The sequence below is a fragment of the Cydia fagiglandana genome, chromosome 24, assembly GCF_963556715.1.
Source record: "Cydia fagiglandana chromosome 24, ilCydFagi1.1, whole genome shotgun sequence".
In the NCBI taxonomy this organism is placed as follows: domain Eukaryota; kingdom Metazoa; phylum Arthropoda; class Insecta; order Lepidoptera; family Tortricidae; genus Cydia; species Cydia fagiglandana.
The window spans coordinates 3989571-4111466 of record NC_085955.1 but is presented as its reverse complement, the minus strand read 5'-3'; the positions used below and the strand labels follow the sequence as shown (position 1 = coordinate 4111466).

The 121896-nt window shown below is 39.3% G+C and overlaps 5 protein-coding genes across 5 annotated transcripts; 3 read left to right on the top strand and 2 right to left on the bottom strand.

The window, feature by feature from the left end:
* Window positions 1-346: 346 nt before the first annotated feature.
* Window positions 347-23423, bottom strand: LOC134676597 (charged multivesicular body protein 7). Its single transcript, XM_063534991.1, has 12 exons — window positions 23012-23423; window positions 21173-21392; window positions 18959-19133; window positions 15611-15777; window positions 6108-6244; window positions 5246-5333; window positions 3630-3768; window positions 3057-3227; window positions 2730-2851; window positions 1837-1980; window positions 1213-1780; window positions 347-530 (listed from the first exon to the last, which is right to left on the bottom strand). Exons 1-12 carry the CDS (start codon window positions 23281-23283, stop codon window positions 364-366), a joined length of 2370 nt encoding a protein of 789 aa, XP_063391061.1. The 5' UTR covers window positions 23284-23423; the 3' UTR covers window positions 347-363.
* A 234-nt stretch (window positions 23424-23657) lies between these two features.
* Window positions 23658-82288, top strand: LOC134676315 (pantothenate kinase 3). The gene is made up of 14 exons (XM_063534691.1): window positions 23658-23811; window positions 37059-37136; window positions 37745-37800; window positions 61333-61418; window positions 61779-61891; window positions 62478-62656; window positions 64579-64752; window positions 65220-65363; window positions 65919-66070; window positions 67500-67676; window positions 68217-68352; window positions 69239-69354; window positions 75277-77179; window positions 77745-82288. The coding sequence occupies exons 2-13, from the start codon at window positions 37127-37129 to the stop codon at window positions 75374-75376; spliced, it is 1443 nt and encodes a 480-aa protein (XP_063390761.1). The 5' UTR covers window positions 23658-23811; window positions 37059-37126; the 3' UTR covers window positions 75377-77179; window positions 77745-82288.
* Window positions 82289-86385: 4097 nt separating this feature from the next.
* Window positions 86386-95757, bottom strand: LOC134676290 (2Fe-2S ferredoxin). Its single transcript, XM_063534663.1, has 4 exons — window positions 95446-95757; window positions 89641-89820; window positions 88406-88505; window positions 86386-87683 (listed from the first exon to the last, which is right to left on the bottom strand). The coding sequence occupies exons 1-4, from the start codon at window positions 95580-95582 to the stop codon at window positions 87627-87629; spliced, it is 474 nt and encodes a 157-aa protein (XP_063390733.1). The 5' UTR covers window positions 95583-95757; the 3' UTR covers window positions 86386-87626.
* A 474-nt stretch (window positions 95758-96231) lies between these two features.
* LOC134676277 (tetratricopeptide repeat protein 1-like) lies at window positions 96232-98917 on the top strand. The gene is made up of 4 exons (XM_063534648.1): window positions 96232-96555; window positions 96956-97177; window positions 98246-98402; window positions 98621-98917. The coding sequence occupies exons 1-4, from the start codon at window positions 96378-96380 to the stop codon at window positions 98898-98900; spliced, it is 837 nt and encodes a 278-aa protein (XP_063390718.1). The 5' UTR covers window positions 96232-96377; the 3' UTR covers window positions 98901-98917.
* A 186-nt stretch (window positions 98918-99103) lies between these two features.
* LOC134676242 (syndetin) lies at window positions 99104-114804 on the top strand. The gene is made up of 4 exons (XM_063534565.1): window positions 99104-99252; window positions 100860-100940; window positions 107010-107150; window positions 109564-114804. The coding sequence occupies exons 2-4, from the start codon at window positions 100869-100871 to the stop codon at window positions 112015-112017; spliced, it is 2667 nt and encodes an 888-aa protein (XP_063390635.1). The 5' UTR covers window positions 99104-99252; window positions 100860-100868; the 3' UTR covers window positions 112018-114804.
* Window positions 114805-121896: the final 7092 nt, after the last annotated feature.

The window sequence follows — 121896 nt, the reverse complement described above, 5'->3', positions numbered from 1 at the left end:
TCTTCCAGCAAATGTGATGTGATGAAATAGATATTCTCGAACCTACTCCAGCTCCAGCCCTAAAAACCTCGAAATCGACTACCATGACGATTCACAAATGTCTCTGGCGGATAAATCTGTCAATTCGTAGGGAGTTAGATTTTTTTTTTATTATGAATGAGCTTACTCATGGTCACAGACTAGCCGAGGCGTAGACGTGGCCTACGATGGAGCGAGCTCGCCCAGAAGGTGCCTGTTCACTCTTGATTTGAAGGTTGCCGGGTTATAAGAACACGGAAATATAGACGCCGGCAAGGAATTCCATTCCTTGGCAGTAATACCAAGTATAGTTGGCTTGGTTGAATTTAAAGAATTCAAGGCCACTTACCTAGTGTATTGTGTACTAGAGCTGAAAGAGTTGTTAAGAGTATTACAGTTGTCGTCTCTACTATTGTAGAGCCATACTCCGGAGTGGGGCTTGTGGTCGCGGACTTGGAAATCCGAGCTGTATAGCTTCGCTGGCATGGTGAAGTCAATGTTGAAAGGTTGACCTGGGAATAATAGTATAATTAGCATGTCATCTACTTAAGCTTTGAACCTATAGCAAAGAGAATGGAGTGTATTAATGTATAGAGGCGGATTGTTAAATTAAATTATGTAGCTACAGTACACTTGACTTACTATAAGACATGCTAGCTCGGTAAGTAGTACCGAGCTACTAACAATGGCGATGTATGCAGCTCGGGTGCGCGCGACCCACCCCTCGCACCCCGCACGATTGCCCTGTCTAGACGGTTTAGTCGAATGACTGTGTTGTTTTATAGACTGTAGCAGGGGTCTCCAAACTAAGGCCCGGGAGAAATAATACATTGTGCATTAAGGGCGGTAAACAAGAATTAAGAACGAGTGTGAATTGAAGCCGGAAGCAAAAGGCGAGGACTTAATTAACACGAGTAATTAATTCTTGTACCGCCCGTGACACAGTTTTTCATCACACTTGTGAAGAAACTAGGGGAAAAAATAAAACTACTGTCAAAGTTCTTAAATAACCCACCACTCACCAATATAAATACTCACCGGGGTGTAGTCTGTCATCCAATCGTAGTTCGTCGTAACTGCGGTCCGGGTTGTTGTTCCAAGTGGTGTCGGGGCGGAGGCATTCAGTGCTGGGCGGGTACTAGCTTTGAGATGGCTTCGGAGAGGCTTCGGGGTTAATGTGAGATGAACACTCACCGGGGTGTAATCTGTCATCCAATCGTAGTTCGTCGTAACTGCGGTCCGGGTTCTTGTTCCAAGTGGTGTCGGGGCGGAGACATTCAGTGCTGGGCGGGTACCAGCTTTGAGATGACTTCGGAGAGGCTTCGGGGTTAATGTGAGATGAACACTCACCGGGGTGTAATCTGTCATCCAACCGTAGTTCGTCGTAGCTTCGGTCCGGGTTGTTGTTCCAAGTGGTGTCGGGACGGAGGCATTCAGTGCTGGGCGGGTACCAGCTTTGAGATGACTTCGGAGAGGCTTCGGGGTTAATGTGAGATGAACACTCACCGGGGTGTAATCTGTCATCCAATCGTAGTTCGTCGTAGCTCCGGTCCGGGTTGTTGTTCCAAGTGGTGTCGGGACGGAGGCATTCAGTGCTGGGCGGGTACCAGCTTTGAGATGACTTCGGAGAGGCTTCGGGGTTAATGTGAGATGAACACTCACCGGGGTGTAATCTGTCATCCAACCGTAGTTCGTCGTAACTCCGGTCCGGGTTGTTGTTCCAAGTGGTGTTGGGACGGAGGCATTCAGTGCTGGGCGGGTACTAGCTTTGAGATGGCTTCGGAGAGGCTTAGGGGTTAATGTGAGATGAACACTCACCGGGGTGTAATCTGTCATCCAATCGTAGTTCGTCGTAGCTCCGGTCCGGGTTGTTGTTCCAAGTGGTGTCGGGGCGGAGGCATTCAGTGCTGGGCGGGTACCAGCTTTGAGATGGCTTCGGAGAGGCTTTGCGTTCAGGTTTCGCTACAAAGTAAAAAAAAAAGTTGTAAAACTTATAGATCGGGCACGTCTAATTTACGTTCTGAAGCTCACTATAGTACATTATTGTCGAGGCTCGGAAGTAGCTACTTGCAGGCTGAGGATTCGTTTTAAACGGACGACCTTGGGAGTCCGTTTAATTTAATTGAATCCGAAGCCAGCAAGTAGCCTTCCAGCCGAGTCATATATAGTGCTTTTCTCAAAAATGGTGCAAGAAATATAAATATCATAGAAATATTTTACAAAAGCAACGTTCTTACGTATTTATTTTCACAGAAAAAAGCCCTTGCCGCCTTTTTATTTTTTTAATAAAAAAATTGAAGTGTATTTTTCTGCCGAAAATACGCCAACCTATTTGAGACAGCTAAATAGTCGCGGTACTAATCATCTATTTGGCTGTTTAATGGGCCTGTGCCTTCATTTGATATAGCCATTTCAACTTTTAAAAAGTTTGGAACACGACAAATAATGGAATTTGTATGCAACATTGCAGTCCCAAAATCGAGACTACAATGTTTTTAACTTTTTAATTTTTGACTGACCATAAACTATGCGCTTCGCGACCTATTTTTTAGACGGCAAAGTCGACTTTGCCGTCCATTTTTGAGAAAAAGTTATTTGCAATATTGTTTTTTTACACATAATTATTAATAAAAAAAAATTTTTTTTTATTAGTTCAGCTTAACGGACTTGTCTGACCTGATATTTAGCCATCGTTGAGGTTTGCAGCTCACAGAGCCAGTCTCACCTGTGGGTGTAGGTTCCCAGCCCTCAGCCACAGGGACCCTGGTGCGAGGGGCCATGGGAGAAGCATCCTCGACGCTCAGCTCTAGTTCTGCACTTGCCTGGGTCTGACCTGATATTTAGCCCTCGTTGAGATCTGCAGCTCACAGAGCCAGTCTCACCTGTGGGTGTAGGTTCCCAGCCCTCAGCCACAGGGACCCTGGTGCGAGGGGCCATGGGAGAAGCATCCTCGACGCTCAGCTCTAGTTCTGCACTTGCCTGGGTCTGACTGGTGTTTAGTCATTGTTGAGGTCTGCAGCTCACAGAGCCAGTCTCACCTGTAGGTGTAGGTTCCCAGCCCTCAGCCACAGGGACTCTGGTGCGAGGGGCCCTGGGAGAAGCATCCTCGACGCTCAGCTCGTTCAGCTCGGCGATGACGCGCTCCTCGCCGTCGAACACGAAGTCGGGTTCTGTGTTCTTTTTGGACTGCGGCGTTCTTGGGACGGGGACTGTGGGTATAAGTTGATATTAGTGGTTGTGCGAAATTAATGTTTGAGGTTTTGTGAGAAGATGGATGCACGTGCTTCTACAGTTTAAAATGTGCTAATCATTTATGTTTAGATGTCAATAGGTATTGTAATTTGTGATGAATTGTAAACATATTGTATTCTATCTCTTTAATTTACTGTGTAAGTTAACAGTGGTTTGGTATTTTTACTGTTATGCTGTATAACTTGTTTGAAATAGGTTGATTTATGCGTATGAAAACAGTCATCTTACTACTATTTACTTCAAAACTAAGATTGGACTTATTGCCGTCACTGCTGACGGTCATCCATTAATTGCATCACAGAAAATTTCGATTTATTTGACAATAGGCCCCTATTTAAATTCTCTTTAGTTAAACTAACCTTCTTTCCTCTCGCCGCCGCCAGGCGGCGCTGCGGGGCCGGACAGGAGTTCCCTGAGCTCCTGCTCCAACTCGGCCGCGTCCACGTCTTCCGCGGACCCTGCCAGGGCCTTCTCCACCTCGTTGTATTGCTCCATCACCTGCCAAAGTTACATACATCATCATCATCTCGGCCATAAGACGTCGAGAACATAGGCCTCCCCCTTTTATGGGGGGTGAATGCCATAATCGCCACGCTTGGCAGGCGGGTTGGCGATCGCAGTCGAGTACACCGAATTTGAGGGACGCTGCTGCCCGTCCACCAGTGGTCTTGGACGTAGTTTAAGGACATACCCGGGTCCAGTTACATACAACCAGAGAAATATAGTAAGATAAGAGTGCACACTCCATACATCAGTTCTGGTACCAAAAATATTAGTATTTTCATGGTCGACATCTAGCATCGAGTAGCGGAATACTGTCAATACGAAGTACTGTCAAGTGACAATAGATGTAGCACCGACCGGAAACTCTAATCTTAAGACTTTCCGGTGTTACAGATATCCCCATCTGCAGAGCATGCATGGAGGCAGAGGAGACAGCCGCCCACGTCATTCTCGAATGCCCAGGGGTGGCAGAATACCGGGCACAACACCTCGGCTCACCGGGGTCTCTCCCAGAAGTCGTCGGCAACGTCAAGGGTCTGCTAGACTTCTTGGTAGAGTTGGGTTGGCAAGAATAGTGCCGCCAACCCATCACGCAAAATAGGCGCAATAATATGACGTCGAGTTGCGTAAACCAAGCCCGCGAAAACCTATAACCTATATAAGACTTTCCGGTCGGTGCTACATCTATTGTCACTTGACAGTACTACTACTACTACTTAAAGTACTGATAATGCCGCTACTCGATGCTAGATGGCGACTATGAAAATATTAATCTATTTGGTACCAAAACTGATGTATGGAGTAAGCACTCTTGTCTTACTATATTTCTCTATGATACAACATGTGTATCCACTCAAATTAAACATTTCTGACGTTTCCAACCAAAATGTACCACATTGTCAGTTGTCGATAAGGTTCATTTCAAATTGAAGCTATATGGAAATAGCGCCTTATTTACAACCGACAATAACCTTTTGGTAGATTGGCACATTTTAGGGTGATATGATATTCCATTTGTGTAATATTATTTTCTGTTGCCGCTATAACAACAAATACTAAAAACAAAATAAAATAAATATTTAAGTGTGGCTCCCATACAACAAACGTTGTTTTTCTTGCTGTTATCTGCGTAATCGTACGGAATCCTTCGTTCGCGAGTCCGACTCACACTTGTTCGTCTTTCAAACCATTTAATAACTATAAAAGTATTGGTCACTCAGTAATATTTTCTAGGAGGTAATTGCACAAAAGATCCCTATTCTGCCCTGCTAAGCCAAGTGGCGCTATCTCAAAAGAAAATCCATTGCTAATTTTATACTTTAGTTTCTATAACTGAGAATTCCATTTTCAAAATCATTTGTTTTTGAGATAGCGCTTTTCGGCTTAGCAGGGCAGTATGGGTCGAAGTGTATCCTCATGGGCCCCCGAAAACAATAAGATAAGATAAGATTGGTCACTCAGTTGATATTACCTCCTTGAGATCGTCCATAGTGTCGTGCACGGCGTCCTCATCGAGACCTCCCTCTTTCATGCCGCGCTTCAGCGCTTGCGATGACACCCTGGAATATAAAACATAATTTCTATAATACTAGTTGCCGACTTTTTGGATGGAGTTTTTGGATGAGACTAGCCCAGGACCGGGATAAGTGGCGTACACGAAGAGAGGCCTATGCTCAGCAGTGGGCGACTTAAGGCTAGAATGATGATGATGAGTTGCCGACCTGAGGTAAACTATATTATTATTTTGCTCGCACAGAATACATAATAGTACTAGGTACAGAAGACTCACTCTCTGACAAAACGCGTCTGTTATATTCAGGACAGATATGGCCGCTAGGTGGCGACGGCGTCACGCGCTGCTTATGGCTTTCCCCAAAATTGGGGTGGGACGGATGTACTTTTAGCTACCTGTAGCAAAGCGACGAAATCGCGGAGTGAGCCACGCCTGACTTGAGGTAAACTATATTATTATTTTGCTTGGGGCAGGACAAACATGTGAGGATTCTATACAAGTGATAGTCTAACCCCACCTTACCTTAATCCAAGGTGTTTTATTATTATTTGTATTTCTTTTCCATATATCTCGGGACCATGGGGTCCCGGACCTTTGGGAGGCGTACGTGGGGCCGAAGCCAACAGCGCAGAGGCCCTTTAAGACACTTTAATCTAAAATCAAGGGATACACGTGGCGGATACCATCCCCGAATTGCAGACGAGTCTGTTGCCCAACTACAAAACTACCCTGGCCTCGCCCTCAGCGATGGAGGCCTCGCGAGCCAGCTTGTTGGCCTCGGTCTTCAAGCTCGCCTGTCAATTACAAAGATGGTACTAACTTGTATGTGTCGACGATGGCGCTAGTGGTGTCCACTTCTCGCATCTGCTGTAACAGTTGCTTTACGTTCTGCAGCGCGCCGTCCGTGTGGTCGATGCGTTGCTGCAATTTGTGTTTCCGACGGAGGTGGTTCTTAGCCTGTTATACAAAAATGGAGTTAAATATTTATTTTTTTACAGATAAGATTTAGGGCCAGTTGCATCAAACTGTCTGTCACCATTAAAGCGTTCGCTAAATTTTATTGTATGGGAAGTTTCATACTACACTGCTGATTAACGTGATTCAGTCCGTTAAATGTGGTTGGTGCAACTGGCCTTAATTGTATTACCTTTAACGAAATTAAGATGATAAATACACACACATATGCAATTATACTCGAGTATATCAGCCTTAAGTGCATGTTGTCACTTGCGGTCTGTCTTGCTCTTTTCCAATATGGCGATATTGGATATGATATTAACCCTTAAATGCATGGTGTACGGTGCATCGTACATTACAAAAATATCTAATTTTGTATATAATTAGATAAAATCTATTTATTCCTATATATTATTTCAATAGTAAAACCAATCCGTTTTCCGATTTTTTACTTATATTAACGAATATTTTAATTTATAAAAATTACATTCGTTTTAAGACGAAATGTCGGAAAATTTTAAAATATCCAGAGTTTGATGATTTTTAGTATGTGATTTTGGACGTTTCTTTTGGGGTTTGTAATTATTTTATATTTAAAAACTTTATCATATGTGTATCTAAAATAGTGAATCTTTCTGATGGTAGTAAGATTTTTCATATATCTCTTCCTGATAATTATATATTTACATAAATATGATTTAGCCTTATGCAACTTCTAACACTGATTTCGCAGTGAAAATCGATGTTATATTTTTTTTACCATTTTTTCCATAATCAGCAAACAATTACGTAACACATATTAATACCGGGCAAAAAGAAAAATTCACGCATTTAAGGGTTAAGAAAGTTTAAATAGTGTTCCAATAAAGAATACAGCATTAATTTATTGTGTGTTTTTCCAAGCTATTACAACATATGTCTGCACCTCTAGCACAACTGGCCGCGACAGGCGTGAGAAGTGACAGATCGGCGCGACTTGGCGGCTTGTCGCGTGTTGGCAGCACAACTCACGCGCGAGAGCCGCGACAAACTCGCGATCAGGTGTCACTGTCAGAAAATGACAACTATCGCGACTTTGAACTAAAATCCTTAGCACAACTGCCTATTTTGAGACAAAATATTCTCTCGTCTTTATGTCAATCCGCGAGTCGAAGTCTACGCGACTTTAGAACGCGACTCGCTCTCGCGGGTGGTTTGCTTGTACTTTTTTAACTAAACTCATGATAATTATAACTTAAAAACAAGTTTCATATATTATGTAATAATATAATTTGTATAATTACTTATTGCCCTAAGGAATAAGGAAGTATGGAACAATCACTAAATGCGCTTTACGCACTCATATATCGATTATGCACGGTGATACCTACAAGTACCACAACACACCCATCATGTTTACAACTTTAATTTCAAACAGCTAGCTTGTAGGTACTCAATTAAGTAATTAGGTACATATGTAGGATTTTTAAATTTCAATTCAGGTTCGTAAGTTTGTAAAAGTAATCCTAAGACTTCCTTACACAAAACTTTCATCAACCTAACAACGGAGCCCGCTTGCTTGTACATAAATGAAGCCGATGAGGTGGGTAGGTACAAATGTTCAAAACAAACTATCTAACATATTAAGTAAGCCATAGTATTAGTAGTAATATTTAGGATCACGGTTAAATGTCTAATTTCAACAATCTCTTACTATTTAGGTACCGTTTGGAACCTTCCTCGACTTCAACAAAACATACCTACATGTGGCCTGTGCCCGCTGCATCGTACTGTAACAGAATGATGTAATACGTGGCTATAACAGGATCATGTCCGGCTCAAAATAATGCTTTGTATGAAATATTATCAGTCAACACCCACTAAACCATTCCGTCCCCTGCCAACACCATACCGTGACGTGACTGGACCGAGCCGACCAACAATATTTTGAAGGAATCGTTACGCTCATGTCATAGTCTGCGTAGGTAGCATAGGTACGGTTATCATATGGTCTACCAGGGGTCCCTTTGTTTCCCATAAAGTTTTAAGTCATAATGTATTGTTTGTCATATAATCGTTAGTCATAAAACTGAAACCGTTAACTTATCAGGATTTTCCTAAGGTTATTCTATAGATAGGTTAGGTTAGGTTAGGTTTGTTTTATGGCACTCCTGAAAAGTTACGCGTTTCTGAGAAAAACCAATTATGACTAACGAAAATTCGGACAAACAATACATTATGACTTAAAACTATTTGGCAAACAATAGAGACCCGGTCTACCATATTGAAACTCCTCTAGATAATACCCGTGTTCTAGATGTTTCACTTCATGTTTGACAGGGCCTGATACGATCATGCTATGATACGTTGCTGTCAACATTAGGTATGAAGTGGGCCTTGGGGAGCTAATTAATAATGGCTTCTAGGAGTTCTAGGTACTTACCTACCTACTTTATTTTTGTTTCTTTTCAGGTAAAAATACAGGAGAGAAAAAAAAACAATATATATTTAAATTAATAGTATATTGCTTTGCCTTATATATTCTTGCAATATTCGACTTCTTATTATTAAACCTAATATATATTAACATCTAGAACCACTATAGAGAAATTGTAAGAATCTTCTTTACTACCCTTGAAAAGTATTTTCTCTCTTCCTTTTTCTTCGACATGCGGCGTAGGACAATTAAATATCACCCTGGAAAGAAAATTTATTTGTAGACAATAAAATATGGTCATGACTTCATCGAGGACTATTATGAAATAAGCTTTTCATATCAATTTGTCAAATCGTAAACAGTTAGGTACACAGTATACAAACATGCCATCCATTATTGGCACAAGAAAAACTATATGAAACTTATTTGAGAGTTACTGTGGCAGCTTAGATAGGTACGCCATAACCATTAGGGTTATTATTAATAGTTCACTTCCTCGGTGGTGTTCTTAAAGCTAAAGCGCTTCTCACATCTTAGTTAATTTAGAAAAGGGGACAGCTCCGCGTTTGAAACCTACAAGCTTGCCTAGTGTGTTTCTTTTCCTGAATCTCCACTTCGGGTCCCGTTGGCAGGTTCCTGTTAATAATAGTTTCCTTTGGGTGCTGGGATATCAATCGTGTCTAGGATAATGCTGAACTTATTCTGAAAAATAAAACACTATTTACAACAGGAATATGAGAACAAAACCAATAATAGCAATTTCATTATTATATTTACTTACAAAAATATTTTATTTAAAAGGTATATTAAACAGAAATTTTTAAACAATATATATTTTAAGAAATATTATCAATATTAAGTATATAAGGAAGGCTCTATTACTTACATTTTTTCATATTTTTTCCCGTAATTAAATGTTGACAAAATTTGAAAGTTCCTTGACTTTGACAGGAAATACTTAACCATCGACAAAAAACTAGATTTTTTACCATCAAAGAACGAATGATTTAGCGCATCCCTGGTTTCCGATTCAGTGTTGCCACTTGCAAATATCGATTTGTTTAGACTTTGATTTCGCCGGGTAACACTGACGAGTCGCGCCGCGACTTTGAGTTCTCTACGCGGCTGTTGCAGTCGCGGGTACAAGTTATGCTACGGAAATCGACAGATTTGACAGCCGCGGGAATGGCGACTCGAGTCGCGGTCTAAGTCGCGGATGCAAGATGTGCTAGAGGTGCTGGTGTCGCTTTCTAACTGCAACCATATTATAAAGGGGCCCACTGATTAACAATCCGCCGGACGGTATCGGCCTGTCAGTTGTTCGGAACTGTCAAAATTTTGTTCTAACTGACAGGCCGATACCGTCTGGCGGACTGTTAATCAGTGGGCCCCTTTTGTAGCGATGCTACATACTTGCCTAAGATAGATACATACTTTTCCATACAGGATAACCTGTACAACATGACTGTCGCATTTCCAACAGAATAACATACACCAGAGTATGACACTTATGTAAAGCTGTAATGTACCTTCTCAGCTGTAGGTTGATTAACATATCTTGCCTCCTGGCTAACTGGCTTCGAGGAGACAAGTCCAAAGAGCATGCCACTCGAACGGAACTTGTCACCTAGATTGTGCAGAGATTGCTGGACCAAACCTGGCTTCATGCATATCAAAACGATCCTCGTGGTCTACTCTAACTGCCCAAGTAGGTCACATCCTAATTTAATTTGTATTTTAGAATCATTTTCGGAATTTTTATGAAACATAAATTGCGATTTGGACGGTGTTAATGAGTTGAGATTTTTGACAGGTGAACTGTCAGAAAATAAGTTACGCGTTTAGTTACCGCATCGGAAGGAAGATATTCTGAATGAAGCAATGTAGAAAACAGTAATAAAAAATATAATTATTAGTAATTATTATTAACCACTTAAAATATTACAAGTATTAACGAGCATTGATATTTTTCGAGAATCATTTGATTTAGAAAAGATTTAAGTTGGTTTGACGTTTAATGTGTTGATGTGAATCGAAACGCAACGTGTCCGGGAGGATTTTATTTCGAACTGTCACTTACACTTGGACTTGGAATGGGAATACGCTAGGATGTAGATGGTTTCTAATTAAAGATTAAGAGGGATTGCCTCGTCTCCTTCCGCCGCCTGGTCCGGCTGGTGGGAGACCGATTTGTAAAGTGCGTATATCGCTGTGCGTGAATTGTGCGCGTGATTTACTTAGTGCGTCCCGTGTCGCCGATGGACATGAGCACGGTTGGTGATCGTGTTCCCTGGCGCGCTGTTGCGCGTCCCCGATTTTGCTGAGCGTCATGCTGACGCTGCTTCTACGCCGTAGGACGCGGCCTCGACCTGCAGGCCGTGTGTCGGATGGCTATGCTGCCGTCCGACGACTCCAAGGTGTCTTCGTGCGGGTCCTCCCCGTGAAAGTCCGAGCGCCGCGGGTTGTTCTCGCCTTAGCTTGTCACAGCTGGGGCTCGATGAACGCCCGCCGCTGATCTACGTCGATCTGTCTGCTACGCTAAGTTCCAGGATGAAAGCTACACCCGGTATCCGTGAGTGCACTAGACTTTCGTTTTAGGTTTTGGCCAAAACTCCGCGTTTCGCCCGTCTCGCGATCGTAGATTAAGGTTTACTATGGTGTCACCCCATAACCGCCAACGGTTTATAAAAACAGATTGTATTTTGAGTAGCGCCCGCCCTAAAGCGGAGTGCCTTGTAAGTAGTTAGCGGAGTATATTAAATTGCATGTCAGATATTTCGTTTTGTCTTTTCAATACCTTACCAAGTTCCCATTAACCAGGTTAGAATAACAAGAGGACCCTTGTACTCCAATAGTCCAATGTTTTATCGCGGATCTTATCCGAGGCATTACTTCCATTAAGTATTTAAACATTTAAAACATTATTATTTTTTATTCACCACAGTGCCAGCACTACTTTAAATTTTTTATTTTTTATTCACGACAATGGCGCCCGAAGAAAGCTTAAATTAAATATATAGCCTGGTTACTGTGAGCTTGGGGAGCGATAACATAAATTTATAAAATTTTTGTCATTTAAAAAACTTAATATTTAAAAAATTGAGTGAAATTATTTGCTTTAAAAATATAATATTAATTAATTTGTAAGTTTACTTGTGACAGGGTAGCAAATTCATCAATTATTACAATTATTATTAGGCTACACTATGACTAATTAGCATAGCGCTCAGCCACATATTATTTTTTCACCATGCTCCATTTGAGAGGTAGGTAATTTATTTTAACACTTCCTCTATAAAGTGAAGTGTTACCAATTTATTATACTTTATTACATACCCTGACACAAGCAAACCATTTTTTCTACCGACATGCCGGACGGGGAAGGAGAGGAATTTTATGAAGTAGGAGGGAGGGGGATACCTTATCTACTCACCCCTACCCATGCCTAATGCCTCATTGTTTAATACGCGACCATGGGGTGCCGCGTTAGACAACCACCCGCCCGACCCACCCATTTCAAAAGTATTAAAATATTTATTCATTTTTATTTCTCAAACCAACTCAAACTTTTCACTCCGGTGACTTAGTATGATAGACGAGACACTCTAAATTTCTTTGTTTTTGACTTATTCGGTTCTAAATAGAACTACTTTATAGAACTTAAATGTTCATATTATTTGTTTTTGTTTTTTTTTTTGAAACTTGAGGAAATTGGTCTTAGAATCAACCTCAATTTCAGCTATCTTAGTATAGCATTTCTTAAAGTTCTGCTGAAACATGCACCATTTGTATTCGCTAAAGGTAGGGACATGTTGTTGAACGGCATGCTGCATTCCATTTGGAGTAGTATTCCTGATTCGTCACACAACCTCCGAATTTCCGACTGCTAGAGCAAACCGCTTTGTAGTTAAGGTAATCTGAAAAAATCAGTTACCATTTAATTTTAAAGCATTGGTTCAGTGACATTATGCTCAATATTATATTTTACAAGGTGTATTTTCAAGTTAGTAACTTATTTTTTATTCGGGTGAACTCAGGTAACAACCCATTTTTTTGAGTACGCGTACCTCCTTGACTCATTTGGTCAAGATTTTTTTTCAAGCGTTTCCAGGGAAACCAAATTTTTTTGTGACTACACACCCTAAGGGTCCAGGGTGATGTAATTATATTGGATATAATTCACAGACTTAGACATGAAAAAGAAAACTAAGTTTTTTTTTTCACTTAGTGTAAGCCCGCTGGCTACACATTGGGATTTGACTTGAGTGTGAGCTACAAGTTAGCCTCCACTATTGTTAAGATAATCTGTAGATATAAATTAGCAACTAGTTCCCACATTACACTAAGGTACTAGTAATTTAATTTTGTAGTCATAGGCATGCACATAGTAGGGCATGCCATATTAAAACTTAATAATTAGTATTGCATTAGGTATATGACTACTTGTAATATACTAAATAGTAAGAATATATAAATATAGTTGAAAATACTTAATATTTAAATTGGATTTAAATACTTTAGTGAATCTTAGAATAGGGAGTTAGCTTATTATTATTTATGTTAAATAGTGGCTAGACCAGTCAATATAGGATTACTTGAATTAACAAAATATTTTTTAGTTATATTGCAGAAACTACAGTGTAGTGGCCATGCACTGTGATTTCTAATAGAGTTAACATTTAGAAATAAAACTCACAGTCCCAGAGATGGACATAGATAAATTAAGTTTTAATTATATTTAGCATGCACAATAAATAACAGTCAAAGCTTACTGTTAAACAGATAGACGTATCTGCATGCATAATTAACGTCCTAATGGACTCGTTGAGTAGGTATCCGGTTAATTTATTTTTCTCCGGTTACCCCGGCTGCCTCGGTTAACCGGTGCTTAACCTCTTTGCCGAGAGAGGGGATATTGTAGCGATGCTACATACTTGCCTAAGATAGATACATACTTTTCCATACAGGATAACCTGTACAACATGACTGTCGCATTTCCAACAGAATAACATACACCAGAGTATGACACTTATGTAAAGCTGTAATGTACCTTCTCAGCTGTAGGTTGATTAACATATCTTGCCTCCTGGCTAACTGGCTTCGAGGAGACAAGTCCAAAGAGCATGCCACTCGAACGGAACTTGTCACCTAGATTGTGCAGAGATTGCTGGACCAAACCTGGCTTCATGCATATCAAAACGATCCTCGTGGTCTACTCTAACTGCCCAAGTAGGTCACATCCTAATTTAATTTGTATTTTAGAATCATTTTCGGAATTTTTATGAAACATAAATTGCGATTTGGACGGTGTTAATGAGTTGAGATTTTTGACAGGTGAACTGTCAGAAAATAAGTTACGCGTTTAGTTACCGCATCGGAAGGAAGATATTCTGAATGAAGCAATGTAGAAAACAGTAATAAAAAATATAATTATTAGTAATTATTATTAACCACTTAAAATATTACAAGTATTAACGAGCATTGATATTTTTCGAGAATCATTTGATTTAGAAAAGATTTAAGTTGGTTTGACGTTTAATGTGTTGATGTGAATCGAAACGCAACGTGTCCGGGAGGATTTTATTTCGAACTGTCACTTACACTTGGACTTGGAATGGGAATACGCTAGGATGTAGATGGTTTCTAATTAAAGATTAAGAGGGATTGCCTCGTCTCCTTCCGCCGCCTGGTCCGGCTGGTGGGAGACCGATTTGTAAAGTGCGTATATCGCTGTGCGTGAATTGTGCGCGTGATTTACTTAGTGCGTCCCGTGTCGCCGATGGACATGAGCACGGTTGGTGATCGTGTTCCCTGGCGCGCTGTTGCGCGTCCCCGATTTTGCTGAGCGTCATGCTGACGCTGCTTCTACGCCGTAGGACGCGGCCTCGACCTGCAGGCCGTGTGTCGGATGGCTATGCTGCCGTCCGACGACTCCAAGGTGTCTTCGTGCGGGTCCTTCCCGTGAAAGTCCGAGCGCCGCGGGTTGTTCTCGCCTTAGCTTGTCACAGCTGGGGCTCGATGAACGCCCGCCGCTGATCTACGTCGATCTGTCTGCTACGCTAAGTTCCAGGATGAAAGCTACACCCGGTATCCGTGAGTGCACTAGACTTTCGTTTTAGGTTTTGGCCAAAACTCCGCGTTTCGCCCGTCTCGCGATCGTAGATTAAGGTTTACTATGGTGTCACCCCATAACCGCCAACGGTTTATAAAAACAGATTGTATTTTGAGTAGCGCCCGCCCTAAAGCGGAGTGCCTTGTAAGTAGTTAGCGGAGTATATTAAATTGCATGTCAGATATTTCGTTTTGTCTTTTCAATACCTTACCAAGTTCCCATTAACCAGGTTAGAATAACAAGAGGACCCTTGTACTCCAATAGTCCAATGTTTTACTGCGGATCTCATCCGAGGCATTTTTCCCATTAACTATTTAAACATTTAAAACCTTATTATTTTTTATTCACTACAACACACTTTAGAATCTAATTATTTTTTATTCACGACACTTTACACTTTATATTCTCGCGTTTTGTACACATAATTAATGTCATCAACGGGTCTACCTAACGCGAATATATTTCATTATTTTACCTTTTTTTTTTCAGCCAAGTTGCACGGCCACGGAAGAATGACGTCACAGCAATTTTTTTTAGTATTAAAAGAGAAGTTACATTAATTATTGTTACTTAACTGCCAAACTGCATAGCAGGAAACCGCATAATGCATAATGGAAACCCACGCGCGTAATGGTTGTGTTAGACCCATTACCGAAATTAATTATGCAACCATATCGCTCGGTAATATGGTTCAATTTTGATTGGAAGTAAACAACACACCTTACATTGGTAATTGACAGCAATTTTCATGGTTCTGATGCTTTGTGCCACTTTCGCCTTTCTGGCTTGGTGATATGGTTCAATTTCGATTGGAAGTAAGCTAAGCTACATAACTTACTGCAAGTCTGTTGCCCAGCTGCAAAGCTGCCCTGGCCTCGCCTTCAGCGATGGAGGCCTCGCGAGCCAGCTTGCCGGCCTCGGCCTCCAGCCTCGCCTCGGCCGCTACCAAGCGCACCAGGGCCTCGTCCGTCTCAGTGACTGGCGTCGCTTTCTTGTTCGGCTCAGCTGCAAAAAATATTTAATATTATACCCTCCTAAGGCCCGGCCATACAAATGAATAATGCAAAATTATCCACAGAAATTTGAACCTACAATGTAGGAAATAGAGTTGATTTTGCGTTGTTCAAAAACTGAACGAAACAAAATAAACACAACACTGTTCCAATCGAATATGATTTAAATTTTATTGAACTGTATAAGTACTATAGGTAGGACCTTGGGCCTTAGGAGGATACTACCCGTTCGCTTCAAGTTGGCCGTTACCTCCCGGCCTCCCCCGCTCAAACCCCTCTGACGCCTTGTCTACTCGGCTATCACAGCTTTACAAAAACTTTTATTACTTACATTTAATACTATCACAAATAATATTAAATAAAGTACAATATAGCACGAAATTATTTTTTATAACAGCCAGTGTGCCACCATAATTGGTCAGCGATAAGTGGAACAATGAATGGCAATGGGCAGGCCACATTGCACGCAGAGAAGATGGCCGATGGGGTCGAAAAGTGCTCGAGTGGAGACCACGGACTAGCAAGCGCAGCAACGTCCACCCACAAGATGGACAGACGACCTTGTTAAGGCCGCCGGACGACGCTGGATGCGGGACGCTTCCAACCGGCACGAATGGAGGTCCAAGGGGGAGGCCTATGTTCAGCAGTGGACGTCTTATGTCCGAGATGATGATGAAGTGTAACAAAAGTTACAGATATAACACTTTAAACTCTCGCGTTTTGTACACATATTCAATTACACAAACGGGTCTACCGCGATATAACCGCCGCGGGTCTTTCCGTGACCACAGCTGGTGCAACTCAGCTGAAACGTCGGAATTAAAGGTAAAAACAATGAAATTATATCGCGGTAGACCCGTTTGTGTAATTGAATAAAAGTTACAGAGCCTCGGTCGTCGCCGGCGAGTCGCGTGTCTATCGGTGTTCTATCGGATACATTCTGGAGAGTGCGCACAAGAGCTGCATGACCTGATCCCACCTTCCCCTTTACCATTATCGGGCGTCCAGGAGTGGGGAGCGAATGCACCCGTTCGTTGTTAACATTAGGGTTCCGTACCCAAAGGGTAAAACGGGACCCTATTACTAAGACTTCACTGTCCGTCCGTCCGTCCGTCTGTCACCAGGCTGTATCTCACGAACCGTGATAGCTAGAGAGTTGAAATTTTCACAGATGATGTATTTCTGTTGCCGCTATAACAACAAATACTAAAAACAGAATAAAATAAAGATTTAAATGGGGCTCCCATACAACAAACGTGATTTTTGACCAAAGTTAAGCAACGTCGGGAGAGGTCAGTACTTGGATGGGTGACCGTTTTTTTTTTGTTTTTTTTTTGCATTATGGTACGGAACCCTTTGTGCGCGAGTCCGACTCGCACTTGCCCGGTTTTTCCATTTGTCCGCACAAAACGATTTGCCTCATCTGTTTTGGTAAGGACGGCTAAGGAATGGAATGCGCTCCCATCATCTGTATTCCCTGAGACATATGACCTCGGCCTCTTTAAAGCAAGAGCAGGGGTGCGAAACTCCTGACTTCGGTCAAACTCGGCTCCGCTCGGCTCAGCATTGCTCCGAGCAATTATTAGGGTTGGCACCACTTGACTTCCTTTAGCGTGCACGATCACAGATAAGATAATCACTTGATTTTTGACAACCCTAAATAGCCGAAAGGGGTAGTGACATATATTAGAAAGGGACAGCATGATTCGACCCTGAACTGCTGTCAAACTTCGTTTTTGTAGGAAGTTTCCTTTCTGTACGGTAGTACTATTAATTATTCTGTGGCAAGAGTGAATAGACTATTACTGACCCGGTGAGCTCCATCTTAGGCTGTCTTCACATTCCATCATGACTAGGGTCAATCGCCGATCAGTTTATTATGTAAAAAAAAAATCAAGACCCACGGGATAGGTTTACATGGCACTCAGTCAACATCTTGTACGGTGCGGACTCTCTCCTCTCTTTGCTCTCTCACTCTTAAATTGGTGTTTGTCAACGATTACTTTGCTTGTCTTGTCTGAGCACACATGGTATTTAACTACTTCTTAGTGACGCACAATAACAATTAACAAGAAAACAAAACGTGCTGCAATTCTTATCTCTTGTTATCAGCGTAATGAAAATAAACATTATTGAAAAATCCGCACGTCCGCGGCATGTAACTGAGGGCGTACCGCGGACCACCTTCGACGTGTTGCATCTCTGTCGCACTGGTAATTTGGTACGTAAGTGTGACAGGGAGGCAACACGTCGGACGTGGTTCGCGGTAGGCCTTCTGTAAGCTTATCTGTTATCTTGTCTTTCAGGTGCAAATGTTTACACCCACCGATTTTCTTTTGTTTATTTGCATACAGAGCAAAAGAGGGCGCTTTGCTAGCTCGTCTCGAGAACTGAGGTATAAGGGCTCATCATAGACTAGGAATCCTCTAGACCGAGTTTAGACCAATTATTTCATGCATTCCGATGATGCCAAAAATGCGGGGGTGCGCGGGACGAGGTGAGCGAAGTCCCGTGCCGTGATTGGTCCGTTCAAAGATACGGACGTCACACAAAGACACTTTCGACTCGAACATGGAGTAAAATTACCGTATGCGTGGCAGAGGGGTTAGTGCGACTATGCTCAGCCTGGAGGATGTTTTGTCTGTGGGGCTCATTTAGACGATGCGAGAACGCGTGCGAGTTTCATTACATTGCGGTTTTTGATCGGTTGGTTGAATTGGACGTAACCAACAGTCCGCATGTAACAGAAACCGCATGCAAGTTCGCGCGCAGTCTAAAGGCCTGTGCACACTAGCTGCGTGTGCGTGACGTGCACGTGCGCGTGCGGCGTTGTAGTATACAGATCCTTATGAGAGACGGCACACCGCTTGCGTGACGTGTGCGACTCCAACATTTTAGCGCACGCACACGTGCACGTCACGCACACGCAAGCCGGTATGCACAGGCCTTAAATCAGCTAAGTCAGACTGTAAAGCCAAAATGTATGAAACAGTCCAATTTTTTTCGTGATTTCAGGGTTGGTCCCATAGTAAAAGTTGCTCAGTATAATCCCAAAACCTCCCTGGCATAAGAAATGCAGTTATTTTATTGGCATGCTGTATAGTTTATAAATTTCATCAAATCAGTCAGGGTTTTCCACACCAAGTTTGGTGCTCAAACGGGCATGCACTCACCCAGTTTGATGACTTCATCCTTCTTGACAGCAGCACCCTGGGCCACTAGGTACCCGAGCAGCATCTCGAAGGTGTCCCTTCCCTGCTGCCACTTGCAGATTTTCATCAGCTCGTCTACGGTTCCTATCCGCTCTGCGTCGTTGGGAAAGTTCTCTAGAAGCTCTGTTGCTTGCTCCTGAGTAAAAATATATATAAAAATAATTGTGTTTTTAGTTTTAAGATATATTTTGTAATAATATGTATGCTAGTTTTAAGGTATTTATCTATGGGCCAATAGTTGCCTGAAAATAAACGTTTTCATTCATTCATTCATTCATAAAATTAGTACAGTTCTTTGCATATAAATAATAAGACCTCTGATTCTTATATTAAAAACACCAACAACTGGTTTTGACATGATGAGATGTATTTTTTTTTATTTGGACATTAAATGATTCTACACAAGGGGTTCCTGTTACATTAAATTAATTCATTTTGTAGACTCCATTTCAATCAAAAATACTAATGAATAGATAAAATAATTTAAAAATAACTTGCTTTTTTTATTGATTACACAGTTTGTTCGACATAGCGACTGCTTTCTTTATGGGTTGTTGTTGGTTGGCTGGCAACCTCATACTTTGCATTTGATGACCTAGCAACATATTGAGCTTTTAGGTTGCATGATGTTGTTGCTGTATCAGGGACCCATCAACCCCTTCATAGAAAAGAGCCTTTAACTGGCTTAGTCGTTTATCCACTCAACCGTCCGGCCCGCGAGACTGTTTTCCTGTCAACCGTCCGGGGTTTTTTAGCGACGCACGCCCCGCGCAGCGCATTCACAAATTTCTACAAAAATTATAACTACACTGCCATCAAATTTTGTTTTAGAGCTAACTATTTTGTTGGGCTACGTTGTCGCATCAAGAGAATTAGTAAATAATGCCGAAATATTCCATTAGATGGCTCTGAAATCAATTCTTTCTTCCACCCCTTTGGATAGTAAGGTTCCCGCGGACGGTTAAGAGCATATTTCTTTCGGATACTATGCTATCGTCGGACGGTCAAGTGGTTATCAAATAGCCCCAATGAAAGGGTCTCATCTTCTTCTCTTCTTCAACCTAGCGTTTTCCCGGCCTAGCTTATGTCATCTATGCTGTCAACGCGCTAGAGACCCAGTCCTTTCACTTTAAAAGTTCAAAATGGAACAAGTGTTATAATTTAATAATCGATATCCCTTAAGAGGTTACCACTTAAGGAAAGTGCAACGAATGGGTATCAGCTTACCCGAATGGGTATCAGCTTACCCGTATTATAAAGAGCTTGAAAAGCCAAATGAAAGGGTTATAGTTAGCAGCGGCTTTTGTAAGCAAAGCCTTATGAAATACTCCTTCCAAAACCCTTGAAGAGGATACCGGGCAGATTATAGATTATATTCAATTACACAAACGGGTCTACCGCGATATAATTTCATTGTTTTTACCTTTAATTCCGACGTTTCAGCTGAGTTGCACGGAAAGACACCTGACGGAACGACTTGACCTGTGGAGACGGAAGACGGAAGCTGTGGTCTTTCCGTGACCACAGCTGGTGCAACTCAGCTGAAACGTCGGAATTAAAGGTAAAAACAATGAAATTATATCGCGGTAGACCCGTTTGTGTAATTGAATATGTGTACAAAACGCGAGAGTTTAAAGTGTTAGATTATAGATTGCACGTATACCTAACTACCCATTGGACCTGCCTATTTTAGTATTTGGGATAGGGGTCATCCATTAATTACATTACACGTTAAGGGGGAGGGAGGGGGTTAAGAAAATGTGACATATTGTGACATGGGGGAGGGGGGAGACACAAACTTTGTGACGTCACTTTAACTTCATCAGTAACCGACAATTTCTTTAAATTATTTTATTTGCTGTACATTTAAATAACAAGTTTTTAAAACGATAATCGTTTTTATTCGTTTAATTTTCTTTCCTAAGCAGTTGTGGGTTATAAAATTACTAATATTTATATCGTCAAAAATATTTTGATAAAATATTAATAATACTTAGGTACTTATTTAATTCGATTTAGCGATTTCGTAGAAAAAATGTGACGTCACACTAGGGGGAGGGGTTTGCCAAATGTGACCAAGTGTGACAAGGAGGGGGGGAGGGGTAAAAAAACCTAGAAATTCGTAAGACGTAATTACAACACAAGGTACAAACTCATTCAAATTAATACTCGTACCTTCACAGCGCTTTCGCACACAAATCTCTGTGTGGAATCAATGCTGGCTTTAGGCAGCCCGTCGCTGTCAATAGCCTGCCGCGCCGGCAGGAGTGAGGTGACAGCAGTCAACGCCAGTGCTGCCGGCTTGAACGCCAAGCGAGCGCCCCAGCGCACCCAACCTTCCGGCCCGTTGTGCAGGATCTGCTGGTACTTTGTTAGGGGTGCTAGCTCACCGTTGCTAAAAGGATAAACAAAAGTACAGTCACCATGTAACAAGGGCAAATAATTAAAACATAGACTGTACTCCTCAAACGGTGACACTTTTGTTCAACAACTTTAAAATATTATGAAATATTTAGACTCCCTATTTTTCATACAAAATAAATATTATCTTCAATGAACGTCATCACCACGCCATATCATTGTGATTGACGTTGCTTGTCACGTCTTAAACATAACAAAATTCGCAATACATTGCGTCTGAGAATAAACTTTAAAGTGTATTTAAAATCAAACCACAAGTTATTCTTAAAAGTCGCTGAACAAATGTTGGTCAGTATGAGGAGAACAGCCTACAGGTTAATTTTTTGCGCATATTACAGGCCACACCCGGTATATCGGACAAGGAGGTCAAAAATATCTTAACATGCACTTTATTTTCTTGATAATAGACGCCTAGTTCAGATGAATTTTTCTTCACCACAGATTGTAACTAACCATTATGTCTAAAATTTTAACTATATCCCATACCCAGGTACTGTTGGGGCATTCCACGAGACTGTCGCTTACATAACGCTTTTGCCTTGTATGGCAGCTACCTCAATAAAATACGTGAATCTCGAAAATATACTGCCAATTTGTTAGCCAAGTCATGAAATATTACCTGACCCAATATCGGTTACTCAGCATTTCCAGAAGTATTAGAAGAATTGCGTTATGTAAGCGACAGTCTTGTGGAATGCCCCTGTTACATAACATAACATATATGATACATACTATACTTCGTTTTTTTTTGCAGTAGAAAAAGACTATGTGATCTAGACATGTCTCTTAATTGAAAAACGCTTTTTTTAAATCAGTAACTATTACTTAAGAAAGCAAAAGAATGTAAATAATTGAATATGATTCATAATTGTTACATATTTGCTGTGACTTATTTTTCAAAAGTGTTTTTCAATAAAAAGACACTTCAAGATTGTTTACCTTTTTTCTAATGCTAAAAAAACGAACTATAACAAAGGCACTAGTTTTGGCACAAACAGTCAGCAAAATCATTTATTGACTCTACATACAAGTTAAACCCATATTATAATTAAGATATGGTTCATAATGGAATGTCTGCTATAATTTAACCATAAAAGGTAGGCATAAGAATACAAACAATGATGCATAGAAAACCATTCTGCCCTGCTAAGCCAAAGAGCGCTATCTCAAAAGAAAATTCATTGCTAACTTATACTTTAGTTTCTATTACTGAGAGTTCCATTTTCTAAATCATTTGTTTTTGAGATAGCGCTATTCGGCTTAGGAGGGCAGCATTATCTATTGCAAATTCTGCATATTCACTCTAGAGGGCAAATATTTGGTGCTTGTTACCAATATTTGTAGTGCACACTGATTTTCACAGTAATTAAATAAAAATACATCATCATCTAATTAATATTTTTATGAAAATCACCACATTTATAAAGGCAATCAATGAAGATTAATGTGGTATATTGTTTTTATAATAAAGTTAATTATTAAACAAAGCAAGTAAACCCGTTTTTCTTAACTTATATTACAGAAAAGCGATGACGCAATCGCACATTGTGTTTAGACACAACACAAGATGCTCGGACTAAGAGAAAACCATACCGGAACATTTCTTCCACCACAATGTCAAGGCAAGCGGGCGTCCGACCCTTCCTCATAAAGGCGCATTTTAAATCCGCCGCAGATACCACTGGGTCCTTTTTCCAGCGGCAATACTGCCTCAGCAGATCAGACCAGAACTTCATCTTCATGTCCCAAGACTCAGGGTTTGCAGTTTTCAAACGAAAAGGTGCAAAAAGTGCATTCATGCGCACATCGTCCGACCAGCATTGTGGAAGCTTGTCCTCAGTGATACAGGTGTCTGGTAAACCCATTGTGGGTTTTAATCAACACTCACTGTTTAAATGTGCACAGTTTTCTATAAATAACGCTGATTTAAAACAAAGACAGTTCATACAGAGACGTCAAAATAAAAATACACACAGCACGGGAACGACAATCCGCCATGCTTTTTTCAAATTTACCACAGGCTATACAGTTATGATATTATTTATGTCAGCTGTATTTTTTAATGAATTTACGCAACGTTTTATAAGTTTACGTACACATTTAACAACTGTATGTTTATGTACGTAATAGTTTTCATAAGAATACAAATCATTTTCAAGTTCCTTATGTAATCATTAATCATCTCTTGTAAAGTGATGTGAAAAAATGTTATGTGCACTTCGGAAACTATCCGTGTGCACTTGACCTGTCAGAGTGACGTTTACAGTTCTTCGGCAAGCGTTGTGTCACGTCGCGATTTGCGCGAAATTGCTTTAAAATTTGCTTATCTTCTTCAATTACTCTGCAGTAATAAAGTTTCTGAAGCCTCAGCAACAATCTTGATTATATAAGGGGTAAGTAACAACGATTCGATAGCTATAATTCCTGATATTATGATGGAATTTTTGTTGCGAATTCCAGTAGGTCGCGGTCCACTTTACGGCTCGGAACAGTTATGTTGAAGATTGCGGTTTCTTTTGAGAGGAAGAATTAGCTCAATAGCTTGACCCTGTACTTCGGACTGTGTATTTGCCGCGTAGATACCTTTTAACCTCTATTTTGATAGTATTACTTCACGTTATAACTGAATTCTTATCGGAATATGTACTTTAGAAACACTATTTTGCAACGTAACGATCATTCCAGATATGAAAATGTAGATTGCAGAATAAATACGAAATACCATTTTTAGAACCTAACTTTACTAGTCAGCTGTAAGACTCCATGTTTAAAAAAAACCTATACTATCCTTCACTTTTTTTTTTGTATTTTGTGACCTGGTTAGAGACCTTTAAGCCAATATCTTCATAATTTAAATTAATGAATGTTGCCCTGGTGCTCTACATTTTATTTTTCACGCTGATTAATTAACTGATTGGCCAGAGCAATTAAAAGGCAATTTAAAGTGTATCCATTTCAAGGTCTCAAAACAAAATAATTGAATTCTATTGAAGAGTTTACTGCAACACTCTTGATGTTTTTCTACTATGTTCCATGTATTTGTGTTTACTTTTTGTAGACAAGGTGCAATGGAGTAACTTTGTAGGTTAATTGTGAAAATGGCAAATACTGTACTATACCAACACTTATATTACTGCCATGCTTACCATGCATCTTGAAATTTCGCAGTTTTAGAAACTTTCTAGTGGCACATCAGTAGCAGTGGGGAGACACTCGTAACTTCGGTCGAACTCGGCTCCGTTCGGCTCAGCATTGCTCCAAGCAATTATTAGAGTTGGCACCACTTGACGTCCTTTTGCGTGCACGACCACAGATAAGATAAAGACTTGAATTTTGACAACCCTAAGTAGCCCAAAGGGATAGTGCCATACATTAGAAAGGCATAGCATGATTCATCCCTGAATCACTGTCAAACTTCGGTTTTGTAGGAAGTGTCCTTTCTCTACGGTAGTACTATTATTTATTCTGTGTCAGTAGGCCCTGGCCAAAGTGTTCAGTAAGTAAGGTACTTATGTCTTGAGTATATGACATTATTATGTCTATGTTTCATGAACAAAGTTAAAGTTCAATAACCTGAGGACCCTGAGGTGTGTACCATAGCCTACACTGTTAACTGTCCATCGGTGAACCTTATTACAAAGGGAATAAGGTCCACCGGTGGACAGTTAAGAGAGAGCTGTTTGTACTTTGTCACTTTGATATCAGTATGTTAACAACATACATATTATACCTTTTGTAGTTTACAATGTTGTATTTTAACGTACCAATGGGGTTGGCAACTGTCAAACGTTTGCATAGATGGCGCCATCATAGCTTGCCCCTTTTTCTATGAGATTTGTCTTAAAGGGCTGGCATCCAGGGTATTAAAAAAACAAAAAATTGACACAATTCTAGGGCAAGCTATGATGGCGCCATCTGCTAAAAACTTCAACCGGCCAACCCCGTTGCAGAATCATACATGACCCATATTTTTAGGTTGATACAAAGCTTGGAAACCGAGGGCCTACCGGGAAAACTGAAATTCACATATTTCTCTTTTACTCCAATTAAGGCCTAATTAGAGTCACAGAGAAAGATGCCCGCAATTTTGGATTTTCGCGGTTACCCTGCCATATTATTTTTCAAACCATTTTCGTTCATTCACCCGGGAGTGAAAACCACCAAGAGTGCCGACTCCGCCTTATGACTCCTCTATACGATGGGCCAACGCCGGCCACTCCAAGGGACGCATTTATACGTTAGACTCGTTAGAGGGAGCAAGTGATATTGCTATCTCATTCTACCGCATGGCTGCGTCCCTTGAAGTGGCCGGAGTTGGCCCATCGTGTAGAAGAGCCATTAGATGGGGTGCCGCAGGGCCGCTATCAGCGTTGTGGCCGCGTGCACAGGTTCCAACCCCTGGCCTTATGTCATTCCATGATGGTTTAAGCCACTTAACAGTAAGCGATGATACCTACTTACATACTCTATATCAGCGGTCGGCAACCTTTTAGCAGCCAAGGGCCACATAGCAGTCAACGAAGTAGTCGTGGGCCGCACTTTGTTAATATTTATGACATTATCAGACATTGTCATTTGTCAATATTACTAGGCGTGGCTCACTCCGCGATTTCTTCGCTTTACTACAGGTAGCTAAAAGTACATCCGTTCGACCCCAATTTTGGGGTTTGCCATAAGCCGCGCATGGCGCTGTCGCCACCTGGCGGCCATATCTGTGCTGATCGTAACAGACGCGTTTTGTTAGAGAGTGAGTCTTCTGTACCTAGTACTATTATTTATTCTGTGATATTACATACAAAAAGCCAGGGAGGCTCGCGGGCCGCAAGTGGGAGGTTCGCGAGCCGCATGAGGCCCGCGGGCCGCTGGTTGCCGACCGCTGCTCTATATGAATATTATGAATAGAGAATAGAACATGATATATAACAATCTGCGATGGCAGGTGTTATCGCGTCATTATTTTTGTTATTGTCCGCTATCACAAGGGCGTGTTCGTGATAATGATAATGTTAAGCACATATATTTACTCAGATTATTATTAACGATGAATGGAGTGGAGGCACCAGTGGGGAGACACTCGTACTTTCGGGAAAACTCGGCTCCATTCGGCTCAGCATTGCTCCGAGCAATTATTAGGGTTGGCACCACTTGACGTCCTTTTGCGTGCACGACCACAGATAAGATATTGGCTTGTATTTTGACAACCCTGACGAAAGGGATAGTGAAGTACATTAGAGAAGGGACAGCATGATTCATCCCTGACTTGCTGTCAAACTTCGGTTTTGTAGGAAGTGTCTTTGTGCACGGTAGTACTATTATTTATTCTGTGGTATCACCAGATCCCGCCCTTAACCACAGAATAAATAATAGTACTACCGTACAGAAAGGAAACTTCCTACAAAACCGAAGTTTGACAGCGGTTCAGGGTCGAATCATGCTATCCCTTCCTAATATATGGCACTATCCCCACTATCCCTTTCGGCTATTTAGGGTTGTCAAAATTCAAGTGATTATCTTATCTGTGGTCGTGCACGCCAAAGGAAGTCAAGTGGTGCCAACCCTAATAATTGCTCGGAGCAATGCTGAGCCGAGCGGAGCCGAGTTTGGCCGATCTCAGGAGTTTCGCACCCCTGCCTTGACTAATGCAAAGCAAATAGATTGATCTTACGATACACGCAGGCATGTATATCGGCGGTGAATGCTAAAGTAAAAATAACTTGTAGGTACACATACCTAAGTATGACGTTTGTCACAAGTGTATTAAAGCGGATATCCTTTCCCATTGTCAGCCAATGACGTTCGAAGATCTGTTTCAGTTAAAGATAAACATCATAATGAATAATTACATATTTATATCGATGGTTAAATGTTAATGAGAATGGTGACTTGGTATGGTTGTTAAAAATTATACAGGGTGATTTCTGGGTCGTGATCCAGAACCACTTTTTCTGACTCTGTAAATGATCCACATTATCATAAGGTAGTATTTGATTAAAAGATAATTACTTTAATTATTCTTATTTTTCAATTAAAATTAATGTTATACTAAGTAATTATGGTCACCGTATGATTTTTGACATACGCTGTATGGAAAGCGACAAGACGTCACATTGAGTAGGGTCACCAAATTGTATGCAAAAATGTTTTTTCCTACTTGTCATCTGGAAAATAATCATCATTATTGGTGATAAACAATAATTAACAACATCATTAGGCTCATCTTTGGATTCTGTATGATGTCTGGCTCTCTTGCTCCACGACCCCGAAATCACCCTGTATAGAGCCGTTCCAGAGAACGCTAACGCAGTTGCAGGTTTTACTTTGAATTTTTACACATTTTCATTTAACTTGTACTTTAAAGCGCGACTTAAGTCGTGTTTCAATAACATCTAACCATTACATTTCTGACAAAATGTAAGGTGGTACTAGTGCTCGACATGCTAATGCCCAATATACAACACCCTGCCAGGCGTGTTCCACTCCGCGATTTCGTCGCTTTGCTACAGGTAGCTAAAAGTACATCCGTTCGGCCCCAATTTTGGGGTTTGCCATAAGCCGCGCGTGGCGCTGTCGCCACCTAGCGGCCATATCTGAGCTGATCGTAACAGACGCGTTTTGTTAGAGAGTGAGTCTTCTGTACTTAGTAAGTACTATTATTTATTCTGTGGCCCTGCTGTCAAATCTATTGACAATGACATGTATTGGGACTGCGTCGAGCACCAGTACCACCTTATGGGATTTGACCTTGACCGTCAGTTTTGTAATGAATGTAATGATTGCTAACCGGCCGTTAAAGGTGCATAGCACAGGGCTATAACCGCGAAAATCGAAGTTCGCAAATTGCGGGGATTTTCCTCTGTCACTCTAATTACGCCTTCGTTGGAGTAAAAGAGAAAGATCCCCGCAATTTGCGAATTTCGGTTTTCGCGGTTATAGCCCAGCTGCGAGCTTTTAGACTGAGTAAATTTTAATTTGTATGATTATTTATTCATAAATAAACACCGCGTCATTCAACACTAACTAAAAACTTGCAGAAACGAATATCAATCAAGCAATAACACCATTATTTGCAGTTTAATTTGAGATAGGCCGGTAAATGCTGTATAATAAATGTTTTGATATATTGTAGTAAGATATGATAATTCGATTGTCACTTTGGGATTAACAGAAAAATAATACGCAGCAATAAAATCCTAAGCAATAAAATACTAAAATAATACGCAATACTTAATAAAATAATAAGCATGAATGAGCAAAAGCGGAAACTCTTTAATTTTTATCGCTTAGGTACAATAAATGGATTTAATGACCCTTCCTATTCGTAACTTGTCACAGTGACAATTAATATGAAAGGCGCTAGCATAGACTATTAGCAGAGATATACATAACTCCGTATTAGTCCGGGAGCCGGCTGCATGAAACAAACCTCATCAAAAAATAGAATATACCTACCCTGTAGAGGTACCTGACATTTAGTAGATTCCAACGCACTTGGTCGGCCTAGGCTTAACCTGGCAGATTTTGTACAAATGGCAAAAACGTTGGACAAAAATTCATCAAAAAAAACCTCATCGAAAAATAGAATGAAACTTGTATGGTAGGATACCTGACCTTGAGGACAGTAAAAAAAAAGTGGTCGGCCTCACCTTAGCCTGGCAGTTTTTGCAGTCCGACCAGATTTATTGGGTCACGTGAGAGCTACAATTTACCTCATCGAAAAATAGAATGAAACAAACGGATTATAATAGCTAAAATAAGCCTGTCGACGTATGTCTTGGTCGGCCTCACCTTAACCTGGCAGTTTTTGCAGTCCGACCAGATTTATAAAAAAATCATCAAAAATTTTTTCTCGAAAAATCGTATGAAACTTGTATGGTACGATAGCTGCCTTTGAGAACAGTAAAAAAAAAAGTGGTCGGCCAAATCCTGTGTTGGCAGGTTCCTGTGTCCGACCAATTTTGTGGTACCACGTAAGAGCTACAATTTACCTCATCGAAAAATAGAATGAAACAAACGGATTATAATACCTAAAATAAACCTGTTGACGTATGGCTTGGTCGGCCTCACCGTAGCCTGGCAGTTTTTGCAGTCCGACCAAATTTGTGATACCACGTGACAGCTAGAATAGGACCACACATGCTGTATTCCATACGCATCATGACTTTGTGTACCTATCTGATGGGCGGGCGTATATGAAACGCCTTCTTGTACGTGCAGGTGATCCAGGTATACACCAAAGCTTAGTTTTCAATCGAACACTTGTAATACAAGAGGAAAAACTGCACGTGATCCTTCCAAAATTTAAATAAATGGTAAAATGTTCCTCCACGATGTTCTCAACGGGCATCTAGACTGCGTTGGATTGCTGTCACAGTTAGGGCTCCGCGCTCCCACGCGCCGAATCGTCACACCACACTATTCCATATTCCCTGTCATCGTACCAATTATGGCCAAAATTCTATTCTATTAAATTCTGAGTAGAATCGCACGTACCTATAATAAATCGTTCCAAAACATTGACCCTTTCTTCTCCTCCAGACGTGTTTTCAAATCACAAATTGCAAAGCAACTTTCCTGGTAGTCACGCACTATCACACCCACTTACACACATACACCCACCCACCCACACCCACACACACACACACACACACACACACACACACACACACACACGAACACATAAATTCCAATAAATGCATACAAAGTAATAGATTCGCTCGTTTATGTAGGTACTGTATGTATTAGGATACTACTATTATATACTACTATTTTAGGATTTTTTTTGCAGTTTACAGTTATTATTATTTTTTTCTCTTTTTCCTTGTACCTTAAAGACTTACAAATTAAGTTATATTTACGATTCTTGTACAGCTGTAGTTACAAGTCTACCCACAGATGATTTTTTATTATGTATAAATTACAGGAAGTTCTGTTATTGGCTATGCTATAAGTTCTCATGTTTTTTGTATATTATTTAATGTAAACGCTGTTGAACTTCTCAATAAATACAGGGTGATTCATGAGACGTGAGCAGGACTAATCCTGCACACTCAGTAACTGATAATTGACCAATATTTAGGTGAAACAACCACACTTTTTCCTATTTTTCAACTTCTTGGTGAGGGCAAATTTAATTATCTACAATCATGGTCACCCTACAAGACCTAATTAATAAACATAAAACCTCTTTTACGAAGAAAATAAAATGTCAAACCTGGGTGAGATACGAATTTTAAAAAGTAACCAGACCGTGATGACAGTGATGACATTCAATTTGACACAGAATATCGATAGTTTAGTATTCTAATGTTAGGGTGACCATCCATGTCGTAAATAAATTAATAACTTTTTTTTTCAACACGACTAAAAAATTAACGTTAAACTCACTAATACTGATAGGAAACAGTTGCTTATAATTTACGAAATGCGCAGTGTTAGTCCTGCTCACGTCTCCTGAATCACCCTGTATAAATAAATAAAAATACACAAGATAACCTCACATATATTAAGTGATTATCTTATTGTTATTTCTTCGACTCGCAAAGGCGTTATGTGTCCTTCAAACCATTTGATCTTATACATTTCATCTCTTAATGTCCAGCCACAATGTGTTGCATCAAATTTGATGCAAGTGGATTCTGCCGCACACTGCCACATTGAATTTATGAAAGCCGCCCGTAACAAGCCATACATCAACAGGGTTATTTTAGCTATTATAATCCGTTTGTTTCATTCTATTTTTCGATGTGGTAAATTGTAACTCTCACGTGGTACCACAAAATTGGTCGGAGACAGGAACCTGCCAACACAGGATTTGGCCGACCATTTTTAGTGTTCCGTACAAAACTTTGTTTACGGAACACTTATGGGATCACTTCGGTCTTGCAAATCAGTTAAATACGTTTTTCTCAGAGACCGTTTGACATAGATACCTAAAATTTGGAACAGTTATAGCAATTACCACCACTCATATTGTAAATAAGTCAAAACTGCTTATTTCTTATTAAAGGGGGAAATTTAGGGGGTTGAGAGGGGTAGGCTGAAACTTTTTTCATTTGTAAGAATCGTGTGGGGTACCATTAGAAAGCTTGCAAAAAATTGAGTCGATGGACTGATTTTGACTTCATTTTAGACTGCAATAGTTTCGTCAAAAAATGCATTTAAAGTTGCAAGTTTTCATACAAAAATTTTTACCTCTGTCCTGGCGATTTTCGCGAAAACTATAGCTAACAGGCAGCTGACCAGTCAATACCCAACTTAAAGAAGCATGGAGACGGCGGGAAAATTATCAGCTTAACTTTATCTTTATTAGTTTTTCAACTGCAGCTTGATCTTTGGTTGCTTAGGGCTAGCTAACTGATGCTTACACTGGTCAATTCATATTAGGCGAGAAACATCCTTAGTTAAAACTTTGGCATTGAAATTTATGACTTATGTCTTTGACACAAAGTTTAATTCTGCTTGCTTATTTTTGTGGGATATTTAATTTTATCTCAATAGCCTACTATAAGTATGAGAGAGATCTACAAAATACGACCTTATTATATTACAAATAAGTTTAAATTTCGAACGGGCTTTCCAACCAATGGACTAGGCATCTCAAAAATCTGAAAAATTCAAATTAAGAATTCCGTTCTTGACTGTCGTTGTGTTTTTTTTTCCACAATAGGACACATAGAGTTAGTAAGGCGTATAGAGATAATAAAGTCATTTAATATTTATGAACAGCTTTGGCCTCATGTATAGATTTTATTGAGAGTATCTGATTCGTCGAAACAATATACACAATATTCCTTTTCATTAAGTACCATTACATTTCTGTATTAATTGTATAATTATAATATCTATTAATTATATTCAGTACTTATGTATATTTTTGAACGGATCGGTGAGCAACAAGATTCAGGGCTATAACCGCGAAAATAGAAGTTCGCAAATTGCGAGCATTTTTCTCTGTCACTCTAATTACGCCTTCATTGGAGTAAAAGAGAAAGATCCCCGCAAATTGCGAATTTCGGTTTTCGCGGTAGCCCCTCAGTCCTGTTACGAGAAAATAATTTTGGAAGACATTAATAATAGTATATGACAGTTAAATATCACAGTTTTTAGAAACAAAGGTAAAATTGACGAAATATTTAAAGTAAGCCGATCTTGTTTTTTAGCAGTTCTAAATAATATTAAAGTCTATATACATATATGGCATAGAACTAGAAACAAAATCAAATAAAAAATAATAATGAGTTCTAAATTCAAATTGAAGGAGTATATAATATTATAGGCCAAGCGCGCACCACGATATTAATTTTTGCGACACGATTTTAGAATCGCGCTGTAATATATCGCAGAAAATTCACTGCGCGCACTGCGATGAAAAAGGCGACGATTTGTTCATTCTCAACATGGATTTCGTACCAGTCGCTTGTCATGAAACGTGTCTTTAATATGCGATTTGTATGACTTTCAGCATTTATAACACAAAGGTGATCCCCGTCTATTTCCATAATTAAATGGTCAACATCTAGCGTCTCATTTTGAGACTCCATTGGAGATGCAGGTGCCGAGATGTTGGGGTTTGGAGAGCGAAGCGACTGAGGTCCGGCCGGTTTGCGATTTTATTATCATAGTGCGCGCGGGGCCATACAACTCCGCATGCTGCAATTCACTTTGCGACAATCGCGTCGCGAACAATCGCGGAAAAATGTGACAAATCACAATTTTAAAATCGCTGCGATTTTTTTGTCGCATATGCGCGCACTAACATATAAACACATACGTTGCATTTCTACGACAAAATTATCGCAGGACAAAAAATCGTGGTGCGCAAATCAAGCATTCGCGAGATGCTCGACTTCGGTAATCAAACACAAACCAATAGTACAAGAATCTAACTAAATGCAAAGGCCGAAGGAGCGATTCGAAGATCCGAAGCGTCCGACAGACGCGCGCCTCCCGTAACTTTTCCAAGTATTTTTTAAGTACAAGTGTCTAAGTCGCAAGATCCAAACGCTGAAATCGCATTGAGCCGAAAGCCCGAAGCATCCAGGAGGTCAGTTCTAAACACAGGTAATTAATACAAGTGTCTAAATGCGAAGGCCGGAGGCCGAGCTCCGCGTAGGGCCGAAGGCCCGAAGCCTGCAAGATGTCAGTGGTTAAACACAGAACTGACAGCCTGGACGCTTCGGACCTTCGGCCCTACGCGGAGCTCGGCCTTCGGCCTTCGCATTTAGATACTTATACTATTGTTCTGTGTTTAAGTACTAACATCCTGGACGCTTCGGGCCTTCGGCCCTACGCGGAGCTCGGCCTTCGGCTTTCGCATTTAGACACTTGTAGTGTACTATTGTTCTGTGTTAAAGCACTGACATCCTGGACGCTTCGGGCCTTCGGGCTACGCGGAGGTCGGCCTTTGGCCTTCACATTTAGACACTTGTACTATTGCTCTGTGCTAAAGCGATGACATTTTGCTAAAGCTCGGCCTTCGGCCTTCGCACTTAGACACTTTGTACTATTGTTCTGTGTGTGTAGTTGAATACGGTATCCTAAAAACAGGCAAACAACCTCTGTAAAATGTAACGATGCGAGCGGTACGGCTACCGTCAGTTTGGCATTGACATAAACGCTACCGTGGGCGTGAACGTAATTTACTTTCTATGCATCTCGCTCGTACTGACATATTAGTGCGAAAGAGATATACCTATAGGAAGTAAATTACGTTCACGATATCGTTTATGTCAATGCCAAACTGATGGTAGCCGTACGGAACACTAAATGCCTCGAGCTATCTCGGACTTGGCCAAAGTATTTTTTACTGTCCTCAAAGGCAGCTATCGTACCATACAAGTTTCATACGATTTTTCGATATAAATTTTTTGATGATTTTTTCATAAATTTGGTCGGACCGCAAAAACTGCCAGGTTAAGGTAAGGCCGACCAAGACATACGTCAACAGGCTTATTTAAGCTATTATAATCCGTTTGTTTCATTCTATTTTTCGATGAGGTAAATTGTAGCTCTCACGTGGTACCACAAAATTGGTCGGACACAGGAACCTGCAAACACAGGATTTGGCCGACCATTTTTTTATTACTGTCCTCAAAGGCAGCTATCGTTCCATACAAGTTTCATACGATTTATCGATAAAAAAATTTTGATGTTTTTTTTATAAATCTGGTCGGACTGCAAAAACTGCCAGGTTAAGGTGAGGCCGACCAAGACATACGTCAACAGGCTTATTTTAGCTATTATAATCCGTTTGTTTCATTCTATTTTTCGATGAGGTAAATTGTAGCTCTCACGTGGTACCACAAAATTGGTCGGACACAGGAACCTGCAAACACAGGATTTGGCCGACCATTTTTTTATTACTGTCCTCAAAGGCAGCTATCGTACCATACAAGTTTCATACGATTTTTCGATAAAAAAATTTTGATGATTTTTTCATAAATTTGGTCGGACTGCAAAAACTGCCAGGTTAAGGTGAGGCCGACCAAGACATACGTCAACAGGCTTATTTTAGCTATTATAATCCGTTTGTTTCATTCTATTTTTCGATGAGGTAAATTGTAGCTCTCACGTGACCCAATAAATCTGGTCGGACTGCAAAAACTGCCAGGCTAAGGTGAGGCCGACCACTTTTTTTTTACTGTCCTCAATGTCAGGTATCCTACCATACAAGTTTCATTCTATTTTTCGATGAGGTTTTTTTTGATGAATTTTTGTCCAACGTTTTTGCCATTTGTACAAAATCTGCCAGGTTAAGCCTAGGCCGACCAAGTGCGTTGGAATCTACTAAATGTCAGGTACCTCTACAGGGTAGGTATATTCTATTTTTTGATGAGGTTTGTTTCATGCAGCCGGCTCCCGGACTATATAAGATAAATAAAGTCTAAGAAAAAAACGTGCCTCGGATATCAAGAATAAGTCATTCTCGAATAGATGGCGCCATTATAATTTATACCTTTGGCCTATTCTCAGCTAGATGGCGTTGAGGACACCGTTTGATATTTAACAATTTTAACACATATCAGTGAAAGAACATGGGTCAGTATGGAACAATAAAAATTAAAAATCATTTATCCGTAAACATATTTTGATTAATTTATACATTTTCAATTTTATTTTAAGTTTTAATCGTGTGTCGATAGATGGCAGTAAATGTACCGTGACTACAAAATTGACAATGACAGGACCCCTCTATACTATCTATTCTTTTTGCTATTAGGAATCCTCTAGACCGATGATGCCAAAAATGCGGGGGTGCGCGGGACGTGGTGAGCGAAGTCCCGTGCCGTGATTGTTCCGTTCAAAGACACGGACGTCACACAAAGACACTTTCGACTCGAACATGGAGTAAAATTACCGTATGCGTGGCAGAGGGGGTAGCGCGACTATGCTCAGTCTCCGATGTTTTGTCTGTGGGCGCTAGGAACCTTATAGTATTGTCATTGTGACAAGGTACGGAATGAAAATTCCTTGACCGCTACCTATCTTAAAAACTGGCCAAGTGCGAGTCGGACTCGCGCACGAAGGGTTCCGTAACATTATGCAAAAAACGGCAAAATAATCACGTTTGTTGTATAGGCGAGGCGCCCCCTAAAGGGGCCCACTGATTAACAGTCTGCCGGACGGATTCGACCGGTCAGTTGTTCGGAACTGTCAACATTTTGTTCTAACTGACAGGCCGATACCGTCCGGCGGACTGTTAATCAGTGGGCCCCTTTAAATATTCATTTTCCCCACTGCTGGTGGTAGTGGTGGTAGCCACATAGGTGTCCATGTCACGTCACGTCACGTCACGTCACGTCACGTGAGTGAAACCGTAAAATTAACTTAATATTATATTGTCCTACCTTTTTCCTCATAATAATTGCATTTATTACTGTTTTCTTTGTTTATTGTCTCGATTTTTTTCTCAAGGAAGGAAATCTTTCTTTAATTATACCTACTTTACTTATTTCTTCTCGTAAATCGTAAAAATATTATTGGCCGCTTTTATACTATATCGCGGTACTCAGCGGTAATGATGTCATTTATCATTTATCGTCACGACAAAGCGGGGAACCTTTATGGCATTTATTTACATAATGGATATATACGGAAGTAGTACACCAACTGTACAAATACTAAACAAAATTAATAACTAGCTTAAATCTAAAATAGGCCCTTAATTTAGCCCCCTAAGTTACCGTCTAAAGTTCGCTTTTTGATATTTTATGCCTTATGACACAGAATAAATAATAGTACTAGGTATAGAAGACTCGCTCTCTAACAAAACGCATCTGTCACGATCAGCCGGCCTAGCCAAGGTTGCAATCGCTATCGCTTCGAATGCGAAAAACTTTATGTCTCTCTATCTCTCTTCCATATTAGTGCGACAGTGACAGTTGCGTATCGATCGCTACGGAGCGTTAGCGATTGGCGTCTTGGCTACGCGGCCAGCACAGATATTGCCGCTAGGTGGCGACAGCGCCACGCGCGGCTTATGGCAAACCCCTCTCAATAAGAATTTTCAAAATAGAGAAACAAAAATTTCATACTTAATATATCTTAGGACTAACGTGCAACTGCAGACAATGTTAAGTAAATTAATAATTAATTTATGAGTAATACATTTTTTAATTAATAATATGTATGTTGTCCGCAGTTCCAAAGCATGAGGATATCGGCCAGGTGACCTCCGATCATGCTCCCGCGCAGCCTGCTAGGTGTGCGATGCTGTTAGGTAAGTACCATTTGATTATGTTTTATTTATATTTTATTTATAATAAACTGATCGGCGATTGGCTCTAGTCACCTGATGGAAACTGAAGACAGAGCCTAAGATGGAGCTTACCAGTTCAGTAATCGTCCCTAAAATTCACTCTTACTTGAGGAAACCGGGCTAATCCCAATAAGGCCCATGCAGTTTCCCCTCTGGGTTGAAAGATCAGGTAATCGCTTTTTTCATGAAAAGTGGACCCCTGGATCCCAAAATGCCGGGATAACGCGAGGAAGAAGAAGATTATAGGCACAGAAAAGTTTAGCAAAAATTATGAAAGGTGACACATTTCGCTTCCGGTAACGTTGAGGCTGAAACGGGTCCAATTATTTGTCGGTACGAGTATCTAATCTTGATGACTAAAATGTAACTTTAATTCGCACTAATCCTAGCTATATTGATAGTGAACAGTACATTTAGTAGTAGGCTATCTAAACAGGATCTGTGTTATAAAACAACCATCACGGATATAATCGTTCACATACAGTTTTTAGGGTTCCGTACCTCAATAGGAAAAAACGGAACCCTTATAGGATCCTGTCCTCGTATCCTAATCCCTATCCCTTCTCCAGGTACGCCCTGCATCTCCAGACAGTTGCAGAAAACTCCTACAGGCCTCCTGACCCTTGTAAGCAACTCTGTATCATTTACATAACCAGATAACCACTTTAGATATGCTGAGGCCCTAGTACCTTGTATGCTGCTTCTGTACCATATATAACTAGATAACCTCCTTAGATGTTCTGAGCTTCTGAGGCCTTAGTACCTTGGAAGCCTCTTCTGTATCATATGCATAACCAGATAACCTCCTTAGATGTACTGAGGCCCTAGTACAGGGGTCGCCAACTAGTTCCTTCAGGGGTCCGATTTATTAAAATCCGCTATTTGGTGACCCCTGGCCTAGTACAACCTTGTAAGCCACTTCTGTACCATTTACATAACCCTTAGAGCATTTAGTAACTGGAGACGTCATGACTGTCATTTTCTGTATAAAACAGTCTGTCGATTTTTGTGGCGGAGGGGACTTAGAGGATATAACCAACGGAGACGCCATGTCTATAATTTTCGGTACAAAATAGTCTGCCGTTTTTACGGGGGAGGGGCACATCAAATGTATACGTAACTTCAACATAGCCATGTCAGATAAACGTCAGTCCATACATGTGTTTGACAGGTGGTTGACCATTGGCCGCCTTTTTTCGACAGAGGGGGAACGCCTGTTAATGACCACTCCGTTTGGTTATATTCTCTAAGGGAGGGGACGTCAAATGTATTGCTATTACTACATGATTTCTACGTAACGCCATGCCAGTCCGTACAAAAGTTTGCACAATTTGTGCAAGGTTTTAAAGGCGACTCCTGTTATTAAATGCTCTAAGACATAACCAGATAACCACCTTGGCACTGTGAGGGCACATATGTTTCTTTAACCTTTGGCCATATTCTGAGGGGAATAAAGAAGTATTTATTAGATCAACATCGAAATGGCAAAAAATGGCTGACCCATGCATAGAAAAGAATTACATCTAATAAGTGAAAATGTATGAATGCAAAATGCATCTTAACGCTAAAACTATACAGTTCATATTACAAGTACTCGTCGAACCACGACACGTGCGTTTCCATGTTAGGGGTCACTTTTAATCAATGTTATTCAATTTTGATCTGCATTAACATAGCTATAAGATTGCATTTTCAACGCACATAAATTCACACGTTAACAACCACGTTCTGATCTGCCGCAATGCAGTCGTGTCGTACGATTTTAGACTTTATTTGTAGGAGATGAAGATGTTTTTTTAAGTGTGTAGTCGACGGTGGTCACATGTGACAGCTGACCGATAGCGCGTCCTAGACCTGACTTTGACAGTTGACCTTAGCTGACCTTAGTGACGTGGGCGTGGTCAGGACGGTCAGCTTGTAACACTTCCTTCCTTTACCTTACGTATAAGTTACTATTTGCAAAGGGGCTGTCCATAAATTACGCCAAAAAACATGCTTCGAATGACCCCGTTTCCTTCTACGGCATGTTACCATCATCCGATGTCCAGACCCCCCTCCCCCCTAATTTGAAATGACGTAATTTATAAGAGAATAGAAGAGGCGGATTGTCAAAGTAAATTATGTAGCCACTGTAAAGTTACTGCCATCTTTCGACAGAACATAAAACTGTTAGAACGCCATTTGACTTTGATCCTTATTCTTTCACTGATATGTGTTAACTTATTAAATATTAATCCCATCTACTCGACTATAGGCCAAAGGTATGGTGCAATCTTTTCGAGCGATATGGCGCCACAACCTTCAGCCTACTCTCGAGTAGATGGCGTTAATATTAATATTTAACAAGTTAACAAAATCGGCAATCGGTATCGGCTGCCTGCGAAGCCGATGGTCCTGGGTTCGAATCCCAGTAAGGGCATTTATTTGTATGATAATACAGATATTTGTTCCTGAGTCATGGGTGTTTTCTATGTATTTAAGTATTTGCGTATTATATATATCGTTGTCTGAGTACCCACAACACAAGCCTTCTTGAGCTTACTGTGGGACTTAGTCAATCTGTGTAAGAATGTCCTATAATATTTATTTATTTATTTATTTAACACATATCAGTGAAAGAATAATGTTCAAAGTCAAATGGCGTTCTAACAGTTTTAATCGTCTGTCGAAAGATGGCAGTAAATGTACTGTAGCTTCATAATTTACCATGACAGTGACTCTCTATTTCAAATTCTCTTTGTCAAAACTTAAACTTGTAAACATCATATTGTCATCATATAACATTGCTTTGTCAATGTTTTCTAACATAAACACATACAGTTTGACCTTCTCAATGTCATGAATTACTTGTACCATACTGTTAAGGGGTTGTGCACAAATCACGCGAGGTGTTTTCTGCTACTTTTCGATCCCCCCTCCCCCTTGGTGATATTTAGAGAGGTTTTCGGCTCCCTCCCCCTACACAACCTCACGTGTATTGTTTTTTTTTAATTCGACCTGATTTTAAGATATTTAAATAGTATTGTATATAGAAAACCTTGTTTCTTTTTCTATTTTTCGTTAAATAGATTTATGTTTAACAAAACCGAGATAAAGTATCTACTCATGTGGTAGGTTTTTTTGTTCTTAGTTTCGTTCACTGTAGAAAAATACACGTGAGGTTTCACTATACCCCTCCTCCCCCTACGTGATCTATCGTGATTTTTTTTGTGACCCCCCTCTCCCTATCGAACCTCGCGTGATCTGTGCACAAACCCTAACTTACAAATGCAATGCATAGATCTTAGTTCTTCTTCATCCTCGCGGCATCCCGGCATTCTGCCACGGCTCATGGGGGCCTGGGGTCCGCTTGACAACTAATCACAAGAATTGACGTAGCCACTTTTTAACGAAAGCGGCTGCCATCTGACCTTCCAACCCGGAGGGGAAACTAGGCCTTATTAGGATTAGTCCGCTTGTTCCTCACGATGTTTTCCTTCACCGAAAAGCAACTGGTCAAATCAAATGATATTACGTATCTATGTTCCGAAAAGCTCATTGGTACGAGCCGGGATTTGAACCCGCGACCTCCGGATTGAAAGCCGAACGCTCTTTATGCATAGAATACAAAGATCTTAGTTGAAAGATATTAAGGGCCCCAATAATCAGAGTAATGTTGTTAAAAAAACTATACTATACTATACTCTATTTTACATCACGTGGTTTTTCCAATTTTCGCGAGTTCAAAGACCAAATTTTAATAAATCACAAGTTTTTCAAAAATAATTAAAAGTATAAATCTTGACCTCGCCACTCACGACCTCATGCACGTTTTTGAATAATGAATTTATTTATTTAATCTTTAATGCACAATACAATATGAAGTTACAAATGATGTACTTAATACCTGAAGGCATTCTCTACCAGTTAACCAATGGGTTAAACTAGAAAGATTAAGCAGGTGCAGTGTCTTTTAAAGTAGAATATATCTGGTTACATTAAAAGTCAGTGAAGATGTAGATGTAGTGTAGGGACGCCCGGCCGAAAGCAGGCGGGCTGTCGATCGCGTGTCGCGTTCATTCAGCCCTGTTCCCTGGAGTTGGAACTGCAGGTTACTGTCCCGGCGGCATTCCCACACTGTTCTCCTCAAATCTTCTTGTTTTCCTGCAGAACAGAAGGACATCTTTAAATTAGTTAACATCGCAACAGTAATGCAGCTGTCGTTGGAAATGGACTGGCACCTTTGAGGTGATACAAATATCAGTATTTTCTTGCGCTCGATATTGTCTTTCAGCACATTTTTTACTGTTCTGACAAGCATCATGGTATCGAGAGTGACATTCACACTGATCACGCCCAGATTCACTCACAACTCTTCACTTATCTAATTAAAACATGTAGAATTTTGCCCACTGATAACGTGACATCTCGTGTCCACCCCGAACGCGCGTGTAAACAAACTTTTGCCCTATGCGCATACGCAAGAAAACGCGCAACTCCGATGAAAAACGCTCAGTCGCTCCACGACCGCCGCGGCGAGCGCACGCATGACAGACCCGCGTCTCATAATACAAATAACTTACATATTTATTTATTACAACTTCTTTCTATGCAAAATACTAAATTATTCCCTAAAAAAATTGTTGAGGAGTTTAGTTGACGCCTTCGAGTTGGATGATGAGTGACTTGTGAGAATAGTGCTTTTATTTATTCAATCTGTGATATTAGTGTTATTTTTTTTATTTATTGTTAATTTATTCAATATGAAGCAGCAGACTGGAGTTATTACTATTCATCAAGTAAGTACTTAATAGGGGTATTTTTAATTACCTATGCATATTCTATGTACACTCAAAAGCAAAAAGCGCTGGTGGCCTAGGAAGCGCTGGTGGCCTAGCGGTGAGAGCGTGCGACTTGCAATCTGGAGGTCGCGGGTTCAAACCCCGGCTCGTACCAATTAGTTTTTCGGAACTTATGTACGAAATATAATTTGATATTTACCAGTCGCTTTTCGGTGAAGGAAAACATCGTGAGGAAACCGGACTAATCCCAATAAGGCCTAGTTTACCCTCTGGGTTGGAAGGTCAGATGGCAGTCGCTTTCGTAAAAACTAGTGCCTACGTCAAACCATGGGATTAGTTGTCAAGCGGACCCCAGGCTCTCATGAGCCGTGGCGAAATGCCGGGATAACGCGAGGAAGAAGTAGAAGAAGATTCTATGTACAGTCACCGCACGGGATTGTTATGCCATTTAGGGCTCTTGCTAAATTGGAAATTCTATAGCGTAAGTATTGAACAACCAATTTAGCTAGGACCCTAAATGACAATCGCGGAGCGATGGTACATTTGTACATATATTACTTCATGGATAATAATTCTTATCAAGTTGTCAGTTATCTCACTCATCTCATTTGCCTTATAGCCGACTTAAGGGGCCCACTAGCCTGTCAGTTAGAACAAAATGACAGTTCCGAACAACTGACCGGCGGACTGTTAATCAGTGGGCCCCTTTAAAGAAGACTTATACTCCTAACCTCTAAATAATTTATGCAGTTTTAAATTTGGAAACTTCCTTTATACCAAGTTCTGGCTTTTTAAAATGCCAAGACTTAGGGGGATATGTAAGACTGAAACTGATGAGGATAGAGGCACAGGGGCCTATATTGAGTTGAGACCTCTACATTTATTTGCATTACGTAGGTCAAAGAGTCAGTATCAGTAGTAGAAATAGTGATAGAAGTCTTCAAAACAAGCTAGCTAGGTATAAATGTCAAAAATTTCACTCAAAAATCAAAAAAATATATTTCAATTCCAATTGATCCAAAAGCCAGTTATTCGATAATAGTAAACATTTTATTTTGCATTATTAAAATAATCATCTTTAAACCCCATTAAAGTAGATTAAAATTATTAAATGAAATGTTATGCTGAAGTGGTTTAAGGGAAAATTAAAAAAAATAGGTACTTACTACTTAGGTACCTACCGCCAATCAGTTGTGTTGATGCGATTCAGAGTTGTAGGACTTGTAGGTAATGTAGGTAGATTCTAAACCAGTGGTTCCTAACCTTTTCAGTCCGGTCACCCCTATGACTAACTAGGGAACCTGATTTTACCCCTCCTCCCAATGGTAATAAAAAATAAAACGTGCAAGTACGTTTGTTGTATTGTTATATTAAGTTAGCTTATTACCCCCGTAAAATACCAGTTTTACCCCCGCGGGGGTAATTACCCCCAGATTAAAAACCACTGTTCTAAACCTTTTTTTGTGCAGCAAGAAACTTCGACTTTAATACAACGTGAACGAACACAACAGCAACTTCTAGACATGACAGTAATGACTCCTGATCTGACACCGAGCGATGTTGACCTCTGCCTCTTTAGGTGTTTATACGGAAACCTTAGAAGGTTGATAGTAAATAAAGATATATTTACTGTCAACTATATTTAGAATATATTATTTAAAAAAAGCCGCTAAAATAGATAGGTGGAAATATTTTCTTCATCGATATTTTATTTAGAACTAGGTTTTTAGCGTAAGTATAATGGGGTTGGCAACTGTCAAAGGTTTGCATATAGCGCCATCTTAGCTTGCCCATTTTTCTATGAGATTTGGCTAAAAGGCCTGGCAGCCAGGGCATAAAATTCCATTAAAAAAGCAAAAAAATTACACAATTCTAGGGATTGATAGGGCAAGCTAAGTTGGATCCATCTGCTAAATACTTACGGCCAACCCCATTGGGAAATGTTACTTATTGAATGACATCCTGTAAATTGCACTATATAAAACTATTTTTCCTTCTATTGTAGTAGTAGTAGTAGTAGTAGTAGTAGTAGTAGTAGTAAGTAGTATTAGTAAACTCTTTATTGTACAAAAAGACATTAAAAATAACATACAATTACTTAGTAAAAAGAAAGTATTGTCTTCGGTTACCGCGATAGTTACTCATAAAATAAAACTATTGAAACGGATTATATCGCGTATATTGAATTCATACTACATCCCGACGTTTCGAACCCTTTACAGCGTTCGTGGTCAACGGATGACAAGAAAAACTAGTAGTAGTGGTAGTTTTTCCTCAGTCAGCCGTTTTTCAATATTTTTATTTTATTTTTCCTTCTTTCTTAATTATATCTCGAATGGAGCAGATATAGATGATAAAAGAGAGGATGAGTCTAAACAATAGGACATTAATTCAAATTAATATAGTGCTGTGATATCAATAATTATGTATTAGGTCCGTGGAAAATGAATGTTGGCAACGTACCTATTACCACAGAATAAATAATAGCACTAACGTACAGAAAGGACACTTCCTACAGTTCCTACAAAAAGGCAATAAAAAGACAAACCTTTATTTCACAACATAAAGCCGACCACTGACTAACAGGCCGCCGGACGATATCGGCCTGTCAGTTAGAACTAAAATTTGACAGTTCCGAACTGCAACTGACCGGCCGATATCATCCGGCGGACTGTTAGTCACTAGTCAGTGGTCGGCTTAATGATTACCTACAGTACAAATGTCACAAAAAATAAATCACACTTAACTAATTAGAATTACTGCTACTTAAACCTAACCTAACCAAGCTAAAACTAAAACATAACTAGATATAAAAAATCTCACTCAACTCCCCAAAATGCTGGCGACTTTCCCCTCTGAATCGCCAGGCCCAGCCTCTGAACAAAAAACCGAAGTTTGACAGCGATACAGGGACGAATCATGCTGTCCCTTTATGCCAATATCCCTTTCGGCTGTTTATAGTTCGTTTTTTTTAGCATTAGAAATAAGGTAAACAATCTTGATGTGTCTTTTATTTGAAAAACACATTTTAAAAATAAGTTAGGGCAAATATGTAACAATTATGAATCTAATACGATCATTTATATTCTTCTGCTTTCATAGGTAATAGTTTTTGTTTTTTAAAAAGCGTTTTTCAATTAAAAGACATGTCAAGATCGCTTACCTTCTTGCAACTTCTTTCTAAAGCTAAAAAAAACGAACTATAGGGTTGTCAAAATTCAAGTCGTTATCTTATCTGTGCCCTGTGCTAGTGCACGCAAAAGGACGTCAAGTGGTGCCAATGCCAACCCTAATAATTGCTCGGAGCAATGCTGAGCCGGGTTTGCCCGAAGTCAGGAGTGTCTCCCCACTGCTATTAAGGGGCCCACTGATTAACAAACAGTCCGCCGTACGGTATCGGCCTGTCAGTTGTTCGGAACTGTCAAATTTTTTTCAAAACTGTCAGGCCGATACCGTCCGGCGGACTGTTAATCAGTGGGCCCCTTTACTGAAGCATTGGTAGCCTAGCGGTTAGATTGGTACTTCCAAACCATAGGTCACGGTTCAAGCTAAGTATTTATTAGTTTCTCGAAAATTTGTTAACTTATTTATTTAAATTACCAGTTGTTTGCGGTGAAGGAAAAACCCGCATATAATATATTCAAATATAAGTGTGTGTAGGTACTTTTAATCTTGGATGTTAGACCGGGAGATAGTGACACATTTTACTGGGTCATTTGTACCAGTATGGCGGTTCGTCAGGGGTCTAAGCACGTAATGAAGGAAAGAAAAATGATGGTCATAGCACTGGTACCGGCGGCCCAATCGCGTGGGCGTTAGTCGAACGTGTCGGATAAAATACGAGTGTCGAACGATTTGTTCCACAAAAATCCTCGTATTTTCCGATAGTCCATAAAAAAGAAGTAGGCGGTAGCGTAATGCCATACTTCTCCGGTGTGACTTACAGCCCGCCATACTGAGGCGAACACATTAATTTAAAAAAAAACAATTCAACCATTTGTGCCAAGCTAATTTTTGCACAGGTGATCATCGTCGAGCAGCCATTCATGGACATCACCATGCCATACTCTTCGGACGGTTCCAAATGGCCGCCATACCGTCGCAAGGGAGTTAATTTTTTTTATTTGCTAAACGATTTGTACCAGTATTGCATTTAAATTTTTGGAAAGTATTTGATAAAATGTGACCGTTATTATAATTGCCATACTTATAGTAGGGGGAAAAAGTACTGCCATACTTGAAAAACTTATTTAATCGACACGTTTCAAAAATACGACTATGTATACGTAAAATATTTTTTTACAGCATGGCATCATCATATTCTGTTTGTTTGGATACAATTATACCTAAAAAAAAATATTTCAGATTATAACTACGGGGCGGACGACTGTGAGACTTAAGCCAAGACTTAAAACAAAAAACAATTTTTTGACGATTTGTACCAGTATGGCATTTGGATTTTTGGAAATTATATGATGCAATGTGACCATTATTATATTTGCCATACTTCTAATAGGGGGAAAAAGGGGCACCATACTTGAAATAAAAAAAAAATATTGTACACATTTGCCACCTCCTACAGGTATGGCATTATGAGATTTCCATTTATGATCACACAGAAAGTCTTGAAAAAAAATTACAAGATGGTACAAATCGTTTAGCAATAACAAAAAAAATTAACTCCTTTGCGGCGGTATGGCGGCCATTTGGAACCATCCGAAAAGTATGGCATGGTGATGTCCATGAATGGCTGCTCGACGATGATCACCTGTGCAAAAATTAGCTTGGCACAAATGATTGAATTGTTTATTTTTAATTAATGTGTTCGCCTCAGTATGGCGGGCTGTAAGTCACACCGGAGAAGTATGGCATTACGCTACCGTCTACTTCTTTTTATGGACTATCGAAAAATACGAGGATTTTTGTGGAACAAATCGTTCGACACTCGTATTTTATCCGACACGTTCGACTAACGACCACGCGATTGGGCCGCCAGTACCAGCGCTATGACCATCATTTTTATTTCGTTCATTACGTACTTAGACCCCTGACGAACCGCCATACAGGTACAAATGACCCAGTAAAATGTGTCACTATCTCCCGGTCTATGTATCAGGGAGAAGTGGAAGTGGGAGTTGGAAGGGGTAGACCTCGGCGGCCTTTTTCTGATCAAATCGGGGAAATCCTGAAGAAAGGCCTGGTCAAGAGCACCCTAAACCGGCGAGCGTGTATGAGGAATGTTATGAATGTGAAGGAAGCGAAAGAGGAATCGTAGCAAGTGGAAATCCGTGGTCTCTGCCTACCCCTCCGGGAAATAGGCGTGATTATATGTATGTATGTATCCGCCTTTTGGTTTTTTCTATAGTTATGGATGGCAACGACCGGAAAATAAATAATATCAACGTCACTTGTCACTTGATTAAAAAAAAAACAATTACATATACATGTATGCATACTGTCGTCGCATTATGCGCAATGCAAAAGAGGTCACCGGTTCAAACCCGGCAGGGTAACAATGTAATTTGTATATTTATCAACTTATGTACGTAACTGAGGGCAGAGTCCAGAGCCTCCTGTCTCTTTCTTTTACCGGTATCGTAGTTGAGGTGTGAATGGGAAGGATATATTGTAATGACGTTTGATATGACATGTAAATGAACGTGTGAAATTAAGAGATATTCTTAGGCCTTTCTCCCAGAGTTCTAGAATTATTTTAATTCATTAATTCGACTACAGGAATTATTTCCCCCGATTGGCAATTTTTGGTTTTCGTTTGGTATACTATAGTTTGAGTTTCAATTAATTTCAGTACCATTTCGTACCTTGTCTAATCGTAAATATTCTTTTTAAGTTATTTTTTGCAAAATCTCTTTTTTCTGATAATTATTACTCTGCAAATTATCGACAGAGTTAGACCTAGACCAAGAAAAGTTGCAGCGATTTTGATAGCCCACACAGTGCAAGTGTTATTATAAACGTCAAATTTCTGTTAAATTATAACGTATAAACAACACTTGCACTGCGTGGGCTTTCAAAATCCCTGCGGACTTTTCTTGACCTATCTATAACATTCTCATAATTTTTTTAAAATTCGGAACTTGCACATTTGTACAGTCGAGTTCACAAACATCTTTACAAGCCAACGTTCTAAAAATATATACACAGATTCACACGCCTCTTAAGGGGCCCACTGATTAACAGTCCACCGGACGGTATCTGCCTGTCAGAACAAAATTTTGACAGTTCCGAACAACTGACAGGCCGATACCGTCCGGCGGACTGTTAATCAGTGGGCCCCTTAAGACACTGACAATAAGGACGTGTAAGTATATTTTTGGAACACAAAACTTAAATAATTTAATGTATCACCAGTTCACCACAATATTAACTGGTTGTCTTTACGGACAAAAATTGGAAAAATGACGGAATTTGTTTGCTGAGCTATTAATACAATACAATAGCAATTTTAAGGAAATGTAAATTAACACATTCCTATATACTTGAAGGTTATACAATATACATACGATACGGATATACCAAAATAACATATAAATAATATAATATAACACTAGTTACATGGTGGCACAAAAATACGATTACAAATAATTTCAAGAATGTTATTTTAACCTCTAGCCGCCCAGAGACCTATAAAAAGCTCTCCTGTTCCATTCTAATTTGAACTTAGTTTTGACTAAATAAAATTTCTATTTGCTTGGCAAGGTTTGACGTATGGGCGGCTAGAGGTTAATTTTTAACAAGCAGAAACGTCTGCGAACGATGCTATTAAGCTTAGAATAAATTTAAAAGTGGAAAAATTACTGTCTTGTGTGAGACTTGAACTCACGGCCTCTGGATCGATACTCCAGCGCTCTGCCATCTGAGCCACCAAGACCTCATCCCAAGACAGTAATTTTTCCACTTTAAATTTATTCTAAGAATGTTATTTTCACTTGATGCACGTTTCTACAAAATGCCATTGAAGAATAATGCTAGGTGAAATCATTAAACTTAAACAAGACGTAAATAATCTTCAAAATTTACTTAGCTATGATACACAAACGTAAACGTTTCTTAATATAAACAATAATGCCGAGAAATCACGCTTGTTGTGTGGGAGCCCCACTTAAATATTTATTTTATTTAATATTTTGTTTCGGCACCAGAAATACATCATCTGTGAAAATTTCAACTGTCTAGCTATCACGGTTCATGAGTTACAGCCTGGTGACAGACGGACAGCGGAGTCTTAGTAATAGGGTCCCGTTTTTACCCTTTGGGTACGGAACCCTAATTATCGCTCAAATGCCAAGGTAAAAAAATCGTCAACGTATTTTTGAGCCATCCTATACATACGGATATAAAGGTGTAACGAAAAAAAAATTTGAAATGAAGAATTGATGCAATTAATTGAAGGATTTTTGGAATTTAGGATTACTAGAATATAAAGCTACTTTTAATTTAAATAATTATCAGGTTTTATTATTATTCTATTTTCTGTAGGAGTGATAGGCAGTTTCATGGGCGTATGCAGTATTTTTTAAGGGTGGGGCAGAATTAGGGGAGGCTGGGAACGTTGTAACAGGGTACGGTTGAAACAAAAATTCTTAGCTTATGGTCAGAGACCAGGGTGGGGCAACTGCCCCATCTTGCCCCACCGTGGGTACGCCTATGGGCAGTTTTTTCCTAGCGCATTCAGTGACAGCTACTTACGGACCCGTTTTTAGGGTTCCTTACCCAAAGGGTAAAACGGGACCCTATTACTAAGACTTCGCTGTCCGTCCGTCCGTCTGTCCGTCTGTCTGTCACCAGGCTGTATCTCACGAACCGTGATAGCTATATAGCAGTGTTGGCAAAATATCAATTCGAATTGACGATTGACGATTGAGGATTGACCGATCAATTCGAATTGACGATTGACGATTGACGAAACTAATTCTAAATCTACTGATTGAAGATTGACGATTACTAATCGTTAATTCGAATTGACCGGTCAATCCTCAATCCTCAATCGTCAATTCGGATTGACGATTACTTTGTATGTACACCTAATGTCCTTTTTATTTAGGCCATTTTTTGAAACTGACCAAATGCGTTCCGAAGCGGTGTCCGAGTTTACCAAAGGTTCCGAAACATGTTTCTGACGGCATTATGAAGGATGTCCTTTTTGGAACATTTTCGGGATTTTCCTTGAAATTAACCGATAGCGTTCAAAATCGATATCTGAGGTGCCCAAAGGTTTCGAAACTTGTTTCCGAGGGAAATATTGAGAGATGCCCTTTTTTGGGACATTTCTAGAAATTACCCGATTGCGTTTAAAATCGATATCTGAGGTAGCCAGAGGTTTCTAAACATCTTTTCGACTGTCCTGTTTCGGGACATTTTAGTGACATTTTTTGAAAGTGACTGCTTGCATTCAAAATCGATATCTAAGGTGCAAAACATGGTTTCAACGGCAATATTTAGATTCTACCAGGGACAGGAACCGGTTACCTTAACCGGGGTTTTTCATAGGGTTATTTTAGAAGCGGTTGTAAAAACACCTACCATAACGGTAACCGTCTGATAAGGTAACACTTTGATTCGGTAACCGTATCAGATACGGTTAACCTCTGTTACCGGTAACCTAAATAAAAACCCAGTCTATTCAGTTACCTCATTATAAAGTTTTTGACCAGTTCAAACGATTGTAATCTTTATGCACACTTAAATTCAAGTTGTTATTGAATAACCGAGGTTGGCATGAGCGATCTATGAAGCCTCCAGCATAAACAAGTTTTTTTGCCGTTCCTCTGTTTATCTTTATATCTACTTGTGTGGTGTGTTCTTATTATAAATCTTATTATATTATAAATAAAAGAAATAAAGTAAAAGAAATAAATAATGTAAATAAAAGTAATTAAATACAATAAATAATATAAATAAAATAAATAATAAAAAAAAAATAAAAAAAAAATATAAAAAAATATAAATAAAATAAATAAATAAATAAATAAAATAAATAAAATAAATAAAATAAATAAAATAAATAAAATAAATAAAATAAATAAAATAAATAAAATAAATAAAATAAATAAAATAAATAAAATAAATAAAATAAATAAAATAAATAAAATAAATAAAATAATAAAATAAATAAAATAAGTAAAATAAATAAAATAAATAAAAATAAAAAGAATAAAAAGAATAAAAATAAAAAGAATAAAGAAAATCAAGTAAATCAAGTAAATAAAATAAATAAGATACATTAAATAAATAATATATAAAATAAATAAAATAAGTACTCCCGGTCCTGTAATAATAAAATTATAGGTCGTCAGTCAATACTGACATCAGGAACATGTTTTCGAACCTCTGGGAACCTCAGATATCGAATTTAAGTCCAGTAAGTAAGTCCCAAAAACTTTTAGGGACCTATGGTCGACATCGATTACGAATATGAACTTAATCGGCCAATTTCGAAAAATGTCCCAAAAAGGGACATCAGTCAATACTGACATCAGGAACATGTTTTCGAACCTCTGGGAACCTCAGATATCGAATTTAAGTCCAGTAAGTAAGTCCCAAAAACTTACACCTTTGAAAAGTAATCTTAGGGACTATGGTTAATCTAGATTGAGAATTGATTTAATCCGAATTGAGGATTGATGCGTTAATTCAAATTGATTCAATCGGATTGCCGCGTCAATCAGAATTGATTCAATTCGAATTGATCAATCCGGATTGATCAATTCGAATTGACGCGTCAATTCGATTGATCAATCCGGATTGATTTAGTTCAGATTGATGCCAACACTGCTATATAGACAGTTGAAATTTTCACAGATGATGTATTTCTGTTGCCGCTATAACAACAAATACTAAAAACAAAATAAAATAAAGATTTAAGTGGGGCTCCCATACAACAAACGTGATTTTTGACCAAAGTTAAGCAACGTCGGGCGGGGTCAGTACTTGGATGGGTGACCGTTTTATTTTTTTTGCCGTTTTTTGCATTATGGTGCGGAACCCTTCGTGCGCGAGTCCGACTCGCACTTGCCCGGTTTTTCATATTTGCCTGCACCATCCCAACATTCCCAATACATGCTGGATATGTCAAAGCTTTTTGGCTGTTTTATCCTTCTCTTTTATTACACTCTTGATTTGAACCCAGATATCACGTAATTATGTTATATTATACTGCCTATCCTGTGCCATAAATTTGTGTTTTGTACAATAAAGTGTTTATACATACATACGTACAAAAGTAACACAATACAAACACCGTCACAATTTCGCAAACTAGCTCCGCAAAGCAAATAATCCGATATCCACGTTACATAACAATCGCAAATCGCACTTTTTGCAATAACTGTACTTATCCAACTAATCGTCATATGTGCCAAAGCTCCACATTCAAAAATAGATCCTACCCCTGGGAGTTAAAGCTCAAAATTCAATATAGGGAATGCATGACTTTGGCGAAGTCAATGAACTTTGATCTACTTTCCAAATGTTTACAGGCCATTTCGAGTGTTAGTTATTCGATCTGTTTGCGAAATTATATTGACAAAAGAGACATTTCTTCAACCAAAAAGGTCACTTTAGACACTAACAGATCAGTATCAAGCATATCGAATAATTAAAACTCGAATTGGCCTATTACTGTCGTGCGCGAAGGGTTATCGACTCGTATACTTGATTGACGTGAGCCTTATGTCGACGTGTTAAGATCGATTTTGCAGTGGCTAGGGAACTAGGTATAATGTTGATAAGTTCAATATAAGTGCTTCTGGTAATCATGGGAGCCTAGTACCTATATAGCAGCCATCTTTGACCTATATTTTGTACCTATATGGAATAATTATTTTTTCTCAAACATGCAATGAAATATTGATGTTATATTCCTTATAATAGGCTGCGAAGTATGACGTTTCAGGTGCGGCTAGGACAAAAGGTCATTAATGGAATTTCATACACATCTTGCAGGCCTAGGCCGGCAAAGTCCTCTTTTTTAATTTTCATTTCACAGATATTTGTGACACAGCATCGTGGCATTCATCCATTAAAAAAAAACTAGAGGCAGTATTTGCTTTATGGTTCGTAATGACACTCTGCCACTACGCCTATAAAAAAAAAACAAAAAACAATGTTTGCTATAATTTGCAGTTTTATTTGTATAAAATCAACATGAAATTAATAAATAATACATTCTATAATTTTATAATTTTAAATTATAAATTTATAGTTGGTCAAACCAATTTGTCAGTCAATAAGAACCAGGAAAACCATACTCATCCCTTTCTTTTGGGTGCTAGTACTAGTGTAAGACAAAGATAGTATGATTCGCTCAGTTTATGATTGAACTGAGACAGTCCTTTGACAAACTATAACTACACAAATAAAAACATTTCAAATATTTCATATAAACGTTAGTGGTAAAAACGTCTACTCAAACACACGTAGTTATATTTTTTAAATTGTTATGGAGGTAAAGTTGAAAAATATTCAATCTGTTTTATTGGACTTATGGTGCGTTGTTGATTTTTTGACTTTAATATAAGTTCCGACGAAATAATGAAATTAATATTAATTGTAATCGTAGGTGTTGGAATTGGCAGCGTAAGCAGAATTGATTTTATAACTTGCTGCCTCTGCCGCCAAGTCAAAGACGAAGTATGTATATGGTTGCTTATGGCAATTTTATTATTTGAGAAACTAAGAAAAATGGCTTACAGTTTATTAGAAACAGTTTTGTGGCATATTTTAAATGAATGTAACTACAAATTCGTCAACACTGTGGAAATTATACTTATTTACTCCATGCATAAAGCAACGATGTATGTAAAACATGATATCAACATGAAAGACTATGTAAACGTATGTGACGAAAACGACAGTCAGACGGATACAAGGCGAAAAAATCAAAGATACATAAAATATACAGGTAGTAAAAATACACGACTCGTGTAAAACATACGCGTGATAATGATATATAGGTACGTGTTGGTTATATTTTGGGTGTAGTTTACTTTTAGTTTTTTCTATAAATAAAACTTGGGTTTCGTGGATTTTTTATTTTATTTATTTTATTTATTTCATTGCATGTTTGAGAAAAGCACTATACATACCTCGGCGGGAAATGGGGTTGCCCGCGCTCAGACCTATCCGGCCTCGCTTCGCTCGGCCGTATATATGTCTTCGGCCGGCGACCCCTTTCGTCCCGGCCTCAGTAGTAATGTACTATAATGTATATTTTATTTTGTGAGATAGGTACTTAATAATAAAATACGCTCCAATTACCTCAAGAATAAATTACATGAAATATTGCGACTAATATTTATCGGATTATTATTAGCATAATCACGTAGGTATTAAAAATCACCTGTATATAGAAATCTATAAATACATCCGTTTAAGATTTCCTGGTTCTTATGTAATGATACAACTGCCAAATTTGCGTGACAGTTAGTGACAGTTCAACAATTGTATGAATGCAATATATGTTGGCATAGTTATTTTGGCATGTAACATGGTAAAACTCTATCAAATTAGTCATGATATGATACCTACATCTAATACATACATACTTATGTCTTCTTCTTCCTGGCGTTATCCCGGCATTTTGCCACGGCTCATGGGAGCCTGGGGTCCGCTTGACAACTAATCCCATGATTTGACGTAGGCACTAGTTTTTACGAAAGCGACTGCCATCTGACCTTCCAACCCAGAGGGGAAACTAGGCCTTATTGGGATTAGTCCGGTTTCCTCAAGATGATTTCTTTCACTGAAAAGCGACTGGAAAATATCAAATGATATTTCGTACATAAGTTCCGAAAAACTCATTGGTACGAGCTGGGGTATGAACTCATTGGTACGACTTTCAATCCGGAGGTCGCGGGTTCAAACCCCGGTTCGTACCAATGAGTTTTTCGGAACATATGTACGAAATAAATATCATTTGATATTTGCCAATCGCTTTTCGGTGAAGGAAAACATCGTGAGGAAACCGAACGTCCCAATAATGCCTAGTTTCCCCTCTGGGTTGGAAGTTCAGATGGCAGTCGCTTTCGTAAAAACTAGTACCTACGTCAAATCATGGGATTAGTTGTCAAGCGGACCCCAGGCTCCCATGAGCCGTGGCAAAATGCCGGGATAACGCCAGGAAGAAGAAGAGACACCTGTCATCCTGCCATTCGAGTTTGAAAAATAAGAATAAGAAATATTTTATAACACAAAAAATAAATACTTTTATATGAGGATGTCAAATATGTTCAATCGAGTCAAATTTACCACTTGTTCATACTGTACTGTACAGCTTTGTTGTATTATATTTAGGTACATATTACGTACATTTCACGGTGCCCAGAACGGATTTGTAAATCGACTTTTGTAAGAACACATTGTATCTTCTAACAATATGTATTTTTGCTGTCTGTAAAGGAAACGTGCAGTTGTTGTGTACAATCGGAAAATAATCTCGTTTCAAGTTATTTAAGATCATGAAAAGTGCGGTATTCACTAGGCGGGAACTATCACAAGCACGGCTACCATGAGTTGGTATTTGACAGTTACGCTAGCGACTAGGGTTTGCAATCCGGATCCGAAATGTATGAAATTATCCGGATCTGGATCCGGATCCGCGGATCTTCCCATACATTTCGGATCCGTCGTGCAAACCCTACTAGCGACAACGTAAACTCAAGTATCAACTCATGGTAGCCGAATAAATAATAGTACTAGGTACAGAAGACTCACTCTCTAACAAAACGCGTCTGTTACGATCAGGACAGAAATGGCCGCAAGATGGCGACAGCGCCACGCGCGGCTTATGGCTAGCCACAGCCACCAATTGGTGTGGAACGGATGTACTTTTAGCTACCTGTAGCAAAGCGACGAAATCGCGGAGTGAGCCACGCCTGCATAAGCGGTTATGTTTAGGGTTGCCAACCGTACTATATTATATAGTATTGTACTATATTTTGGCTCTCTGTACTATATACTTTTGGAAAAATATATAGTACGCTAAAATACTATATTTCCGATTAAACGTATATTCAAAAAGAATAGATGGTATAGAGGGGTCCTGTCATAGTAAATGTTGTAGTCACTGTAAATTTACTGCCATCTATCGACACACGACTATAACTCAAAATAAACACGTATAAAATTATCAAAAAATGAATGTAGGTATATGGATAAATAATTTTATTATTTTTATTTAATTTTGACCCATGTTCATTCACTGATATCTATGTGTTAAAATTGTTAAATATGAAACGGTGTCGTCACGCCATCTAGCCGAGAATAGGCCAAAGGTGTGTGCGCCATCTACGCGAGAATGACTTTTTCTTGATTTCCGAGGCACGTTTTTTTCTTAGACTTTATTCATCTTATACGAAGTTACATATGTCTTTGGTATATTACACTCATGTTTAATATTTTATCTAAAAGTACTAAATTTTTTTGACATGTACTATATTTTTGATGCCTTATTCTGGAAAATACTATATTCCACCAAAAAAAAGTTGGCAACCCTAGTTATGTTATAGCTACCAATGGCACATTCACGAGTTGCATCTACCATTTTTTAATTTCGACTAAATATAAAAATTAACGTTTTAGTTGTCTTCAAGACTGATTGGATAATCCATACAAAGCACTGTAGCCTTCGCGATTTTCTTGCCCAAGACTTATGCATAGGCATTACATTTCTTTCATCACCGTGAGGCAAGAAAGAACGCATCCTTGGCTGTCAACTCAACCTCAACACTACATAATGTAGGTATCTAGTTAATATCTTTAAACGAGCAATTCTTGTTTATTTATTTATACACGGTGTAACATGAGGAAACCGAATAATTTTAACCACGCATTTCTGAGGTCAAAAGAAGGAAAAAATGTAATATGAATTTAGGTCAATTTCGCCAAAAAGAGAATTATTTTTGTTTTGTTTTTTTTTTTAATGTATTTGTACATAAAATATAAATGTTATTGGTAAACTTGTCACTTAAAATTGATTTTTACATTTTTTTTTCGTAAAACCTACTTTTTGCAAAGTGTTACTTGTCACTTTTTGACATCTATATCAATATAAATTAATATTATCTCTGAAACTAGGCGAATTTCAAAAAAGTTTCTAGCACATTTTTGTTTCTAAATATGATCAGGAATGCGCTGTTAAAATTATTCGGTTTCCTCATGTTACACCGTGTATATATTTCGGGGATCTCGGAAACGCGACTAGTTCGATTTCGATGAAATTTGCTATATGGGGGTTTTCGGGGGTGATAAATCGATCTAATTAGGTCGTATCTTTGTGAAAACGCGCTTTTTAAGTTTTTATATGTTTTCCGAGCAAAGCTCGGTCACCCAGATATTTTTGTATTTTAACTGGAGATGAGATCAAAAAGGGTGTATAACTAATCATGCTAATAAGTTCGAAAAAACTATACTATTCGCAAACCAAACTGACGACCGGGGTCGTAAAACTTCTCATTCACGCTTACGTCGTTATTGCAAAAAGGAGAGAGATAGTGATATAACCTCGGTCGTCAGTTTGGTTTGCGGATAGTATAATCGGTTTTGGAAAAAAAACCATTCGAACTAACGAAATTTCGGCACAACGATTCGATCGGAGAAAAATCTAGAATAAACTTATTTTATTAGATCTCTCGAATGTAAATAATTAATATTTGTACAGTTATTGTAGCACCTCTGTATATTATATTATGTAAACAAAAAAAAATGACATCATACAAAAAATAACAATATTTTAATGAATACGGATATATTTATGATTGCAAAATATAATCTCGGAGATAGTATGTTATCGCTTATCTTTGCCTTGGTTCCTATATCAGTCTTGAATTATATTCTTTTTCCAAAAGACGTGTATACCTAACAGCACGTGTATAATAATATTTGTATGCTATCGATTTTATTTTTGTGTGTAATGACTTTTTTACTCGAAATAAATATATAAAACGAAACTGATTTATAATTTTAATTATAAAAAGATATTACTATTTTTCTATCCAATTTCTATTTTTCTAGAAGTATTACTTACAAAAATATGACTATTGTAGTGTTTAAGTTTTGTAACAGGGAGTTAGAAGTGTAAATTAAATGTATGTATTAGTAGCGAGTGTTTTATAATTTTTTGTATAATGAAAACGAATAAGGAAGAACAACAAAAGGTAACTATTTAGATTTTCTTCCACATTTTTTCTCAAAAACAATGACAACGAGTGATTATGTCGGTATTCTACAGGTTGCACTTCGGGGAGTGTGCCCAAGAGCTACACGAGCTTATTCCACCGTCCCCATTCTACCATCGGACTTTTAGACGCACGGCCGGTTTCCATCCTTACTTGGTAGATATTCCACCAATTCGCACGAAGCGCTTTGCTTCTACTTTCCTTATGCGCACTGCCAAGGAATGGAATTCCTTGCCGGCGTCTATATTTCCGTGTTCTTATAACCCGGCAACCTTCAAATCAAGAGTGAACAGGCACCTTCTGGGCGAGCTCGCTCCATCGTAGGCCACGTCTACGCCTCGGCTAGTCTGTGGCCATGAGTAAGCCCATTCATAATAAAAAAAAAAAACAATCAAATTGAATCTTGTTTTCGTTTGTTTATTTTAGCCACTTCTGTTGTCGAGTGTATTTATATATTTTAATGATTGCCAAATAATCTGAAGATTATTTCTATAATTTTTTACGTACTTACATTAGGTATTGGGTATAATTACACAATAATTTCTCGTGTTTCATAAATCATTACTAAATACGAGTGATTATGAATTAACCTTGAATTTAATATTCAAACAATTTACATACAGAGATTAGCTCAAAACTCAAACAAATATACTAAATCTATTGTTTTTAGATTCTTTTTAATAATTACGAATTGCTTAACTTCGAATATATTTACGAGTACGTATGTACAACGTTTTACAGTACCTACATGATTATGGCCCGTTTTTCGACATAATCACGTAATGTGCTAATTATGGCACTAGTGTACTATTATTGGTAATTATACTCTTTTACCTAACGTCTACAAATCTACAAATTATGGACTAATACAAATCTGCTTGTGAAGCTGTAGAACTAGAATGTAACTAATGTTTACATTCGCTACATATGAGTCGCTTAACTGCAAACTCGGCTAAATCCATCTGTCAGATTATGCGATTTTGGTACCTATTAAGAAAAGGTAATAGGGGTAGATATTTGAGTGAATTGCAAAAAAATGTACATAGTTAAGCACCTGTAATTAGTCTAAAGTTAATTGATTCCATTGTGTTACGATAGTTAAGCCATTTCTATTTAAGTTCGATGGATGAAAGTGTGTTAGTTTACTTAGCTTATGCTATAGAGGTATATGTGTACGAATAAGTACAATACAATACAATTTACATAGTTAATTTTCGTAACACAAATGAATCAATTAAGTTAAGGCTAATCACAGCTTCTTAACTGCGCTTAATTAGGTACGTAATTTTTTTTGCAATTCACTTATTTGCTGAGAGGGTCGAAGGATTTACCCGACTTTGAGGTTAAGCGACACATATTTGATTTTTTAATTGAAGCCGTGACGTCAGAGTGGTGCGCTGACATTATTGCTAATCAGGTTTTACCTTTTGCGTATTATTTGAGGTTATTTAAACAGGCCAGCTGATCAAGGTCGGTCGCTGGCTCGACTTTGTACTGTGTTACGTCAAAACAAGTTTAGTTATCTTTGCGAAAAGCGTTAGACATTCATTATCAATTGTCATGTTCATTGGGTAGCCGTTTATTAAAAAGGCACCTTAGGACAATTACGATTATTTTAAGGGCAAAAAATTAAAAATAGAGATAGATTAAATAATTATTCAGGGGTCTTTCTTAACCAATTCATTTCTTTTTTGCCTTAGATTTCACCTATCATTGTGTCTCACTAAGCAAAATGATTGAAAATTTTGCGATTTCGGGGTTGGTCCCATATTATAGTTTGCTCAGTATAATCCGAAAACCTCCCTGGCAACGGGAATGCAGTTATTTTTTAGCCACCCTGTATATTTGTATAACATATGACTAGCGACAACATCGCGACTTTATCGATCCTATATCACGGCTGCATCACTACTCAATCGCTGCAAAAAGTCGTCTTGTTCTACCTCACTTAAGATTTATCTCAGGACCAGTCCTTAGGGAGTCCAGGACAAGGGGCGTACTCGAAGAGAGACCTCTATGCTTTTGCCTAGTGTTGCCAACTCGGATTTTGAAAAAATGTTAGACTAATGTCTAGATTAGCCCAAGTTCTGACAATTTTATTTGAAATACTCTAAAAAAATGCTAAATTGTCACTTGAAATTAGACACTTAAAACACATACATTTTTCAAATTTGCCGCCTTTTTCTTCTGACAAGATCTGCTTGACCAACTTTATATAGTCCGTCGACGACCATCCGTCCACAAAAGTCGAAATTCATTAAAAATATGAACCATATAAGGCGATGGCGCATATTGTTGCTGCCAAGTTGGTGCAAACTTGGCTTAGACTAAATTATGCTAAAAAATATGCCAGATGCTGAATGGTAAATTTTGGTGCCAAAGCGAGTGAAAATATGCCACATCTGGCATAATTTATGCCAAGTTGGCAACACTGCTTTTGCTTAGAGTGTTCGGCAAGAGAAGAGTCGTGGAATGTATTGGACCCCTTACATTCCACGACTCTTCTCTTCAGGGCTGCCAGTACATAAATCTTGATTATGCGATCCTGTGCCCGCAATTATACGAAATTCGATTGCATTATACGAGTACAAAAAGAAAATTTATTTTAAATCGATTTTTTAATAACTGGTGAATTTCGGTTTTTGCGGTAAGCCCCCAAATTGCGGGAATCTTTCTCTTTTACTCCAATGACAGCGTAATAAGAGTGACAGAGAAAGATGCCCGCAATTTGCGCACTTGGATTTTCGCGGTTATAGCCCGCGTTGACGTGTATTTAAGTAGTTGCCGTTCCATTAAATCGTATAACAGTATTGGCACACTGTTTTTTGAAGCATTGACAGTAGTTTAACATCGATGTTTTTTTCGTATCCAATTATACCGATAGACCAACTATACGACATGTATACGAAAATAATTTCATTATACGAATTTCGTAGCCTATTATACGATCTGGCAGCCCTGCTTCTCTTTCCGCACAGACTACCAGTGGACGATATAATAATAGGCCTTTATCATCTGTGTCAGATGTTTTAAGCAGCATCCTGGTTACGACACTTGCGTTCGTGGCTGTATAGCCCTATACGAGAGAGGATCCCACGGCCACACAGTGGACGATTAGTGACTGAAATAGTGATGTCGATATTGACAAGCTCTATGACTTATAAACGTTTTTTTTTTCAGATGCGCCTGCATCGCTGTGAGGGCTGCCTGGCGGCGTGCCCGCCGCGCCGGGCGCCGCTCGCGGACTATCCCCGCTCTATCTTTAAGTAAGTCCTGACAGCCTGATATCAGAGCGGCTACCGCGAAAACCGCGTTTAAAGATGCGCTCGAACCCTTAGAGCCGCCATACACGGACTGCTTTGAGTAGTCAGTGCCAACAGCTTCAAGCGGTCGCCGTTGGGTGATCTGCAGTTGCAATACAAAATCGTCATTCGCAATACACGAACCACTCAAGCAATTGCAACTGCTTCGGGCGGTAGGATGCGCGGTGAAATTTCATCATGCGGTCAAGCTGCAAAAGCAGTCCGTGTGTGTTGATCATAGGGTTACTGCTCGAGCAGTCCGTGTGTGGCGGCTCTTAGTTTATTTTAAACTTCTTTTTAACGCCATCTCTCGTGTACCGACAGAACCACGTTGTGCAAGCGACGCCGCTCGCCCTACCCGATGAGCCACAGCAAATCGAACTGCACCAAGATGGCGGACCCGACGCCGCCCACGCCGCCCGACAACAATGCGCCACGTAAGTATCCTGCCCGATTTACTATCCGGCCGGATACCGGAGAGTGACCTACTATCCGGCCGGCTACCGGATAGTAACATTGCTTGATTTCGGAGTAAACAAATTGGATTTAAGAAACAGACACGGTCATTATCGTACTTGTTTATTATTTTAAAACACAGACAAGACATCCTAGACTGAGCATAGTCGCACTACCCCCTCTGCCACGCATACGGTAATTTTACTCCATGTTCGAGTCGAAAGTGTCTTTGTGTGACGTCCGTGTCTTTGAACAGACCAATCACGGCACGGGACTTCGCTCACCTCGTCCCGCGCACCTCCGCACTTTTGGCATCATCGGTTGCATGAAATAATTGCTCTAAACTCGGTCTAGAGGATTCCTAGTCCATGTTTTAAAACAATTTAATCATTCCACTGACTTGCACTTGCCGCTGGCAGACTATTCGGCGGCCGGATACCGGATATCCGGCCGATGGTCAGGCCGAATATCCGGTATCCGGCCAAACAACTATCCGTTGCATCTCTAGTCACAATAAATAAAAATGCAAAAATAATAGAAACGCTCACGTAATCCATCTCTTTTCAGCCATGCCCTGGTTCGGTATGGACATCGGCGGCACCCTGACCAAACTGGTCTACTTCGAGCCAAGGGAGACCAACCGGCGGGAGCTGGACAAGGAAACAGAGGTCCTCAAGAACATCAGGCGGTACCTTACGAGGAACTCCGCGTATGGCAACACGGGACGAAGGGACGTTCATTTACAGGTTATATTCTTATACTTTCTTCTTCTTCCTCTCGAGGGTAGATGAAAACATTACATGATCAAATAACTTGTACAAGCAGTTCCCGCTAACCTACATTTCTTCAACAAAGGCCCTTACTCAATGTCCATTCGAATATATAACCACATCCCTCAGTATATAAAAAATGAAAATAAATATAATAGCTTTGTAAATAAGCTCAAGACTTACCTTTTAACCAAATGCCCATACACTTTGCAAGAGTTTATGGACAATTGAATAGTAAAGTAAGTCATGTGTAATAACATGGACTATAGCATATTGTGACCTATTTAATTAGTTTAATTACCTAAAATAATAAATATAGACAGTCAAACAAGTTTGTCAGTAGAAAAAGGCAAGAAATTTAAACCTTTTTTGGGATGCGAACTCCTCGCGCCTACATTTTTCCAAATTTACCGCTTTTCTCTACTGACGGAAATAGCTTGACAAATTATAAATAGTTATATAATGTATGAATGTTTAAATATCTTACTTTTTTTACGTATAATATGTTGCCACGCCCTAGTAGGGTCCATGCTGTACTGAATGAAACTTAAACACCTTTATAAACAACATGGATTGCATCGAATAAATGATTATGATTATGATTATGTAGGCTAAAGTCAGGTCAGTGACCGATCCAGGCGGTTTTGTATTTGGTTGGTTAAGGGGCTCCCCCACGCCAATGACCTTCGATCTGAATCCCTTAGTTTTCTAATGTTTTTTGTAGCTTATCATATTAACAACAACGGCTTTAAGCAATATAGTATCCCATATTTAGTTTGTGTATAGTGGCATCAAAGTTGAACAATTTTAGTTGGTTTTCTGGCCATAACTTTTTGTTAATTAGTTTAAAATTAAAACCTTGGATACGATTTTTGAGACTTCAAAGACGAACCCAAATATGTAGATTTCGTACATGTAAGATCCTTCACTGCAAACTAGATACGAAAAAAGTGTTTTTTTAGACAATGTTTAAAAAATTCATAAAAAAATAGGTATTCATTTTTTTCAAAATCCGGTGGACAAAACCGGAGATAAAAGATTGAAGAACCGATAACCGTCTGTCTTATAATTCTATCTGTAGTGCAAATAAAGAAGATACGATTCAAAACTTGTCAAAAATCGATGAAAACCTCGGGTAGCCCCTTAACTAATAAATGTTATAATCCGAAAATGTACAAATTGTTTGTTTACTTTTATGTAAATACCTAAAGATACAGAGTATAGATAATGGGGGCAGTTAATCATCATTTCCTCGCGTTGACCCGGTTTTGTCACGGCTCATGGGAGCCTAGGGTCCGCTTGACAACTAATCCCAAAAATTGACGTAAGCACTACTTTTTACGAAAGAGACTGCCATCTAACCTTCCAATCCAGAGGGTAAACTAGGCCTTTTACGCAAAAAACGGCAAAATATCACGTTTGTTGTTTTGGGAGCCCCACATAAATATTTATTTTATTATGTTTTTAGTATTTGTTATAGCGGCAACAGAAATACATCATCTGTGAAAATTTCAACTGTCTAGCTGTCACGATCACGGTTCATGAGATACAGCCTGGTGACACACAGACGGATAGTGTCTTATAGTTCGTTTTTTTTAGCATTAGAAAGAACTTGCAAGAAGGTAAGTGATCTTGACATGTCTTAATTGAAAAACGCTTTTTAAAAATCAAAAACTATTACTTATGAAAGCAGAAGAATATAAATAATCGTATTAGATTAATGATTTATTTATTTTTAAAATGTGTTTTTCAATTAAAAGACACATCAAGATTGTTTACCTTATTTCTAATGCGAAAAAAAACGAACTATAGTAATAGGGTCCCGTTTTTACCCTTTGGGTACAGAATCCTAAATTATTGATACCCTTTTTGAAACGTTAAATGTTAAATGGTTTCAGATGGACAACGTGACGATCCGCGGCCGCCGCGGCACGCTCCACTTCATCCGCTTCCCCACCACGGAGGTGGGCGCGTTCCTGCAGCTGGCGCGCTCCAAGGGCATGGCCGCGCTCGTCAACACCATCTACGCCACGGGCGGCGGCGCCTACAAGTTCGAGGAGAACTTCATCAAGGTCTACACCTTAATACTATCACTATACAGTTGCCTTTTAAACGGCATTCTTGCTTTGCCACGCGCCAAAGTTGGACGCTTGGGCGTCATAAAAGAAACAATGGCTTTTGTTTAACAGATTAGGATTAAAAATCATTAGAGAAAATGCATAGGTACTATATATAGTTACCGTAGGTAGAATCAGTCTGTCTCTCAGTTATATTAACACTAAATTGCTAGGTTAAAAAAGTGATAATTAAACTAATATCATTTCCGCGGTGAGGAAAACAACACGGGAAGTAACAGATTATAAGCCTGCGCGTATGGGCGTAAGCGCAGGCGCGAGGGGTTACTTTCGACAGTCGGAGGGTCCATCGTAGACCTATGCCGGTCCCGCATTGGCTTACACAGCCACGAGAGACGTTGTTCCTCGCTTAGAGACGCTGCATAAATCATCTATCAAGATGTTAAAGGTTTAAATGATTTCAGGAAGTGAACATGCATCTTCAGAAATTGGACGAGCTGGACGCGCTGATCGCCGGGCTGCTGTTCGTCGACGCGTGGCATTCGGCCGAGTGCTACTACTGGGCGCCGCCGGGCTCGGAACTGCTGCACCACAACACTAGTAACACGGTCAGTCATATTTGAACATGCTCCTTCAGAAACTGGACGAGCTGGACGCGCTGATCGCCGGGCTGCTGTTCGTCGACGCGTGGCATTCGGCCGAGTGCTACTACTGGGCGCCGCCGGGCTCGGAACTGCTGCACCACAACACTAGTAACACGGTCAGTCCTATTTGAACATGCTCCTTCAGAAACTGGACGAGCTGGACGCGCTGATCGCCGGGCTGCTGTTCGTCGACGCGTGGCATTCATTCATTCATGCCGAGTGCTACTACTGGGCGCCGCCGGGCTCGGAACTACTGCACCACAACACTAGTAACACGGTCAGTTATTCATTTTAGTTCACTGAAGTGTAGTATAATGAACTCATTGCAGTTCACTAAAGTGTTGGTTTGATAAATTCATTATAGTTCACTAAAGTGTTTTATAATGTATTCATTATAATCGAGTCGGGGGCTCTATACAAAAAAGTATGCTTTTCATTTCGTTATAAGAAGTCTTAATGTCGTTATATTTTGATCTACTAAATATTAATTCAATAATCGAAGTCTAATATTTTTTTCAGCCGCCATACTTGGAGGCAGCCCTGAGTCTTTACGAACGGCAGCCGTTCGACTTCTCCAATCCGTACCCGTTCCTACTCGTGAACATCGGGAGTGGCGTGTCTATACTCGTGGTGAATGGTCCTAACGACTTCTACAGAGTCAGCGGCACCAGGTATGTTAACAACGCCATCTAACTGACCCTTTTTATACTTTATCGCAGCCATTCTCAAAGTTTGTTCCGCGGAACCCTAGGGTTCCGCCAAGCCACTGTTGGGGTTCCGCGAAAATATACTTGTAATAGTAAGAAAAAAACCCGCTCCTTCTCTAGGTATATCAGGTCCACAGTGATGAACGAAAATTTTAAATTTGGGGTTCCGTCAGATATTTCGCTTGCCGAAAGGGTTCCGTCACTAAAAATGTTTGAGAACCGCTGCTTTATCGAATAGCTTATTGATAATCGATATGTTACGCATCCAATAAAGGTACGTAGTTCCAGAGACAGTTCATAGGTGGCGTTGGAATTAATACTAATTAATTTACCAGACTAGATATTGGACAGTGGTGTAATACCATCCGTAGAAACTAGACATGCGCGAAACAGTGCTTCGAAAAGTGATGCTATATCACATCACTTTTCCGAACACGTAATGGTACACTGAGATATCACATCACTCATCACTCGAAACATGACCCGGACGTGAAACAGCGCGCGGGCGCGCGCGAGATGGCCACATTACAGTTATCTCCTCAATTACGATATAATAAATAAATAAATAAACAGCCTATATACAGTATATACACAAATCAAATTTCTACACTCATATGCACTAATCCACAATAAAATTACGGGATAAACAAGTAATAAGTCGTACTTAGCGCCGCGAACCACGAAAGTCAACCAAACATTTCACAACAATAATAAAAAACGGTTTTGTTTTCGTGAACTTCAAAATCTCAAACAAATTACTCGATTTAGCCGCGTCCTTCTCTTCTTATAAGAAAACATTTTAAACTCTACGCGGACGCATTAGAGTTTTAAATCTATTGCAGATGCAGAAAATCTTATTCGTAAGAATATTAGTGAAATTTGCGACTACTTAAACGCACAGCGGCGATCGGCCGAGCGGACCGATCCGAATTATTCCGAAGATAGCCGAAAGCATCGCAGAGCGAGAGCGACCGAGCGCTGAGATCGAGTGCGAGTGAGATAACAAAGCAATCATGGCATGGCGAACAAACATGACACTATCACAAGTGGCATTACACATTACGCGCTCTGTGAGTAGACTTTAACTGACCATTCATATCGGCGCGTCAACCTATGTGGAATTGAATCCATTTCGCGCGCTTCGGCCGGTCGTTGGCGCTCGCGTGGTCGCGCGCTCGGCGCTCGGCTCGCGTGATGCGTAATGTTTGAAGTAATGGCTGATTTCTCGGAGTGACGATTAATGGCATATTACGTGTTCGAGAGATATCTCATTTGTGATATTACGAGCATTACTTACACATGTCTAGTAGAAACACAGATCGCATGGCGTTGAAAATAATACCACATTGTTGTATTTATCGCACGACTCTTACAAAACTGTCTCATATTCCAGTCTCGGCGGCGGCACATTCCTCGGCCTCTGTTGCCTGCTAACCGGCTGCAGCAGCTACGAGGAGGCCATAACGCTGGCGGCCTCCGGTGACAACACTACGGTCGACAAGCTCATCAGGGACATTTACGGCGGGGATTACGCGCGGTTCGGCCTCTCCGGAGACCTTGTTGCTAGCAGGTGAGGCCTAAAGTTATTTTTACATGATTTCCCACATTAAGTAGTCCAATAAGGCCTCCGTAGTATTTTACTGCGGACGGGACTTTGTTGGTAGCAGATGAGACCTACAGTTATTTTATATTATACGACTGCCTAATAAAAGGAGTACCTCCTATTAGGTCTCTTTAACCTTCAGTAGGTGAAAGCAAAAATCTTTAGCTTCAACTTTTACGCGGAAAGTGAACAGATATTATATTAAAGGTTTATTTTGTCGTATTTAAACACGTTGCTATCGTAAAAACTAGTGCCTACGTTAATTCTTGGGATTAGTTGTCAAGCGGACCCCAGGCTCCCATGAGCCGTGGAAAAAAGGGTTGACTAAACTAGTTACTAAAAACAAATTTATCAGTAGAAAAAGGTGCGAAATCCTAACGTTTGGAGAATCGATTTTTCGTGCCAAAATTTTTCAAATTTTCCGATCGTTTCTACTGAAAAATAGGCATTCTGGTTTTTTTCATAGATTTTAATTTTATTCAAAATTATGTTAATAATCGTTTCCAGTTTCGGTCAGATGTGCTCAGCGGACCGGAGAGCCAAGGTGTCTCGGGAGGACCTCGCGCGGGCCACGCTCGTCACCATCACCAACAACATCGGCTCCATAGCGAGGCTGTGTGCCAGCAATCAAAATGTTGAACGGGTAAGTCATTAAGAATCCTCTATGATGACGACCTCGCAGCATGATCGGCCGGCAAGGATTACTCCTTACTTCCAAGACTGTAGAATCCACCAACAACATCGGCTCCATCGCGAGGCTGTGTGCCAGCAATCAGAATGTTGAATGAGTAAGTCATTAAGAATCGTCTCTGTTGACGGCCTCGCGGCATGATCGGCCGTCAAGGGTTACTCCTTACTTCAAAGACTGTAGAATCCACCAACAACATCGGCTCCATAGCGAGGCTGTGTGCCAGCAATCAGAATGTTGAACGGGTAAGACATTAAGTATCATCTCTGTTGACGGCCTCGCAGCAAGCTCGGCCGTTGTACATTTTGTAGAACTACACTATAGTTCGTTTTTTTAGCATTAGAAATTAGGTTAACAATGTTGATGTGTCTTTTAATTGAAAAACACATTTTAAAAATAAGTTACGGCAAATATGTAACAATTATGAATCTAATGCGATCATTTATATTCTTCTTCTTTCATAAGTAATAGTTATTGATTTTTTAGTAAAATTGACATTTTTAGTACAAGCTTTTATTTAGTTTCACCTGACCTTTGTCTGTCTATGAGTAATCAAATCTTGCAAGTTAAATTTGATCCACTTCCCGGTTTCCGATTGAGCTGAAATTTTGCATGCATGTACAAATCGCATGGCAATGCAATATTATGGTACCATCGAGCTGATCTGATGATGGAGACAGAAAGTGGCCATAGGAACTCTGTGATAAAACAACGAAACGTAATTGTGTTTAGGGTTTTTCGAATTGTCTCGATGAGTATTAATTGCATGTGGAAAGAAAAGTACAGTCAGCGATAAAAGCTTGTACCAAAAATGAAATTTTTGCCAAAAACTTATTTACAGGTCGTGTTCTGTGGCAATTTCCTACGAGTCAACCCTCTGTCAATGAAGCTCCTGTCATACGCCATGTCATACTGGTCACGAGGAGCTCTTAAAGCGCTCTTCTTGGAGCATGAGGGGTAAGTAATACCTTCATTATTTATTTATAGACTGATTTCCTATGAACAAGAGAGATGTGTCATGAAGCCTCGTGAGCTATTAAAATGTCAGAGATTTTTTTGACAGCTCTTTTCAACAAGTGGTTGTAAAGGTACACCTATGGAAAAAATCACATAAACTGCAAATAGTATTAGCTACTACCATGTGAAAAATATATTCAATATAATTAGTGCACCATACTTAAAAAAAATTAATCATTATTTTTTCAGGGAATTAAATATTTAAAAAAAATCTGAGTTATACTCCTACTCATTCTTTGTAGCTATGATTTGGTTTGATTGCTCTACCTTATATAGTTCAGGAGAAAAACGACTGAAAATTTTATCCATAAAATGACGTTTATGACATTATCTCGGTGACGGTCAAGATAGGGGGCTGAAAGTAAAGGTGTTTCTCTTTATAAATTATGTATCTCCTGCACCAACATTTGTCTCTGTTTGACCCTACGGTTGACTGGTAGAGAAGAATAAGAATAAGAATAAGAATCTTTTATTTGCAATAAACATTACCAGGTACATCGGTGTTCATGCGATAGGTGGTAGGTTTTATGTTTAACCATAAATGGTATGCAAAATATGTACAAGACTTAAAAACTATCATGCAAAACATATTAAAATAATGTCTCTATTTATATATAATTAATTATTAATGTTATACAGGTCAAGTCTAATTAATTAAATTTCATGTCCAAGAATTCATTTGTGCTATAAAAATTGTAGTTATTTAGCCATTGATGCAATTGTCGCTTGAATGCTATAATATTTAATGTCTTCATATCATTAGGTAATGCATTATACATATTAAGACACATAATCGTGCAGCTTTTTTTATGTTTCGCTAGTCTCGGATGTTCATCAGGAAGTAGTCTATCCGGATTGCGGCAAGAGCGTGGATGGCTGTCACAGGCTTTTTTAAATAAATCTTTGTGCTTATGAACAAACATGCATATTTCATAAATATAAAGAGACGGAAGAGGTAACAAACCAAGCCTTTTAAAAAGTGGTCTGCATGATTCACCTGGTCGCATCCCGTGTATTGCACGAATGCATTTTTTTTGTGCAATAAAGGCTCTATTTAAATCGGTGCTATTGCCCCATATTATTAAGCCATAACGTAAAACGGACTCTACGTATGCATGATAGCAGGATATTGCCGTTTTGGTATCAGTAACTCTACCGAGTTGTTTGAGTGCAAACACATATTTATTTATCCGGTTAGCAACGTTCTCCAATTGTGCCTTCCAGTCCAAATTCTCGTCGAGAATTACTCCTAGGAATTTAGTTTGCGTAACATTCTCTATGCCTGAAATATTCAGATTAATATTCAAATTCGGATTCATTGATTTATTAAAATTCATAAATTTAGATTTGCCTAGGTTAATTTTTAAGTTATTCGAATAAAGCCAATCTTTTACTTTACTGATCGTGTTATTAACATCTTGTTCGTGGTCATTAACTGTATAATTATCTTTGTTGGACGTTACAATCATAGATATATCGTCAGCAAATAAAATACAACTGTGGTTTGATATGTCCGTGATGTCATTAATGTAAAGTAAAAATAGTATTGGGCCTAAAACACTTCCTTGTGGGACTCCGTACGTATTGCATCTAAATCCAGATGAGTAGTTAGTCATCTCATTAGTTTCACTTTTTCTTGTAATTTGGACGCATTGAAATCTGTTTTCCAAATATGATGATATCCATTGGAGAGCCGGCCCTCGAATACCGAGTTTTTCGAGTTTTGCTAATAATAGACTATGAGAGACGAAATCAAAGGCTTTAGATAAATCGAAAAATAGCCCTGTGGTCCAATAATTACTGCTAAGACTAGTCAATATTAGCTTCAGTATCGAAAAAATGGCTAAAGTTGTTGATTTGTTTTTTTGGAAGCCAAATTGCTCTTTTTTTATAATACTGTATTTTGTACAGAAATCAAGCAATCTCTTATGCATGCATTTCTCAAAGACTTTTGATAGTATAGGTATTAATGTTATTGGGCGGTAATTACCTATATCGTCTTTTTTACCTTTCTTAAATAGAGGTTTAATTACCGACTTTTTAAGAGCTTCAGGGAAGGTTCCAGACAGAAACGATAGATTTACTAAGTGTGTTAAGATGGCCACGATTTCGCTAATGCAAGACTTTATTATGCTTGTACTGATTCCATCATAGCCTTCTGATTTAGTGTTTTTTAGAGACATCACTACGTTTTTAAGTTCTGTTTCCGACACTGGTTTCAAAAACATGGAGTTGCTTCTAATATTATTATTGCTACTGTTTATGGGCTGAGGATTTTGTGATTTGTGCGTAGACTCTACATAATAATCATTAAAGGCAGTGGCGATTTCCACTGGATCTGAGACTATTGTGTCGTTATGCATGATACGTTCTATTGTTACTGGTGGATTTGAGCTAGATATTTGGTTCTTTATTACTAACCATGATGCTCTACACTTATTAGAGCTCTTTTTAATAAATTTTATGTTCGCATTCCTTTTAGAGTTGTTAATACACCGTTTTAGTAAATTCGAATATTTGGTGTACATAGTCTTATGTGTATCATTTTTATCCCTATAATACTTGTATCGTATTTTACGTTTGGTTTTGCAGCTCACTTTTAAACCCTTAGTTATCCAGTTTTGTTTAAATTTATTGATATTATTTATTATTCGTATCTTAGGGAAACAAAGATTGTAGAAGAGACACAATAATTCGTGGAAGTTATTGAATGCCTTGTTTAAATTGGTTTCTTCGTAGATCTCTGACCAAGAAAGATTCTGCAAACAATATTTGAATTTTATTAAGTTGTCTACGCTGTAGTCTCTCTTATAGATATAAAAGGTAGCAGGTTTCGGTTCTGCCATGTTAATAGGAAAGCTCAATAGTTGTGCCGTATCATGATCGGACAGATAAAGTGGAAGAACGGTTGCCTTGGCATTAGGGATATTACTAAGAAAGTGGTCTATGCATGAGGACTTGCGAGTAGGTACCTTAATATGTAAGGTCAGATTGTAATTTTTTGTGAGATCTTGTAATTCTGTTACCGTAGAGCTTTTTTTCAGTGTGTTTATATTAAAGTCGCCGGTTATTACCATATGCATATTTGTCTTATATATATTTTGTAACTCATGAAGCAATAAATCCAATTTATCTAAAAATATTTTTGGGTTAGATGACGGAGTTCTGTAAAGGCAGATAATAACAAGCTTTTGTTGTGGCAATTCTATTCCGCAAACCTCAAATACTTTTTCCGCGGCCAGATTCTTTGGAAATGCTATTTCTCTGTAATTTAGACCATTTTTAGCTAAAATACATGTTCCCCCTCTTTGTTTCTCTCTACAAAATCCAGCTACCATCTCATAATTGTAGAGATTTACGTATTTTTCGTAACCAGGTTTTAGAAATGTCTCCGTTAGACATATGATGTTCGGAACGTAGTTTTTTTGTTTTAGTTCATTTAATGTTAGTTGTAGTATATCCTGCTTGGCTAATATACTAGCTATATTCTGGTGGAAAACTAAAAAATCGGCAGCAATTGAATCTTTAGGCTCGAAAAAACTCACTCTTTTTCACTACTGGGAAGTAATATGTTATTGTTCCCTTTTTTGTCCGATTAATTTCCGTGGAATATTGTAAAGGAGTCTTTTCCACAGTTTCCGCAAGTTTTTCCGAGTTAGCACGTGCAAAATAATATGGAATAGTGCCTTTTTTTAACTGAGCTAATTTTGTTTTACTAGTTTTATTTTGGCTTGGTTCATTACGCACTATCAATTTTTTAAGTTCACTTAAGTTTAAATATTTGTTGCTGTAGTCAATACAATCTATCTGATAGTTAATTGAGTCACACATTTTAAAAAGTTTATTATACGAACAATTAATAAAGTGACTATTTTTATATTCATTGCATAATTTTTCAATCGCGAAATTCAATTTAATTGTATTTACATGTACAGTTTTTTGAACACTTAATATTAGCACTGTAAAGCTAGCAAACTTTCTAAGTATAATTCGCAGGTGAGATAGAGTATATTGCATATTGTGATCATTTTCACCAATGCATATCACAATTTTGTCTTCTGGTTTTAACTCCGCCGCCTGACAGTTCTTCGTTATTTCAGCGCTTAGAGCATATGGTTTTGTGATAGCTGTAATTCTATATTTTACGTAATTGTTTGTCGCTCTTGAACGCGTTAAAGCTGAAGCGAGACCAACGCATTGCTGGGTGCCGACAATGACAATATTAGGTATTGAGTCATGTTTCCCGTTTTCTATGAGTCTTGGTAGAGCTGAAGGCAAGGGTATCGTACTAGTCTTCACCTGCGTCGTGTTGAGAGTGTTGGCCTTGTCCAAATATTGTTCATCTGTCATCGTGGCCTTGTGCAGGGGTTGCTCATGGTTTTGAGTTACTGGTGAAGAGTTACACATCGTCAATGTCTTTCTAATTTTATTTAGGGGGTTACTGTCCGATGTTGGAGATGTCGTAGTTGAGTTTTTCGGTGTTATCCAAGTGTTCGAAGCTTTAATTTTGTTTTTCGGAGTAGATCTGCGACTTGGCGTTTTGTCGCTGAGTAAAGTTTTTAGGGTAGCAATTTGTCGCTCCAAATCGATTTGATTTTTTGTTAATCGTGTTACATCAACATTTAAATTAGTTATTTCCTCATGTGCGCTTTCGAGTTGTATTTTAAGTATGTCGATAGTGTCCTTAAGTTCTGCTATTTGTGACGCTTCTGTAGCGTTTGGCATACTTTGGGTACTATTATTAAGAATCGAGTCCACAGATTCATCCAATGAGCTCTTTGATGTATGCAAGGAGGATAGACTACGCTGGTCTACTTTTTTTTTGCGTCGAGTTATGTTGTCTATAATTCTATTCGGTGTACATTGAGGTTCTTTGTCTGTATTCGGTTGACATTTTTCTTGGGATTTAGTAATTGATCCTACAATTTGAGTTTCTTTTAATACTGTTTTAGATGTCGATGGTAGCGGCAGTAAATAATCTGTCAACGCTGATCCCAAACAACGGCTGCATTTCCAGTCATCCTTAGACTGAAGGGACATGAGACGGAAGCGCGACAGTGTAACATTAGTGCAATTCAAATGTAGCGAGAGCTTACATATAGAGCACTTCATAAATTCCTTATGTTTAGGTTGTTTGATTTCTTCGGCGCATTTTGCGCATAGCCTTTGCGTTTTGCTAATTTCTTTTTGTGTTTTTTTGTTTGGACTCATTGTGATTTAATTTTGTGAGTCAAGCTTTATATTAAATGGAGTGTACAATCGATACTTAAAATCGATTTAGAATCAATTTACAGTTTCTGAACGCAGTCTGATTTCTCGACTGGTAACATTATTTTTGCTTTACGGTTGGTAGTACTGCACGCCTGTCAAGTGTGTCGTCCAATCAGAAATGGGTATGTGACATATGTGCGGTTTGTTGACACACTTCGAAGTAAAACGGTGAGATGTTGATTCTTACCAGGATCTAATGTTGGTGTTAGTCCGTCTCAGCTAGATGTAATATTCTTGTATATTGAAGTCCTTTACGTATTAAAACTTTTGAATACACGTACACTGATATTTATACTCTTTAACATATTAATTTCGATTAAAAACTCGCAGAGCTCCGATTACATATGTTTGCTAGCCTGGGGTTGCCAGCATTCCTTTATTTATTTATGAATGCCTTTAGGCATTAAGTCCGCGGCGGACTTAATGCCTAAAGGCATTCTCTAGTCCGCCATTTGTACATTTATCCTGTGTTTGTGCAATAATATAAGATAGCCAACAAATGACATTATGAAAATCCGATATTCGTCACAGGGGCCACTTCTCCTTCCTTAGCCTGCTAGACCTTTTTTGACGTAAAGGCTTTTTTTCTAGATATTTCGGCGCCGTGGGCTGCCTCCTGCAGCTAGACGACCACTACCACCGCAAGGAGAAGCCCCGCCCCAGCGCGCAGCCCCAACACGCCGACCGGTGATCGCGCACCCGCCAGGAGGCCGAGGAGGGCTCAGGAGGTGTAGTAGGAGTTTAGCCGTAACACAGAATAAATAATACTAGTACGTACAGAAGGTTCACTCTCTAACAAAACAGATATGGCCGATAGGTAGGGTTGCCATAATTAGTCGGAACCGATAAGGGACAATGGACAACTGTTTTACCTGAGGGCCATATTGAGCCCCAGAAACGTTCGCGTGTGCCACCGAGGGAGGGGGGGGGGTGTATCTGGTTGCTTTGCTGTTTGGAGCTGGGGTTCTAGAGCGCTATTAATAAATAAATAAACATTATAGGCAGGGTCACTACCCACTAGGCCAGACCGGTCGACCAAATACCGGACAAAAACGGGACCAGTAAAAATACGGGACGTGATACTTAAATACGGTGACAGTCCCGTATATACGGGACGTATGGCAACCCTACCGATAGGTGGCGCAAGCGCAGCAGACGTCTCCGTAGACTACTGCTATACACCAAAATTGGTGTGGGCATGATAGCATCTAAACCATCATCTGACAAAGTATCAAGTGGGATGCGACTGACGATATTTGCTCCTGGCCCGCGGTCTATTAACTTTGACTTTTAAATAAAATATACTAATTACAGAATAATGCTGACGTCATAATGTGACGTTCCACGGCAAAAGGTACCTTATGGCGGCTGGCGCTTACGTCGCATAGCGCCGCAATAATATTGGCGTTAATAACAGCGTAAGCGCCAACCGCCATAAGGTACCTTTACACGTGGGACGTCACATATGAGTTGAAAATAAGTGTTAATGTTGCATAATTTAAAATTCATTTCCTTTTAAAAAAAAATTATTATGAACAACTCAAAAAACCGACATTTAATAATCGGGACTTGACATTTTATTCATTATGAGTATTATATTATTTTTTACATGTGTTGAAGAAATACTTGTATTTCATGAAAGTGTAAGCATAATCAGCTATACAAATATTGACATTGCTAGGATATTTAGCATAGATATTTTTGTAGCCAAATATTACCATGGTTGACATATTTCGTCCGGAAATCGTGAAACAGGTAGAATCCTGTGAGAAATATCAAATGTTGTAAATATAATAAATATAAAGATCATACAAAAAAAAATATAGTCAGACCGTAAAAAGTCTGCAGCGATTTTGATAGCCCACGCAGTGCAAGTATCATTTTAAACGTCAAACTTCTATGAAATTATGACGTATACATAACACTTACACTGCGTGGGCTATCAAATCCGCTGCAGACTTTTATTGGTGCGACTATACTTGCATTAACTGTCATACTATGTGTTATGCTTTAGTTATGCTAAAATGCCAGCAAAATAATGAATTAATAGCATAATATTGTTACAAAAATCCAGATACAGATGTACCTAGTGCATAATTATTTTCCATCGTATTTTCACGGAAACGTACGAACGTGTCTGCTATTTCAGTCAGTCTCGGTACAAAAAGTACTGAGGTTGGCTGAAGTAGCATGACAAATACGAACGTTTCCGATAAAATACGATGGGAAACAATTATGCACTTTACATCTGTAGCTGAATTGATGCGTCAACGAGATTTTATAATATAATTGTAAATCAGTTTATAAAATATTTCAATTTCATTGTCAGCAATAATAGATATTATAGGTAGGAAAGAATAGTAGGCGCGGTCTCTTTCTATCGCATTGGCCAGAAAGAGATGAGCTATGTACTGTCAGAAGCAGAAGTAGCTAAACGGGCCAAGACTCCAAAATTATCTGTACACATATTTGAGAATAAGAGAGTGTATAGCTAGTTTTAGTTTTAGTTTTAGTTTAGTCTAGGAGACGGACACTCCAAAATCAAACCCGGAACTGGTAACTCCGTTAGGCGCGAGTAGGATGTTATCCGAAAAGCGGCAGTTACCTGCAGCCAACCTGGTGGTTCCTCACGTATTGGCATGCCATTCCTGAGGGCCAAGCTGGGGAGGTCGAGAGGATGGTACAGGTCCTGGGCAACCCTGTATCGTCAAACAGCGTCCCGGGCGATGCAGCGTCTGTGGAGAGGTCACTTCACCCTCATCGTGTCCGCGGTGAGGAAAACAACACGGGAAGTAACAGTTACCGGTTATAAGCCTGCGCGTATGGGCGTAAGCGCGGGTGCCAGGGGTTACTTTCGACCTTGCCCGAAAACGCGCAAAGCGGCACAACCCGCCGGATAATGCCGACATGACTCCTTGCTTCAGCTGCCATAAATGCGGTCGCAAATGCCGGTCCCGCATTGGCTTATACAGCCACGAGAGACGTTGTTCCTCGCTAACAGACGCTGCATAAATCATCTGTCAAGATGCTAAAGGCCTGAATGAATGAATGATAGCTAGTTTTGAACGCTTGGCCCACTTACTTACATCTCGTGCTGTCTATAATTCTATAAATGGGAATCTTTCAGACATATGTGACGTTTTCAGGTAAAAAGTACCACATTGTCATTAACCATAAGAACGAAATTTGCTTATATTTTTATACGAATAAGCTGTCAGCGCGTCCTTATGGCAAGCAACAATGTGGTACCTTTTGCTTGAAAACGACACATTCGACACATATATAATTAAATTATGTGAAAAATCATATAAAAGAGCAGAAGTGTCGTTATACGAATTTAATCCTTATGTCAACGCACGTAAGTCGCTATTGCATTGAACCCACTGACGGTAATATCCGTCGAGGGGGAACGGTCATATACGGGGATAGTCCTTATTTATGTTTTTTTAGTAGTCATTCCTAAAGGCACAAATATGATTTCCACTTTTAGATGTATTTTTGATATTATTGTGAATTTTTTTTGCGTTAAACGCATGAGAGTGGGCGAAAAAATTATTGGAACCGATTTTAAAATTCATTTTATACCAGAACTCTCTTAGTTGCATGTTCTAATAAAATAATGTTAGAGTAATTCGCCAGTAACTGGCCACCGGCCAATAACTGGCCACCCTAAACTAAAAATTAATTATACCTTTCCTTAAATAGAATTCATTTTAGTTTAAGGTTTCAATAACTAGCCAATTTAGGGTGGCCAGTTACTAACAGGTGGCCAGCTACTGGCGAATTACCTTATGTGTATGTGGTGTGACTTATTAATAATGACCAAATAAATGTATAAAAAAATCATAAATTGTATTCAAGTATTGAGCTGTTCGGTATAAAACCTTGAGTTTACAGATGTAGTGTATAATTATTTTCACCTCAGCAGCTCGAACAAGGGTACTTTGCTTCTTAAAAACAGTGAGCAAAATGCGATTTTGCTCACCGAGTCATTTTGTCTCACTCAGTGAGCAAAATCGCATTTTGCTCACTGAGTGAGACAAAATGAGTGAGCAAAATCGCTTTTTGCTCACTGAGTGATACAAAATGCCATTCAAGTGACCTTTATAGTCAAATGTCATTTCAACATGCGGGATCTAATACAAGTTCGATATACTTGGGTTCTATTATCTGTCCCTCTAGGTATGTTCTCACTGCTTAGGGTGAAAAATTTTGTAAAATTTTCTACACGAGATCAAAGTTATTTACATCTCGTGCGCTTTTGTATCCCTTACTACGCTCAAGATTCTAAATTAGATATTATAGAGTCTTTCGCTTGCTCGGGACTCAAAATAAGCACTCGAAGAAATATCAAACTTTGATCTCTTGTTGTACAAATAACTATTTCCATCGTAAATTCACAGAAACGTACAAACGTTTCTCGCTATTTCAGTCAGTCTCGGTACAAAAAGTACTGAGGTTGGCTGAAGTAGCATGACAAATACGAACGTTTCCGAGAAAATACGATGGAAATCAATTATTCACTATAGTTCGCTTTTTTAGATTTAGAAAAATAACTACGCAATCTTGACGTGTCTTTTAATTGAAAAACGCTTTTTTTTAATCAGTAACTATTACTTATGATAGCAAGAGAATGTATATGTGACATCCTACGGGTAAAGGTACCTTATGGCGGTAGGCGCTTACGCTTTTATTAACGCCGCTCCAATACTAATTCGGTGCTATGCGACGTAAGCGCCAACCGCCATAAGGTACCTTTTCCCGTGGAACGTCACATATAATCGTATATTATACAAAATGGTTACATATCGGCCGTGACGTATGTTTCAAAAGTGTAAAAAAAAACATCAAGATTGTTTGCCTTTTTTCTAATGCTAAAGAAACGAACTATACATCTGTATATCTATTTCGATCATTATTATTTATTAGCTTGGATATAGCCCACTCTCGCCAATGTTTATTTCCAAAACTACACTAAGCTATGTAGTAAAATAATTTAGTTTAATTATGATGGTGGGTAAGATTTTATACGTATTTTTAATTTATATTTTTATGGGTAAACGTGAATTATGTTGTGATACTAACGAGCGCAAAGCAGGGTGACAAACTTAACGTTTTAATTATTTTAATAGATGACGAAAACTGGTTAGACTGTTTTTTAAGCTCTTATGCTTTATTTCTTTACAGATTCTCTGTTTTTATATATTTATTGCCCTAACTCTGTATCGTTAGGTACTTAAATAATACAAATAATTTGTACGTAGTTATAACATGTATTGATTAACCAACCAAATATGTGACGTCCCACGAGTAAAGGTACCTTATGGCGGTTGGCGCTTACGCTATTATTAACGCCTCTCCAATATTATTGCGGCGCTATGCGACGTAAGCGCCCACCGCCATAAGGTACCTTCGGCCGTGGAATATCGCATATAAAGCCATCTGGATGTCACTGAACGACCTGACTTTACGTCCTACATTATTTGATCGTGTAATGTTTTCATCTACCCTCAACTGGCTTAAGAAGCCATTTGAGAGTAGATTTTGTTTACTCTTTTTTAAATACCTAAAGATACAGACTACACTACCTAATCTGTCTGATCTTGTACTAAAATGAATACCTAAAAAGTCCGCTGAATTGGGTAGTCGAAATATCATTTAATATCTACATTCTAGCATATAAAAACAGTTAGTTTTTATATGCTAGAATCTAGATTAGCCGGACCAGACGTTGGACCACATCAGGTGTCAAACATGGATTTGTGTCGCTTAACTTCAAACTCGGGTAAATCCATTCGACCCTCTCGGGTATTATCTTTTGTTAATACCAAAATCGCATAATCTAACAGATGGATTTACCCGAGTTTGAAAATAAGCGACTCACTTGTGTCTTCGAGCAACACCGGCTTCCGACACGTCGGAAGGGAGGGGCCCAAGCGATATCTCACCGTACAAATCTTTCTGCCATTTTTCGCGGGGGGAAGGTGCACACAGTCGCACTTCTCACACACTTACATACAAAATCCAATCAGAGGCCCTACCGCGAACCACGTTCGACGTGTTGCCTCTCTATGGCACTTGTAAATTCATACGTAAGTGTGACAGGGAGGCAACACGTCGAACGTGGTTCGCGGTAGGCCCTCTGTAATGACGACACAAATACATAGAAAATGACACACGTCAAAGACAAATCTTGCAAACCTCGATCTCTTTTTGTGTACGGACGAGTGACTAGTGTCACAACACGCACACTAACACATTTTCGTTGATGTATGTCATTGTATTCTGAGAGATGAGAAGTCGGATTTGTCGCTCGACCGATCCGCAATTTGTACTGAGCGAGCAAAATCGATAAATCCAACAATTACTTGAGACTCAAATATAATAATTGTATTTAAATGTAATTAAACGTATGATATGTAAAAAAAAATATTACATGTGAAATGTAACACTTTCTTTTTGTAAATTTGATATCCCCGACCTCTTTTTATAACAAAAAACCGAGCAAACAGGCATTTTTGTGCAGCAGTGTTCACGCGCGCGTCTGGACTCGGTCTAGTGAAAAATCCAAGTGCAACTAGTTTTATTACCCGCGGTAGATTAAATTGACACGCTAATCTTGTACCTCGGCAGAGGGGAAATAGTGCGAATGCCGCCTCCCTTCCGTGTGTGTTGCTCGAAGACTTGTGTATAATTATACCTATGTATTTTAGTTATTGTATAGTTGACGAAATACAATTTGCATCGATTCGAAATACGAGATCGTTGGAAAGGGGTCATCCATTAATTACGTCACACCAATTTCTAGGTTTTTTTTACCCCTCCCCCCCCCTTGTCACACTTGGTCACATTTGGCAAACCCCTCCCCTCCTAGTGTGACGTCACATTTTCTCTACGAAATCGCCAAATCGAATTAAGTAAGTACCTAAGTATTATTAATATTTTATCGAAATATTTTTGACGATATAAATATTAGTAATTTTATAACCCAAAACTGCTTAGGAAAGAAAATTAAACGATTAAAAACTATTTTCGTTTTAAAAACTTGTTATTTAAATGTACAGCGAACTAAATAATTTAAATAAATTTTCGGTTACTGATTAAGTTAAAGTGACGTCACAAAGTTTGTGTCTCCCCCCTCCCCCATGTCACAATATGTCACATTTTCTTGACCCCCTCCCTCCCCCTAAACGTGTGACGTAATTAATGGATGACCCCAAATTATATTTCGTCCACAATACCTGTAACAGCTGTCATTCTGGTACTATTAGTGGTGTCAAAATTAGAACATACTCGTAAAAATGTGCCAGATTGACATCTCTCACGGGCACGTTATATGAAAACTGCATATGTATATTTGGGCATTTTGTGGCCAAAATGAAAAGCAAGTTCTTAAATTCAAAGACAGTTGTGGTACCAGGATCACATGTAGATGAAGTGGTACTTTATCATTGTTTAATCGTAAATTGAACTTTATGACAAGGTGCCTAAGTTGTTTTTCGCCTGCTTCCGGCGCTTATTGTTGAAAATGGACGAGGTGTGGGCGGTCGTGTGGAGCGATTTTAAATATTTTGTATGAATAGAAATAAAATAATCTATTACACGGTGTTGTTTTATTTAGGAACCTTACAATTTCAAAAATATCCCTTTTATTTTAACTAGGAAAATGCCTAGGATATATTTACCAAAATACATTCAAATTATCTAATCAACCAATTCATTAAAGTCGTAAACCAATTTAGGCGGGAGTCCCCCTTGCCGTCTAAGCCCTCTCTTTAATCCTAAAGAAACCTCCATCACACCCCGGCCATCCTGATCGCTCGGCGCGTCCTCGTCTTCGACTAACTGCTCAACGATGTTCAACAAATTATGCTTCTTCTTTTTACCTTTCGTCAAGTGTATAGCATCGTTTTTCCCAAATATCGACCTTATATTATTATAATTATCATCAATTTCATTATCATTCTCAAATAATCTTAATTTATCACCTTTAACTAGTTCGTTTTTTCCAAATCTAACATCCTGTATTCTTATGTTATTAATCCCATCTTTAATATCTCGTCCGTTATCAAATGATTTTCTAGTGTTTAAATCTGGGTCTTCAAAGTGTACGAGGGTATCGAATCTTCTGGATTCCGGGATATGGAACGCCTCTTGTGATGTTTGTAGTATCTTGATGGGGCGCAGTTTGGGTTTGACCCATCTGGGGGGGCGGTGGCGTAGTTTGGGGAGGGGGCCGGCTTGTATAGCTGATACTAAAAGGAGAGATGAATTTAATAGAGTCGGACCAAAAAAAGGCTGCAGCGGATTTGATAGCCCACGCAGTGCAAGTGTCATTTATACGTCATAATTTAATAGAAGTTTGACGTTTAAAAAAACACTTTCACTGCGTGGGCTATCAAATCCGCTGCAGACTACTCTTGGTCTGACTCTACAAGTATTATGGTGATGAGGGGACATACTCGTATGTAGTAGACATGCCGCAATAATCTAGAAGATTTTCCCAAAGAATCGAAATATAGGTATCCCAAATAGTTAAGTTTTTATGATTCGTTTTGCGAAAGTCCAATTTGAACCTTAAATCGGAACTCTTGAAATTCTACGACAAGCATACGAACGATAAATCGTACTATGCCTGGAGAAGGGTCCACCCTGTCTGTAGGTACTGTAGGTACTTTCCCAGTATACATTGTAAGTTCCTCTATGAAAAATAAATGTAATACTTACTTGCAAATAAGCAAACTATGGCGAAATGCATATCTATAGAATTAGTGCCCCTATATGTGCGTCATAAGTACGACTATTCAATCGTCGAGGAAAATAAAGTGCCTACTAAGCGTGACTATACTCGCAACTGTGAGGGTTCTGCGTTACATCTTTTCCATTTATCTTGGACTAGCAACCAGGGATGTTGCGGATATTCGCATCCGTATCCGCGGAACATCCGCATTATTTTCAACATCCGCATCCGCATAAAATCGATGCGGAGCATCCGCATGATGCGGATGTCGACCAAGTCGGTAACAGGAACGTATTAGCGGCGGCGCCGGCGGCGTAGGTGTTAGGTAATTTCGTCATTATATATAACGAAATCGTCTAGATCCCGAAAAGTCGGCCAAGTTACTGTTTATTAAATAAAACGCACCTATATTTTTGCTCAAATACTAAACGTTTCGATTTTTTTTTAATAAAAAATGTTATAAATGTTTGATGTTTTTTAAGTACCATATCTTGACATCCGCATCCGAGGATGTGAGGCTTTAAATATCCGCATCCGCGGATGTCAAAAAATCTGCATCCGCAACATCCCTGCTAGCAACTCGCCCCGGCTTTGCACGGGTAGATCAACCGATTGAAACAAATCTTCCTCAAGAATCACTCTATTGATTGTTGAAATAGTATGAAAATCCGTTCAGCAGTTTTTGAGTTTATCGCGAACATACAGACAGACGCGGCGGGGGTCTGTTTTATAATATGTAATGTAGCATAGCGGAGCTGCTGGACCACCCCAGGAGTCAAGACACGTCTGTGATCGATGCGGCAAGAAGTGCCGATCGGCCATTGGTCTATACAGTCACCGCAGTCGATGTAGGCTGTAGAGTTGTAGACTACCTCCTCAAAATACTTTCTTCAGTCGCTGCAACTATCATCTGCAAAGATGCTGTGGCCAATGATGATGATGAGCATAGCTAACAGCAACAACCAAGCAATCAGCGTAATTAATGGCTAATCGAAAACTTGATTATAAAAGTATGTAAATGATTAAGCTAATTTTACGGTTTAGGTCACTCATTTTTAATAGTCACTCGCGCGACTGTTTGGACGCCGCGCAGCTATGGTGAGTGCTACTCATTAGGTATTTAAATAAAAGTAAATAAACAATTTGTACATTTTCGGGTAGTTCTAACATTTATTGGTTAACCGACCAATTACAAAACCGCCTGGATCTGTCACTGAACGGCCTGACTTTAACCTACACTATTTGATCATACACTGTCTTATGGAGCCATTTGGGGTAGATTTTGTTTGCTTTTATTGAAATACCTAAAGATACAGAGTATAGTGCATGAAAATGGAGACCTATAGGCTCTCCAAAACATATTACACGAGTGCCTAAGTTACTTTACCACTCTTGTGGATACAATGTAACTTTCAGTGAGAAATTCTCATCAGTTTCACATTGAATGCCGAAAACCAGACTATCGGGTATTTTACAAGCTTATTTAGTTTCACCTGACCGTTGTCTGTCTGTCTGTGTGTAATCAAATCTTGCAAGTTAAATTTGATCCACTTCCCGGTTTCCGATTGAGCTGAAATTTTGTATGCATGTATAAATCGGATGACAATGCAATATTATGGTACCATCGAGCTAATCTGATGATGGAGACAGGAGGTGGCCATACTGGCCATAGGAACTCTTGTGATGAAACAACGTAACCTAATTATGATATCGTTCCCAGGCCAAACAACCCGATAGTCGGGATCGTGGTACTATATACTGCGTCTTGTTTGGCTGGGTGGCAATGAATGTTTTAAAAAATCAAGCCGTCTTCACGAGCTGGTACCAGGCGTGACTCACTCCGCGATTCCGTCGCTTTGCTACAGGTAGCTAAAAGTGCATCCGTTCGGCCCCAATTTTGGGGTTTGCCATAAGCCGCGCGTGGCGCTGTCGCCACCTAGCGGCCATATCTGTGCTGATTGTAACAGACGCGTTTTGTTAGAAAGTGAGTCTTCTGTACCTAGTACTATTATTTATTCTATGCTGGTACCGTGAGGTTAAAAATAAACCGTTTGATACAGTTTGAACGAACCCTAATTCAATAATTACTGTAGCGGTAAAATCAAAGCGTGAAATTATTGATTAAATTAGTAGCAGGTACCTACCAGTGGCGGCGCGTCAAACATATCCATAGGCAAGCCGGGGCTAATTTGGCTTACATATTTCCTTTACAACTCTGCTCAAATGTCCAAAAACAGGCAAGCCGGTGGGAATCGGCTTTTATGGACGCGCCGCCACTGGTACCTACCTGCACACATCACGTATAGATACAGTAAATATTTATGTTACTTACTCTTCGAAGGCAGCAAAAATATGTGACACGCTCTTATGGCTCTACAAATAAGATCGTGTCAGATATTTTTGCGGCCTTCGTTGTGTAACATATTATTACAGTACACATAGGCCTACAGGTGACAATAATTTGTATACGAAAACAATTTTAAAATTTAGTTTGGTGATGAAATTATACTTTAACAATAAAACTAAATTATACCGATCCACGTATTCATAATGAAACTTTCCACCAAAATATCGTTCGCATCCTCTAAACTAAATTAAATTTTAAATGTATAACGAATAAATTGTTAGAACAACAATGTTAGCTGGGAAGAGCGAGGTAACTGTATTGTTAAAACGAAACCATTACCTAAATAAATAATTTTTCAATTTTCATTTTTTTTTCCTTTCTTAAATGCCAAGAAATATATAATTAGACTTAGAAAATTAAGAAATATTAAATAAACTTTCGTTCTAATTATACTCCACGTGTTTCTTTAGCCTTAGAGTCGCGATTTCGAGAGATTAACTTTAACTTACAATTAAGATAAACAAAAAAAAACAGTTGTAGATGAACAACTTTAATGTAAAATCTGTTTCAAAAATCTATAATTATGAACAAACATAATAAAATAAAACTGGAGCTTACATATATATTCATTACAACTAATACACGTATAACTTCGTATAAATATTTATAATAACTTAAAAAATATGCTACAACTAGTTTACTGATATACATAACATAACTGTATAGGTATTTGATGGAAATGTCCATACAAACAATTTGTGAATCGCGTTCTTGTAGTTTTGTGAATTTTACTAAAATAAATTATATAAAAAAAAAATAGTACCTAATTCATTCAGCTGCCTACCAGTCATACATAAAGATACCGAGAATATAAATATGCAAATTGTTCTAAGACGAATGGAATCATTTTATTAGGTATATACTGCGGCACATTTTTGTAACAGTTCAAAAAATATTCTACGTATCATGGTTCCTATTAGGGATGTGCCGACTAGGGACTAGTCGCCGACTATCCGGCCTCATTTGTAGTCGGCGATTAGTCGGCGACAAGTCGGCAAAAATGGCCGATTAGTCGGCGACGAGTCGCCAAATATGTATGGCCGATTAGTCAGCGACAAGTCGGCAACAATGGCCGATTAGTCGTCATAAAGATAAGTGAGAGAAAAACAGGGCTTTTTGCCCAACAACAAATATTTACCATAAGCTTTTCACATATACATATATCAAAAAAAGATGCTCCATGAAAAAAATATTATCTGTTAGCGAAAGTATTGTCACGTGTGGATAACTTTAAGTCTTGTCTGAAATGTTATTACTTAAGTAAACGTAAACGCTCTAAACTGTATGAAGAAATATAAAATAAATAAGAAATATATCTAGATATTTGCATAAACTGTTATTTCCCAAAAATAATCCGTGTGTTATAATTGTTTATGCACTTCGCAGACTAATGGACAACATAGCAGCGCGACGTCAAGTGGTAACTTGCACTTGGTTTGTTAATTCCTTCGTGATTTAAATCGCTTGCGCCTTCATGCCCGCCACCCCGTCTTACCCCGCCTTCCCCTACAGGTACTAGTTTAGTACCGACTATTGATTTGGCCGACTAGCCGATTAGCCGACTAGGTAATCGGCGCTCGGATGGCCGGTTAGTCGGCCGACTGGCCGTCTAAATCCTAAGGTTATAATTATTTCATACGACAATCGGACATAAGAACCGACCACACGGTCAATAATTCGAACAAAATTTTTCGTAAATAGGAATTTGGGTAAAATAGGTAAAAAGGTTATGGTAAATATTTGCTGTTTATTTCTCTTTGCCCTGTTTTTCGTATTAAATATAAACCTGCCGCATCAGCTGCGCGCGTCATTGATGGTTTCTGGCACTTTCACCTCCAGCCCGTCGAGTTCCTTGAAAGAGAATAGATTTGTATAGGTAATAGTAGTCGAAATAGCTCGCGTATTTGTCAAGGTCCGTCTCCATATTGCGCGGCAAGCTATCGAACATTGGCTCGCGCGGCAGCCGCGCGCAATGGATACCGGGCCGCCGCGCGAGCCAACTCGATCGTTGGCGCGCGAGCCACACGCCGCGCATAGAACCATTCAGTGTCGGTGTTTCGACGCGCGGCAAAGGAATGTTCGCGCGCAGTTGGGACGGGTGTGTATATTATATTTCAGTTATAGTATAGTATAGTATAGTATACATGGATAGTGAAAAGTGTCGTACTTTAATTAAATTATAGGGCACTAAACAGTTTCTATGGAACAGTAAATGTAGTGATTATCGCAACAGATTTTTTTTGATTTGGCTATATGTACTTCGTTCCGAATAATTAATTTTTGTGATATAATGTGATCGTTTGATCGCCTGCCGCGCGCGGCCGCCGCGCATAAGTTCAAGATGGTGCCGAAATTGGCTCGCGAGCCAAAATACAGGTTTGCCGCAGTCGAACATTACTCGCGAGGCTGCCGCGCGATATCGAGACGCGCCTTAAGAAAACTGATGTATGGAGTTACACTCTTTACTTCTATTTCGCTATGGTTAAACTTAGCTGCACGTAAACCACATTTACACATTCAGAACATGTTTTTGGTAAGTTAATTAATGTAAAATACTTTTTTTAACAAACTACCTTAGTCATGATGATTTGGCAGCCGAGCCGCGAGGTGTCCGTGAGGCCGTACGCCAAGTCGAGCATGTCACGCTCCTCATCGCAAGCTTCTTCTGGTAACCTGGAGACAACAGCGATTTTATTAAAATAAAAAATGTGTCTCTATTGTTTCCCAAAAAGTTTTAAGTCATAATGTATTATATATTCGTCATTGTTTGTTTACTTTTGTTAGTTTTAGTTTGTTTGGTTCAGAAACGCGTAACTTTTCAGGATTGCCATAAAACAAACCTAACCTATCTATAGGATAACCTTACGAAAATCCTGAAAACTTAACGGTTTCAATTTTAGGACTAATCGATAATATGACAAACAATACATTATGACTTAAAACTTTGTCAAACAAAGGGACCCCTAAAAAAACTATGAGGAATGGCGGCACAGCTTCGACGCATTTTGTAGCGCCTGTCGGGAGCAAGCAAACAAACTGTGACGAGAGGCGTAAGAAAGAGTAAGGTCTTTGGCCAGCAGTGGGATGCAATAGGCTATAGAAAAAAAGCTCGATGGATGTGTGGGGGATTTTTCTATTCATTGATTGATATTGATATTTATTGAAATCAAATTTTACAGCATTACAGCTAACACCAATGCACTGTAAAATTAAGTACCTAAGTAATAATAAAGCGATTAATAAATAAGCTACCTATTACATGTTTGATTCGCAAAAACGTAAAAAAACTTTTAAAAGTTTATGACTTTCGTGGGCAAACAAGTCGGAATTAGGTGCAAAAGATAAGAAATTATTAAGGAGTGTCCGGGAACGGACAATTCGAGAGTACTGGTGTGCAGTCGTGTGAATGGTTCCATTATCTAGGAGGCGATGGCTACGACTACGTAGGTAGTTGTCGGGAACAAAAAAGGTAGTCGTTTTCGCCACCAAGTCTAGGCAGTCTGATTCTCCCCTTAATATTTTAGATGTAGCAGACATTAGATTAACATTACGCCTTATTTCCAGGGAGTTAAAGTTAAAGTTATTCATAATTATGACCATCCTTGACTGGATACGGGATTAGAGTATTACACAAAAAATATTCAAGCCCAAGGAATAGTTGTTGTAAGTGACGTTGAAGTATGGTCAGCCAAGAAAGTGGTCTACCACTTTTCGACTCGAATCAGATGATAGAGTCGAAAAGTGATAGACCACTTTCTTGGCTGACTGTACCAGGCCTACCAGGGTATCATAGAGTATTAGGAGTTACCTGTCGTAGTCCTCCTGCTTGAGTATAACGTGACACGTGGAGCATGTGAGTGTCCCTTCACAGGCGCCGTAACCCTCAATGTTTAGGTCGTTGTTGACTATGACGTCCAGCAAGGAGTCTCCGACGTTCGCCTCGGCTTGCAGCCGCTTGCCGTCATGGAGCACGAATGTCACTTTCACCCTGGGGGATAAGGGTTACAGCGAAATGTACAATGTAATTATACACCCTGTTTTTTTTATTTCCCTCAATTTCAAGGGTGCATTCATGACCTTAAATCAAGTAACTTTCCCAAAGACACTGATATTCTAATGAACTCCATTTCGGAGATAATCATTTATTATTTTCCTATAAGGCCTCTTCAAGCGTGTACACTTGCCTCAAGACCGGTTTACATATTGATTAGTGTTTAGAATTAGTTCATCATTTGCTACTAAACTTAAGTACAATCTCGGTCGATCGATGTTCGAAATGACATTGTCACAGATTTCAATTGTTTGGTTGTGTTAAATGTAATGCCCGGGTTACAACAACGATATATGCTACATTTAATTACTTTTATGTTTTAAACTTAATTGTTTAAAAAAACCGGGGAAGTGCGAGTCGGACTCGCGCACGAAGGGTTCCGTACCATAATGCAAAAAAAAACGAAGAAAAAAGCAAAAAAATCGGTCACCCATCCAAGTAGGTACTGACCACTCCCGACGTTGCTTAACTTTGGTCAAAAATCACGTTTGTTGTATGGGAGCCCCATTTAAATCTTTATTTTATTCTGTTTTTAGTATTTGTTGTTATAGCGGCAACAGAAATACATCATCTGTGAAAATTTCAACTGTCTAGCTATCACGGTTCGTGAGATACAGCCTGGTGACAGACGGACAGACGGACGGATGGATGGACGGACAGCGAAGTCTTAGTAATAGGGTCCCATTTTACCCTTTGGGTACGGAACCCTAAAAAATATTTTTTATTTATAATTAACTATGCCATTTAGTTCTCGTTCGCCGCAAGCAAATTTCACATACATGATCGCCTCACCAAGAAGAACCGGGAATTATTCGCTAAGGCTCGGGAGAGAGGTCGCTCGGAACGTTGGCGGTTTATCTGGAGCAAGGAAGGACGAGTATATGCCAGAGAATCTGAGTCATCGAAAGTGCATCGGATCCGGAACGAAAGCGACTTATACCGTATTTTTCCCGTGGCGTCTTCCAGTGATAACATATAGCATTCGTGGCGAAATTGGTTTCACTAAGATAATGACTAGAATGAGTAATATGTATGCCTTAATTTATTTGATTAAAGTAATAATACTAGTGTTCCAGTATATTATAAGCTTGCGCATGTACTTAATGAAACATATCGATCATATTTTAGTTAATTTTAATAATGTGTTAATGAAATTGTATATTACGGTCGTATTGAAATGTGTACTGCACTATTTAAATGTAATATTAATGTTATTAAAGTATATAATGAAGCTCATGTATTCAATGAAGGGTTTCGGTTTGGTGCTAGGTATTTTTAATAATGTTTTATTGAAATATAATATCGCGACTCTTAATGATATCCTAATGAAATGTGTAATGTTATATTTAAATGTAATGAGCGTTTCCGGACAAACGTTTTATAAATTTGTTCACAAGTTGGTATACACACACAAAACCTTATGGCTGTATATGAACACTATCCTGCACTGGTTCACACACAAAATTATAAAATTATTATATAATTATTTATTTTTCTCCGAATACAGTGAAACTTAAACACTTTAAATTTGGACTTTTTAATGCAGGTTCTCTTTGTACTAGGTTAAAGCACAACGAGTTTTCAGTAGCAATGGAGCAACATAGACCGGAAATCGTAGCTATCAACGAAACCTGGTTGCAAACGGGCCAAGAGGGCCGCGCGCCATCTGTACCAGGCTATAGGCTGCGCCACGTCCCTCGTAAGCTTGGCACGCGGAAAGGTGGCGGGGGAGTAGGTTTTTATATTAAGAATGGTTTAAATGTTCGAAATTGTGATCACCCTTCCCACCCGGACGTTGAACAGATGTGGTTAAAAATTACAATAAATTCAATTCGTTTTATTATTGGCACTGCCTACCGTCCACCATGGTTAAGTATAGATGTATTTCTGGACACCTTAAGCGAAACAATTGTGTCATTTTCCTCATACGACCGTATTATTTTGAGCGGTGACTTCAACATTAACATGTTAGATGTGAATGATAATAAAACTAAGCATTTACAAGAATTTTTAGAGTGTAATAACTTAATAAATCATATAACAGAGCCAACTCATTTTACTGACCATAGTTCTACGCTTATCGATCTTATTTGCACTGATTCTACCATAATCAATGCTGAGGTGGACCATATTGAGCAATTGGGCGGTCATGCAATGGTTTTCATAAACTTAAACGTTAAAACATGCAAGGTACCCCCAACCGTTTATTACAGTCGGTCCTTAAATAAAATTGAGCAGTCCAACTTCAACACATATCTAAAACAATTGGATTGGAATCATATTTCTCTTCTAAAGAATATTGATGACAAATTGGCATTATTTAACGATTATATCTTGGAAATTTTTGACTTTTTAGCTCCAATTCAAAAGAAAGTAATAAAAGTGGCACCCAAACCCTGGCTCACTGAGAACATACGGTATATGATAAGTCTTCGTAACAAAGCGCAAAAGAAATTTAAACAGAGTAAGGACGAATCGGACAAACATAATTATAAGACATTGAAAAAATTGGTAAACACTAGTCTGTACTATGAACAAAAAGCTTATTTTGAGCAACATATTAATAATAATTTAAATAAACCTAAAACTCTGTGGAAAAATTTAAAGCGTCATGTAATTCCAGATTTTAAGAACAACTTTGTATTGCCACAGGATCTCAATGATCCTTCAAATATAAATAAAAAGTTTTTAAATGTTCCGGGTAATGTTTCTGTGGATGATGCCTCACTGGCTTACTTTGATAACCACCGGCACAACTCCTCCACATTCAGTTTGAGTACCATCGACGAGACCATAGTGGCAAAACTATTACTTACAACTAAATCCAATGCTATGGGCCACGACGGAATAACATTTGACATGATTTTAATGACTCTTCCACAAACTTTGACTATTATTACAGATTTGATAAATACTTCAATTTTAACGTCTGAAGTTCCCTCAGTTTGGAAAACTGCTATTATCCGGCCGATCCCAAAAATAAATGATCCAAAGGATCTGAAAGACCTGCGCCCAATCAGTATTTTGCCTTACTTATCTAAAATAATGGAAAAAGTAGTTTATGATCAGGTTTCAAAATATCTCGATTCTAATAACATACTACCCGAAAAGCAGTCAGGTTTTAGGAAAAAACGAGGCACTACTACAGCTCTTCTCGATGTTATAGATGAGATCCTGGCTGCACAGGACGTTGGGCAGGGTACAGTCTTGGTTTTGTTGGACTTCTCCAGGGCGTTCGACTCTATAAATGTTCCACTTTTGCTTTCAAAATTACGATACTATGGATTTGACGACAAAACCATACGGTGGTTCCATAGTTATTTTAATGGCCGAAAGCAAATAGTCAAATTGACAAAAACCGATGGTTCTTGCTTGGTGTCTGATCCCATTCTTGTGGAGAGAGGAGTGCCTCAAGGATCAATATTGGGGCCTCTTTTATTCATTTTGTACAGCAGCGATATTATCAACTGCATAAAATTCTGTAAATACCATCTTTACGCGGATGATCTGCAGGTTTTTCTATCGTTTCATCCTGGAGAGTTCGCTACCGCGGTTTTAAAGCTAAATGAGGATCTGAAACGACTCTCTGAATGGTCCTCTGCGAATTGCTTGGTCCTTAATCCTATGAAGTCTAAATATATGGTGCTTGGATCATTAAATCAAACTAATGCCATCATTGCAAAACAACCAAACATTAGGATTGATGACGTGAAAGTGGATCGTGTCGACGCAGCAAAAAATCTTGGACTCTTGCTGGATACAAATCTGCGTTTCGAAAAACATGTGGTGGACATTGTTCGAAATTGCTTTTATCGTTTAAAAGTCCTATATAATATTCAAAATTTTCTTAGTATAGCCCTGCGAGTGAGACTATGTGAGGCTCTTGTTTTATCAAAACTTAATTATTGTCTTGCAGCTTACGGTTCTTGCCTTCACGCTCGGTCGTGGCGTCTTATTCAAAGGGTTCAGAATGCTTGTGCCAGATTTTGTTTTAAAATACCCCCTCGTACGCATGTCACACCTTTCTTGAACAATGCAGGTATGTTAAAAATGGCTGCTCGCCAAGAGCTTATGTTCGCTTGCCTGCTGTTCGACACAATTCAAACCAAGCAGCCGTCTTATCTCTATAAGAAACTCCTATGGTTTTCAAAAAGTAACATTCACCACCAAATGAGAGCGTCACGAGCGATAGTGTTACAGGTTCCTCAGCACCGGTCTGCCGCTTTTAAAGGGAGTTTTCGGTACCGCGCAACCAAATGTTGGAATAATATACCACCACCAATTCGTCAATTAAAGAGCAAAGCGACTTTCAAATTAAAATATCGACTTCAACTTCTTAACCAACAAAAGCAACAATTTTAAATAGCATATGCCTTAAACTCACTCTTGCTCCCTTCTTTTTCTTCTTAAACTACTTTTTACTTAGCCAACCGCACTTTTTAATACTATAACGTTACCAAATGTCCAAAAATACACACACACACATACACTCACACAATAATGTACACATCACACACAAATTGCACAGTAGTTTTTTTTTTTTTATTTCTCGTACCAACTGTTTTTTAAATAAGCGTTGCATATTTGTATGTAAGGTACTGGCAGAATACCAGCGATGTGGCTTGCCGCATCACAATGCTGAGCCAGCGCCTTTTCTGTGCCACGACACATGGCTTCATAATTTTTTAGTGTAATAGTTAATAGTTTTTAGTAATTAAGTTGTTTTGCATGTTCTTGTCTTGTACTTTTTCAATGCCGTGTATGTTGTGGGTATGAATAAAGAAATTATCTATCTATCTATCTATCTCTTAAACATACTTAACCATACCCCAACTTTAACGGAATTAAAAAAAAAACATGGTGTAGAGTAAACTTATTCAGATGAAGGAAGTGCCTGGCGTCCATTGGTTCATTGGGTGGACGACATTCGGAAGATTGCGGGTCACTTATGGATGAGATTGGCTTAGGACCGGGACAAGCGGCATACTTGAAGAGAGGCCTATGCTCAGCAGTGGGCAATAAAAGGCTGATATGATGATGATGAAACTTATATGCGGGCACACAATTGTCCTATAGATAGTTGTTTTAGCAAATGGTCTAATAGTGAAGAGTCTCAACCAACATCTTGAAAGACTCTCGCTAGGTGGTTAGATCAAGGGCCAGATGCAGAAGGTGGTGATCTTGGATGCGACACGGATAGTCCGCCGGTTCCTCTCTCTACAGCCCTGACCACCAGTAGCTTGGGCCTTACCCTGCTGGCTGCTCGGCCATGCAACGGCACACTATGTACAATATACGTTTATACCCTTGCTTATTGGAATGAGACATTTTAAAAGTAAAAATAATATAATTGACCTTTGAAACTACCTATATAATTATATTATTTCATACAAACAATAGCTCTACAGATAGGTTATCCTGTTTTGTTTTAACAGTTAAGTACCTAGTTGTTCATGTTCAAGTGTAATCTTGAGTTTATCAATATTATATTGTGTAATCAATGTCAAATTGATCTAACTAGGAAATGAAAGAAATTGCTTTAAATACAAAATTACAACTTACTTTTCATCCTTTAACGCCTTTATAGATGTGGAGAGCGATGCAGGACTGCCAAAATTACTATATTTATTCCTAAACCCGTTATTTAGGGATCGTATTCGTGGATTGGTGAAAGTTCTTAAAATATGTCTGTAAAACATTCTGGTGCTTGTACACGACGGAAACTGTTGAGTCACTACACGTAAGAATTCTCTTGCCGGATACAAACGCTCTAGAGACAATCGTATGTTAATATTTAGACAAAATATTAGAAATTACAATTGACCCTGAATTCATTTACAAAATTTTAGGTTAAATTACGTTTCGTTATACAAAGCAGAGGAGACTTATGTCAATTGTTCATGTACGACTTTAAGCTTTTAATCCAGAAAAAAGTAAACGTATCTTCATCTAAGTTGTAAAAATTGTGACTAAATATTTTGTAAAGATTTATTTACTTTTACTGGAATAACTTTAAACGATATTAATGCGCGTAAAGATGACTCGTTTTATGCAGCTCAAATATTTTATGTATGCAATAATTAAACGCAATAGCTCGATGAGTGTTGCCAAGTGTAGGTTTCTAACCATTTTAGAGGAAAGGTGAGCTTCTACTTTGATCATTTTTACATTCAACAGTGACGATTATTACTTTCAAATTCAAATAAAACTCAAGGCACTTGTTCAGGTTCCTTGTTTTTTGTTATCTAATATAATAACTATCAATTTGGTGACACTCGCTAAAAATCTGTTTTTTACTAATGTGGAAATATTTTCTTTATAATTTGGCAACATAGGCTATGACATTGACAACTATGATTAGAATAAAACGATCTGTCATAAGCATACACCTCGAATGAACACTTATTGCGCTAAAAAATACTGTTTCGTCATTTATTGCCTGAATTCTTTACACATGAAATAGTTATCCTTCCCCTATATTATTCGTGAACATCATGTCCGAGCGGCTAAAGAGCACACAGCAGGTATCCAATGAGGAAGTAATCGAAGACTTGACGAGAGACCTTAAATCGTCTTTAAGTACAGAAAACACCTCGGAGGAGTTCGTGATTGACCCTGCAACTAGTGCAGAGGACATACCGCCTCCCGCAGATGGCCCAGGACAGACGTCAGGTGAGTAAATGGCAAATATAAAGCAGTAAGATCACCAACCGAAGGTTGCACAAAGACAGCACCCCGAATCTTTCTGGTCTTGGCAAGCTGTATAGTAATTTATATTGTGTGTATATGAGTCAGTATGCTTTAACTCTATTGTAAGGATATTATTGGTGGCTAAAATGAGAAAATAATAGGATATTAGAGATCATGGAAACACATTTTGAAAACCTTTGTTTAGCTATTTTGTCTATTCCTAGACATAAATAAAAGGGATTTGTATTTTTTAATTTTTGGTTGATTATTACTTGTAAAATTTTACATGTAAAAGTGCCCCTGTGGCCTATTTGCTGAATAAATCTTTGGTATTTTCCACTACATGTGAAATAGATCCTTATGCCCAAATTTACCATTTCAGATCCTTTAAACTATGTTCACCTAGAGAAAGACCCAGACCAGAAGGATGAGCCAGACAGTGACTCCGACTCTATAGACGAGGAGACCCTCAAGGACGCTGAGGTGGCCCTCACGGATGACGAGAAGGCGGAGAGGCAGCTTATTGCCGAGGAGTTGAAGACCGTTGGCAATGAGGCGTTTAAAGATGGCCAGTTTGAAAGAAGCATTGAGAAGTACACAGAAGGTGGGAAACTTACTATAGCTGGCAGTGGCGGCGCGTCCATAAAAGTTGATTCCCATCGGCTTGCCTGTTTTTGGATGTTTGAGCAAAGTTGTAATGTAAATATATAAGCCAAAGCCCTGCCACTGATCGCTGGTTTTTGTACAAGTGTAAAAATATGGGTGCACTCATCATACTCAAAAATATGTCCCATAGCGCGCACATACGCGCATAAGACGCAGAGTAGTAGCAACCCGAGACAAAACTTCCTATCTAACAGCATAGTGAAAGTGTGGAACAGTTTACCCGAGTCAGTGATCAGTGCACCTTCGATAAACTCTTTTAAAAACAAACTCGATGAACACTTTCGTAGACTACAAGTGGACATTTGATGTGCACGTATCAGCTTTAAGCTGCCTGTGCATTTACATATAATAATAATAATAGCTCTCATGTCAGCGAATTAAGAACTATTGGACATATTTTAGAAGTTGTCTACACTCATATTTTTATATTTGACTGTACCAGACCACCTACTATTTTTTGGCAGAGACTTTTGAATCAGAGTTTGATTTATGTTTAATTCACTTAAAAAGGGGGATATCTTTTTATGAAAAACATACATAAAGTAAACATTTTTCATAAGTGTGAAATTTGTTTAACCTTGATTTATTTGATCCGAGGATGTGGACCTCACAATATCATCCAGAATGGAAGTTTCCATTTCCAGTTCTTATTATTCAAAATTGGTGTCTAAAACATTCTCTAGCTAGCCACCAAATGTATGAATTTACGTACATTCCCAAGCTAGCTACCAAATGTATGAATTTACATCATAGACTAGGAATCCTCTAGACCGAGTTTAGAGCAATTATTTCATGCAACCGATGATTCCAAAAATGCGGGGGGTGCGCGGGACGAGGTGAGCGAAATCCCGTGCCGTGATTGGTCCGTTTAAAGACACGGATTTCACACAAAGCCACTTTCGATTCGAACATGGAGTAAAACTACCGTATGCGTGGCAGAGGGGGTAGCGCGACAATGCTCAGTCTGGAGGATGTTTTGTTTAGATATTTTGTTTTCATATTCCAGGTTTAAAAATCTGCCCGCTGCAGTTTACCCAGCAGCGCTCAGTGCTGTACTGCAATCGTAGCGCCGCCAAGATGAAGCTCCTCAAATATGAACAGGCTATCAAGGACTGCTGCAAGGCTATTGAGCTAGATGACAAGTATCTCAAGGCTTACATCAGGTATGCACACTTGTATACCATGTGTAGTATAGTAGTGCATAATCAAGTATTTTCCATCGTATTTTCATGGAAACGTTCGTACGTTTCTTGCTATTTCAGTCAGTCTCGGTACAAAAAGTACTGAGGTTGATTGTACTGAAATACACATTGGGCGGCATGAGGACTACGAGTTTTAACAGAATTAACAAATTAAATAAAAACTATTTTTATCTTTCCAGGCGAGCGCAATCCTACGAAGCCACAGAAAAGCTGGACGAATGTCTCGCAGACTACAAAAAGATACTAGAACTAGACCCCTCACACAAAGAGGCTCAAAAAGCCACCATCCGGCTCCCTCCACTCATAGAAGAAAAAAACGAAAAGCTAAAAGCGGAAATGCTCGGCAAACTGAAGGACTTGGGAAATATGATTTTGAAACCGTTCGGACTTTCCACAGACAACTTTAAATTGGAACAAGATGGCGAAACAAAGGGATATAAGATTAATTTTAAACAATAAATTTTTATAAAACTCTATTGTTTGGGTTTTTTGTAATTTTTTTCTAATTAGACTCCTAATATTTCTAATTTATTGAACTTACGTGGCCAGAACCGAGTAATTGTCTACTCCCTAATAGATGGCGTTGTAATTAAAAGTTTCTCAGTAATTTCTACTCGCTAATAGATGGCGCTGTAAAATCCGGTTGGACATTGTATGGCTGTCTATTAAAGAACAGTTTGACGTAGACGAAAATACGCCCACACGAACTGTCAGTGTGACAGCTAGAATTGTCTTAAGTTTGGTTTGGTCGATGTGATTTATTTTACCACTCAGCACAAGTTTTGCATCATTTATGGCGTTAAATAATAAGGTAAACGAGTGCTTATTATATTATTTACTTGGTAACTTGTCAGGTAGTGTAGGATAAGTATATTCGGTGATTTGAGTTGTGTTACTTTCGCCCTTTGCAAGTTTGTATATGTTATGCAAATATTTATATGTTAGTGTTTCTTCCCCATGACGTTGGCCATTCAGTAGATTTCCCTATTGTTTTCAAAGATATTCTGAATATTTCCTTATAAAACACTCTAGCTATTTAATATTAGAAGTAAAAACATATGTATGATGTGGTTGATCAAACCATACTTGCTTATTTAAATTTATTTATTTATATAGCCCTTTATTCTGAACATGATTGTTGGTTTTTAGTAGTAATTTTTAGTTTTAAATGTTTATATGAAGTATCTTGGTTCAGTGTGCCTGTCGGCAAAGGCCTCCTCCAACTCCTTCCAGTATTTCCTCTCTCTTGCCACCCTTGTCCAGAGTGGTCCCACTGTGAGTATAATTTCGTCTTCCCATCGTGTTAATCGAGGGCCTTGCGATCTTGATCCATCTGTAGGGTGCCACATGAGAATTCTTTGGCTCCACTTCTCTGTCTTGCATCTTATAGTGGTCTTATTTAAATTACATAATTAATATAATTACTATGGTTATCCTTATTTCCAAACAGGTTAAGTTTTGGGTTTTCTTTTTCCTCATTGCTTAATTGTATCACTCATAAGTATGGGTGATAAACTTTTTTGTATCTGTAATGAATGTAATTGATGATGTATTGTAATGTGTAATTGAAATTGTATGATGTATTGTAATGTATGTATGTAATTGTAGGTTGTAAGCCTTTTCTGCCAATGTACAGATATAAAATACAACAATCTTTGTTTATGTACCTTAGGTTGATACCTAATCTAAACATCATGCCACTAGTTGATTCCATAGTCATGAAGAGTTAACAGTATTATTTGCTAAGAAACTTATCACCATATGTGTTTATGCTTACAATATAAAGAGCCAGTTGTGCTGATATTTCCATGCCACAGTGCTCATCCATTACCTTTATCATACAGTACCTATAGCTTGTGGTGGAATAAAGTACAAAAGATTTAAGTAATGATAGAGAAAGTTTTCTATTTCTAAAGCGTCAGGTGAAAGTTTTGGTCTTGGCTACTGGTTCTTTAATACCACTTGGAAAAACATTTCTTTCGCCAAAGAACACCAGATATTTGGAACCTATAGTTCGTTTTTTTAGCATTAGAAATAAGGTAAACAATCTTGATGTGTCTTTTAATTGAAAAACACATTTTAAAAATAAGTTACGGCAAATATGTAACAATTATGAATCTATTACGATCATTTATATTCTTCTGCTTTCATAAGTAATAGTTACTGATTTTTAAAAAGCGTTTTTCAATTAAAAGACATGTCAAGATCGCTTACCTTCTTTGAAGTTCTTTCTAATGCTAAAAAAACGAACTATATTACAATTAATAAAGTCAACGGAGGGATGTCCTGTTCATGCATTATTTCACACACCAATTCAGGAGTTTCCAAAGATCATTAGCGGTCGTGGACCAACAGTTATGACCTGGTTGATAACTGATGTGAAAGTTGAGAATACTCTTTAATTAAGTCTGGTTGCAGATGTGAAGCATGGAGCGCCACGGACCGCCTGGCGTCAACTCGCGCGCGCTCAGCGCCGCGCACTCCGCCGCCGACCTCGAGGTACTTAACTGCTAAGTATTAGCGCTTCTCCAGGCATGGCACATACACACTGTAACATGAGTAAACCGAATAGTTTTAACAGCGTATTCCTCATCATAATTAGAGACATAAATGTCCTATAAACTTTATTGAAATTCGCCTAGTTTCAGAGATAATATTAACTAAAAAAAAACAAGTTTTTATTGTTACATAGTGTAAAAGGCCTTTTTTATGGTGATGTTGCTGCTATAGGACGTAGTTTAAATTTAATATCCTTCCTTATTGATAGATGTCAAAAAGTGACAAGTAACACTTTGCAAAAAGTAGGTTTTACGAAAAAAAATGTAATAATCAATTATAAGTGACAAGTTTACCAATAACATTTATTTTTTATGTAAAAATACATTAAAAAAAAGAAACAAAAAAAAATTTTTTTTTGGCGAAATTGACCTAAACTTATATGTATTACATTGTTTCCTTCTTTTGACCTCAGAAATGCGTGGTTAAAATTATTCGGTTTCCTCATGTTACACCGTGTATGTATATACCATGTTATACCATAGACCAGCGGTCGGAAACAGGCGGCCCGCGAGCCTCCCTGGCTATTTTGTATGTAATATTGACAAACGAATATATCTGCTAAACTTTGCTAACTACTATGTGGCCCTTCACTGCTAAAAGGTTGCCAACCGCTGCCATAGACCATACACCACAGGAGAGTTTTAATTAAGTTTATTTAATAATAAAGGATAAAATGCTGAAATGTAACTAAGACTTATTTATTATTTAGTTTTACTATTTATTCATTTGACTTGTGGCCTACTCCACATAAGTATTCAAAGTACGTTGATAAAATAAATTCTTCAAACCTTCTTCGCGTGGACCCACAACGAAAGTTAACAACATGGCGGCGCGCGAGTCGGCAACCGTTGCTAAGCAACGATCGTCGCCCGCGCCGAAGCTAACGCGCAACCGCAAGCGGACGGCGTAGCACCCGTCCCGCTTCCACCGACGCAGCTCGTAGCTGTACCCGTCTCGCTCCCACCTGCGCAGCAGAACACCGCGCCCGCCTCACTCAGCGCCCCGCCAGCTGCGCACTCGACCGGCGCTTCTACGACCCAGACGAACAACGCCGAAGCTGAGTTTTCGCAACTTACGCAGGCAAGTTTATTCCGAATTGGAATTAAAGTACCAGCATTCTGGGCGGATAACCCTGCGGTGTGGTTTGCGCAACTAGAAGCTCAATTCGACCTGGCACGCATCACATCTGATTCTACAAAATTCTACCACGCCATGGCGCATCTAGAACGTGAAATCGCTGCAGAAGTAGAGGACGTTATTATCAACCCACCGAAGGAAAATAAATATCTTACGCTGAAAACTGAGTTGATACGTAGACTGTCCGTGTCACAACAACAGAAAGAGAAGCAGCTTCTAATGCATGAGGAGTTGGGTAGTAGAAAACCATCTCAATTTCTTCGCCACCTAATTCACCTTGCTGGCCCAACTAAATTACCAGAAAATTTCATACGCACCGTTTGGTCCAGCAGGCTCCCACTCCACTTACAAACTGTAGTAGCTCAACACCCAGATATTCCCCTGGCAAAGTTATCAGAATTAGCAGATCACATTCATGAGATTGCCTCGCCTAGCCCTCGCATCGCGGAAGTGTCACCCACAGCTGCACAATCGCAACCGCTCTTACCCGTCGCTACGCCTTCAATGCTGTCAGCGCACAACCCTTACACTACGCCGCACCCGACGTCGCCTCTAGAGACGATGTCCTTGCAGATCGCTGAACTCACCCGACAGATGGCAGCACTCACCAGTCACGTGTTTGAAGTTCGCTCTCGCTCTCAGACCAGGTCATCCCGTCGAAGCAATAGTCGTTCACGTTCCAAGTCCGGGGCGCGCCCGCAAGTGCACGACGGCGTATGTTGGTACCATCGTAGATTCGGTTCGGAGGCAACGAGGTGCACCCATCCCTGCGATTACAAGACGGAAAACTAGCGCGGCAGCCCGAAGTGGCCGAAAATGACTGCCCTACGCGACCCGGCCGCCTATTCGTAACAGACAAAAACAGTAAAGTACAATTTCTAATCGACACGGGAAGCGATCTTTGCGTTTACCCTCGATCAGATGTCAGAGGTCGTCGATCCAAAACCGACTTCCAGTTATACGCCGCAAACGGTTCTATCATCGCAACATACGGATATGCTCACCTGGAGCTGGACCTAGGCCTGCGACGTTGCTATCGCTGGCGATTCATTGTTGCGGACGTCACAAAAGCCATAATCGGAGTCGATTTTCTGTCCCACTACAATCTCCTCGTCGACTGCACTAATAAACGCCTCATAGACTGCCTAACGTCGCTGCAATCCCCAGCGCAACCTGTCCCATCATCAAATACGATAGCCTCAATCAAGACTATCATTGGAGAATCAACATACTACGATATTATACGCGACTTCCCTGACGTCACTCGCCCGGCCGGCACCCATCGTCAGTTGAACCACGGCACCGTACATCACATACGTACAACACCCGGTCCGCCAGTCGTCAGCCCACCTCGTCGCCTAGCGCCAGACAAGCTGAAGATAGCGAAAGCAGAATTTCAGTCGATGCTCGAAAGTGGAACAGCTCGACCTTCTGAAAGCCCATGGTCTTCACCCTTGCACCTCGCGCCGAAGAAAGATAACGGATGGCGTCCATGCGGTGACTATCGAATGCTCAACGCCCGCACCATACCTGATTGCTACCCCATCCGTCACATACATGACTTTACACAGAACATCACAGGCTGTAAAGTATTCTCCACCATCGACCTCGTAAAAGCCTACAACCAAATCCCAGTCAACGAAGACGACATCCCGAAAACTGCTATTACTACGCCATTCGGTATGTACGAGTTCCCCTTCATGACCTTCGGACTCCGAAACGCCGGTCAGACTTTCCAGAGGTTCGTCGACGAGATGACGCGAGGACTAGACTTCTGCTACACATACCTGGACGATTTCTTGGTGTACTCTACGTGCCATGAAGAGCATGAAGACCACCTTCGCCAGTTGTTCTCCAGACTCCAGCAATACGGTATGGTTATAAATACATCGAAGTGTGTCTTTGGGAAGTCGCAAGTTACTTTCCTCGGCTACAGTATTTCGGCAGACGGTATCAAACCTCTAGAAACAAAGGTTCAGGCTATTAAGGATTACCCTGTACCTAAGACGGTAAAGGAGCTTAGAAGATTTTTGGGCATGCTCAATTTTTACCGCCGTTTCATCCCACATGCAGCCAAACTCCAAGCACCGCTTAACGCTTTCTTGACTGGCTCCGTGAAAGGCTCACACCCCGTGGACATATCGGGTGATGCACTCAAAGCATTCGAGGGCTGCAAGCAAAGCGTATGCGATGCAGCACTCCTAGCACATCCAGACTGCAATGTTCAGCTCTCTTTGGTCACAGATGCGTCTGACACATCGATCGGCGCAGCCATACATCAATACAAAAACGGAGCATGGCAGCCTCTGGCATTCTTTTCGCGCAAATTAACTACAGCACAGCAAAAATATTCTCCTTACGATCGGGAACTTCTTGCCATCTACGAATCCGTACGCCACTTCAGACACATGCTGGAAGCAAGAGACTTTATCGTGTTTACCGACCATAAGCCCATCACTTTTGCTTTCACCACAAGACGCGACAAGTGCTCACCAAGGCAATACCGTTACCTAGATTACATCGCCCAGTTCACCACAGATATTCGCCATATCTCTGGCACAGATAATTCAGTCGCCGACGCGCTGTCACGCATAGCATCTGTCGCAGTAACCATAGACTACAAGGCACTCGCAGAAGATCAGGATTCAGATTCTGAACTGCAGCACCTCCTAACTAATGGTTCCTCCCTAAGACTGCAAAAAGTGAACACCGAAGGCGCAAGTATATACTGCGATCTCTCTCAAAGTGCACCAAGACCTTATGTGACACCACCGTTCCGCAAGCAAGCGTTTGACAGCATTCACAATTTAAGCCACCCAGGCGCCTCAACATCGGCCAAACTAATCGCTGACAGATATGTGTGGCCCGGCGTTCGTCGCGATTGCAAGATCTGGGCACAGAGTTGCCCAGACTGCCAGCGCAGCAAAATACATCGCCACACTTCAGCTCCACTTACTCCCATACAAACTCCTTCCGATCGCTTTTCCCACGTGCATATGGACCTCATTGGCCCCCTTCCCGTCTCTTCAGGCAACAGGTACTGCCTCACCGTCATCGACCGGTTCACAAGATGGCCTGAGGTGTACCCACTACCAGACATGACGGCAGAGACGTGTGCAAAAGCGTTTGTCTTCGGCTGGGTGGCACGTTTTGGCTGCCCAAACAAAATAACGACCGATCGTGGAAGACAGTTCGAGTCGCAACTATTCAAAAGCATCACAGGTTTCCTCGGCTCCAACCATTGCCCCACAACATCATACCACCCTGAGTGCAACGGCATGATCGAACGTCTGCATAGACAGCTAAAAACCGCAATCATGTGCCACAATAACCCACAATGGTCAGAGATCTTACCACTCGTACTCCTGGGAATAAGGAGTGCCTGGAAGGACGACCTCAAAACTTCGGCAGCAGAACTGGTTTACGGCGAACCCCTCAGATTACCAGGTGAATTTTTCAACCCATCCACCAACCTGGACATTGACGTGACTGACTTCGCCTCACGCCTTCGTAGACATATGGCCAACCTCAGCCCAGTTCCAGCGTCGTGGCACACAACAAAGACGTTTTACGTACCAAAAGATCTGCTCTCTTCAGAATATGTTTACCTGCGTCAGGGTCCCGTCCGAAGATCCCTAGAAGCTCCATACTCTGGCCCATATAAAGTCCTGGACAGATGCGAGAAAACTTTTAAAATAGATATACAGGGCAAAGAGTCAACAGTTACTATAGACAGATTAAAACCAGCTTACCTGCTTCGCAATTCCTGCAATCAGCCACAACTACAGCCAGATAGAGTCCCCGAAAAACAAACCAGAAGCGGCCGAGTAGTTCGATTTCCAGCTCATCTAGATCACTATCGCCCGTGAAACGGTCTCGGCGGGGGAGTATTTGTGGCCTACTCCACATAAGTATTCAAAGTACGTTGATAAAATAAATTCTTCAAACCTTCTTCGCGTGGACCCACAACGAAAGTTAACAACATGGCGGCGCGCGAGTCGGCAACCGTTGCTAAGCAACGATCGTCGCCCGCGCCGGTGCCGCGCGCACCGCGCCCCTCCGGCAGTGTTACCTATGTCACGATATAGATCACACGCGCATCATCACTGTGAATCTCGTCCGTATAGCTTTGTAAATACCGCGATACTAACCTATAGACTTATTCACTGACTATGTAAATGGTGTGTGCATGAACATAACAAGTTCTCCAGTGAACTGCGTGCTACTGTGTTTGTGCTAACCGCTTGTCTCTAAAATACTAACCCTAGTAATAATAACTCTAGCTGTATTTCAGACATTATAATATTGTTAACTAAGTGCGTGTGTTATTATTTGCGATCCACGTTATCCACGTAGGTTTAACACCCACAGACTCAATTTCATCAGCTTGTATACATATTGTATCCCACAAAAACAATCTGTACTTATCAGCTTCGTAAGACCCAGTGTGCAAATAAGGAAATTGATGTCAAATAAATATCAAGTGGCCAAAGGCGGTCTCGACGCCCTAGGTACCGCTGGAGAGACGAAGTGCAGAAAGACCTTAGCGAACTCGGCGCCGTCGACTGACAGAAACGGCTTTGGACAGAGTAGAGCATGGCGGTCTTTGGTGTCGGAGGCCAAGATCCACTTCGGGTCGTTGCGTCACAGCAGAGGGCCCCCCCACATCTGGCGTCTTTCGGGCGTCGGCGTCGGTCCAGCGCTATGGAAAATGACGTCGCTGCGCAGTTGCGTCGACGTTGCGTCGACGTCGGCCATAGAATTGTAGACGCCGACGCTCGAAAGACGCCAGATGTGGGGGGGCCCTAAGTAAGTAAGGTGAAAATTTGTTTTGCTATCAAACTGTGTACTATACATCGTCTTTCCCAACAGGTCCTGAGAGAGATAGAAAACGTCTACTTCTCTCCCCCGAGTGAGTTCGACGCGGCCCGACACGCGCTCGAGAGCGCGCCCGACCCGCCCACCTGCGACGCCATCGAGCAGATGTTCACCAAACTCAAGAGGCAACAGCAGGTACGAGTTACTGCTTGCTTGCTCTGTTCGCCTGGTACCACAGAAGAAATAATAGTACTACCGTACAGAAAGGACACTTTCTACAAACCCGAAGTTTGACAGCGATTCAGGGTCGAATCATGCTGTCCCTTTCTAATATATGGCACTATCCCTTTCGGCTATTTAGGGTTGTCAACATTCAAGTGATTATCTTATTTGTGGTCGTGCACGCACAAGGAAGGCACGCGGTGCCAACCCTAATAATTGCTCGGAGTAATGCTAATGCTGAGCCGAACGGAGCCGAGTTCGACCGAAGTCAGGAGTGTCTCCCCACTGCTACCTTTTTAGCGTTACCAGAGGCTAGTAAATATTAGGGAGTGGTCCCGGTAATGGTTTTGTACACAAATAGGTACAGTACCGGAACCGGGAATTACCGGGAGCATTCCCTAGTAAATATGTGTGTGTGAGTGTGTGTGTGACTGCCAACCTCGATACAAGATACAACTGTTAACTTTGTTACACATAGGTGGCCCTTTTACTACCTATTTTTACTTGACTATAGGTTACGTTCATGTCATGTGTACCAACGTAGCCAGGGGGGTGTCACTACGCAGTTTAGGTACATTTGGCCGGCGGGCCTCCCGGGCAAGGCAGGCGTATGGCAGTGGGCTGCCGCTCGGCCGCAGCAGCTCTCGCGTTGGACAGCGCGAACAAAAGTTTTTCAAACGTCTTGCTTGTTATATTTTACGTCTACCTATGCGTATGAAAACTGTCACCTATGTTAACCTTTTGGCCGCCGGACCTAGTCCGCAAAGACGCTCACTCACACGCCAGAGCAAATTTTAAGTAAACAACTAATAAAAAGTTTAGGGATTGCAAATAGTGATATCGATATTTACAATATTATGGTAAAAATCTTTTTAATTTAGCTTTGTTCTTATCCTGTTTTAATTTCATTCCAAATTGCCAAAATTAAACATATGTTTTACACCCGAAAATGTTTAAAATATAGGGATTTAACATAAAAAACAACCACTAAACAATGTCGATTCAAGACGTGATATCACCGCACTAGGCTGTACGAGAAGTCTTTTATACAAGACAACGGCGCCCATGGACTGCCCGCAATGCAGACCGACAAGGACTGTTTCCGCGCGGATCAAGTAATAATAGTCTCTAGGTCAACAGCGTAAGCGCTTGTCGGTACGTAAACTTTATTGGCGTAACGTTAAAGCTGCGCATCATGTGTCGATAAAGTCAATATACCGGAACTGTTTTAGTGAAAATTACACGTGGGTTGAATTTTTAATGAGTGAAGATATTATTCCGGAATTAGAATTTATCATTATAATTTCAGTTTGGTTTACATTAATCTATAGGTAAACTCTTATCAAAAAAACGTTCAACGACTTGTTACAAAAAAATTACACATTAACTTCAATGTTATAACAATAAAAGTAAAGTCTGATAAACAGGTATGTCTCTGTACCACACTTGTGCGAAGCGGTCGCTGCGGTGTATCCCTTCCCACTAAGCTATAAAATAACATCAATTATTTTTTTTATTTATCTCTTCTGCAATTAAATAGTCCACAATCTACAATGGCAAATTTACTTGTCTGGCTCTACTTTATAGAGCTAAAGAAGCTACCTGAACTTTAAATATAGTTATGCCTATCTGACTCTCGTTCTACGTATTCTAGTAAGTAGTTACCTACTATTCGTTGAAAAAAATTGGCGATTAACAAGTGTTCAAATACTTAGATAAAAACATATTTCTGACTTTATATTTCCTTTAAAAATTCCCATATCGAGTTAACATTCCCATCCCTAGCTGTCTTTTATACAAGACAACGGCGACGAGGAACATGAAAAATGTTGAAAATTGGAGCAATTTTTTTAAATGCCTTATTATAAAAGAAGGGATTTATATAGCGGCTTAAAAAGCAAATAAATGAAAAAACAAAGACCTTAAATATGAACACGAGTGTAAATGAAATTGCAATTGTTATTATTTTCACATTAACTCAGTGGTTGAATTTGTGTCTTGTATACAAGACGACGGCGCCAGCGTATCGTTCTATCGTTGTCTTCTATACCGGACAACGGCGGTCAAAGGGTTAATGATGATATTTATAATTTAGAGCCCCCCCACATCTGGCGTCTTTCGAGCGTCGGTGTCTACATTTCTATGGCCGACGTCAACGCAACGTCGACGCAGCGTCGACGCAACTGCGCAGCGACGTCATTTTCCATAGCGCTGGACCGACACCGACAGACGCCGACGCTCGAAAGACGCCAGATGTGGGGGGGCCTTTAGAATCGTAAAATTGGACTGTCCTAAGTTAGGACTCCTAACCTGTTCATTATCTCCACCCAAACCAATCCAAGTTTTTCTTTAGAGTGGTTAGTAAAGATTTCTATTTATTTCCCAGGTGGTATCCGGCAAAGCGTTGCACCTCATATCCCAACAACGCGACAACTGCGATCGCGAATTCGCAGAAATCCAGAACATTCGCGAACAGCTCGCCACCACGCTCCACACCTGTCAAACCGCCCGCAACCACCTGCGAACCGCGTCCAACCATCTAACCATATCCACCTTCGTTATCCTGGCTAACTTCAGGAAGCGGCAGATCATCAGGTCAGTCCTCAAGTCTTTAGAATTACTCAGGAGCTTGAGAAGCGTGGAGAAAGATGTTCAGGAGTTGCTGGTTAAAAAGGAGTATTGTGAGGCGATTGAGCTGATTTTGAAGAGTCGGAAGGCCGCTGCGAATCATAAAGAGTATACATGTATTGCGGATTTAGCTACAAGATTACAGGACACTTTAGACATGACTGAAGAGAAGCTGGACTCAGTTTTAGCTAGTATTTGTTATAACTTCGATGGGGAAACTTTTAGTAAGTTAAGGAAAGCGCATGCGTTACTTGGGAAAAGTCAAGCGGCTATGGAACAATTACATATGCATTATTCTTCAGCAGTCAATGAGACGTCTTTAAAATCGGTTAAAGATTGCATTGGGGAAGTATCTATCGAAGTAAAATTTCAAGAGATGTGTCAATCGGTACCTAAGGATAAAGCCGCCATTTGCTTTTTGAATCTATGCGAGAATTTGTTTCTAATCATGAGAAGCTACTATTTATTAGTGAAATGGCATTCGAAACATGAAGACGAGGACCTGCCAAGTTCAAGTGTGTTTGAAATAGAAAGGAATGTCAGTAGGGAGTATATAAAACAGAAACTGAAAGGTGGTTTAGTGAGAATCTGGCACGATGTGCAAGCGAAGGTGTCGACTTTTTTAAAGAGTGCCTATATAGAGGATTTTGCTTTTGAGAAGTTTATTCAGATACTAGGTATTTTGAGGCGTTTAATGCAAGTAGCTGAAGTTTTTTGCGGCGATAAATCCGATATTTTAGAGGATTTTATAAAGAGTCATAGTGTGACGTATATCAAGAATTACCACAGAGGTCGTATGGAGGAGCTGAAACTGTTCCTTGAGAATGAAGGATGGGAACAATGTCCTGTTAAATCAAGTTTCACGTTGCTAAATCTGCAAGAGTTTAAGAAGTTTAAAAAATACTTGAACCCAAGCTTTGACACGTCTATATCCAAGGTCAGTACATTATCTGACGGGACGTCGTCAGTACATTCACAAGATGACAGTGTGTATATAGCTAAATACTTCAATCAGAAGACTACGCATACTCCCTTTGAGATTTTCCGAAGCGATAATGTAACGAATGATGATATATTTGGTTTAGAACCTGAGAACGACGGCAGTGATACCTCCGATGACGAACCAGAGGAATTAAAGAGAGATTTCGTCGATGACGACGCTAAAAGTCCGTCGAAAGTGAAACATTCCGTCATAGTAACTAACACGACTTTATCAGTCTTAAGAAACTGCGGGCAGTACTTACAAATATGTAGGTATCTCCCGCAAATATCTTTAGAAGTCGTCATGCTTATGAACCAGCTTTTCGACTTCTATTTCTACACTGTACATTTATTCTTTACGTCCGATCTTGATGTAGCTTCATCTACTTTATATACATCAAAGTTAACAGCTACTTTAAAGAGAATATCCAACTCTATCGATACTTCTAATTCAGGAGACTCAAAGACCTTCCTCTGTCCAGAAATACCTCAGCATTTAGACTTATCATCTGAAGAGTATCTACACGGCTTAAGCGAGCGAATAGTAGCAGTAGAAAGCGTAATCTTCCTCGCAAAGCAATTTGAGTTCTTACAGCCGTATTTAGAGTCCATAGTCGCTCAGCATCAAAGACTGGTTTTAGAGCATTTTAGGGATAACACTCTGGCCAGTGCGGTGGATTTAAGAATGCCTGTGTATATGTGTTCTGCTTCCAAAGCCGTGGACGCTAGGACGACTTTGTTAGCAATGTCTCAAGTAAGATGGGATGTTAAGAATGTCGAAGTAGAAAACAGTCCTTACGTAGACGTGATAACCAGAAAAATTCAAGTGTTTGCATTAAGATTGGAAAACATATCGAAGAAGGTTACTCTTAACCTTGAAGTCATAAACTCAGTTTGGGGGATGGTGTCAAAATTCATCGTACATTTGCTGGTGGAAGGCTTTTCTAATGCCACGAAATGTTCAAACGGTGGCCGTGGGCTTATGCAGCTCGATTACAGGCAATTATTTGTTAAAATTGAGAAAAATTCCGGTCTTAAACCTGTTCCGTACCAAGAGTATGTCGATAGGTATGTCAAAGCGTACTATTTGCCTCGGAACGAGTTGGAAGTATTCATCAGAGAGAGATTGGAGTATTCGAACAAGCATTTGCTGGCTTTGGTAAGCTGCGCGTGCGAGAATAAGAGAGACAGACAAGAATTAACAGCCGTTATAGAGAGGAGAGATACTTAATAGTATCAAAGTGCTTTAAAATGATTTTTCCTTTCCCGAGATGTGTCACTTTTAACTTTCTGGCCGTCAAAGACGTCAAGAGACGCGCGCGGCATTCCAACAAGGCTTCCGATGACGCCACAGAATAAATAATAGTACTACCGTACAGAAAGGAAACTTCCTACAAAACCGAAGTTTGACAGCGGTTCAGGGTCGAATCATGCTGTCCCTTTCTAATATAAGGCACTATCCCGCTATTTAGGGTTGTCAAAAATCAAGTCAATATGTTATCTGTGGTCACGCAAAGGGACGTCAAGTTGTGTCGACCCTTATAATTGCTCGGAGCAATGCTGAGCCGAACGGAGCCGAGGGAGAAGGAGTTTCGTTCGTGGCGTTTTAAGGGTTAAATGACACAATAGCGGAAAGAAATAAAACGATACGGCTATGTTACTTAAATGGAATAATGATACTAGATTTATATTACAAAAAATATGTAAAGACGGCAGCAGATCTAGCTAAGCAAGTGAGGTGTCCACAAATATCTGAACACGATGATTAGAAATAAAGGAAAAGTGGAACTCACTGACTCTGGCGATACCGGCCCACCGCTCTACCGTCTGAGCTACCGAGGCGTACCCGTTGACAGCGAATATTTCCACCATCATCATCATCATATCAACCAGAGGACGTCCACTGCTGGACATAGGCCTCCAAAGAGTGTCACAATGACAGGTCTTGCGCCGCCCGCATCCAGCGGACTCCCGCGACCTTCACCAGGTCATCAGTCCACCTTGTGGGGGGTCTACCCACGCTGCGCCTTCCGGTCCACCATCTCCGTCATATAACAAATGTATTACGTATGTATGTATGTTTTCTCTTACGGTAGATGTCGCTAGGGGCGTCCCTAAGGCGCATATGAAGGGTATATTTATAAGCGTTGTGGTATCGTTTTAATACAAAATTAATTTGAACACTTTTTGTCGAGAGAATAAGAGCGTGTGTAGATCATTATGAACACTTCGCCCGCTTAGCTACTTATGCTCCTAACCTACCTACTAAAAGTACCTAATAAAATTGGGAACAGCTGGCTCATATTCATATAATGTGTTATGTAATGTACAAAGTAATAGCGAATTTAAAATATGCGGCCTAAATGTGTTTTTTATTTGCTGCATGTATATACTATCTATATTATGATTATATTATTTAATAGCAGTTGTGTTGTAATATATACCTATAGTGGGTTTTTTTTAGCATTAGAAATAAGGTAAACAATCTTGATGTGTCTTTTAATTGAAAAACACATCTTAAAAATAAGTTACTGCAAATATGTAACAAATATGAATCTAATACGATCATTTATATTCTTCTGCTTTCATAAGTAGTAGTTATTGATTTTTATAAAGCGTTTTTCCATTAAAAGACATGTCAAGATCGCTTACCTTCTTCCAAGTTCTTTCTAATGCTAAAACGAACGAACGAACTATAGGTAAAATTAATATTTTGTTTAAGCTTGTCATGACAGAATAGGGAATATCACGCAGAACTCTGCGTAGGGGGCGCCACTAGCACAAACTGTAAAGAAACCACCTTGATGCATCCATGTCAATTGTCAAGTTATGTATATTCGTAACAAATAATCTGTGAAAACTTTAATAACAAAACTTTAAATTATTAAATATTTAAAATTTAATAGTTCTGTGAAAACTTGTCAAAAAACCGGCCAAGTACGAGCCGGGTCGCGTTTCTAGGGTTCCGTACATAAATCCGACTCACGCTTGACTGACTGCACATTACTAATAGGTTTTCCTGTCATCTATAGGTACAGAACTATTTTGTGTATTTTTTTCAAAATTTTAGACCTAGTAGTTTCGGAGATAAAGGGGGAATGGTAATTTTTTGGCTATTTTCTTAAATAACTTCAAACCTATGTATTTTAAAATTATAAAAAAAACGTGGCCATCTTTGGTGGTCACTAATTTTAACAGATGTGTACCAAATTTCAACTTAATTGATCCAGTAGTTTCCGAGAAAATGGGCTGTGACAGAAGGACAGACGCACGAGTGATCCTATAAGGGTTCCGTTTTTTCCTTTTGAGGTACGGAACCCTAAAAACGTTTGAAGGCATACCATATATAATTACCTTATGGTTTTCGGTATGTGATAGTGGCGCTAGTGCTGCCTCCGGCGGCAGAACATTGCAGTGTTCCCTATTGATATAATTATAACCTCTAGCCGCCCAGAGGCCTATAAAAAGCTCTCCTGTTCCACTCTAATTTGAACTTTGTGTTGACAAAATAAAATTTCATTTTGCTTGGCAAGGTTTGACGTATGGACGACTAGAGGATAAAGCATGACGGTAAAATTGTTCACATGATTTCAATTATCTATGTTCTCATTAGGTATAAAATGAGAGAAGTATGAAATTATCTAATACACCATATAAAACAAAGTCACCCGCCGCGTTTGTTTGTATGTTCGCGATAAACTCAAAAACTACTGGACGGATTTTCATGCGGTTTTCACCTATCGATAGTGTAGAAGGTGTATGTATAATCTGTTAACCCGTGCGAAGCGGCGGGTCGTATTTATTATAACTAAAATGATGACATTATAGAGTAATATTTCTTATACTATGTTTTGTATATTAATTAATGTTAATTTAAGAAAAACGTCAAAGACAGACATAATCACGCAATCTCAAAAAAAAAAGACATTAATTATAGGGATATATTTATATTGTTTTATTTGTATGCTGTAACTGTATTTTTGAAAGCTTGATAGTAAATAAATATTTGTTGGTCACATTTGATTGTTTGATTTGATACCCATACCATACCCATCTCGGTCTATCCCTTATTTATTTATTTATTTAACCTTTACCGCACAAAAGAAAAACCTTACATTACAAAAGGCGGACTTACTCTACCAGTCAACCTTTAGGCAAAGCAGAGAAATTATGGGCGGTGCTACTTTAACAACAAATATGGGTACGTCATATAGGAAATAACAAACCATACATACATACATGTAAATATACATACTTATATTACATATATAATATTATATAGGTACATAAATAAAGACAAAACATATAGAGCTTGTACATACACTATGAATCTTTCATTCTGCTAGCAAAGAGAGCACGTAAAGATTTTACATATAATGTAAGTTACATTTCATAGAGGCCCTCTACGTGTTGACACCATCGTTCTGTGTGCTGAAAAAAACCGGACATATGCGAATCGGACTCGCCCACCGATGGTTCCGTACTTTTTATTATTTGTTGTTATAGCGTTCACAGAAATGCAATGCTGTGAAAATTTCAACTGTCTAGCTATCACTGTTCATGAGATACAGCCTGGTGGCAGACACACGGACAGTGGATTCTTAGTAATAGGATCCAGTTTTTAACCTTTGGGCACGGAACCCTAAAATACATCTAAAGTTTGCTTAAATTTGACGACCGGTCTGGCCTAGTGGGTAGTGACCCTGCCTGCGAAGCCGATGGTCCTGGGTTCGAATCCCAGTAAGGGCATTTATTTGTATGATGATACAGATATTTGTTCCTGAGTCATGGGTGTTTTCTATGTATTTAAGTATTTGTATATTATATATATCGTTGTCTGAGTACCCACAACACAAGCCTTCTTGAGCTTACTGTGGGACTTAGTCAATCTGTGTAATGTAAGAATGTCCTATTTAAAAAAATAAATAAAAAAGCCATAATATATGGATAGCAAATAAAGGGTAACAAAAAAACAACATTTTAATGCGGTTTTTAGTGTTCCGTACAAAACTTTGTTTACGGAACACTTATGGGATCACTTCGGTCTTGCAAATCAGTTAAATACGTTTTTCTCAGAGACCGTTTGACATAGATACCTAAAATTTGGAACAGTTATAGCAATTACCACCACTCATATTGTGAATAAGTCAAAACTGCTTATTTCTTATTAAAGGGGGAAATTTAGGGGGTTGAGAGGGGTAGGCTGAAACTTTTTTCATTTGTAAGAATCGTGTGGGGTACCATTAGAAAGCTTGCAAAAAATTGAGTCGATGGACTGATTTTGACTTCATTTTAGACTGCAATAGTTTCGTCAAAAAATGCATTTAAAGTTGCAAGTTTTCATACAAAAAATTTCACCTCTGTCCTGGCGATTTTCGCGAAAACTATAGCTAACAGGCAGCTGACCAGTCAATACCCAACTTAAAGAAGCATGGAGACGGCGGGAAAATTATCAGCTTAACTTTATCTTTATTAGTTTTTCAACTGCAGCTTGACCTTTGGTTGCTTAGGGCTAGCTAACTGATGCTTACACTGGTCAATTCATATTAGGCGAGAAACATCCTTAGTTAAAACTTTGACATTGAAATTTATGACTTATGTCTTTGACACAAAGTTTAATTCTGCTTGCTTATTTTTGTGGGATATTTAATTTTATCTCAATAGCCTACTATAAGTATGAGAGAGATCTACAAAATACGACCTTATTATATTGCAAATAAGTTTCGATTTCGAACGGGCTTTCCAAGCAATGGACTAGGCATCTCAAAAATATAAAAAATTCAAATTAAGAATTCCGTTCTTGACTGTCGTTGTGTTTTTTTTTCCACAATAGGACACATAGAGTTAGTAAGGCGTATAGAGATAATAAAGTCATTTAATATTTATGAACAGCTTTGGCCTCATGTATAGATTTTATTGAGAGTATCTGATTCGTCGAAACAATATACACAATATTCCTTTTCATTAAGTACCATTACATTTCTGTATTAATTGTATAATTATAATATCTATTAATTATATTCAGTACTTATGTATATTTTTGAACGGATCGGTGAGCAACAAGATTCAGGGCTATAACCGCGAAATAGAGGTTCGCAAATTGCGAGCATTTTTCTCTGTCACTCTAATTACGCCTTCATTGGAGTAAAAGAGAAAGATCCCCGCAAATTGCGAATTTCGGTTTACGCGGTAGCCCCTCAGTCCTCCCATATAACCATTCCAGTCGCAGAATCATCAAAGTGGTAACTAAATGTCAGATGTGTCGTAACAGAGTCCACACAATGTGTCTAGAATTGTTTCGAAACAAAGTGTCGTCGCCGTGTCTACACTTTTCCGTAACAAGGTGTCGACACATTTGTGTGCACTTTGCGTGCGGTTTGCGACTAAATCTGACAGCGACTTTGTGACAGCAAATGTCAATATAAAATACCTCTTGAAAACCAAGGTTTGTCAAACTACTATTAGTGTCTCGTGTGCTCGTAATTCTAGTAAGTCATCATGGGCGATGCGAATGATAAAAATCGACCAAAACCATATAAACACCCAACACCCGTCAACCTTTTACAGAAAAGTTTTTAAAGAAATGCAATACGCTACTAGGTCAGGCAACGAATGCTCAATAAAGTTGTAGAAGGAAATGCTCGGAACACAATTTTTGGCTCCTTAACTTGGTTTGGACAAGTTAGGAGGTGAACATATCAAAAGTCCTCGGCCGTAGCCTTTGAGCGGGGGGGAGAGAGGGGGCTTTGAAGATCCTATTTTCCGGTTTTTCGATTATATCTCGGAAACTATGCATCGTAGCGACATGGCCACTTATAGAAAATGAAAGTTAATTTAATTTGTTACAAGTTTATTTAGTCATTTTTTTCCATATATTGAATAGTTTTTGAGATATCCGCTCTTGAAACTTTATTTAGGGCTCTCAATTTTATCTTGATCTCTACATCAGTGAAGGTGGTAGGCCGTGTTCCACAAAATTTAAAAACATTTTTTTTAGGGTTCCGTACCTCAAAAGGAAAAAATTGAACCCTTATAGGATCACTCGTGCGTCTGTATGTCTGTCCGTCTGTCACAGCCTATTTTCTCGGAAACTACTGGACCAATTAAGTTGAAATTTGGTACATATATGTAAATTAGGGACCCAAAGACGGACATATAACGTAAACAAATTGATTTTATACCCAAAAAATGACCATTGCCCCCCCCCCCCTTTATCTCCGAAACTACTAGGTCATAAATTTTGAAAAAAATACACAAAATAGTCCTTTACCTATCACGATTATTAAGATGACAGGAAAACCTATTAGAAATGTGCAGCCAAGCGCGAGGCGGACTTAATGTACGGAACCCTTAATACGCGAGTCCGGCTCGCACTTGGCCGGTATTTTTTAAACTCCTCTTGACGCTTAACCGCTGAACCGATTTCGTTGAAATTTGGTATAGAAATAGTTTGCGTCCCGGAACAGGACATAGGATAGATCTTATAACCAAAATCATCTTTTGAAGGTGTGAAAAGTGGCGTGAAAATTTGTACGGACAATCAATAACCGCTGAACCGATTTATATGAAATTTGGGATGGTCTACAATTCTACATCTTTGATTTAGTTGAAAATGATAAAAAACATGACTTCAAACCTAAACTTAAACAGTAAGTATTAACTTCAAGAATTCAATTCTGAATTCTGCCCTGCACCACATTTCACACCTTTAAAGGATGATTTTTGACATAACTTATCATGTCCTGTCTCGGGACTCAAAATATATGTGTACCTTTAAATTAAAACTGTTCAGCAGTTTAAGCGTGAAGAGGAGTTTAAAAGAAAGTATTTTAATAAGTTTATATGTTTTTACTTCGGAATGGTGTCAATGTGATACCATATCTAAATTTGGTACTGTGAATTTATACGAAAACGATACCAAACATGGCCTCGTAGCTTTACTGATGTAGAAGTCAAGATAAAATTGAGAGCCCTAAATTCTTATTACTTGGCCTAACTTGTGTAGAAGGAAAAGGAAAAATAAAAGTCTTCGGCAGGAATATAAGACACAAATTTAATTTTTAGAGTTACTATTTCAACCATCAAACATAAACATACCTTGATTATATTATTCTAGTGAGATACGCATATATAAATAAAAACATTAAAAAAATTACAAGGTCGAAATGTCACGGAGCTTGTGTGAGTTATATGTGAAAAATAAAAACTTTTATGACAAGAAAATCTGGACACAATTTAAGAATCATCCAATTGCGTCGAGGAATCATCAGTATTTTTGCTTGTTTCATTACCTCCTTGCTTCTTTTTTTGTCCTTTGTATTCTGTAGCAATTGATTAGATCTGAAAATAAAGATAACTTGCGTCGTCACGGATGTCGATTTATAGGTTTTAGGGAGTGCAGAATTCGAAAATGATGACCATTTTATAATCCAAGATGGCGGCTACGCATGTTGTCATAAAAGTCGTCATGAATATTGTTTTATAGGTTTTAGGACGTGACAGGTCCAACAATAGGGTATATTACTGCAATGTTCTGCCGCCAGAGTGCAGCACTACCGACTCAGTAAATTCATAGACTAACTTATACATACTGTGCCTTAAACTGTTTTTTGACAAGTTTTCAAATATGACATTGATGCATCAAGGCGGTTTGTTAACAAGTGCCTACCGGTAAACGCGAAAATCGAAATTTAGTTATCCGCCTCTTTATCGCTCGAATATGCGAGAGTGATAGAGAGGCAGAAACCGAACCCTCGATTGTCGTGTTTCACGATAGGCGATATGTGAGTGACGTAGTGACGCATGTTTGTTTACTGTATGTGTACTACTAGTGCCACCTACGCAGAGCTTTGCCTAATATTCCCTATTGTCTACCTCACTGTAATTGAAGTCACAGGCCTCCATGGGCTACGGTAAACGCTTACCATCAGACGGGCGGTGTGGTTGTTTGCCACCAACATGTTAATTAATAAAAAACTCCACTATATCGCCAGTTAATAAGTACTTATTTTGCGAAGCTAATGACATTTGTCACAAGAAATACGACAATTGTCACGAAATTCCGACACAGAACTCAAGAATTACCGAAAGTTCTTTGAAATCTTGTGACAATTTCCATCATTATCATCATAAACATCGCAAAAGAAATACATGTTTTTGCCGATATAATAAAGTTTTTAAAAATAATACAATGATGGTGACAAACAGGAATACGGCCCGCCCGATGGTAAGCGATAACCGTAGCCCATGGATGCCTGTGACGTCAGCAACAATGAGACTTGTCGAAATGTCGCACCTGTCACGTTACGTCACATTGTCACGCCAGTACATCTGAAAATTGTGTGTTCCCATTTGTCCCCATCCCGATAAGGTGGGAAAAAATGGGAAATATTTACATGCAAATCCTATTCCATCTGTTCCCTGCGAGGATAAATGGGATTACATCCGAAAATTGTGTGTTCCCATTTGTCCCCACCCCGATAAGGTGGGAAAAAATGGGAAATATTTACATGCAAATACTATTCCATCTGTTCCCTGCTGGGATAAATGGGATTACATCTGAAAATTGTGTGTTCCCATTTGTCCCCACCCCGAAAAGGTGGGAAAATTGGGAAATATTTACATGCAAATCCTATTCCATCTGTTCCCTACGGGGATAAATGGGAATACATCTGAAAATTGTGTGTTCCCATTTGTCCCCACCCCGATAAGGTGGAAAAAATGGGAAATATTTACATGCAAATCTTATTCCATCTGTTCCCTGCGAGGATAAATGATAAATGGGATTACATCCGAAATTTGTGTGTTCCCATTTGTCCCCACCCTGATAAGGTGGAAAAAATGGGAAATATTTACATGCAAATCTTATTCCGTCTGTTCCCTGCGAGGATAAATGATAAATGGGATTACATCCGAAAATTGTGTGTTCCCATTTGTCCCCACCCCGATAAGGGGGGGAAAAATGGGAAATATTTACATGCAAATACTATTCCATCTGTTCCCTGCGGGGATAAATGGGATTACATCTGAAAATTGTGTGTTCCCATTTGTCCCCACCCCGATAAGGTGGAAAAAAATGGGAAATATTTACATGCAAATACTATTCCATCTCTTCCCTGCGGGGATAAATGGGATTACATCTGAAAATTGTGTGTTCCCATTTGTCCCCACCCCGATAAGGTGGAAAAAATGGGAAATATTTACATGCAAATCCTATTCCATCTGTTCCCTACGGAGATAAATGGGAATACATCCGAAAATTGTGTGTTCCCATTTGTCCCCACTCTGATAAGGTGGAAAAAATGGGAAATATTTACATGCAAATCCTATTCCATCTGTTCCCTGCGAGGATAAATGGGATTACATCCGAAAATTGTGTGTTCCCATTTGCCCCCACCCCGATAAGGTGGGAAAAAATGGGAAATATTTACATGCAAATACTATTCCATCTGTTCCCTGCTGGGATAAATGGGATTACATCTGAAAATTGTGTGTTCCCATTTGTCCCCACCCCGAAAAGGTGGGAAAATTGGGAAATATTTACATGCAAATCCTATTCCATCTGTTCCCTACGGGGATAAATGGGAATACATCTGAAAATTGTGTGTTCCCATTTGTCCCCACCCCGATAAGGTGGAAAAAATGGGAAATATTTACATGCAAATCTTATTCCATCTGTTCCCTGCGAGGATAAATGATAAATGGGATTACATCCGAAAATTGTGTGTTCCCATTTGTCCCCACCCTGATAAGGTGGAAAAAATGGGAAATATTTACATGCAAATCTTATTCCGTCTGTTCCCTGCGAGGATAAATGATAAATGGGATTACATCCGAAAATTGTGTGTTCCCATTTGTCCCCACCCCGATAAGGGGGGGAAAAATGGGAAATATTTACATGCAAATACTATTCTATCTGTTCCCTGCGGGGATAAATGGGATTACATCTGAAAATTGTGTGTTCCCATTTGTCCCCACCCCGATAAGGTGGGAAAAAATGGGAAATATTTACATGCAAATACTATTCCATCTCTTCCCTGCGGGGATAAATGGGATTACATCTGAAAATTGTGTGTTCCCATTTGTCCCCACCCCGATAAGGTGGAAAAAA

Coding starts and splice junctions, on each gene's coding strand:
- LOC134676597 (XM_063534991.1), bottom strand. CDS start 23,283: ATGGGTTTACCAGACACCTGTATCACTGAGGACAAGCTTCCACAATGC. Junction 2,852..3,056: donor CTGGGAACCTACACCTACAG/GTGAGACTGGCT, acceptor GCTAAATATCAG/GTCAGACCCAGGCAAGTGCA. Junction 531..1,212: donor GGATGACAGATTACACCCCG/GTGAGTGTTCAT, acceptor TATTATTCCCAG/GTCAACCTTTCAACATTGAC.
- LOC134676315 (XM_063534691.1), top strand. Junction 66,071..67,499: donor TACAGAGTCAGCGGCACCAG/GTATGTTAACAA, acceptor CTCATATTCCAG/TCTCGGCGGCGGCACATTCC. Junction 69,355..75,276: donor CTCTTCTTGGAGCATGAGGG/GTAAGTAATACC, acceptor CTTTTTTTCTAG/ATATTTCGGCGCCGTGGGCT.
- LOC134676290 (XM_063534663.1), bottom strand. CDS start 95,582: ATGTTTTACAGACATATTTTAAGAACTTTCACCAATCCACGAATACGA. Junction 88,506..89,640: donor AAGCAGGAGGACTACGACAG/GTAACTCCTAAT, acceptor TGTTGTCTCCAG/GTTACCAGAAGAAGCTTGCG. Junction 87,684..88,405: donor GCCAAATCATCATGACTAAG/GTAGTTTGTTAA, acceptor TTCTCTTTCAAG/GAACTCGACGGGCTGGAGGT.
- LOC134676277 (XM_063534648.1), top strand. CDS start 96,378: ATGTCCGAGCGGCTAAAGAGCACACAGCAGGTATCCAATGAGGAAGTA. Junction 96,556..96,955: donor TGGCCCAGGACAGACGTCAG/GTGAGTAAATGG, acceptor TTACCATTTCAG/ATCCTTTAAACTATGTTCAC. Junction 98,403..98,620: donor TATCTCAAGGCTTACATCAG/GTATGCACACTT, acceptor TTATCTTTCCAG/GCGAGCGCAATCCTACGAAG.
- LOC134676242 (XM_063534565.1), top strand. CDS start 100,869: ATGGAGCGCCACGGACCGCCTGGCGTCAACTCGCGCGCGCTCAGCGCC. Junction 100,941..107,009: donor ACTCCGCCGCCGACCTCGAG/GTACTTAACTGC, acceptor CTTTCCCAACAG/GTCCTGAGAGAGATAGAAAA. Junction 107,151..109,563: donor AACTCAAGAGGCAACAGCAG/GTACGAGTTACT, acceptor TTTATTTCCCAG/GTGGTATCCGGCAAAGCGTT.